This window comes from Elgaria multicarinata, chromosome 6 (genome assembly GCF_023053635.1).
Source record: "Elgaria multicarinata webbii isolate HBS135686 ecotype San Diego chromosome 6, rElgMul1.1.pri, whole genome shotgun sequence".
Lineage (NCBI taxonomy): Eukaryota > Metazoa > Chordata > Lepidosauria > Squamata > Anguidae > Elgaria > Elgaria multicarinata.
Window position 1 is genome coordinate 28,635,035 of NC_086176.1, and position 144,179 is coordinate 28,779,213.

At 40.8% G+C, this 144,179-nt stretch overlaps 1 protein-coding gene across 1 annotated transcript; it reads right to left on the bottom strand.

Moving 5' to 3' along the window:
- Positions 1-26,114: 26,114 nt before the first annotated feature.
- Positions 26,115-93,138, bottom strand: LPAR1 (lysophosphatidic acid receptor 1). The gene is made up of 4 exons (XM_063129194.1): positions 93,012-93,138; positions 72,069-72,241; positions 62,871-63,618; positions 26,115-28,680 (listed from the first exon to the last, which is right to left on the bottom strand). Exons 2-4 carry the CDS (start codon positions 72,126-72,128, stop codon positions 28,379-28,381), a joined length of 1,110 nt encoding a protein of 369 aa, XP_062985264.1. The 5' UTR covers positions 72,129-72,241; positions 93,012-93,138; the 3' UTR covers positions 26,115-28,378.
- Positions 93,139-144,179: the final 51,041 nt, after the last annotated feature.

The window sequence follows — 144,179 nt, forward strand, 5'->3', positions numbered from 1 at the left end:
TCTTAAAAGGCATTTTGAGACTGGATTTACTGCTAGCATAATAAAAGGAAAACCTAGCAAGAACTGGTTGCATCTTCTGTTTTTGAGATGCCACCGAAAGCCACAGATTTTCACCAGTTGTTTTCTTGTCAAGTCCCATATTTTGCAATTACTTTTAAGCCAAGAACTCTATATGCTTACAGGTGTGAACACAAATTATATGTCCATAAAACAAGTCATGTACTCATCCTTAACCAGTCCTACATCTCTTGATGTTTGAGTTTCTTAGCAGACATGACATGCAGTCTTCAATGCCCCTGTGTGAGGATGCTCCTTTACGAAAATGGAGTCGTATGACATGCTAATAACTAAGTTAATAATCGTCTTCATTGCACTTTCCTTGTTAAAGCCTTCTCTTGCGTACAGTACGTCAGCCTCACCCCAGTAAGTTTCGGTGAGGATATACTCGTACAACCGAGAGGAAAACGTGGCTTTTTGTTGTCCAGCATTCCAGCCTTTGTGATATTAGTGTGAACTAGGGAGTGAAATTGTATTGTGTTTAGTAGCAATTCTTTTCAAAGCAAAGAAGAATAGTATAGGCGAGTGGCAGGGGAGGGGGACCCTTGTTTGACATAATTCAAAAGTGAACAGCACCACATGGGCAGCTTGAAATCTGTAATTCTCCCTAAACAATGTCTCATGTTCTGGTGTGCTTTTTAGGTTGCTGTACTGCAATTGCATCCTTCCACATTTTCTCCCTTTTTGGGTTGAAAATGTGAATGTATTCTATATTACATTCCCACCTCTTTCATCAATACATACATTCAGTAACATATTTTTAGGCTCACTTCATACGTCTCACAAGCTTATTGCTATGGTTCACCAATAACGTGCCAGGTTTCAGAGTTAATGCAAAAAAAAAAAAATGCCCTTGAAGTGAGTATTCTAAGTAAAGCACAGAAAGGTTGCAGGGAGAGAGGACTTCGGTGACATAAGTCCTCAATGATCATCGTTGCTACCATGGAATGAGCAGGCTTAATACCAATTAAACAGTGGGTGACAAAATGGATAGGAACCATCCACCATCTGGAGGTGCTTTTATTTCACTTCATTGGATTTAAATGTGGATGCAAATTACCTCTCAAGTTTCAACAAGGGCATTTTTCAGACCCTGCTGAGATTGAAACATTGGTACAGTGAAATTCATGGTTTTCAAAACACCAGATCCAAAGTCCGCTGAAGTTAGCAAGGGCCTTTCCTGCGATATTAACAGGTTTTGGGAAAAGGCCTTTACAAGAAGGATACAAGCAGTCCCCTTTCAATAGTTTTGTTTGCCACTAAGGCGATGTCATACAAAGCTGTAAGTTTGCCAATCAATGGACACAAATCCATCAATTCATCTACTGTTTTATAAATTGTTCAGTTGTTTCACAAAGTTATATAAATAAACTTTATTTTACATTGGGTTCTTATTTTGAATGATGATCTGTTGGTTGTTATGTTGAGCTGTGATCCCTTTTCAAATGTGATCTCTTAAGTACTAAAAGTATTTTATTTTAGACTTCAATTTCCACCCAAGGGCTGCTGGATTAACAGTGCAATCCTAGAGATGACTACACAGCGCTAAGTCTCATTGAGTTCAATAGGGTTTACTCCTAGGTAAATGGATGTAGGACTGCAGCTTAAGTTCCCCCTTTTCAGCCATTAAAGGTTCACGTAACAGCCTGAGCCCCTTCCCATTTTACCAGTCTTAGGCTGATCATATGAAAAGGAGGACAGGGCTCCTGTATCTTTAACAGTTGTATTAAAAAGGGAATTTCAGCAGGTGTCATTTGTATGCATGCGGCACCTGGTGAAATTCCCTCTTCAGCACAACAGTTAAAGCTGCAGGTGCCCTGACCTATTTTGTATCTGGTTAGTATAGCTTCTGCAGCTTTAACTGTTGTAATGAGGGAATTTCACCAGGTGCTGCATGCATACAAATGACACCTGCTTAAATTTCCTTTTCTACACAACTGTTAAAGGTAAAATATAATGTATAACACTAGTTAAAAGAGCATATAAAACAAATAAAATATTAAAATAACAATCACAACATCGTAAAATTCTTAGGTTTAAAATTCATCTGGGTAGGCCTGCTGGAAGACGAAAGATGCCTCACAGTCTGTGAAACATGGAAAGAATGGATTTAACAAAATCTATATATCCGGTATGTAGGGAAGGTTACAGCATCCCTACCCTTTTGCTTTAAACACTGGGCAGTACCTCCTACTTTACATGTTATTGCCAGGGTTTAAATAAATGGCTCTCAACTTGCATTATAGAAAGTACAAATGGATGACATCCCTGGTATACAAACTGTTCTACCAAAGGATTGCAATGATGGACAGTTTTATATATGTAGATAAAAAAACAGACAGGTACTGTTGATATGCTGTAAATCAAACTCCCCTTAAAGCCTCATAAATTTATTTTGTCGGTAAGGGGGGTACACTACATGTACTGGCTGCATGCAGATGGATGTGCATAGATATTTCTGAGCATCTGTCACAGGAGACATTGAATTTTCATGACTTTAGGTGGGGAAGCCATATCCTGTGTAAACAAACAACTTGGTGGAAGAGAAGAGCTATAACCGTATGAAGCCGATGGGGTTTATGTGAATGAAAAAGAGCGTCATTCACTCTCCTTGGCAGTGATATCACTGACTTCTAAATTTACCAGCTTGTATTTGGAGTTGGATTTAGTTCATGCTATGGAATGCCAAGGAATAAGGCAGGCAGGGTTGGGTTACAGCAAAGAGGACTTGGGCGTCTTTGGTATCCTGCCGATAATTAGCAGGGTGATACAGCACGTCTCCAAGAAAAGAATGCTGGGGGAACAGGAAGTTCTTAACGTCCAGCCATGTGACAGTCTGTTGCGGGAAACGCCAAGGGCACTTGACCCCAGGCTAAAAGCTTGCGGAACTATGGAAGAGCTCCGAATTCTCTTAGCATCTACTTACAACCCCACAGTAATTAAACTGATTAATGGCCTGGGACCAGAGGCCTTTTTTTTTTTTTTTTTTGCAAGGCCCTGGCCTGTACAAATCCGCATAGACACAAACAAGGCTGCCCTCACACATGACCAGGAAAACTCATTCTCTTTCCTGAACTGAAGCTTAATGCTCTAGCCCCAAATAGGAACCTCCTGCTTCTGACCCAGTTAGTTCCTCCACAGATTTGGTTTACATAATCAGTTATGAGATGAACTTAAGACGGGCCACACTAAATCACACCAAGGGTACATCTAGCCCAGCATACTTTTCATACAGTGGCCAACAAGTTGCTCCTGGGAAACCTACAAGCAGGGCATGAGTGCAACAGCCCCCTCCCACCCATGTTCCCCAGCAACTGGTGTACATAGGCATATTGCTCTGTTACTGGAAGTAGCATATAGCCATCAGGACAAGTAGCCATTGATAGCTTTATTCTCCACGGAATAACTCTATACTTATCTATCTCACACTTCTTCCAAGTAGCGTTCACCGATGGGTGAGGAAACACACAGTGTGATGGCTTTGACTGAATTGCATGAAACAGAACAGCCGGGATGGGGTGGGTGGTAACCCACCATAAGGATGTCAAACCGCCAGGGCAAGCATAACATTTAGACTGTCTCATCACTCTATTCATACAAGGAAGCATAAGATCTCTGCTGGATTAGGGCAGGGGTCTGTACAACCCAGCATTCTGTTTCCAGCAGTGGACAGCCAGGTCCTTTGGAGAAATTCACAAGCAGGGTAGGAAGGCAACAATTCTCCTATGTCACTTGTCCAGACCCCTGTTGGATCTTAGCAATGGGTGGAGGTGGAGGAAAAGGATATACTTAAATATAAAAGGGACATCAACATCACAGAACAGCTATACACGGAATTCTTAAAAAAGAAGATTGGTATAAAGCTGTGACAAAGCCATTATCTGCATGTTTTCATAAACACAGTGCTATAAACACTCTCTCGGAGCTTGCAGGAGGAGGAGGAGGACAGGCTGCAGCATTTCAGTCACAATCATGTTTTCTTAGCAACTTCCATGACACAAACCATCACGCCAAGCAAATGAGCATGTTGTTTATCCTGAGCCACATGTTGACTCAGCGCGATGTAGCACAAATATTTTTCTTGGCTAGCTTACTGTACAATTAAGCAGCCAATTTGAAACAATGTCCCCTTTTCTACGCCGGCCCAGAGTGAATGAGCCCAACAGTTTACTTAAAGTGCGTTAGATAAAATATTAAGTATATTAATTTCTAGAAGGGTTAGAAAGATAAGGATAAAGATAATGAAAAGGTTCTAAATCAATGGAGAAGAATTTGCTTACATGCATACCTTGCACCTCCCAGGGGCAAACATGAATCAACACACTCTTAACATGTGGGCTGACTTGATGGTGCCGGGTTGCTGCCACTTTCTTGAAAAACTCGCGCTTTTGCTGCTGCGGGGTAGTGGCTAATCCCAACGCAGAGGGCTGTGTGGGCTTTCCAGCGGCCATTTGGTTCACTGGGCCTGCCTTCTGCTCAGGCTTCTGGCGATCAATCAGGGTCTTCATCCGCCTGGGAAAGCTTCTGCCTTGACACAGACTGAGGACAGATGGCAAAAAGGCCATAGTCAACTCACTCCAATGTAAAAAGTCGGGGTAAGTCCACGACTTTTTAAATTGGAAGCTTCTTGGGAAGGCCCCGTGGTGGCTTTGAGGTGGCTGCTGCATCGTATAACCGCCGCAGCGCCACCGCACAGCCACCAGGGGACTTTTAACACATATAGACAACTCCCTGGTGTCCCATCATACCTGACTATATGCTTCATATATGCATATTATATGTTTTGTGAATTGATGCGTAGTCTGTAGATATGGTGATGCGCTTGAGTTATGGACTCAGCACATATTTCTAGTCCTTGTTTTGTGCTTCTGGCACATTGTACTGGGCTGGATTATTATGCCATACTGATAATGGTGGCTCACAGCATCTGTAAGGGCCTGCTTTCTTCTTGGCTTAGAATTTCCACCCCTGCACAACACATGCACTGCAGAATTAAGAATGGAGAAGGGACAGCATAGCCGAGCAAGAGGCAAACAGAAAGAAGAGAATGACAACAGTCAACCTCTCTGCTGTTACTATTCAGAAAATGCATAACTGTTAGTCTAGATTGTTGTGAAGGCAAACTTACAAACACAAGCAAACTTTGTTCATGCCTGCCTTCAGTTTCAGATATTTGTATGTATAGGGGAAAGTAGATTTTGGTGGCAGCAAAGACAAATAGCAATTCTGCATTCAAAGAACTTATAGGGGTTGTTGCTTTCTAGAAACATCATGTAGAACTCTCTCTCTCTCTCTCTCTCTCACACACACACACATTTCTAATATACAAGCTCCCCACCCATCATAATGGCAGGCATTTTTGTCTAGTTTAGAAACAGCACCCATACAAATGCAAAAAGTTTATAATTAATATCTCTGCCCTACTTTTATCCTGCTCTTTCATTCATGGCATTATCTCATTTTATCCTCTGTGAGACAGGTCAGACTGAGAGAGTGTGTCTTGCTCAAAGCCAACCAAAGAGGTTCCAGGCTGAACAGGGATTTGGTCTGGAATATCTAATCACCACGGTGACCAAACTGTCTCTCAGGTCATAACATCCAGTGCTTTTCCCATTTTACAACTGTATTTATTAGCGTTTATTCTGGCTATGGTGACCAAAATCCACTGCTACAGGATACATGTTGGAGCCACTAATCTATGCCACTGGCTTTTTGACCTCCCTCAGGAGCAAACGTTTTGCTCCATGATTCATCCACAGATGGCTGCTTGGATAGGAAGGCAGTCTGGCTTCCAACCAGAGTATAGCTAATCCTAGCACACTCAAAAGAACTAGGCCCAAGAATAAGCAAATGCGCCAGACTCTAGGCTGTCCTTCACTTTCATGTTCCGGAGCGTTCTCCACCCGGTAAGGTTTCTAGATGTTTGAGAAAGATGCCAACTTGATTTCTAATTTCTATCTTTCTAATTATCAGGTATTGTTTCCAGAAAGACGCAAAGCTTCTGTTGTCATCTCTTGCTCAGGGCTAGATCCAAAGTCATTAAGAACCTTTCAAGTGACATCAATCAATTCCAGAAGAGATTATGACTAAAACTTACTAAGAGTGGTCCATTTTCAGATAACTGGTTTTCTTGGCAAGAAGTAATCAAAGCCTGTGTGGTGAAGATTTCCAGGTTGCCACCAAGAGATCCAACCAAGAGATTACATGCAGAGCTGAATCGAGAAGGGAAGCAGCCATCCAGCCACATTTCTTCACCCTATGGAGTTCACCTCTCTCTTGGACCCGCCCATATGGCTCTCTAGTCTGCCTTTCACCTTCTTAATTATCTTTATTGCCAGACAAACTGCCCAGAGAGCTTCAGCTATGGGGCGGTATATAAATGCAATAAATCAAATCAAATCAAAGTCTATCCTGCCCACTTGGGCTTTTGCTTTTCATGATGTCTCTGCCCCATCAATTACCTGATTGGCATTTAAAATAAACAAAACACTGACCTTGTTTTTTAGATGCTGTCTCCTTGTGTGTGTTTTTAATCAGCTGAGTTTTTTTCCTGGTCTTCTATTATAGGTGGCACTTTATGGGTTATTGTATTATAGCCATTTTAAATTAAGCTGCTTTGAGACTGTTGCTTTTGAGGCAAGTTAAAAATTCCTAAAATGAATGAACAAAAACACAGGGCATTTCTATGTGAGGCTTTTATCCCGCACCTTTACTGAGGCTTCTGCTTATGGATTCTTTGCAGGATTCAGATCAGCTCTTTTACAGGTGCCTTTTTTGGGGTGGGTGGGTTCTTTCTCTGGCTTTCTATATGATTCATTATAGAACCACTGGATGGCACTGCCATTTCCACATAATAACAGACCTTCCTTGTTAGGACAGGAGAGGGCCTGGAGGATGATAATGTTGTGTAAAGGAGCTGCAAACTACCGTGAGTGATCAATCACAAGTGCATAATAAATCTTCATGTAGAAAGGCTAATAAACAAAGCATAGACAAGAGAGCTGATGTCCAGAAGCTGAGAAAAAGATGGGAAAGTGATGTACTGTGTTTGGGGATCCTGTTACCTTTCAGCTGGGGGAGAGCTGATCAAATGCCAAAGCTCTCTCAATGCATTTAAGAATTATTGTGACATCATTAGTCAGTAGACCAGCGTGTGGAATGTCTTTCGGCCCAAGGTCCGGATTCTATTCTGGAGAAGCTCTTGGGGCCACACTGCAGTGGCAGGTGGGGCTAAAGGCAAGAGAAGCGGAGCCAAAATTACCATCCTATTTTAGCTTAATGTTCTTACTGCTCATAACGAAGCCTTAGGAGAGGCATTTCAACCTTTTAGAATGGGGCAAACTGGCACAAAATCTGGGAAGCCATCAAATGATTGGTGTTTGGGGGAAAGGGGGTGAGGCCAACGGAAGGGCATGGCCATCTAGGGAATCTCAGAGGGCCAGATTGGGACTCCACGAGGGCCAGATTTAGCTCCCGGGCCAGAGGTTCTGCACCCCTGAAGTAGACCTATCATCTCTGCCCTTTCCCCCCTATTCACATATTTGAACGTTCCGAGCTCACAATGGCTGCCTTGGCTTATTAAGCCAAGATATGCACAAGCCTGGGCACACAGTCCCTTTGCTCTTCCTTTGCAGAATGCAGCAATCAAACCAGGAATGTTCTAATTAAACAAAGTTTCCCATTTTATCCTACCCAGGAAACTTTGATTACCTGTTCGGAACAAGCCATGATATTTGAAGTAGGTATAATATCCTGAGCTGTGGTTAACTAGGATTAAATCCAATGTCACAGCTTGTGCCATGGGACTTCCCCATATTCTTCTCCCCTCTCATATGCCCTCAAAACTGCTCCAAAGGGCCCTCTGACCCTCTGTAATATCTGTGTGTGTGTGTGTGTGTGTGTGTGTGTGTGTGTGCTGATATGAGGAAGAGGAAAGCCATTCCACCAACAGTTTCTGACTGTTTGGTGGATAGTCAAGGTTGGATACCACTCTTAGAGATTTCCTGGCTTAACTGCAGCCCATGTGAAAGGGTAGTGTTTATGGTGTTTCATGCCTTATGACCATCCAAACTTGGTCATTGGCAAAGCTGTCATGCTTTTTGAAAACATCCTCACCATTTACATGGTGGGCATTTCACTAGTAGATCATGACGAATGACCCATATTCGAATGACCCATAATAAATAAATAAATAAATAAATAAAACCAGCTCAGCTCCATTGGTTTAGAGCTTCTCTTTCATTTTGAAATGTTTGAACTATTATTCTTTGGGTACCCTACCTGTAACATCCGCTTCCTCTCCCATGTTGGAAATACTTATGTGACACTCTGGGATTATGTATATGCCATAAGAGTCGAGTTTTCAAAAACATTTAAAGGTGCTCCATTGTGTTAATGGCTTCCAAAAGAAGGAGGAACAGCATCACATTGCTTGTGGGTTGTTGTTTTTAAATCCCACCTGGGACTCCAAATTGTGGCTTTTATAACATCAGCGGTTCTGCAAGATTAAGATTTATGGCTCCAAACGCAAGGTAAAGGAGACGTTTTCCCATGTGCTCGCAGGCCGTTTAAGCAGATTTATGAATTGCTTCACGCTCTTGCTAAAATTATATAAATGTGGCCTGCAGCTGACCTTTCTTGGCAGCTTCCCCGGTTTGAGACACGGGATCTCTGTTCATTACAAAAAACGTGTTGGGATCTAAACCATTTGACTGATTCTAGACACTTGTTTCCAGCAAGCGGGATATGCAAACACCCTGAATATCTCCCCTTCAGAATGCCATTCTTGTTCTATAGGGTCCTGTGTTTCAGATGCCGTAGCAGACATTTCATGTAGTTCTAATCTGTTCAGACAACAATAACAAATTTATAAACTGAGTTTACTTTTAAAAGTTTTAAAATATAATGATAATTTTACAAGCAAACTATGGCCATGGCTAGACCAAGCCTATATCCTGAGGTCATCCCGGGGTCATCCCTGGCTGATCCCTGGATCCCCTGTGTGTCATTTACATGAACAGGGATGACCCAGGGACAATCCTAGGATACAGGCCTGGTCTAGCCATGGCCTAAGTTATACATAAAATAACTTTAGGAACAGAAAGTCTGCGTTATCTTCCTAAAGCAGCCCTCCCCAACCTGCTGCCCTCTGGATGGTTTGGACTACAGTGCCCAGCATTGCTGACCGTCGGCCGTACTGCCTGAGGCTGATGGGAGCTGAAATCTAAAATATCTGGAGGACACCAGGTTGGGGAAGGCTCTCTTAAATCAACGAAGTGGTTTTAGATCTGTAAAGAGCTCTAAAAAGATAAGTATTCCTTATTTTTCAATAAGCCAGGAAACCACCAGACAGGAGAAGGGTGTATAACCAACTGGAGGGCTGGATTTGGTTATCCATCCCTGCCATAGGGTGCTGCTGCTTGTCTCTGGGATCGTTTGGGGGGGGGGGCTTCCGTGTTGCGGAGTCCCAAATTTCTGCTTGGAGGTATCAGTGCCTACTTGAAAAGATCATCCATATGTATTTTGTGTTTTTTGAGGGTGTTTTTTTTTAAAAGCCCTTCTCTTCCATGCATCTACTACTGCAAATGGCATTGTCAGAGAATGCACGTATACAGTCAGGAATGCACAGAGGTGACTCTACCCACATGTTGGGAAACTAAGCATAAACGTTTATCAGTAAAGTGTACTTCAGATCAATAATATTAATAAGGAGTAAAAGAAATAACTATAACGGGAATCTTACAGAGAGGTTTAAAAAACCATTCCCCCCATTACTTCATTATTTCCAGACATTTTACATGTCTAGTCTTTCTATAAAAATGATCTTATTACATAGTTTTTAAAAATCGTTTTGGTGGAGTAAAAGCTTGATAACAATATATAAAATGCATTGTCTAACATTCTAAAAGAAAATAGTTCTTAATCCAAAACTAGCCCTGTTTGGGGGCCTTCCTGCTCATTCTGCTTTGGGGCCCTTGACTTCAGCCCCAAAGTCCTCCCCTGATGGCATCGTTGTCCATGCCCTATCAAGTGTGAAGGGATACCTGAGATCTGCAAATCATTTGAACAAAGATGTAAAAACAACCACAACACCCCACTTAATTCTAATTATATACTTTCCTAGTCATTATTTTTAGTCGACGTTTTTAAGAGAGAGATGACACTGAAAATTGTTTTGAATTAATACTGTTTTTATGCTTTTGATGGTTTTAAAATTTTGTCCATCTGTTTTTAATGTTCATTGTTTTTAACTTTTGTAAACCGCCCAGAGAGCTTCGGCTATGGGGCGGTATATAAATGTAATAAAATAAATAAATAAATAAATAAATAGATTCTGACTGACAAGAGTCTACATGAGTCCAAAAAGCAAAGTGAGGAGCAGACCTTCCTTGCATAGAATAATGTTGTAGAATTCCATATCATTCAGGGCTGAATCATACACATATGCTTTTCATTTGCAAATCAAATGATTTCTTGCATGTGTGTCTCTTGCATGTTGTGCCACAGATAAAACTGTCATATCTTTTGACATCACCAGGCATGCAGTGCATTCCAGTGAAGTCAGTTCATACATTTAGCTGCTGGTTTCCAAGGGCTGGCTCACAGATGTATGTATATCACTTTTGGTACACTTTATAATCTCTGTGAACTGACTCAGTTGAGCAGCATGCAATTCAAGGGGATATGAATGAAGTGATATGAACATTCAAATATGGTGTCATATTTGTGATGGCCCATTCACACATGCATGTCTCAATTTGATGCTGCTGTCATCAAGTGATGAACATGCATGCGTGAACCAACCCATATTCATCAAGTACAGAGAACCCAGTACTGGGTTCACTAACTCACATTCAGTGGTTGAGTGTGGATTGTTGTTGAACAGTGGGTTGTTTGTTGAACCGTGGGTTAGCGTGTTGTCTGAACCCAGGACATTTTCAGCAGGGTGGCTTATTTTTCTCAGACAAGCCACCTTGAGAACCCATGGTTTGTTGTTGGGTTGTTCAGGGTAGTTAACAAGCCATACTGCAGAAAATGTGCTGGGTTCAGATGACACGCTGACCCATGGTTCAACAAACAATCCACAGTTCAACAGTTCAATTGAGGGCCTCAATTCCACCCTCTCCAGTATCTCCAGACCCAGCTATTTGTTATTTTGAAAAACATGCTTTTTAAAAAGTCTGTTGTATTTCAAAATACTTTCAAAATACTGAACCTCTGTAATCTTTTCAGATCAGACACAGTTGTTTAAAAGAAAATAAATTCAGAGCTGCTTCCTAGTACAAGATAGGCAGCACCTCAGGGTGTGTGTTTGGGGGTGTGACCTCATATTGAGACACAATGATTTCCAAGAAAACAGCACTCATTTATCATTTTGTTCTATTTAAAAGAAACATTCCACACAGCCTATCCATTAGCATCATTATTGTTGTTATTATTATTCTGTTTGTTCATATTTTCAGAAGATTTTATGTGAGGATCACCATTTTAAAGAAGACCAGATTTCAAAAAGACTGCCTTCTGAAGAAGACATTCAACAATTCTTGTGTGGCCTTTCAGACCACACACGGGGTTGTGTATGTTTTTTAATTGTAGGTAATCGGCAGGCTTCCCAAGGCAGCAGAAGGCCAAGCAGCAATCACAACATTAACCGTAAGATTAAAAACTCTTTGTTTCTTAACCTCCCCAGCCCACTACACCAATATGCAGCACCTTACGGTTACAAGCTGGAATAGTCTTTCCTGGAGGCCAGCCATCCCTCCTCCAATTTTGAGTGAGCAATGTTTCATTTAAGAGCTAGAAGCAAAAGACGTTTAGGAGCAGACAGGTGGAAGAGGAGAAGGCCAAGCTGGAGTTTGGTTGACCAATGTCATATTGCATCTCTTTGTCTTAATAGGGCAGGGATGTAGAACAAGGTCAGAGGCTTAATACCAACCTACCTGGACTTGCAATTGGGCCCTCTGGAGTTCCCAAGATGGCCACCTCTTCTTCCCCTTTTCCCTGACCACCAATTATTTGCTGGTTTCCCAGCTTTTGTTCAGTTTCCCCCCATCCCAAAATGTTGAAATGACTCTCCGAAGGCTTATTTACTGGCAGTAAAAGCTTCACGCTAAGCTAGGCCGGTACTTTAGCTCCGCCCCTTTTTCCTTTCACTCTTCCCCCCCACTAGAATGCAGTTCCCAAGAGCTTCCCCAAAATGGAATCTGAAAGAGGTTCAATACCCCATGGGATATTTAGAGCACAATCCTATGCATGTGTCTACCCATGACTATTCATTGCACTTAGGGACCTACTCCTAAGTAAGTGCGCATAGGATTGCCACCTAAGTAATGATTCTCACATGAGTTGTTCCGCTGATCGAGCATCGACGTGTCAGATTTGAATGCACCTTTGCTTGTGGGTCTGTTTTCAGTCCCTCCTTTTACTTTGTGCAGTTTAGCTATTTTACAGTTTTACTATTTAAAATTTTACATTTGTGTTTATTAATTGTATAACTTCGAATAAAAATACATGTTATGTGAAATAGTAGTGGGCAGTCTCTGTTTTTATTCTACTCAAAAGTAAGCTTAATCCTTCCTTACACAACCAGCTCCTCCTGAAAACTGCCCTTCCACACAGTAGTTTGCATGCACAGTACAGCACCAGATTGTTCATCTCATCCCTTATTGTCATTCCTTAGAAATTACCCTTTGACAAGTTGGTATGGAACATAATAGAGTAAAAATTACTATGATGTTCAATGGGCGTGTTTCCTCGTATTTGACTAGGGGGCTGTCTATTTGCATGGTAAGCCCCAAGGTGGGTGCGCAGTGGCGTCGTGTCAATTATACGATGCAGCAGCCACCTCGCAGCCATCGTGGGGCTTTCCTGTGAAGCTGCGAAGAAAAAAAGTTGGGGATTGCCGTGACTTTTTCCCCCGGAGCGAGGTGAGTATGGCGCATCTGCCATCTCTCCTTGCTCCAGAGTTGCAGAGGAGGAGTAGTTCGGCAGATGGTGACCCCTGATTGAGGGTGCCAGAATCCCCGTGCTTTTGCTGCTGCATTAGAATTAAGCTCCACCACTCCAAAGCAACAAAAATGTGGGGTTTTGTTTATCGCGGTTTCCACCCACCGCTGTATAGGCAGCCCCCTAGCTTAAATCCAGCAAGCATAGTTGAATTAAAATAATGCAAATTTATAAATTACTTTTGGTTCAAGTATTAAATTTGACCTTCAAAGGAATTTTGCAAGAAATCATAATATCCATATTTTCAAAATTGAGTTTACGTATAAAATGGAATATGTAAAATACGGAACTATCTGCCTTAAAACTGATGAAAGACGAAAACTGATGAAACCTGCACAGTTTAAAACCACTGTAACACATCTTAGTGACTCCAGAAAAGGAGAGCCATGTTTTAAACTTATTAAAATATTTTAATAATATTTTGGGATGCTCTCTCGTGGTGCCAACATTGTCACCTTTTTTGGTGCCAGGTGAAGACTTTCCTCCCTTCTTAAATATTTTACAGCATGTGAGCTCTCTCAGGCTGTACAGAACTGTCTCAGGTTGTGTCCTGTCCAATTTCTACACAGGCCGGAAGCAGTGGGTGTTGTCCCTGAACTACTTCCTGGTTCATCCCAGGAAGCAAAATCCACTCAGGCAGTTCTTTCATATTAGTACAACTGTGTTCAATATGCAACTTTGAAGAACGTCTGACAAGGCCCTCAGTTCTAAGGAATGTGTGATATTACTGTGTACAGTAGTTTTAGACTTTTATGGTATGTTTTATCATGGGGTTGCCTTGATGGTGCCGCTTTCCCCCTAAAGCCCGTGGTTTTGCTCTTGCGGGGTTGCGCTGGGTAATCCCCATGGCAAGGAGGGAGCACAGGGGTTCCAGGGGTCATCTGGGTACTGGAGCCACCCCCACCCACCCCCTTCCCAGCTTCCAGAGACTAATCACCAGTTGCCATCCTCCCGGAACGCCCCCTGGATTGACCAGGGAGCGAGGTCAGATGGCACAAGAGCCAGGGTGAATGTGCTTCCACCAAAAAAGTCAGGGTAAGTCCCTGACTTATTAACCACACAGCTTCACAGAAAAGCCCCGCAGTGGCTGTGAATCTGCATCTGCATCATCTAACTGACACAGCGCCGATTCTCATACATCACAGGGCTTTGAACACGTACAGACAGCCCCCATGTTGCATGTTATGGTTTTGATTGTCGTGAACTGTCCGGAAATCTTCGGCTATTAGGGGTTTAATAAATAAAGCAAAATAACACCAAACCAAACAATACACATTTTGAAGGGCACACTAGAGGATCCGGAGGGAGGGATTCTTGTGTGTGATGAGTGCAGTCAACTGGCTTTTAATTTTGACATTTGAGAAACCATTTGTGGAAGGTCCTGCTACACTTGGCCTTTCCATTTTGATCCCGACTGTCAGATTGTTTATTACTTCAGAGGTCACGCTGGGTGAAAGATCAAAGAGCAGCTTTGGAATCTGCACTTCTGCTACTGAGGGAGGAGGTACTCCATCAAATTAATAGCTGGGCTCTGGGTGGGCCCTCTCCCTTGATCGCCATCCTGCTCTTTCTCAGGTCAACACCATTACCTACATCCTGAAGTGTAGGACTGTATTTGGGAATGAAATTATGAAAATTTCCAAGTCGTTCATGCTTGCCTAACAAAATATAAGCACACGCAAAAAAGGTGTGTGTGTGTGTGTGTGTGTGTGCGCACACGTGCGTGTGTTTTACTAACACTAGTAAACAAGGAACACATTCTTTATGGTTGCCCAAACTGTGCTTTGATGTTCTTTGTGTTTGCCAGAGAATAGGGATATTTTGTGTGTGACAGCAATCGAGCAGATGAACATATGTGCTTGGAGACAGCTGACCAAAGTGAAATGAAAATCCTATAGCTCATAGGACAGGGGAAGGGGGAAGCAGGTGCAGCATGGCATGTGTGATGTGACCAAAGATCCAGAACTGTTGCCTTTCCCTAGAGAAGATTTAATGCTAACACAATGACTTTGCAAGCTGTAAAAGACATGATGTTAAAAAATAAGAGAGATTGAGATCCCATTCTAGCACTCTCCTGGGTTTTAAGAAGCCAGGACTTTGAATTAAATGGAGGTTAAGGTGGAGCCCAGAAGGGCTGAGGTGTGCATTTCCTTTAATAGCCTGGGGGGCTGAAGGATATGTCAATTTGAAAGCCAGTATGGTATAGTGAGGATGACCATATGAAAAAGAGGACAGGGCTCTTGTATCTTTAACAGTTGTATTGAAAGGGAATTTCAGCAGGTGTAATTTGTATATATGGAGAACCGGTGAAATTCCCTCTTCATCACAGCAGTTAAAGCTGCAGGTGCCCTGCCCTTTTTAAAATCTGGTCACTCTAGTATTGCTCCTGCAGCTTTAACTGATGTGATGAAGAGGAAATTTCCCCAGATTCCCCATATATACAAATGACACCTGCTGAAATTTCCTTTAAAGATACAGAAGCCCTGTCCTATGGTCACCCTAGGTATAGTGGTTACAGTATTACACTGGAACTTGGGAGATCTGAGTTCTAGCTTCTACTCGGCTATGAATCTCACTGGATGACCTTGGGCCGGTCACTGACTCTTGGCCTAACCTACCTCACAGGGTTGTTGTGAGGAAAATATGGAGAGAAGGACTATGTGAGAAGAATAGTGACAGCAACGACAACTTTATGGTCAGTATCTAAAGGGCTAGGTGACAGATAGATTGCTTGCTAATGGGATGGCTGGGGCAAATAATTAGGAAGGAGATGGCGTCTCAAAAGCTTAAGTGTTGTCTTGAAGTGACTGACCCTGTTTAGACGACTCACTAAGCCATGGCAGCTAAGCATTTTGAGCTAAACATTATGGCTTAGTGTCTCATGTGAACCATGACTTAGCATTTAGTGTGAACCATTCCTAACCATGGTGCTCCATAACCTCCATTTAAACGCACTCACTACCATTTGCTGCAAAAGGGTTGGAGGCCTAACCCTGGCTTAGCATGTTGTTTGAACAGGCCATTGCCTGCATCAGGGGGGTGGCAGGACAGGCCTGAAAGAAGCCATCTCTAAAGTTTGGGTGCAATTTCCCTAAACTACACTGTGATTATTTAACTTCCTGAGTGATTTAAAGGCAAAAACTGGGTGATTAAGGGCAGGACTAAGTTGGGCTGATTTGCAATGGTGGATCAGCCGAGGCACAAGGCCCAGTTTATTTCACTAAGATCTCAGGGCGGCGTACAGATAGCTCTGTGCTGCAAATCTCAGGCCAGGCATCCACTTCAGACTTGAATGTATTTTGTCACATGCCCAGCCCATACGTTAGCCTAACAGCTATATGTTGTATCAACGTAGGTGGAACTAAGAAAGAAGAAGAAAAGCGGACAGAAAGATGAACGCAGTAATGCAAAGGGAAGACAGATTGAGAGAACAGCAGCCAGAAAATGGCCAACATTATATGGAAGAAAAAAAGAGGGAGAAGCAAAAGTAAATGGTCTTTTTTAAAAAAGAGAGTTTGTCTGATATTACTCCTCAGAAAGTCACAGTTAGTAGGAAACAGTTTTTCCAACATATATGGGATTGCCAACTTTCTTTCAGGCAGAGCTCCTCGATTTTCAAAATGCTGTACTACAAACTTCCAGAAGAGGGTGCTTGTCCCACCATTGCACTTGCATGCAAGGGACCTGCTGAATTTCTGCAGAAACCATATCAGGGAGGAGGAAAAATGGGCAACTTAAATATAGAGGCCATCTGTCTTAGCACACAGCAGCTGGAAGGTTATTATACATATCTGGGAGTAAGTTCCATTGGACTCAGTTGGGCTTCTGAGTAGGCACGCATAAGATTGCACTGCAAAGTAATGCAATTTAAAGCATTGTTCCTACACTGTTAAGAACTCTCTCTGGTTCATAGACAAACATGCTGCCACTCACATGTGTCTCCTCACTACCCTCGCTTAAGCATGTGCTTCCAATACATTCTAAGGAGATCATCTTATCTGGAAAGAACACAAGCAACAGTGAGTAACCGAATAGCCTTTTCGCTGGAATTTTAAGCAGTGTGGTTGGTTAGATGATCTTTCCTGCCTCCAGCTGAGCCTTATCAACTCCCACCATCAAGCACAGGGACAAAGCTATGTTGATCTCTATCAGGTTGGGCGGGCTGGCCCTGAGCAGAGGAACTGAATCAATGAACCTTTGCAACATTAGCAACTCAATCCAAACGCTGTTGTGGGGCACTAGGAAAGTTGAAAAGAAACCATCCAAATTGTTGAAGCAGGAACCCAATTTAGGACACAATCGTTGTGTAATGCAGGTCTTACAATTAGCTTTTGCTCAGTAGGGCTGGCAGTAACCATTATTTTCATCATCATCATCATCATCATCATCATCATCATCATCATCATGCTTTTACATTATATTCCCATCTAGGGAATCAGGACACACCCACTTAATTGGCTATAGCATTTGCTGCAACATTAACTGGGATCAAACATAAAGCTGTGATCTAAGAGGTAAACCTAAGGTTGTCCAGATGCAGAGACAACTGGGGTGCCTGCAGTTCTAGTAATTGCTTAGAAAAGCTTCCATGCAGGAGTGAGGAAAGCTATTTTTCCCTGTTCTGTGCAACTCTGAAAGGTACAGGAACCCAACTGTACTGTGCTTCCAGACACAAACCAGAATCTCTTGTAAAGTCACCCAAGATCATGGGGAATACCTCTCAGATTGTGTTGTACAAACACATTTGTATATGTGGTAAAGTATCATATGCAGCCAGTCTCATTGATCCAAATATGGATGAGTACCTGAGTTATTTGGAAATTACAATCTGAAACATTTAATCCGATTCACTGTTTAGGGCTATAGGTAAGTCTTTCTGCATTCTCTTCCAACCCCAAAGAGAAAGACAAATATAAGCAGGAGTGGCATAGTAACAAGAATTTTGATTTGGACCAGGAAGACCAGAAGCTTGCTGGGTGGCCTTGGGCAGATGCCACTAGTTTCTATATTCCGGGCTCACCTTAAGTGCGAAGGGCAAGCACTGGTGCTGATGTGTGTAAAAGGGAATTTCATTCTGTAAAATTAGTCTATGCTCCAGGTGAAAGGTTAAGAACTGCCCCCCCCCCCGCATTCCTTCATGGCGGATTCTAAGTGCCTCTTAGACAAAAGAAAAACTTTCAACCAATCAGTGTCGAATGTAAGCTGTGATGTATTAATTGTATTCACCTTACGTTGTATTGGCAATGTAACCTAGTTTGTTAACAGAGCACGGACCAGTAAAGTCCATTAGAGATAAGAGTACTGACCAATTATGTCTTCTAACAAGTGATGTAATCAGAGTCTATATATTCTAGAGGATCCCTTTGTTCGAAGAGCTCTTAATTTGCATTTCCCGCTGGAGCTCCAATGTTGCAACATTTATGAATAAACTTTTTCTTGCATTCTCCAACCCGGTGTGTTTATTGGCAAAGTATACACTGAGGGAGTGGCCTGTCCAGCCCTCGGGTTTGAGGGCTAACAGTCCAACAAACATAATGGCTCCAAGTTTAATCTTAGCTGAAGAATTACATCCTCCCTCCCTCTCCCACCTTTCTTGCTGCTGCATTGGGTCTCAGCACCCCATCCCTGGCCCATTCTGTTTCTGACTCCTCCCCAGCATGTGAAGTGCTGCTAGGGCAGTATGTTCAGGGCCGGCCCTACCATGAAGTAGAGTGAGGCACTTGCTTCAGGCGGTAGATGCTGGGAGGCAGCGGCAAGGCCTTGGAAGAGAGAGCTGCGTGCCAGGCAGCCTCATCTGTGCCCTCTAAACTAGGCTTCTGTCTTCAGGTCTGGTGGAGAATGCTGCCCCATTGACAGTGTTGAAAAAACAGGCCAGTTGGCTTTTGTACATGGAATGGGAGAGGACACCATCTTGTTCTTCACCTCAGGCAGCAAAATGTCTTGGGCCGACCCTGAGTGTGTTTAGGGAGCCCTTGGCAGGAATTGACATTCCCCAAGGCTCTGTGTGTATGTTGCTGTAGTGGCATTCCATGCACCAACGAGGAAGGGGAGAGAGACTGAGAACTCTAACTCCTCTTGGTGCACCAATGAAAGTGGGGGAGGGAAATGAGAGTGCCACAGGAGCACTGGCTAGGGAATGCTGGGAGTTGTAGGACTTTCTTTCTGTCTAAATATGCATAAGCCTATGCCCGGAAACACATTAACCCTATGTATGACTTAAATCTTTGCGGAGTGGGAATGCGAGATTATAAATATAAATAAGATACGATACATATACACGAGAATAAAAATGAATTCCAACGTGTTCATTAGTTTAGGAGTGAAATAATATGGGAGAGGGAATCAGGAAGTCTTTGTAACTTGTCTCAAGGCTTTTCTATTTATTGTAAGCTTGTCATTCCCTACTCAGTTGTTTATGAGTTCTTTAAACATTGGGGCTTACTCCCAGGTAAGTGGGTATACAACGATGATACGCAACCATCCTTCCACTCAGAAAAGAGAGAATGTGCTTAAATTGTGAATTCTATAGATTTGTTATTAGCATATCCACAAACATTTTAAACAAAGTTTAAGTTATCTGCTAGAATCTAGCAGCAGCAGTTCTAAGTCAACCCTTTTTGTTTATAAACGTAAGAGAGACGAAGAGGAGGCAGGGCTCACTTTTAAATAGAAAAGCACAGCTCTCATTGTCTCTCTTTTATGCATCCATTACCAGTGGCCCAGTTCTCACATAATGACAGCCCATGCGTTTAAACCATGGGCTGTTGGGGTTGAGCAGCAGCCAGTCAGCCAACACATCTGTCAGGGATGCTTTAGGGTGGATTCCTGCATTGAGCAGGGGGTTGGACTCGATGGCCTTGTAGGCCCCTTCCGACTCTGCTATTCTATGATTCTATGACATTGCTTCTCGGGCACGCCTCAGTTCTACTTTCAATTAAAAACAGGAAACTCTGGGATGTTTAGGGTTAAACAACCCAGAGTTAACCATAGTCATGATAACAACCCAGGAACAGTGTGTCCTTGGGTTCTTAACTGAAAGTGGAAGAGCGCATGGAAGGCAGCACACTCTTCCTCCTGCTAAATATTGGCAAACCAGGAATTGCAGTTCCTTGCGAACCAGATCAAGGTCTCCTACATGGACTAGAGCACTTCCTTTAGAAAGACCACTAGCTGAATAACTTTGTTGCTGGAATTTTAAGCAGTATGTGATTAGCTGACCTCCTTCAGCTACAGCTGAATCCTATTAATTTCTCCTCCATTAGGACCACCCCTCTTTGCAGTAAACCACCTGGGAGGGCTGAAAACCAGGCACGTTTTAAAACTAACTTGATTATTAGCATGTATTTAGAAGAGAAAAATACCTTGATAAGATACAGAAGGGAGTTAAGGTGGAAAGGGGGCTGGTTCTGCATCAAGTTATCACACAAAACCAGTAATTCATGTCTTGGAGGAGGACAGAAATGTGTGTTAAAAAACTAAAAATCTAAGTACATTTCAAGACTATTCTGCATGCTGTTTTATCCTGTAATTTCATTTCTAGTGAAAGAACAAGGGAAAGAAAAGGTTTTAATTATGCTTTGAACCCAAATTCTTTATAAATGAAAAACAGCTAAAAATAACACAGATCATTCAAGCATTTATGGCGGGTGGCGGTGGGGAACTCTCTCTTAAGTAAAGGGCATAATTTCACTTTAACGGCAATAAAAATTTATTTGCTGGCTGTTAATGGTTTGGAAAAAGAAAGGAAACAATCTTATCAGGAATATGGTTAAAGAAGTTGCTAGAGCTCCTCTCTGAAATCAACATGGCAACTGTTTGCTGTTTGGAGACAGGGCTTACCACCCTTTTAAATAGCCAGGCTCCTGTGTCTTCAACTTCATGAAAGCCAGAAATGCACAGCTGAAGCCTTTCTTATGACTGGATCTATTCTCTATGCCAGGAATAGGTTCAGCTGTTGGAATTTCTGGCTTTCATTAAACACTTCAAGAGATTGGCCATAAAACATGGCAACCTTACCAACAGGGCAACTCTAGGGCTGAGTTCAGACAACACGCTAATCAATGGGGTGGGATGGGGTAATAGGAACAGAATGGGAAAGAACCGTTGATTAGCATGTCGTCCGAACTCAGCCTAGGTATCAGTGATGGGGCCTTTTGGGCCTTGATCCACCATTAAATCCCAATAGGAGGAGAAGGCAGGACAACTCTGGTCAGGGGCCAGTATTGTGAATTTTAGCCCTATTCAGACATTCTGGAAAACCAGTGTTTCGGATCATGCGGAGAGCCCCAATGGATACAGGAGACTCTCTTCATAAAAGTCACTCTCCACATGATGAGGGCAAAGAATGTGATGGAGAGGATGGGCCTAGCGTGCCCTGTCCTCGCATGTTTATTATTGCCAAGTATAGAACACCTGAATAGGGCTAAGGATGTCTGTGTCCGTCACCACATCTTATCTAGTGATGTTTATTTCAACTGTTTATTTGTGTGGATTTGTTTTAAAACCACTCTTATCTGTTGCTATGCTTTTAATATAGGGTGACCTGATGTGAATGAAGTGGGGGGTGGGGGGATGGAGCTCCAGTGCCTTTGAATACTTGTGGTGAAACAGGAATTTTAGCAGGTGCCGCTTGTCATGCAGCAGTGGGGACCTTTGCACCTGCTCTTCTACTCAATGCCTTAAAGGCACGGGGGGTGTCTATTGGCTTTAGCATTTGCCCCCTCCCTTTAAGAATGTGCAGATTAACTTAATCCTGGCATAGAGATAAAGTGATGGGTGGGACAGGTTTGGTGAATTTCTGCCTGGCAGCCTGCTGTTAAAGGCCCTTGAGCAGGGATGGTAAAAACAAAACAAGACGTCTGGCAACTCCAGTGTGTAAGAATGTTAAGAAAAATATGAAACCATTTCATATGTAACATACACACATATTCAAGGGTTGGGGCATTGCTGGAACAGCAAGGGAAAATCCCATTACGTGAGCAAAAGTCCACTTGCACAATGTTGAATTTAACCCATAGTAATGAACAGTGTGCAGCCCTGTTCGTGTTCACTGAGAAGTAAATCCCAGTGTGTTCAATGGAGTTATTCCCTAGAGACAGAGCTACAAACCAAGAAGTCCATGGTTTGAATTTTACCTTTTCCATAAACTCAGTCAAGCTATTCTCTCTGAGCCTCTGCAGTATGGGGATAATATTACCAACCTATAGGATTGTTGAAAGGATAACAACATACTGTATATCAAATACCTCAAACATCTGTAAAAACCTAAGAATCACTATGAGAAAGGTACTATATAAAGGTTAATCCTGTCAGACCTTAGCGATCTACTAGATAAAGGAAAAGAGCCATTTTCTATGGGATGTTATGCTTCTGCTTCTATGTTGTACAGCAGATTTGCAGTTAACGTACAAACAAATATTTTCCTTTGAAGTCTTCTAACTGGTTGTTCTCCAGATATAAGCTTTATGGTATAGATTAGTGAGATGGCTGTTCTATAGCTTAGGATCTAAACCTAACATGGACTGAAATCTGGAACTTACTTTAATGTACTCCCAGGTCTAGGGAACTGCTTTTTTCAAATCCATATTTGCTTTTGCAGTTGTGGTCATACTAGCACATGATCTGCATCACTGCAAGTGTTGCTTGTTCAGTGTTAAATAGAGTATATTATAAATAATTGAACTTTGACAGCAAATGGTTGTTCAGCTTTTAAGGAAACCCCAGATGTATCATGATACATTTTCATGAGGTGTGATTTATTCAGTAATCGCATATTTTGGCTTCCCGCTTTTTATGTGAAGGTAAATTAGCTTTATGGTGCCATTTTTATACTACATTTTTGAACCATGAATAAAGCTTTAATGTTGGCGTAGAAAGCTTATGCCCTTTATTTCTTTTTGTAAAGGAAGTGTCTGCAAAAAGATGGAAATAATCATAGTCCCCTCCCTCCAGCCTTTATTTCTCAGGAACTTATCAAGAAAACACTTTCTTAGCTTAATTTTGCTGACTTTATACATGCTAGCAAGTTTCAAATGTTCTTTTGAATGGTCTTTTTTGTTCATGTTAAAGGGCACAACATGGTAAGTTCAACTGGGATTACTCAGAACACGACTGGGATAGCTCTGAAATAAATAATAGTATGCATGTATTTTATGTTGGGTATACTAAGATATTCTGACCTTGGGGGAGCTAGGGGTGGCAACGGCCGAAAGAAAGCTCTGGCGTGGGCTGGTCCATGAAGTCACGAAGAGTCGGAAGCGACTGAACGAATAAACAACAACAAATACTACGAGTATCTTGCTCTGCTGGAGCCATCTCAGGGCCACCTCATACTTTAAATGGCAGAAAATAAATATTTATCACCATGTATATACCACATTTCTTCGATTGTAAGACGCACACTAATTTCAGTACCACCAACAGGAAAAAAAAAAACCCCTAAGACACACCCGCAATTCTAAGACGCACCCCAGTTTTAGAGATGTTTATATGGGAAAAAAAGGGTGTCTTAGAATTGAAGAAATAGGGTATACATGACAGGACACCAGTGTGATTTCCGGGCTGTGGTACCTATATGATATATGCAATAGTAAACAAGTGATGGCTATGTATACTCACTGCATTTCTGTATGTACATTTTTAGAAATTAAATGGGTGAAGTAGCTCTTCATTCACAAATTATCTTGAAAATCGTTTCCTATTCAACTAAAATGCTTCACAATATATTTTGCCATAAGGTATGAAGGGAAGGCTTCTGGGAAGTGTTCACAATGGAAACAAGTGTTTGATTTTATACTGCCGCTTAGACCAGTGGGTCTCAATTAGCTAAGTACTGCGGACCCCTTGTTTTTCAAATGCCAAGCCATGGACCCCCTGCTTTTGAAAATTTTGTTATCTCTGTGGTAGTTACCTGCGTGAGACAATTTTTTGGAGAAAATAAGGGGTAGCCCCTAATAAACAAAAGATTTTAGGTATACTAAAAACCAGACCATAAAATTTGTGATATTACCACACAAAAATGACAATGATTTAGTTAGGAATATAAAGACGAATTTAATTTTACTAAGTCTAGTTTACAATTGAACAAATTGTAACCTGTCGAGCAGCTACTAAACCTAAATGTGATGGGAGAAATCATGCCTCTTTTTGTCCCCTTCCACATCCGGTTCAATATTTCCTACTTTTAATCTCAAATCTGGATCAACATCAAGCCGATTTCTATGCTTGTTCTTCATATAACAAAATGTCGAAAAGGTTTGTTCGCAAAGATATGTGGAACAAAAAGGAACTAGAGGTTTCAAAGTTTTTTCACGTAACTTCTTATAATCAGGAAAAACCTTCACCCAGAATTGGTCCAGTCTATATTCTTTGAAAAATGATTTCAATGAACCATCACAAGTCACGTCAGCAAGTGCATCTTGCTCTTCTGCTGATAGAGTTGTTAGTTGTACATCACCACATTCAAAAGGATTCCTTATCCTTGAGTTTTCAGGATTAGGTGCAGGGAAGTAATCTCTGAAGCTAGTCGCTGAATCACGCAGGTGCTTTTGCGCATGACATCACCGTTCAAGTGCAGGAGACAGCGTATTTTCTTTTATTAAAATGCTGACCTTGCAGAGCTAATATGTGAATGGTGCCACGGACCCCCTGGGTGGGTTACGCAGACCCCCTGGAGTCGCGGACCACCAATTGGGAACCACTGGCTTAGACTGTGATATTTTTTTAGCTCTGGCTCTCCTTGTTCATTTTTATGAAGTTTTCAGCTTTGGTGTGTTGGTATTTAGCTTTGCTACTTTTTATTTTGTATGCTTTTCTTAGCTGCTCTGAATGTCTCCATTTAGAAAGGATAATGTGAGTTAAAAATTTTACATTAAAACTAATTTGCCAAATCGCAATACCGCACGATAGAGACAGATGAGGGCACTCTAAACCCAACTGAGGCCTAACCTTGTGAAACATATTCATCACATTTTAGACTTCTTTCTGCAGTCAACAGGACTTTGTAAACATGTATAGCATTACTGCAAAATGCGAAAGCTAGTAACTGCTACATTCATGGCAATAAATAAGGCTTCTGCTAGGTAAAATGAAACTGAACCAATGTCTCTAACAGCAGAGAAGTGAGATGTTTTTATTAATTTAGCAAGCACTGGAAATTGCAGAATGTATGATGGTGGAATTTCAAGAAGCTCAAAAAGGAGGACATCAACTCCTGCAATAACATTTCGTTTAGAGTATTACAGATCTGATGAATGCTGACAGGCACACATAAACCAAGTATTATGTATTCATTGAGAAAACTTTATTAGGGTTTTAGCATGTAGGGTATCTTTTAAATTTCTAACAACCTGACTTCTGTTTCACTAGGCAAGTTACATAAGTAAAGAACAACGGATTCATTGCTTTTAATTTCAGTAAGGAAGTCATATAATATTTGTTGTCATATGAACTTTTGGTTAACTGGCAGGTCGTTTCGGGATACCTTCTTGTTCAGATCAGCCACGCCTCTCTCTTATTTTCACTTAGCACTTTGCATATCACTAAACATTCTATCTTTAATACATACTCTTTACCTTTTTTTGACATTGCTATACATTGCTCTTAGAAATCTACATACTCTACCCAAACAAACACGATACTATCTCAAATCTGTTATCCATCATTCCAGAACATTAGAAGGGTGGATCAATTTCAAGCAAGGGTTCTAAGCATGGTTTCTTTTCAATATAGGCAGATTCTCAGCACAGTGAAGGACGACTGCAAATTTGGTGCTGACATTGCATAATTATTAGAACGGTCCGAAATTCTTTTTTTTAAAAAAAATTCTCGATCTTCAGTATAGAGGTCTTTATATTTAAACTTCATCAAGAGTTTACAGTTACAAAGACAAAAGCTTTATGTTAAAGCCTTGTTTCTAAAGATTTGGCTGTAGGAATAGAGTGAATAGAGGAATATGTTTTAATGTGATGATTTATGTCGTTGCCTCTGAAAGAGGAAATCATTCTTTGAGTCAAGGAAACAGTTGGATGCTAACATAAATTAGATGAAATGGCACTACAAATTTGCCACCACATTTGTAGGGAGATATATATTTCAGGAAGTAGTAAAGCAATGGGAAAAAATAGCCATTTCCCCCCTTAACTCCTCCATTTTTTTGGTAGGGAAACCAGAAATTTTTTTGTGGGGGGAATGGAGAAATAAACTTTTTCTTTCTTTTTTTGCACTTGGTTATTTTAGGAGCACAAGACACATTATGTATAACTTGGTTTGCTCATAAAATTATCTTTGAAATTAAATGTATTTAAAAATAAACTCAATTAGTAAATTTGTTAGTGTCTGAATAATCTATACTTTCAAATTTAATACAGCAAATGTAAGAACTTTAAGAGCAAATCAATACTTAATACATTTTGGGTTCCTGGTTTATGTCTGATCAGAGGAAAGAAGCCAGAAAAACCAGGAAGAGCTGGAGGCAGAGGAAGGCTGGTGAACAGGATCTGTTCTTGTTTGTGAGGAATTGGTTGGGGTAGAATTTAGAGAAATCTGATCTGAACGAAAAGCTATTGAGAGTTTACTCTTACCTATTTGGAATGGTAACCATTATGTTTTATTTAAGAAACCTGAAGCAATCTCAAACTGTTATTTGAAGAGTGACATTTTATTCTATTTTGTAAATAAACATCTTAAAAATTGTTAATATTAAAAGGTTGTCTGTAGTGCATTCATCATTCTAAAAGAAAGTATTTCATTATCCAAACTTGTTTAATTTATTTCCATTTTTTTTAAAGAAAAGAACAAAAACGGTCTTTGGGGGAAAAGGGGGGGAAAGTTTCTTTTTGAATTTTTCTAATTCTTTTTTCGGACCGTCACATCCCTGTTCTTAGGTGGCAAAGTTGGGGTGCTATTTTCCAGGGGCTTGGACTAGTTCATTTAATTTCAGGCTTCCTTTTTCTTTTTCTAACATTTTAAAAAGTCGTTGGCTGTAAAAGGGTGAGAGTTATCCATCCCCCTCCATTTCAAACTAAAGGCATGATTAGAAAGTGTAAGCACTCTGCCGCTCCGGCTTTAACACTAGTTCGGTGGGTGGGGAGTGAGATGCTGCTGTAATTGCAAAATGTCTGAAAAAGACAAAGAAAAAGACAGCACCAGCACTATGATAAGTATCCCCATTTGAAACTGGACAAATGTGTTCTCGCACAATCATGCCCCAGATTCGGGAAGAAATCTAACCCTCCCACAAAAGACCTGGAGCAAGCCCTGAAACTGCGCAAACAGATACAAGCCCGAATCAAAATGAAAAAGAAAAAAATCCTACTTGGTGCAGGATGGCAAAGACAAATCCTTTTATAATTTTTTTAAAAAGTTTTACTTTTAAAAAAGCACACTTTCCCAAAAAAGCAAAATCCCTTTAATAGGAAGACTCAACACCACAAATACACTTTTAAAAAACATATTATTGTGCTTCACCTTAGCCAATTGAAAGGGGCTCTTTTACAGCTTTATATCTCACATTAATGATCTGGCCATGAGAAACTTGGGACTTCCTGTGTATGTTACATAGTTTGTTCCACTCTTTAATAAAGAATGTTAAATATCTGGGGGGCTATCCAGCCAGACAAACACTTTAAGACCCATTGATTTTAATGTGAGAATTAAGCACATCTGTATACACACAACGTGCCTGCTTCCAAACACTAGTTAACCAAGGTAGAGTCATTTTCCACCAATATCTTGACATCTGTAGTACTAGTAAAATGATGTTTTTCATTGTTATTGATAGTGTAAATAAAAATGAAGCTACAACAGCTTCTCTCTTTGCCCAGAAAATGTCCATCACATAGCATGCTGATGGGGATAATTATTAAATGAAATGCATTTTTTTTAAAAAAAGGAAGAAGCCTAAGTGTTTAAATGAAAAGGCAGTGAAGCAGTTATTAAGCTTAATTACTTGGAGATGATTTCAATTAGGACCATCACAAAAAGTGTCATCTGATGAAGGCTAGTTAGAGTAGCTTAAAATGGCTTTTCCAAAGGTTTGTCAGCTTCTCCAGTGTGAGCAGCTCATTTTCTACTTTCACAAAACAGAAGATTTAAAAAGTGTGAGGTTTTTAGTCTGGACAGTTTTTGTGGACTGAGCACTGGTGAGTAAGCACTATAATCCATTAGTGATTTAAGCTCATAAGTTTGTTATTTTCTCTGCTTCAAAGACCCCACAACAATCCTGTCAATAGTTTCATAACTAGTTAACAACCCAGCACTAAATTCTCACATGTGCTGAGATATTTTTTTTTTAAAAAAAATATCTTTCAGTTCCTCTTCAAACCACAGAGTGGTCATTACTATGTACTCCAGCCAAGATGGTGTGATTTAGTGATGAAGCAGACCTGTCAGAACCTTCTGTTGGGCCATTGGCACTCTCGCTCCGCTGACAACAAAGAATTTGTTTAAAAGTGGCACTCATTTCCTTGTCCCGGTAGGAGTAGATGATGGGGTTCATGGCAGAGTTGAATTCAGCAAGCAACAAGAAGAACTTTTCATATGCCAGAACATTGCATTGTGGGCAGCAAACATCAAGAAGAAGCAAGACTAATCCTGGAGTCCAGCAGATTATAAAAGCACCTAGAAAGGATAGAGAGAGAAATAATTATTTTTCTCTATATTATTACATTTGTCTTTTGCACTTCCTCTAAGGAGCTCAGTGGCACACTTGAGTTCTGCTTCCGTTTTATCCTCTCAACTACCCTGTGAGGTTGGGTAAATTGAGAGATTAATTATTAGTTTAAGGTCACAAGGTGAGCTTCAGGACTAACAGGGATTGGAACTTCTGACCAAGGAGGTCAGAGTCTAAAGCCTAACCTCTACACCACACTGCCTCTCAAAACATTTTTTTCCCAGATTTAGTCTGCTATTCTGGCCCTAAGAAGTTCCTGAAGGCAGCTTATGTTCACCGCTCCAGAAACTGTTTCTGGTATGGAGAGGTATACAAATTTTGTAAATAAATAAATAAATAATACTCCATAGAAATAGATTTCACACACACAAACCATCCCAATTTTCAAAGAATAAAAACATCAAAAGATGAGTTGTGTCCAAAACGTAACTTGGACTAAATTTAGCAGACAGACCAGCAGGTTGTCTTCCAAAGCTCTCTAAAGGTGATGTAGATGTTGTCTAAGAGCCGTGATAAAAAATTTCTAAGTAATGAATTCCACAGAGTGGGCACAACTACTAAAAAAGCCCTGCACCTTGTACCTGGCAACTTCACCTCTGTATTTGGTATCAATACACCAAAAAAGGCAATACAATAAAAAAGGCCCTGAACCTTGTACCTGGCAACTTCACCGCTGTATCTGCTATCAATACACACACAGGGGGGGAGGCAATATTACTTTCAGTGGCTTAAGAGAAAGTCTTTCAGCCAGAAGTGTAATTTACTCCCAAGCTTCTCAAATTAATATTGAATATCAAGTTAATATTGAATATTGCACAACAGTGATTTAGGAAATGAATATTTTACTATATAAAACCAAAAGCATATATTCTAGCCAGAAACAGCATGTTTTATTTTCACAGGTGAAAAACAAAAGATGCAAGGAATAAATACCATTTAACAAGGTAGCAGAAAAGCACCATTTACTGAAAAAAGACTGTACACTGGAAAATATATTTTCACTGAAATGGCAATTCTGGCTTGAGGGCATTTTCCAACTTCAGTTAGAAATGTGAATCGCTCTGTTTATTGCACCAACAGAGGGGATGTCTTTCCCTCCCTCGCTCAGAGAGTTATACAATTAATAGCAGGAAAGAAGAACTCTAAAGGAAAATAGCAGATGGAATTTCCTAATTAATTTTAGGCCCATTGTTTAATTGAAAAGTACTGGACAAACGTACTTAGCATCTTAAAATGCCATTTCAATAGCTGCATTTCCTTTCCCCTCGAATTCTATTCCACAGTAACAAACTGCGAGGCTCTTTGTGTGCTTAGCAATCATACAGCATAGACAAGAGAGTACAGTTCTGCTAATTTAATGGCAGCGTTTCCACTTTCTCATTTGGAAGATAAAGCTCATGATATATTCTGGTATTTCAAATGCTAATATGAAACTGTATTTATTCTATTAATAAAGGATGATGAGTTGACACCAGTAGGGCTGGTGCCAGACTATTTTGTGCCCTAGGCAAGGTGAGCTATCTGCACACACACACACACGCCAAAATTGCCAACTTTGATTTTTAAGAACAGATGTTTTGTAGAAAAAATAAAATAGCCATTTTTGCCTGCAGTGTACATATTTAATAAGTGGTTAAATTCAGCATCACACAATGAGATGTCACCTTGCTCTTCTCCTCCTGCAGCCCTCAGGCGTCCCCCAGATCTGCTCTGGAGGGTATTCCCAGTCTTCTGGGGAAGATTTGAGGGGGGGGAATGTGTTCCACTGACCATCGGCCACTATTGGATACCACACTATTTATTTATTAAATTAATTAATCCTTGCACAACTTAGTGCCCTGTATATGCGCTGGACTACAACTCCCAGCAGTCCTGACCATTAGCTATGTTGGCTGGGGATGATGGTGGTTGTAGTCAACACATTTGGAGTGCACTAGGTTGAAAACAAGTTTAAATTAAAAATAAAAATAAAACTATGAATAACTCTCTCTTACACACACACACACGATTAAACTAGCAGCAGTAAAAGATTATAAGAGGCAATATTTAACTGTTTTAGAGATGGCCTGAAGGATTTTAGCTCCTAAATCAGAAAATTCAAATACTTTCTCCCATGTAGTACACAAGTTTGAATAATTACCAATTCTTTCCCTGCTTACGTACGCCTTCATTTCCCCCTTTCCTCTGCTATTTCCTCGTTTGTAGATACTGAAGTTGATATAATAGTCAACTAATAGACTGTTCCTCCTTGAATCTCTAAGCCATGTCGGGACCTGAGAACTCACATGGTCCCAAGTTTTCATGTGTACAAGCTATTGTCCCTCGGGACGAAGTTTCCTCGAGGAGAGCGCATCTCCCCAGAAGAGCAGGTGGGAAACTAATGTGCGTGCTGTATGTGCGTGAGGTGAGCGAGGTGTGTGAGGTGTGTGGGGGAGAGTAAACAAGGCGGCAGGACATGTGTGCCTTGAGCTCGCAATGGGGCCGGTGGAGAGGAGGTGGGGCTTACGGCCAAAATCCACATGCCGCTTCCCTCCAGCACCCAGCTATCCTCCAATACCCACACGAGAAAACAACCAATGACAATGAGTACCCACTCCTGGTGCTGCTGTAAACATGATTACTCTCCCCCCCCACCTCGCTCACCTCATGCACATACAGCACGTACGCGCCTACGGTCCGCCGCCACCACCACAAAACTTGCAACAACTCTCTGCACAAGTGCAAAACAAGAAAGTGTCCAGGAAGTTGGGCAACATGGCATGCGCTGTGTGTGCATGTGTGTTTACCCTGTGATGAGGGTCAGCTGCGCCAAACTCCATCCATCGGAGAACGAGGTAAGGTCAGTACTTCTGCGCCTCTGAGTTCTGCACCCTAGGCAGCTGCCTTGTTTGCCTAAATGGTAGCGCCGGCCCTGGACACCAGCATTCCTCTACACCAGAGGTAGGCAAACTTTTTGTGCCCATAGGCACATTTGGCAATTCATGGTACTACTGTGGCCATCACAAAATGGCTGCTATAGGAGATGTGACTAGTCACTGTGTAGCCCAGATTCATTCATGGGAAATGAAGATGAAAGCTGCTGAAGGCTCTCACATTGGTGAATACAATGTGTAATTAAAAAAAAAAATTAAAGGAAAAATTGGGAGAGGTAGGGCACAAGAAAAGTGTCTGGGAGGGGGTACATTGGTGCCTGTAGATTCAAATAACATGATAACCAACAGTGCTTTAAATAGTTGATGGTTGGTTATTTAATCCACCATGGGTTATCATGTTGTGTTGATGGACTTTTTCAACCAATGGTTGATTATTTGGCTGAAATAACCAATGCTGTGCAGAGTTGGCTATTTGACCCACCATTGGTTAGCATGTTGTTTGGAGGGCACCATTGGTTATTTCATCAGCCACCATTGGTTGCAAGGCAAGAGCAGTCAAAGCAGTGGCTGCCGCTCTAGTCCAGCTGGCAGGATAGATTTTTGGCAGTAATGGCAGATGAGATACTAGTGGGAGGACTGGGGGGTGGGAGAGAGGGCGGAGGATGAGTGAGTCAACTCACATGGACTAATAGTCAACTCAATGCTGATCTTAATCCACACCATGGTTGATTATTCTCATGTTGTGTGGGGAGTCCCCCCTGGATAAACAACTGTCAAGTTGGTTATTACCCCACCGTTGACTATTGTGTTGTCTGAACACAGTGTCACCTTTTAATCAGGGCTGAGTGTGCACCCTCAGAATGCATCTCAGATGATTTTTTTTTTTTGCAGCAGATGAACAGAGGAGACAAACTGATGTGGAAAGGGTTTTCTGAGGATAAGAACTTTGAAATCCAAAGCTTGAAACCACTGTAAATAACTGTGCTATTTTAACTGAACGACTAATGGCAACAAGACATATTCTCATAATATGTGTAAGTATACTTGAAAAGTTCTCCAATAAACAGATGAAGCATCTCCCAAGCATTACCCCATTTGCAAAATGAAATGTGTAAGAGATTATCTGGTGACACAGGAATGTGTCTGCCTCTTCCAAATCACACACCACTGGGAGTCTACTATGCTAAGCTACTCAACGTTCCAAAATATTTCCTCCCTTTCTCCTGGACATGAAGGGTGATCAGCACTTTTCATGAATTTTAAAAAAGGGGAAATGTTTGTTTCATTTGGAGAAGGAATCAATGGGGCAAAGCTAGAAGGAATGAATAGAGAATGCCAAAGTAATAAAAAGCTCAAAGGTGAGCACGGCAGAAGGAAAAGGAAGTTGTTTCAAGGCTTTAATAAAAGGCAAAGTATTCAAAAGAACTTCAGATACTCCTTCATATATTATACATCCTGGCTTCTATGCCTGTATTATGTTTATAATCCTAAGGAAACTTTTGTTTTTCTTATCAATAATTCTCATCAATAACCCTAAATAAGGGATAATAAGGGCCAGGGTATGTGAATATTTGCACATCCCAAGTTGTGATCTATGTCACTTCATCACTGCAGTAGTAGCTACCTGGTAAAGCTGTGTAGTGTAGCACAGCAAGATTAAACTTGGACTGAGGAGATCCATATGTGAGCTTAAAAGCAGCCTTCCCCAACTGATGCTCTCCAGATGTTTTAGACCACAATTCCCATCTGTTCCAATCAGCATGGTCAAGGATGATGGAAGATATAGAAAGCACCAGGTTGGGAAGGCTGTTTTAGAGGAAGTGTGGGATAAAACCTGGATTGGTAACAAGTTGGCTTCAACTGACTTTTTCTTCTTTAAACCTAATGCACCACCTAAAACTACTTTCTGACTCTGCTAATATGAAGTCTCTTAATTACTGCTCTCTGGACACTCAAGAGACCTGTGTTTTGACCAGGGCAAGAGACCGACCTGAGCTAAAACCAGCCTTTCTTTTCAGAAATGGAGGTCAATGGTTGCCTTTTTGTCCCAGAATGCTAAGTGTAATCTGGTGCTTGCAACACCTACTAGTGATTCATTCATTCAGTTTGCAATCTCCATTTTGAGGTCGAGTTTAAACTGAAAAGTTCTCTGTTTCATTCTCCATCCTCTGTTTTTTGTACTATTTAGCCTGATTTTGAGTTCTAGAACTCAAAAGCTTGTGCAATTTTTTGTGGCATTTTGGTTGACCTTAATAAAGGTACTGCCCAACTGTGGACTTTTTTTCCTTCCCGGATGGTGGATTTTTCTCCTCATGTACCAGCATGGCCATTGCTGTTGTTGTTTTAATAATTTAATCTGACACTTTCACCATATGCTCAGACTGCCTGTCAAGTGGCTCTGGTTCATTTTGGGATAATAGGCTCTCTGAGCACATGATGAAGTAATCAGAGACGTGCTTCTTCATATACCAACTGCAATTTGGGTTGAGCTTGACCCTTAGGTCAGTACAAAGCCATGTGAATTGACCCTAATGCTCAGCCACCTGCGGAAAAAATGTATCTGAAGTTTTTCCACAAATCCTACTTGGAGTTCCTCCATGTTACTTATTACTCTCATGTCCTTTGTGTCTGGAGTGACTGAAGACACATCTTGGAATGTTTAGCAGAAGAACAGATAAGGAAGGGTTAGGAACACAGAAAGCACTGGATGAAGAGGAAGGTCATAGCACAGAATATGCTTAATTGAGGCTGCAATCCTATATCCTATTTACCTGGGAGTAAGCTTAATTAAAACCAATTGGACTTACTTCTGAACATGTATGTATAGGATTGTTCTGTTAGAGAAATCTTATTCATACTGTGTTCTGAAAATACCCTACATAGCCACTATGTTCAGCATAAACTACGCTGCAATCTTCCCTAAGGTCCACACTGTAGCTTAGCCAACATGATGCATGTTTGAGCTGTGTTAGGTAAGAGGCGTCACATACACATTTAACAATCAAACATTGTCATCGCCTGCCTTTTTTGATTCTGATGGATGAGGCAGCATTTGTGTAAAAATGAGAGAACAAAATAGCATAACTTTAGGATGTTGTTTAATGGCAATTTCTATTGCAGTCTCATTTGGGGAAAACTGAATTCACAATTTCTTTATGACTCATGAAAACTGAGTTTGCATTCTTTAGTTTAACAAACTAAATTGCTTAGATAAACAGACGACTTTAAAGATGTCAGGAAGTCTTTAAATGAAGACTCGACAGGATTTTCAATGGTATCTAGAACCAGAAAGATATGTGAAACTAATGTTATGAATGAGTCCCAGCTGCTGTTAAGACAATTTGGAATATTTATCCCCTACAAAAGAGAGAAAACAGTCCCTATGGAATCTCATCATTGCCAAAGGTCTAACACAAACAGGAAGTGTTTGTGTCTTTATCATCTTGTATCAATTATACTATAGCTTTGCTATGTTGGACAGTGAAAAGACCATTAAAAAAATAAAGATATGGCATTGAACCATAAGAGACATGTAGGCAACATTAGTACCTAAAACTGAACTGGAACAACCACACAGAACATTACACAATAAGTTTTTAATTTGATGCTTTAATAGTAGCCTACTAGAGTCAGAAAAAAAATTCTACTCTGTAGTTGTTTTTCTCTTCTTTGAGGAATATGCCCTGCACTCTTAAAAACACTCCCAATAGGATATATATTTAATCTACACTAAGGAAGAACATCAGTACTGATGATGAGCTGAAGTTGATGGTGGGGAGTTTCACATATAGTTCTGCCCCCTTCAGGGCCGGTGTCAGACTATTTTGCGCCCTAAGCAAGGTGAGCTACTTGCACCCCACCCCAAAATTGCCAACTGTTGACCAGATACAAAAGAAGACAGGGTTCATGCAGCTTTAACTGTTGTGATGAAGAGGGAATTTCACCGTGCTGCATGCATACAAATAACTCCTTCTGAAATTCCCTTTTCTATGCAACTGTTAAAGATACAGGAGCCCTGTCCTTCTTTCCATATGGTCACCGGAGAGTTACAAAACTCTCAAGGCAATAAATTGTGACAACCTATAGATTTGGATAGTACCAGCTAATCTATTACGAATGTTTACATATAAAAGATCTTGCTTGACGGGCTGCATTGGATGATCTACTTTTCTGAAAGGCTCTTTTTCAAAAAACACAGTTGACAAAAGACTAACATAGGCAGATTTGGTAACAGGTTTTGCCAGTGGCATCAACCAAACAACATACTGTTACTCAGTAGGAAGCAGGCAGGACAATTAAAGGATTCAGATTAAAGAAGGGCTGGTAACAAGAAAAGAAGGCATTCATTAGGGGCCATTCATCCGCTCCCAGCTCAAGATTTTAACGTTGAATTGGGTTCATTAATTTACTGATAGCTGAATGAAGCAGACTGAATTTTGATGGCTCCCACATTCAGAGCACTGTTTTCAGAAGCACCGTGTCTATGTACGATGGCAACATTTGAAAATGTTGCCATCTAAAGTTGTTTCTTAAGGCACAGACTGAGATGAAGTTTCCCACAGCAGACAATGGCAGCCTAAACATACGGGCATGTTATTTTCAGAAAATACCAAGCAACAATCCTTTGAAAATGTTTCCCCAGATGGGAATGAACTATGTAGGCAAGTCGAATCATTTAGTCACCTTTCAAGACCTTGCCCAAATATATTCAAAACCAAAAGTAATCGCCAAATTTGCTTTAAGGTGAAAAAAAACCCTAACCATCTGTGAATGCCTAGAAGTATTTTGAAAGCAAGACAGAATTCCTTTGAAACAAGGAATTCCAAAGAATTCCTTTGATGATATAGTCTTTGCCATTTTTCCATGTAAGCTATGAAGCTAGAATGCAACCATATTATCGCAGTATCTTTGACTCACCGCAAGAGGGCACCTGAGGCATGAAGTAGACTGCAGGCAGGCATTGATTGAGACTTTGAAAGCTCATAACAGCTCATGAACAAACTGGGTTCATGGCTGGATTTCTCAGCACACGCTTAAGGAATTTTAAGAGCTTTTAAGAGCCTTATAATTTCTCTACTTTGACCATCAAAGGGGGAAAAACTTTAAAATAGTGACGTAATGTATTTACTACAAACATTTGCATACAACATGAAGTTCAGTAATATTACTGCTATTTTAAAATATACATATTATTAAATTTGCATTGCCTAGGAACCTGATCCAAAGGTATGATCCATCAGTCAGTTCTCCATAAAAATGAATGGGATGCTTCTTTACAGCTCTCACTCATTTCAGCGGGGTTTCCATTTGCACCGTTGAATTTTCTAGTGGATTCTGCCCGAGTGACAAACCACAAACTGAACCAGTCTGTGCTCTGAAACAAATTAAAACCATATTTCTTGTTTTATGCCTTTAAAAACATAGGCTTTTTACATTTTCCTTTGTTGTTAAAGTATCATATTTTACTAATACTTCAGTCCAAAAGCACATATTGTCTTATACTGAGATTTACAGCCAACCCTATCCTAGCTGAAATATTAGGAGCCAAAGTTGTGCCATTATCCCACCCACCCCAAAATATGTGACAGCAGCACACAGAGAATGGTACACAAGGGCTAAGGCAGTGTAGCGGCAAATAGCGCAAACCTATGTATGTTTACTTGGAAATAAGTTCCACCGTGTTTGGTGAGGCTTACTCCCAGTTATGTATGTATAGCTTTGCAGCCTAAAAGAAACATCTGGAAACTGTGGAGTGCCATTCAAGCCTCACATAAGCTGTCAGTTCACTGGGTGGTTTTGGCAAGCCACTATCTCTAAGTTTCAAAGTCCCCTAGCTACAGTATATATACATTATTATTTGTTTGTTATGTGTTAAATCCGCCCAATAACAATCTCGGGGCAGATCATAAAAAGCCAAAAGAATACAATACAATACAAAACAGCACAGGAATAAATATAAAATATATAAAAGCAGCCTTGGAGAAAAGGAAACGTTTTGTATGGTGCCTAAAAAATAACAGTGTAGGCAGCAGGAAACTGAGGAAGACATAGGGCTCCACTATGCAAGAACATAGGGAACAAGAGAAGTGCCTTTACCAGGCTAAACTATGTGTGTACATACCCCAGTACTGTCTGCTCTGACTGGCAATTGCATTCTTGGGTATGTTCATGGCCTTTACCGGGAGATGCCAAGGACTGAACTTGGGTCCTTCAGCATGCAATACATGTGCTCTACCAATCAGCTTTGGTCTCTCCTGTTAGCCTCCAGCAAAGCAGCTGGGCAGCAAACTGCACTTGCTTCACCTAGGACAAACACAACTGTGTTCAGTAGTCATGACTCTGCTTTTGTGGGAAGGGCCCTAGCTAAGCAGCAGAGTGCATGATTTGCATGTTCAATCCTCAGCACGTCCAGGTAGAGCCGAGGAAAGACTCCTGCCTGAAACCCTGGAGATCTGCTGGCAGTCAGTGTCGAGAAAACTGGGCTAGTTGGATCAAGGGTCTAATGAAGTATAAAGCAGGTTCCTATGTCTTCCCTTTTCTAGTATTATATAAGCTTCATGCATGGCTCAGGTTCTCCGTCTAGCAGTTCTTTAAGATTAGGAGGGAGAGCAAACGAGAGAGAACATGTTCCAAATGTATCTGCCCTAGAGATGTGAAGGCCTGGGAAAAAACGGGAAATATTTTGGGAAAAAATGGTTCCCCCCCTTTCCGCCCCCAAGCCTTTTTTTAGTTTTTTCCCTGAAAAATTGAAAAAATGAAGAAAAAATGGATTATGGGATGTTTTATTTTAGCATGATGAATAAAACGTTTAAGACAAGGTGTTCAGATATTTACTTCTCCAAATGATTTCTAAAAATTATGAACAGTATTAGATTATTACAATTTCTGTGCACCGAGGACAAGCAAGTCCTTGCATTTGAGACTACAACTCTCAAATGCAAGAGCAAGATGCCTTTCTGCCTCTAGGGGGCACTGCCACTGAAGCAGAGACTGCAACTGATAGCGATAGCTATAGCTCAGAAAATGAGTCTGATTAAATTTCATGCATATTGACTGAATCTTGGTCCCCCCCCCCCCCCGGCCCCATTTCTCAGTTCTTTTTATGGGAATGGGTGCTTTATGCCTGCTTGACACTGTGGAGGACTAGCAGAGACATAAGTAGTTTTCCTTGTTACTAATGTTGATGGTTTCCTCTGTTGTTCTTTTAAATTATTTTTTGCCTGCTCCTCATAAACTGGCAAAACCAAAGAGTTTCCTTACAGTTCAGGTGTTCCTAACAGTTCTGGAGCTTGGCGCTCTATTTGTTACCCAAAAAGTTAAAAAAAAAAGAAGTAAATTTAGTTTGTAATAATTGTTTGAATACACTGTACTTTTAATACACCAAATGTAATAATGTAATGCCAAACCAACTTGGATATAATTACATTTTATGTTGCTAAAGTAACAAAGTGACTTTCAATCTGTAAAAAGTGCTAATATTACATTATTTCAATTTTTCCAAAATTTTCCGTTTTTTCCCGACACCTCCCAGAAAAAAACTCCCCCCCCCCCCAATGGCTTCAAAATTTCAGGACATTTTACATCTCTAATCTGCCCTAGGACTGCACCAAGGATGCAGCTACTGTTGGCTACTTTCTCAAGGTAAGGAATTATAAATCACAGGGCGGATTTGTAACATGCTTTGCAATGTGGGGTGATAACAACAATCTGTTACCAACAAAGACAGTATAAAATTCACTGCACTGATGGAAGAAGGAACCATTATAGCAGCTAATCTTTTCAATGCTTTACACAGATCAGAGCAAAACTCTAATTAAATCAACTCAGATATGATAATTTCTCTCACAGCCACCCCCCATGTAAACTTGTGGGCCCGCTAGTTACTTTGCAATAGAAGTTTGGTATGATAATATATTTACATTTCATTTGTTATGTCAAGGAGTCAGTATAATGGTTTAACACCAAATTTCCATGAAGTCAAGAACAAATTCTATGTGTTCTGTTCAAAGTGAAAGATACAACTACAAGAAAGAGAAATAGTGTAAATGAAAGTAAACAAATGATTTTTAAATGTACATGTATGCCCAAGTACTGGCATTCAGAAGAGACTGAAATATTAAAGGAAAAATGATAGAGCAGATACCATTCATATGAGGGCTGATTTGAATTATTTGATTTCAATTGTATATTTGGTATCCTCTAAATTGTGGTACAATGATCCAGAGAATCCTCACTCTTTTTATTTTCAGGCTATGCACACTCACCTAGGAGGAAGCAGGGCACACTTTCAGGAGGTTCAGAAACAAACAACCCCACCTACCAGTTTCCCTCAAATAAATCAGCCTATGAAATAAGAGAAACGTCTATGATGAATGTATACACACACACACATACACCCCCCCCAAAAGGTTTAAAAGGAGTCAAGGTGCTACCATGCAGGAGTAATAGCCAGAAAGAAGGAAATTGTGAGACATTTATCCAGATAAACCACAGCAAGGCTTGTTCTTTCGGAATGGGGTAGTAACACTCATTGTGATAGAGCACAGGATCAACTGTACCAGTTCCTTGCACTATTTTCAATGGCAGATCATGTGAAAATGAGCTGGTGTAGACATCCAAGATGACTGGGTTACTTTGTTGGCCCCTCTATGTTTTTATTTTGTTTCAGAGCTTGTCACCACATCCTATTACTTTTAGTTACTTTTTTCTTATGAGAGACAACCTTATGATGACAACCTTCATCACTGCTGCCTTTTACTGCTGAGATTAGCGCTCAATATTATCACTGTTTTTAAAGCTAACATAACACACAACATTTATGACCCGATTCCCTGCCAAACATGCAATTTAACCATCTTCCTGGAATATGCCAGGTATGTGTGTGTGTGTGTATGTGTGTTTTAAAGCAAATAAGCGGTTAAGGTGATCAGTAATACATTAATGAGTGGAAGAAACTATAAGCAAGAACTCAACTAGTTCTAAATAATTTCAGGGTCTCCCTTTGTTGGTGCCCCTTTAAGAAGGTATTACTTTTTAAGAATACCAGCGCTTGGGATTAGTTAATAAATGTCAACCAATAAATTGCATTACACACACACACACACACACACACACACACACACACACAGAGAGAGAGAGAGAGAGAGAGAGAGAGAGAGAGAGAGAGAGAGAGAGAGAGATGGGTTTGGATAAAACAGCATGTTCCTTCTTTAGACAGTAATTATTTGAGGACCTTTTTAGTGTTAAATCTAACTGGGGACAGGGCAAGAGAACAGGGACAGTGAACAGGGCAACAGTCCAAGAAAATGTATATGACCTTGAGAGGAGGGGAGAGCTTGTAATTCTCTCTCTCTCTCTCTCTCATTTGCAAACACAAGCTTGGAGTGCCATAATACCACTAACTCCCAAGAAAAAGAATACTAACTCCCAAGAAAAAGTAGAACTTCTGGGTATTTAATAGAAATCACAACGAGTGTTTTCCACTGATGGAAGGCATCTGTCAGCAAAATGGAGGGAGGTGATTTTTGGAGATTTTCCTTTCCTCCACGCCAGCTTCAATGCACCACCTCCCAAAGGTCCTTCACCTCAATGAAGCAAATTGGGGAAGGGCAGGGGGACTGCAAGGGGACGGGGAATAACTGATAATTGTCCCTTTCTTTATTCTGCTCATGGATGCTTTCCATCAGCAGAGGGACACTATTGGATACCACTTATGGTGCTCATATTACAACTAGGTTTGAATTAATAAATGTTTGGCAGTGATGGCGGAGGTAAACCACATATTTGCTAAAAAATACCATGCATTTACACAACACTTCCCGGTTATCCTATTATTTACCCAATCAGTATATTAAAGGGATGTATGCCTGGTCTAGGTATAACCAAGTCCAGCATAGTTTACTAACTTGGCATCCTAATAGGTATAGAGATTGCGAGTTCTCTATTGTACATGAAGGTGTCTTGAAATCAAGATCACAAAGCCCAGCTCAATTTCAAAACAGGATCTATATTTTAGAAAGCTATGATAAACACGGAGGTAACTCTTGTAAGAGTACTGGCCATAAATTAAAACGAGAAAGGTCACATTTTCATGCAAGACATTCAGTTCCCACACTGTCTTCAAAGGAGTCTGTTTCTATGGATGGAAGTATTCAGTATATGTAGTTTGTGATTCTTTTTAGATGTTCTCTCTCCCCTCATATACAATGCAGCAATTGAGGCTGCAATTTGAAAGGGAATACTGGTATATCTTTTCCACAATGTAGATAAAAGCATCTTGGGAGAGGGTTTTTCAGCAGAAAAACAAGATGCCTTCCCCGGCAGCTTGCAAGAGAAATCGCTAAAAATCACAGGACTTCATGTAAAATGAAACTGCACTGTAAAAAGCAGACACTGATGGAAATGGGACATTATGAAGTATGAATGGTCACATACCAATCTTTGAATTAGAAAGCACATTTTTAATCGGATTAAAATTAGTAATTCTTAAGGATTTTGTCGAGTTCACATTTTTAAATGAAGCAAATTGATTCGCATTTCCCGGACTAATGCGCCAATTGGAAAGCAGTTGTTCTTTTGATTCATACTTCTCTGAATTTGCGACACAGTTCTCGACACAAAAATAGTACCTTGATGTAAGGGCTCCCTTTCTCCTTGGTGCATCAGATGTTAATATGTGAGGGCTCAATGCTGAAATGGCACCAGGGAGTATTAGATCCTAGAAAATCTAATTCTCCCTGCTGTCTGATGTGTTTTGTTAGTATAGATGTCAGGAACCCTGGGAAAGACATGTCCCAGGGCTCAAAGCACTTGGAATGCTGATATGAGCATGTTTCACATGAACCCTGGAGAACTACATTTCCCAGGATCACTAATGCCTGAGACAATGCTGTTTCAATGTTCAAGGAACAAGGAAGGAAGGGAGTCCTTTCAGAGAAGACTCCCCAATATGAGAGCTACTGTCCTACCAGAAGTGGGTAGAAGAAGGGCCTAACGGCTTACAGCATTGTCTGCTGGGCTTGTGTGTTTTGTGGGGACGGGACATTGCACTCCTGATAAGGACATTGGGAGTGTGATGTGGCTGAACTCTGGAATGGGCTCAGGAGAAAAGGAATTATTTTTAGATTGTTTGAGGCCATTAGCTGAGCCCATTCTGAACCAAGTTAAGGACAGTTTGGAGATTATTGGTTGATTATTAATCTACTGAACCAGTTTAGAGACAGAGGTGGGCAGGACTGTGCTCTAAGGTAGAAATAGTCTTGCTCCTGCCCAGTAGCACCACATCCCTCACCTGCCTTTCTTCAGGTAAGCCAGCCAAGGTCAGCCAGTGTTTCCCCAAATCACTCAAGAGTCTTTATCTAAATAGTGTAGGTTAGGAGTCAGGTTAAAAAAGTACTAACCTAAGATTACCTCAGTACAGTCACTTTGTTGACAAAGCTCTAAGAACAATAGCAAGCTTGCTTATTCTTTAGCCTTTTGAAAACAAACAAAGCAAACAAACAAAACAAAGGAAGTGTCCCATTGCTATCACTAAGAAAAATCTAGTAGACAACACAGCTATGAAACTCCTGGTGGAAATGAAATTCATTTAAAAAATTATTATGATTAGACAGACCATTTGGAAAAGAATACACTTAGGGAAATACTTTGGTTTATGTTGGTATGCATTTGTTGTTTATTCGTTCAGTCGCTTCCGACTCTTTGTGACTTCATGGACCAGCCCACGCCAGAGCTTTCTGTCGGCTGTCGCCACCCCCAGCTCCCCAAGGTCAAGTCTGTCCCCTCCAGAATATCATCCATCCATCTTGCCCTTGGTCGGCCCCTCTTCCTTTTGCCTTCCACTTTCCCTAGCATCAGCCTCTTCTCCAGGGTGTCCTGTCTTCTCATTATGCAGCCAAAGTACTTCAGTTTTGCCTTTAATACCATTCCCTCAAGTGAGCAGTCTGGCTTTATTTCCTGGAGTATGGACTGGTTTGATCTTCTTGCAGTCCAAGGCACTCTCAGAATTTTCCTCCAACACCACAGTTCAACACTGGTATGCATATCAAAAGTTAATTTCCCATTACAAATCCCTCCAATCCTTTATATTTAGCTTTTAACTCACAATGCCGATTTGAAGCAATATGGTGTTGAAGCGAATTTATACTGGAATTTTTGAATGGAGATGTCTCTTAGGAGTGCGGTTGCAATCTTAAGTACATCTACTTTGAAGTATACTATTAAATTCAGTGGAATTCACAACCCCCAAGATATAAATAAGATCAATCATTAAAATGTAGGATCTGAAATGACCATGACAGTGTATTAAGTCTCCCTTCTGGTCTTCAATTTTTCTTTTAAATTTTTTTTTTTTAAGTAGCAGCACTAGATAAGCACTTCAGAACCAGGAATGCATATCTAGGAAGTACACAGCCACCAGAATATATATATAAAAAATCCCTAAATAATTAGGGACGTCTTAAGCATTATAGTTTAGGAATATTGAGTTACTTCCTACTAATTACATGCCTGACAATACGCAATAGGGGTCCTGGGATACTTGCCCATGAAGCATTTGACATGGGGATAGCAGTAGCTTAAGAATGCATTACTAATGGAAGGATCCTGTGTTTACAGGTATAAAATAAAGTGTATTCAGAAGTGTAGGATTGAGAGAAGAGGCTGGACTCTTAATGGCCAACAGCTATGTATTTATCATACTAAAAACTGTGTGTAGTACCAGTGTGGGAGATCTATGCACAAAAACCATATAAAAATTGCTAATTTATGTTTAGGCGTCCTTTAACATATATTTTAATATTTGTGGTGTCAAGTTACTTGCAGTGTGCCATATAGGACTTTGGCAATATTATTAACTGTTAGCAACACTTGAGTCAGCTCTTGAATACTTAATTCTGGCTTCTAAATGTTAATTGTGTCGGTGTTTCTTATTCCTTTTTGTCACCCTAATTTCAGACCCACCCATAAGGACTAGATTTTTCTTTTTCTTTAAATGGCAGTTGGGATTCTAATGACAGAAACATCTGTAAGCAACACAAAAGTTTCTTGGAGGATGTATTTTTGGTTAACATGCTATATGTTCTCTTCCTGCCCCCCAGATTTAGGGGGATTTTTTTTTTTGCACCTATCTAATTCTTTAAAAAGTAACTGTCATCACTGAGGTATAGCAGCTTATCAAACACTTTGACCGAATAGGGAGAAGCTACCAAATAGTTTCAATCAGAAGCCTGCAGCTGTGGAAAACATATTGTTGAGTGGACGATGGCTGCTGAAAGAGAAGAACAGTTTGCCCAGAAAGATTTAATTTATTTTTAGCTGTATTTTTCATCACCAACACTTGTTATTTCAGCTCAGCCTCCATAGCTTTTCCCCATGCATGGCTACTGGCACATTTAAATTCTTCTCTCCTTAGTGGAAAATGTCCATCCTAACTCTCGGGATGTTAAAAAGTGTAATGGACCTGTATTTTCCCCACTTTAACATCTCCCACCCCCAGAGTATCAAAGAACTGGTTTTAGAATCACTCAATGTACTATTTCCAGAATAGACATTAAATGACGAGACCAGCATAATGAAAATGAACCCAAACTCACCATTCAACCAATATATTCTCAAATGAGATATTTGGTTTCAGTATATACCACTTCCTTGCAGAGGTATTAATTTGCATTCAATTTAGGGTGCATACTGGTGTGCCAACCCAGAGGGATTGGTGTGGCTCGTTTTGCATTTGGGTAAGCTTGGCTCTCCCAGTCCCCTGCACTCCACAAACGATAAGTACTTACTCCAAATCCAACCCTGTTTCCCATCACCTTTCTCCCCAACCCCCCTTCATTCCTCAAATGGATTGTCCACTTTTTAACTAGGCAACTTGCAAGTTTATCTAATTAAACATACGTGTGGCACCTTACTTATTTAATTTTGTAAAACTTGAAAAACTATCCTGGGGAGGGGCAGTGGATTCATGATTGTCACAAGGGCTAATCCAATCACCACTGTGCTCAATTCTTTTGACTGCAAAGGGGAAGAAAGTTTTATCCTGAACTGAATGCTTAAAATAAGTTTGTACATCTGACCAAAATAGGCACATATGTATACGAAGTGTGTGTGTGTGTGTGTGTGTGTGTGTGTGATATTTGGGTTAAAATGAGATAAAAATGCTTTTCTATAGTTAATGAAGTGCCGTAGGTTTAGCAATCTAATAAAACAATAAAAATGGTCTTAGAGCTATTTGTTGGGGACTACTGCTCTATACTGAATGAAAAACACTATAGAAATGATTAATAATGATACAAGATGCACTGGATCCAGATTTAGTCATACTTAGACTAGAACACTTGAAATCAATAAGACTTCAATTAGTCATGAGTAACTTAAGTCCCATTGGTTTCAATGGGTCTACTCAAAGTAAAATGAAATGTGACTCCAATCCGACTAATTTAGAGAGATTAAGGTCAGTGACAGAAACAAGGTGGATAAAAATCAATGATATTTTTTTTAAAAAAAAATTGGATTTTTAAAATTTAAATCGGATTTTTTTTTAATAAAATGCTTTTTGAGGAAAAATCTATCTAAGGATAGTTTTCTATTTAAGATACATTATAGTCCAAAGGTTATTCATCATGAAATAAGGATTAGTTTTTAATTATGTCACATGAGGCTGTATATTCTTGCAATGTTTAATTTTTGTTGGTAAATGAATTCCATTAATCCATTCACAATGTCTGTAAGAGGTTTCTGTAAGATTATTGGGCAATTTTTCTATCTAGAAGATATTACCATAGATGCTTGGTTTTACAGTTCTCAAAACTGTGAATTTGTGTCTGCAGAGATCACAATCCCATTGTTTCTTTGCAAATCTATGTACACAGAATCAACCCCTTACCTCTTAAGTGCTAAGTTTCAAAAAATTCAATGAATAGATTGATTTAAATCAAATCCACCCTGACAGGAACTAATCTTTGCTTGAGTATTGGTTAAAACTCACAGCATTTTAAAAATATACTTATCTTAAAAAACACACAAAGGCTAAAATACTGCTGCTCTTGTGTCAGAACAGAAAGTCATTGACATACAGGCATCCACTGCCAATGCCAGTTCCTGAGTTTACAGCCTTGTTCCCCCCCCCCCCCCCGTTAGCATTGAATCAATATACAAGCATCATTACTGTTAGTCAGGGGTCAAGTAGGGTTGGCAAAATAGGAAAAGGCTTCCCAACTTAAAACATTGCTCTAGTGCTTTCCACTCACTGAAGCATCACTTCTTGAACCTCTTCACTTAAATTTTTCAGAGCAATTTCCTCACCAGATTTCCATGATCTCATAACGGCACTTTCTCTACTGAACATTTTAAGCACTAAATGCAAACTACCTTCCAGTTGCTTCACGAATTGCCCTATGAAAGCTATGAAAATGTAACATTTTCTTCAAACCCCTGTGTGGTCTTTATGTCAGCATTATTTCAGCAGGGACAAGATGAAGAGCAGAAAACACTGAGTGGGGCGCGGTGGCGGGGGGAGGAAGGTGGTTCCAAATTGCAAAGTGTATCTTCGCTATTGAACAATCCCTTTAGTTGGTCTGTTGCACTGAATCATCTCTACCTATAAAGCGGAAAGTATGTGTGTGCAATGCTTACCCACTTCCAGATGAGTTAGAAACTTTAACAGGCTGATATGTCTGGTTGTACAATGTACAAGAAAAAAAACACAGAATTTTGGGTTTTAAGTATTTTTTTAAAAACAATTTAATAAAAACCAAGGCTTACACCTACAACTCCCAGTATGCCTTGGGTGGAACTCCTAGCATGCCTTGGGCGGGAGGCCAGACTTATTGGCCTTTGGTGGCCATTGTGAATACATGGGTGGGTTGCCGCTGCATGTCTTTCACAACCCCGACTCCAAAGTTTGGTCTCGAGCAGTCAACGCAATTCCACATAAAAGGAAACAACCCACATAAATGGGCTGAATCCATTTGCAGTGCCTCCTCCCGACGTCTGCTTGGTTTTAAAATCGTAATTGTGACTTTGAGGATCTGAACATCCTCAAAGGCACTCTGTCCTAATATCATTGGCCCTTCAGTACAAGTTCCTGATGGAGAACTTGATGGGTGAGAAGTACAGGCCAAGGCAGTCCCAGCAGGATTGGCCGGAGCTGTGCGTGTCCACTGATAGCCACTTACTTCCCTTACTTGGCAATGCTACTCCTCGATGCTCTATTGAGAAGCAGAATTGGCAACAAGAGGATGTCTCTGAGGACACGGGCACCTATGAGATGCCAAAGGCATGCTGGGAAGTGTAGTACTGGCATGTAGAGTGGCTGATTTTCAATGAAGTATGGGTTAGGAAGCCAAGTCACTATCTCTCAATCCCAACTCAGCTTCCACTTTCCTGACCTCTCACTACTAACTGTCTTTGTTCTCCATCTATCTGACTTTCTCCAACTGCCACTAACCCCACCCACCATTCCATTCTAGCCTCAGCTATCAGTCATTCCTCCATTCACTCTTCTGTTTCAATGGTATAGTCAGGCTTTCACATAAAAAACATAAACTTTATTCAGTAATTCCTGCATCTGACTTGGAATGTTGTGGTTTAGTTATAACGGGGGGGGGGAAACGTAGCATAAAAATCTCATGAAATTAAAAAGCCTTGGAAAATAAAAATAATTTAAAAAACCCCACTTTGCACTGGAAAGCCATTAATGTAATCACTAGGCAAGCCTGCCTGGGAAAAATAAATCCATAAGCAGGGTGTCACAACTAAGAAGGCCCACTCTCCAGTTGCCTCCCACCACATCTCAGATGGTGTTCAAAGTTTAACATGTTATTCAGGGAGCTACAACTCCTAGCATGCCTTGGGTGGGAGGGAGGATTTACTGGGCTTTGGTGGCTATCATCTGGAAGTGGCTTGCCATCCTGGGCCTGAAGGGGCCCGCTGCCTTGCTCGCTAGGCACCACCAGGAGCGGGAGGGTGCAGCTCCGGCCCATCGCCGACAGCAATGACTGAGCTAACCATCAGTCAGTCAGCTGGCTGGCTCCCTCATGACTGCACATGCAGTGTGGACTGGCTTGGCCAGACTTGCAGGCCCCGGTGCTTCAGTACAGCCTCCTGCTGGAGCACTTGGTGGGCGAGAAGTGCAGGCTGAGGCAAGCACAGTGCGGCTATTGGGCGGTATAGAAATGTAATAAATAAAAATAAATAAATAAATAAATAAATTCAACCCAGCCGCCGTCGGAGGCTTCCCGGCACCTGCCAAGAGCCCTGAGCACAAGATGGTCGAGTGGGCCATAGAGAGTTACGGCTTTAAAGCAGCCCTGGTTTGCATTGGGCTGAGAGAGAGAAAAAAGAAACTAATTTAATCTGTTTTAAAATTATCTCACAGGCCTAGGACCGGCCTACCTTGTGGGGTTGTTGTGAGGGTGAGAGAGGAAAAAAAGAAATGAGTTTAATTTGTTTAAAGGTTAACTCACAGGGCTAGCACAGACCTACTACTTTGAGATGATTACCTCGCAGACATATATCTTAGGGAGGCTGAGCAATGCTGGGTATATCAGCTAGTCAAAAATAAAGCTTTCCTTTCGCAGAGGAAAGCCATGACCAAGCTATGCCTACATGATATGACAGTCACCTTAATATGTAGCTGTTATATATATAGGTCCTTGTGCTGTACTGTTGGCCAGGCAAGACATTTTGAAAGATTTAAGCTGAATTATTATTATTATTAGCAACAATGCTAAACGAGGCAATAACAAAAACAATGAAGAATATAAAATGTATGAGTGATGGGATACAGGTATTGATAACACAATGTATAAAGTGAGGTCATTGTGCAGATTAAAACTACCTCCTCCTTTTTCTCTCATGTGCACTCACACACATACACAGTGCAAAGTACTTGGACATACCCACTCCAAGAGGCATTTTAGCTACAGCTGAGCAAATAATGATCTAATCCACTGGTAATTTAAAAACCCTTAAAATCCAGTTATCTTCCAAAATCTCTAGGTATACCAACACTGGTATGCCAGAATATCACTCAGAAACTGAATTCAATAGGTTGAATACAGCAGAAGTAGAAAACCAGGAGTTCTTCAATTAACTATAATTTCCCATTGCATCTGAACTAGTATATGCCTCCAGAAGAAGGCAGGACATTAAGCCAACCTTGAACTATGGCTTCATATCACAGTTTGTTCTGAAACCATTAACCACAGAAGACTTCCTGGTTTGTTTGCTCACTCATGCAAAGGAGCTTCGTATGCATCCACAAGTCTTGGTGGTGGTGATGATGATGATGATGATGATGATGATAATAATAATAATAATTCTTACCCGCCTCTCCGTTTGGATCGAGGCGGGGAACAACAATAAGTATAACAATAAGTTAACTTTTGTAAACCGCCCAGAGAGCTTCGGCTATGGGGCAGTATATAAATGTAACAAATAAATAAATAAAACTGAATTAAAAACACAGTATACATTATTAAAACATCCTAAAAACTTTCTCAAAACATCCTAAAATTCCACATGTAGGATAGGCCTGCCGGAATAGATCAGCCTTTATAGCTTTCTTAAATGCTAAAAGACTGTTAAGTTGACGAGTCGCCTCCGGCAGGCCATTCCACAGTCTGGGAGCAGCAGAAGAGAAGGTCCTCTGGGTAATACTTGTCAGCCAAATTTTGGCAGACTGAAGTAGATTCTTCCCAAAGGACCTGAGTGTGCATTGTATGGGAGAATGCAGTACTGAAGGTAGCCTGGACCAAAACTATGTAGGGCTTTAAAGGTAATAACCAACACTTTATACTTTGCTCAGAAACTAATTGGCAGTCAGTGAAGAGATTTTAAAACTGGTATAACGTGGTTCCCCCCACCCCAAGGTGTACTGGTGACCAACCTGGCTACCATATTTTGAACTAATTTTAGTTTCCGGACTAGACACAATAGTAGTCCTATGTAGAGCGCATTGCAGATGCACTTTAGGTCTTCCAACTCTAGGAAGGGGCACAGCTGGAATATCAGCCGAAGCTGATAGTAGGCACTTTTGTTCATACCTCACATTATTAAGCTAAATTATGATTGTCCTAATGCAGCCATTATGTTTGCCACTGTAATGCCACAGAGTAATCCCTCCCCAATGGCAACTGATCCCTCACCATGCCCTAGTGCTGGGAAGTTCTTGCCATGTAGGCTAGTCTCAATATATTGTCAGTTTCCAGGCCCCTGTGACATATTATTGGTAGTTTTAGCAGTGAGGACATAGCTACTTCCCACACCATTGGGAGCACATGACACAGCCACGTGTAAGCAGCTCCTGAGCTGCAAAGTTAATGTACAAATCACGTTTTTATTTGTTTTGGAAACTTTGCAAAACTGGGAAAAAATGACTTCAACATCTCATTCCTGATCAAATTTTACTCCGTGGAATTTCAGAGGGACTTGGCTCCAAGGAAGTATGCGTAGGATTTCAGATTGTTTGAAGCACAATTATGTTGCACCACAGTTTCTGTTCTAAAGCACATTTCAAATATAAAGTTTCTTATTATAACTTGAATCACTGCCTGACCAAGGTCCATTTTCATGCCTAAGTATGCTATATAAATCAATTGTATGTAAACCCCAGAGCATAAGAGGCATGCTGTGGAGAAATATTTTTATGTTCTCTAGTACTTTAGATATTTCAAAAGCAGCCTTGTTAAAGAGAGAAAGGGGCTGAAACTATGAAATCATTTCCTTCTGTTTAACATATTTTGCTCAGAGTGGGGGAAAGAGCAGAAATGGGATGGGTGGTGTCTTCTGTTTTGACTCTGCTCTAAGATGCAACATTTCAGAAATTCTGTGGGATGATGCAGTGTGCCAGCTCCCGACTGCTCCAGCCAGAGGTTCAAGTCCTCTTAGTCATAAGTCAAAACAATGAACTCTCTTATGAAACTCAATTGGATCCCACATCACTCATGCCATCAGGAGGAGATTTTTACCCCCTCCGGAGAAAGGGTAGCCATCCCATTGGAGCAAAGCAGGCCTGTATGGAGATGGCAGGCACAATGTCAGGCATTTACTGAGCAGATAAACAAGCTTCTCTTGTTTGGCCCTTGAACAAGTGCAGGGGGATGGATGAAAATCCTTTTCTGCATGTTGGAAATATCCCACCGTTCCCCACCCCTTATACTAGAAAGGAAGTAAATTCAGACAGAGAGAGAGAGCGAGAGCGCAGTAGCTTGAATTATGATGTGGGTTTAAATGAAGTCTAAACCTCTGACCTTAAACACATTGCTGAACACCAAATCTTCATAACTAGAGTATAGCTTATTTCCATTTATGTTTACACTTGTTTTGAAAGGGTTGCAGTGTCACCATATTCTATACTAGTAAATGCAGCTTGAATTCTGAGAGTACAGGGTTGTATCCAGTGGTAGTCCTACTTAAGAGTAACCCTGTTGAAATGAATGGGACTGAAGTTGAACATGTTGATATTTTCTTGTCTGCCACTGGGACTCCCCCCCACCCAGCATCCTAGAATTTTTGATATATCTGAAAGGAGAAGACTCATGAGTAGCTGGATAGCGTGTGACATTTCCAGATTATGTTCCTAGATGTGGTAAGGGAGATTTCTTCATTCTGTTGCATGTTGGAGCCAGTGTGGTATAGTGGCTAAAGTGTTGGACTGGGTGTTGGGAGATCTGGGTTCTAGTCCTCACTCGGCCATGGAAACCCACTGGGTGACTTTGGGACAGTCACAGACTCTCAGACCAACCTACCTCACAGGGTAGTTGTTGGGTGGATAAAAATGGAGAGGAGGATTATGTACTCTGCATGTACTCTTTCCTTGGAGGAAAAAAGGCAGGATATAAATGCAATAATAAAATAAATGTGCAGCAAGGCTTGCTTTCTCTTGGCATGCTGGCATACTCCAAGGCATACTTTGTCATATGCTCATGCAGCAGACATGAAAAATATGCTGCTTATCCAGTAATCAGATTTGGGATGTGTCAATATAACCTTTTTATGCTCTGTGTTTTAATTTTTCTACCACTTGTCAGTCAATGAGGCTTCTTAAATATATAATTTCAGTTCTCCTTGGTGCCACCATATGACTTATGCCACTTGTAATCTAATTCTCCAAGATTTTTTTTTAATCAAATGTCATTACTGAGCTAGCTGTAGAGACTTTCCCTTTAAAAGAAATATTTTCTTCCCCCCTTCTCTCCTTCAGTGAGAGACTTCATTTCATGTCAGTTACAGATGCAACAACCTGGTGCTAGGCCACTGGAGAAGACTGTGTGCTTTTTCTCCACACGGTATTGTATACAAGGTTTACTGATGCATAAATCCCAAAGTTTATTTGGAAAAATCCATGCAACATGCGGATAAACATTCAGTAATCTTTTCCACACGCATGTCTGAGAGCTTATATTAGGCCTATTTAGCTTTTCCAAGATCAGGAAATGCAGTCTTGGCAGAGACAGATTGCTAACGTTGCTATTCATGCTGTATAGAAAGAAATGCCCAATGCAGAATGCTGAATTTTCCATTCATTCGCTCTTTTAATGACAACTCTCAAAATGTGAAGAATAATTGGCAGCTTAACCTTCTATTTGCGGAACCCTATTAAACATTTCAATTTGGAAGAACCCAAGTGTTTGATAAACTATATTAGAATTGCATTTTTGAAGGTCTAAATCTGCAAGTTTAATGAGGAACTAGTATGACTTCCATTTTTTAAATCTACTAATCTGGTGCTGGATTCCAAACAATCATGCTTCTGTTAACTAAAGAAATAATTTGCCTGGGATACTTGAGGCAAAATATAGAAAGTGTGATTCAAATGTTCAAACAAAACCCACAGATTTTGGTTGACAGTAAGGTTGATATTTCTGTTTTCAGACATGCTGAGCCTGACTGACCTAAGTAATTATTTAAAGGTACTCCAAAGCACAACGAGCCATCAGCTATATAAACAAACAGATTTTTAAAACAGGTAAAACATTTTGGCATAAAACGCCAACTTCAGTCACAACTGAGAGTACAAACTTACAAACTGAGCCAGAACCAGTCAGGAACAGACCAGAAAGAAATGTTAAGAAGAAACAAAGATTAACAATCAACACCTGCATTAACCAATCAAACTACATTAATAAAACATCACCAATCAAACTGCATTAATAAAACAACAGCATCAATTAAGCATCGCCTCCTTAATCTTCCTCCTTTGTCAGCATAGAGAACTAAATTGAGAATGATCTACCAGCATGTTTACCCCTCATATGAAACGTCCATGGTCCAACACTGAATGCTGAATATCAGCCACGTGCTCTTATATCATTTCAACAGAGATCTTCCAGCTTCACCAATGTAAAAAGCATTACATTCTAAACACTCAATTTTGTAAATACCACGCTTAATTGCACAAGTCCCTTTACCTTCAACACAGATTGGACATTCCTGTGTTCAGCATTTGTTATTGTAGAACTGAAATTTGACAAGATTTTGTTTCAATGCTATGGGGCAGTACAAACAATATTAGTCTTGATATTAACAGTAATCAAGGATCTTTGGGAATTACCAATCAAACCTATCAATCACAAATGGCATTTTGAAAACACACTCTTAACAGCTGGAACTGGCAATCTATAATGATTAACCTCTGCCAGTTTCATTTTGATTCCTCCGAAAAATCAATTGTGGACACCCCAACAGCTTTCTGAATCAACTTTTTTACAATTTGCCTTTTCACCAGCACAGACTGTTCAGAATTACCATTCATCAGTGTGCTTTTTTTCATAGGTTTCCTGTACAACCTTGTTTCTAATGACCAATTACAGGTGTCTTTGATTCTACTTCCAAAAAGGGAAGCCAGCCATCTACGTTTGGCTGCTTCCATGTTAACTTTATGGTGCCTGGCTCGTTCATTGTACCAAAGTCTTTATCCGCTTCTATTGCTGTATGTGTTATTACACTATCATCTATATACAGATTGACAGAGTACGCGCTTCCCTCCTTGCAGTCCAAAGAAAGACACAGAGTCTGCTGGTCCAATTAATCATAAATATATTTTCTAGCAACCACCCACCACCGACTACATCAACTACCCAACCACAACATGAACATTACCTACAGAATATATACACAGGGTTTTCAACCTGACCAGCAACATCCCAGGTGCTGCTAATCAGCACACCCTGGCTGATGCAATTAGCTCTCTTCATTTCAGGAGCTTGGTTAACCCTTACCATTCAGGTCTGTAAAATCCTTTTTACTTACAGTGAATACACTGACACCCCTCCATTTTACTGACCTGAATGAACATACACAAAACAGTTTACATATTGTGATTTACCATATTCAGTTTCTCAATTAACTCTTGATGCCTTTTTGCACATAATGGTTTAGTCATCAGATCTGCTACATTATTTTCTGATTCACAGTATTCCAGATCTATCAGTCCATTATTTACAGATTGTCTAACATTACAATATTTTATATCCACATGTTTACTCCTGGCATGCATTCTTTCAGTTTTAGCCATCTGGATACACGTTTGGCTGTCTTCATTTACTTTTATTGGTTTATCAATTGGCACATTTACATCTATCAACAGTTGTTTGAACCACACTATTTCGTTACACAGTTCAGATAGTGCTGCAAATTCTGCCTCAGCAGTAGAAACAGAAATTGCATTTTGTTTCCTTGCTTTCCAGCCAATTATGGAATCAGCAAATGTTACCACAATGCCAGTGGTAGATTTTCTATCACTTCTGTCTCCAGCATAATCACTATCCACGTAACACTCCAGATTTGGTGTTCCTGATGAACTTAATTTTAAGCATTTGTCCTGAGTGCCTTTTAAATACCTCATTATTCTTTTTACAGCTTGCCATGCATTTGTTGTGGGTTTTGCCACCAATCTACTCAAAATGCTTACTGCATTGGATATGTCTGGTCTTGACCATTGTGCCAGGTACAACAGACTTCCAATGATAGATTGATAAAGGTCTGGGTCTTGAAAATATGTTTCACCTATATTCTTTTGAAAATCTACTACCATTGGAGTTTGGACACTTTTGCAATTGTCCATGTTATATTCTTTTAATAATTGCTCAATTTTCTGTTTTTGGTTTAGCAGAAAACTGCCATCTTGTGCCCTTTCAATTTCAACTCCAAGATAGTTTTTAATATTTCCCAAATCTTTCAATTGAAATTCTTTACCAATTTCCTTTTCAAAGTCTTGAATTTGTTCCTTTTTACTTGCCATCAAACAAAGATCATCCACAAAAGCTAACAAAATCATTTGTTTTTCTCCTGTTCCCTTGGTATACACACATGGATCTGCCAAGCTTCTTTTAAAACCTTGAGATTGTAAAACTTCATCTAAACATTGATTCCAGTTTCTGGCTGACTGTTTTAGACCATAAATGGCTTTGTTCAATTTATACACCATTCCTGTTTTTCCACTTTCATACCCAGGAGCCTCCATCATGAAAATATTTTCCTTTAGTTCTGCATTTAGGTAAGCAGTTGTGATGTCAAAATGATTGACTTCAAATTTCTTTAATGCTGCCAATTTCAAAGCTAATCTTACGCTCTCTGACCTAACAGTAGGTGCATAGGTCTCATCAAAGTTCAAGTGCTTTCTTTGTGTAAATCCCTGTGCTACTAAACGTGCCTTGTATTTTACTTTACCAGACACTAGAACTTTCTTTTTGTATACCCATCTGCAGCCAACTACTTTCTGATCTTTAGGCAACTGTGTTGGTGTAAAGACCTTGTATTTTGCCATTGAATGCATTTCCTCATCCATTGCCTCAAACCATTTTTTAGATTCAGCTTTTGGCAATTCCAACACATCCTCTAAACATTGAGGTTCATAACTTACATGACACACTCTCACTTCCCCCACAGTGAATCGCTCTGGAGGTATGCCTTTTGTTGCCCTTTCAGAACGCCTGGGTACAAAGATTTCAGTTTCCCCCTCCTCTCTCTCTACTTTAGGACTTAGAATGTCTGCTTTCTTTTCTGGACTCTTTGCTGATTCTTGTGATGGCTGCAAACTGTGTTCTGTCTCCTCACTATCACTTAGTGGCATGATTATCTCTGTGTTTGCATGTATTCTCTCCCAACCATCCTGTTCTGCAAACTCTGCTGACCTGGAAATTACAACTTTCCCATTGTTAAGTGCAAATCTATATGCCTTAGAACCAGGTTGGTATCCAACAAATCTCAGTTTCCTTGCCTTAGGCTGACCCTTTCTTCTTTGTCCCTTTGGTATATGCACCCATGCGTAACAACCAAATACTCTTAAATGAGACAACACTGGTTTCTTTCCAAACAGCAGATAATATGGAGTGTTGTTCATGACAGAACTCCATAATCTATTCAGTATATAATTCGCTGTTAAGATAGCCTCCCCCCAGAAATGCTTTGACAATCCTGAATCCTGTAACAGTGAGTCCTTCATGGTTTGTAACACACCATTCCTCCGTTCTGCCACACCATTCTCACTGGGGGAGTATGGGTTTGTTTTGCGATGCCAAATGCCTTGCCGCTTCAGCCAACGTTGAAAAACACCTGCAAGAAACTCTCCTCCTCTATCTGTTTGTAACTGAGCCACTTTGTAGGAAAACCTCCTCTCCACCCAAGCAACCCAGCTTTTAAATGTCTCAAACGTTTCATTTTTGGATTTGAGCAAATAGCAGAACCCATACCTTGTAAAATCATCTACTATTACCAGTACATATTTTGCCCCTCCTAGGCTTTGTGGCAGTGGACCAATTAAATCTGCATGCACCAATTCAAATGGTTTTTTCGTTGACCTATTACTCTGTTTACTAACAGGGTAAGCCTTTGATTTTGATACTTTGCACGCAGCACAATCCAAATACTTGCCACACTGTTTTATGTTTAACCCTTCACACATTTCAGGCATTTTGGCCAAAGCTCTGAAATTTGCATGACCTAACCTTCTATGAAGTAAATGTATACAATTATCATGCACTGGTTTGTTATACATTGCAGTATTTACATTATCAGAGATATTTTCTTTAGGTAACATGACATACAGCCTGTCCTTTAACACACCTTTCGCACAGAGAATTCCATTTTTTTCTACTTTGCAATACATTCCTTTAAATAACACAGAATATCCATCCTGTGTAAGAGAGGAAACACTTAAAAGATTGTACTCTAAGCCTGGCACCAGTAATACCCCATCAAATGTTTTGTTCATGCTTGGCACAAACACTTGCCCTTGACCATGAACTGCAGATTTCTTTCCATCTGCCAAACTAACATGGTCTTTAGAAGTTGGATTCAAAGTCACAAAATCTTCTTTCCTGTTGGAGATATGCTGGCTGGATCCAGAGTCTAGGAGCCAGGTTTCCTTTTGCAGCTCATCAACTGCTCTCACCACTGAAACAAACTGCTGACGTTTGCCTCTTGTTAATCGCTGGTTCCTGGGTTTCTCAGCCCCTTCTTGCAGCTGAGCCATACAATTTCTTTTCAGATGCCGTGTTGATCCACATCTGTAGCAACGCTTTACAGCCAGAGCTCTCTCTACTCCTCCGCTGGTCGCTGCCTCCTCCATGTCTTTTTTTCCTCGCAAGCTTATTTTTGCACGGGCACATTCCTGTGCTTTATCAGTCCGTTTCTGCTCCTCTTCGAGAAGCCTCCCAGTAAGATAATGCAAAGTAAGCTCTCTTTCTGGCATTGATTCTAAGCTGGCAACAATCATATTCCAGGAATCATCTAGGGAGCTTAGAATAATATATACTTTGTTTGCTTCTGAAAAAGTCATTCCTCTTACCTCCAGTTCTGCAAACAAAGTTCTCATGTTTTGCAAGTGCTGAGATAAACTTTCCCCCAGCTTCAAGCTAGCTTTGTATAGCCTTCGGGTTAAAGCAATCTTGCTGCCTGGAGTGTCACGGACATAAATCTGTTGCAAAACATTCCAGCATTCACTGGATGTTGTTAACCCACGAATGTGGACAAGTTGGCTGTCTTCCAGACCCAAAAATATACATGCTTTAGCTTTTTCATCAGCTCTCAGCTCTCTTGCAGTAGGGTTTACTGGAGGATTACTGACTGCATCCCAGAGACCTTCCCTCCGGAGGTACATTTCCATTTTAATGCACCACGTTAGGTAGTTATGTTCATTTAGTCGGTTCAAAGGAATTCCTCCACTCACCGCAACTGCTGCCTCGGCTTCCATATCTTTTGGTGTTCTCAGGCCTCGTTACAAAACCTTCAACAGCTCAAGAAGATGCCTTAAGCACTGCTCACCAGTGGATCCACTCAAACAGAATCAGAGCTTTCAAGTCAGCTCTGGGCCCATAACCTGACAGAGTACGCGCTTCCCTCCTTGCAGTCCAAAGAAAGACACAGAGTCTGCTGGTCCAATTAATCATAAATATATTTTCTAGCAACCACCCACCACCGACTACATCAACTACCCAACCACAACATGAACATTACCTACAGAATATATACACAGGGTTTTCAACCTGACCAGCAACATCCCAGGTGCTGCTAATCAGCACACCCTGGCTGATGCAATTAGCTCTCTTCATTTCAGGAGCTTGGTTAACCCTTACCATTCAGGTCTGTAAAATCCTTTTTACTTACAGTGAATACACTGACACAGATGATACATGTTGATGTCATGATTGAGTTATTTAAACTGGTCCTGAAAGGAGCAGAAACTGAAGGCTTGTGTTTTTAAAAATCTGTTTTTGGCGATAGCTAGACCTAAGGTTTATCCCTGGATCGACCAGGGGTCAAACCTGTTCATCTAGGTGACACACAGGGGATCCAGTGCTCAGGCAGGGGTGAATGCTGGATGATCCCAGGATAAACCTTAGGTCTAGCTGTGGCCCTAGTTTCTTATTTTGTGCTCCATTTCTAATTGGGTTGTACTTTGTATGCTTGAAAACTGTTGCAACTGGAGCTTATTCCTGAGTAGACATGCATAGAACTGAGGTATGCCTTGTATGTTTGGCGGGCAAATGTCCAAATTGGAATGAATTACATCTAGCCCCAACCATATTGTTTTGGCCCTGCCTAATCTGTCCTTGCCCTGAGCCCAAAAAAAATTCCACATCCTATAGTTTCCTATTTTGTCCAAATTGAGACAGTGTGGTTAATGGCTTCAGAACAAGCCAGAATGTGAAAGCCATGATTTGAAGTTAATAAACTGGCTTGGCCTGAAGCCATTACCTACAGAATCCCAGTTCGGATGGAACGGGAAACTATAGTTAATTGAAGGGAAGGGTTCCAGGTTTGTTCACTTCCACTGCAAAGGAAGCAAAGGGGCTGAGTGCGCACTCATCATTCATATCTTGGTTTATGAAGCTGAGATATGATGGCCCAAACCAGCTCACTGTCTCCTTATGCAAGGGGAAAGCGATTTCAACAAAATAAATTACTCAGAGCGAGGTTTCTGGGGACAGAGATGGATACTGACTCAGTTGAGATAATGCATGGCACAATAAATACATTACATACAGTCCAATCCAAGGTAGACAGCATTAAGGGTATTAGCTGAATGATTTAATTGTCTTTGATAAAGTACTCACCCTACTGAAATCAGTTCTTGAGGGGTGGTCTGGCACATCTAGAGATTTTGTAAGATAACTGGGTTTTAAGTGGCCAATGGAGTTGTTTGCAGAACTTTAGCTGAAATGGCTCTTAGAGTGGGTATGTACAACTACTTTGCAGTGTGTGTGTGTGTGTGTGTGTGAGAGAGAGAGAGAGAGAGAGGAGGGGTAGTTTTTCTCTGCACAATATTTTAATTTTATACACAAATCCTGTGATCAAAACCTGTATCCTAGCCGACTCATACATTTTATATTCAGTTTTGTTGCTTCCTTATTTGTAATTGTTTAATAACAATAATAAAGTTTAAAGCTTTCAAAATGTCTTGCATGGCCAATAGTACAGATGACAGCTACATGTTAAGAAGCCTGGCATATGGTGTAGGCACAGCTTGGTCATGGCTTTCCTCTACTAAAGGAAAGCTTTATTTTGATGATCCAGGGGCTCTTGACAGTGCAACACACCAACTTACCCTAGTGTGTTGTATAGATAAAAGGATTTGTTTGGAAAAACCAACAGTTCAATTGCTTTAGTGCTTTCCCTAAAAATAGTAATTTAGAACTGGACTGGGTGCTGAGAACAAAGCAGCCCAAACCAAAGCAGCCCAAATCACTTACCTAGGGAGGTTGTGGGCTCTCCCACACTAGCGGCCTTCAAGAGGCAGCTGGACAACCATCTGTCAAGGATGCTTTAAGCTGGATTCCTGCATTGAGCAGGGGGTTGGACTCGATGGCCTTGTAGGCCCCTTCCAACTCTGCTATTCTATGATTCTATGAAGAAGTCAACTTTAGAATCACACACAGAGCAATGTTTCTGGCACTTTTGTAAAATAACTGATACTAACCATGAGGGGTTGGATGAACAGTGATGGTGGAAGCGGACTTCCCTGTCCCTTCATTCCCACAGTAGCCCCTCCCAGTCCCTTGGAACTGCTTTACAGAGAGTCAGGAGCCCCTGCTGAATGGTGTAAACTATGGTGTGGGGGGAACCCCAAAACCTGGGAGTAGGGCACTTCCCCAAACAGAGTCCTTCCTCTCACCAAACTCAGATTCTGAATCCACTGGACAAAGATGGCAGAAAATGCACCACATTGAAGTGAATTTACTTTGATAGTAATGTATGAATTTAACTCCATATTAATTTAACTCCATAGTAATGTATGGTAATATATAAAGAATCCTGTGGCAGATTTATTTCCAAAATGTAGTAAACTGCGGAACACTCTGATCTAAATACATTGCGAATAAAGTATTTTAATTAGTGTTCTCAAGAGTTATTCCATCTCCAAACAAGTATCAAACAGTAATCATTTGCTACAGTCAATATAGCATAGTGAGTTCCACATCCCACAAGGCAAAATTATTTTATTTTATTCTTTATGTTTGAACTTTGTACAGGAAGCCCTACCAGCCTCAAAAATTTCAAGCTTCTACCTCATCAGGAAGTAGATAAACCTTTCCGGACACACAAACTCACACACATACTTTCAGCTTTATAGGTAGAGGTAAAGCAATAATGTAATAAAAAGGGGGAACTTCTAATTTACTGAAACAGAAAAGAGTTTTCTAAGGAAAATTTCTCCATGTAAATTTTTATGCATCAAGGAGAGAGTGAAGAATGAAAGATCTATATTGTGTGTTTAAATATTCAGAAAGTCACAGCACGTGCTGGCTGCTAGCCTAACTATTACTATCAAAACAATATAAAAGTTACTACAGTGATGTTAGGTATAACTAACACTAACCAACACACACAGCCTTTGTTCTGTTTTCAGCAATGATATGGAAAGGAGGTTTCCTTAGTTGTCAGAATATACACCCAAAATTCAGACTGTGCTTGTATTTTTATTGAATCAACAGAATAAAAGAGAAAGATGCTGAATAATAGCCAACGATTTTACTGCTGCCAGGACATTCTTAGTTGTGCACACTAGATATTAACTAATAAGCAAAATTTGTCCCTTGTCTCTTGTTTTATTGTTTTGATATGAGTCCTAATCAATATCCTTAAATACTGCATGTGGAACTGCCTCTCTTATGCCCCAAAAGTTATGTGTTTCTTCCAATGTGACCTCAGCAGGGAGGAAGCCATTGCAAGGTGCCCCCTTTCCATGCTCCAGCAGCATCAGAAATCTGAGCTCGTATGGGAAGACTCCATGACATGGGTCCATCCCACACCAGCATCACTGCAGAGGCTCCCACACTTGTGAGATATCATGCAAGGGGCAGAAAGAAGGTTCTCAAATTACTTCATCTCAGTGCTTATAGAGAAATAAGTTTAGGGCTGGCTTTGATGGCTGATAATACCACTAGGAAAAGAAAAAAGGTAACTCTGGAACTTGCATAATTTAGAACAGAGTGGCTAAGTTTTGATTAAAGCAGTATCTAAAAACAGAAACACACAGAACACAAGTTATTCATCACAGAGAGCAGCCTACAACTTGGAAGTCACTGAAGGCAGCACTATGGAAATGGGAAATATTTCTGTGTACGTGTCAACATGCATGTCTCCAGAGGAAGATTTTACAATATAAAACACTTTTACTATGCAGTATTTCCATGAAATACAATACTGCAAAAGGTGTGGGGTAGGATGGGGGAAACAAGTCTTTTCATCTTCCCAGCAAGGACTGAATGATGTTCCATTGGGATATCTGTGAAGGGAAAAAAACTGTCACCAATACTCACCAAGCACAATGACCACAGTCTTCAGAAGACTCATCATGGTGTCCCGATTCCTACGTGGTCCAGAACTATGCCTAGACATTCTCATAGTCCTCTGGCGCACATACCCAAAGATATGAGCATACAAGACCACCATGACTACAAAGGTGACTAGGTTGAAAACAGCCCAGAAGACCAAGTAGGAGTCACTATAGAGTGGTGCCATGTTGGAACAGTGAGCGAGGTCACAGATGCAATTCCAGCCCACACTTGGTATGGCCCCCATGACAATGGCCATAGTCCAGATGACAACAATTACCACCACCACTCGCCGATTACTCATCCGTGTATGTAGCTGCATGCGGAAAACTGTGATGTGCCTTTCAATGGCAATGGCTAGCAAGTTGGCAACAGAGGCTGTCAGGCTAGTGTCAATGAGACCCTGACGAAGGAGCCAGGTGCTTACAGTCAATCTTCTAGTGTTGGGTCCCGTGTTAAACATCAGGTAAAAATATGCCAGCCCTGCAAAGAAGTCAGCAGCGGCTAAATTAGCCATTAGGTAATAAATAGGAAAGTGAAAACGCCGGTTGACGTAGATAGCCACCATAACGAGGAGGTTGGCGAGCATGATGAAGACACATACTGTAATCCCGAGGCCCATCACAAGCTTGCTCACAGTGTTCCACTCAGTGGCTAAATATTTCCCACTTCTGTTATAAAAGAAGGCAATGGTTTCGTTGTAGTAGCACTGAGGTTCGCTCATGGCTGTGGACTGGAAAGGAACAACACAAAGCAGAATTAGAAGTTAGAATGTGGAAGTACTGCAGTGTCAGAAAAACACACACAGCGACTCTAGAAGAGGCAACTGAAAGCAAAAAACAAAGGGGGGGAGGAGAGACATGGATCTTCCACACTGTAATTACATTGTAAGCCTGCATTAAAATTATGGTTATAAAAAATCCTGGAAAATGACAATGCAGCTCTTCTGCGATGAAGCAAAGTTTGTCCAATTTAACAGAGAGATAGCAGGAGCAAAGAATATGCCAATTCTGTAGTTATTGGCACCCATTTCAAAATTACCATTTCCCCCATGTAATATTAAGGTGCTCCCATAATAAGAATCTGTAGTGAATAGGAATCCTGGTAAGCTCTTTGGACTCAGGTTTCACCTCAAATAAAGCACTACTAACCCCACAAATGAAAATCTGAACTGGAGAAGAATTGCCAGCTTCCCTCCCCACCAGTCTCCTGTCCCATTTCAATCTGCTGTCCTCTCTCTCCTTTAAAGTTAATTTATAGAGCTGACAGTGGTAGGAGTTGTGGTGGTGAAAGTGGAGAGGGAAGAAAGGAGATCTGTGTACCTGGAACAAAAGACCTAGGCCATTTCTACACCTAACTTCCCCACCCCCAGGATCGTCCCTGGATTGTTCCTGTGCATCCAAATGCCACACAGGGGATCCCGGGAGCAGGCAGGGGTGATCCCTCCATTTTCCTGGGATCACCCCAATGGGCTTTGGGAAATACAGAGCTTCTCTACACAAGGCTGTTAATCCAAGGTTACCTACTTTTGTTTTGTCACAGAACTGAGATCCAACCACTACGCAAAGAGTATTTTCTTTCCTACTTTTCTGCTACATAATCCCTAGGTGGCACTGCGTTATAGCACATTAGCGCAAATACACAAGTGGAAATAGTATTTTCTTTCACTTTCTTTAAATAATGCTGCATATTCCCTACTCTAAAAACAAAACAAAAACTTGCCAAAAGTGCTGTTTAAAAAGAAGTGAAATGGAAGGGTCACAATAGTGTCTCAAGTACCTGTAAACAACTGTGAGTTGGGAATGATGGGTACACAATAAATGCCTTGTGTAGAAAAGCTCGTAGTTCTTGGCATGGCAGAAACCCTTGGGAAAATATGTCCCAAGAGCATTTCGTCCTGCCCTATTCAGGGCACTGGAGATAGTGGATAGACAGGTCTGCCTCATTTTGTTTCCCCATGAGCCTCAGCTGCTGCTCCCACTGCAATTGACCTGGTTAGTTATCCTTAAATGGAAGGGAAGGTGCTGAGCGACCAAAAGTCAGATTGTCTTGGAAAATACTTGTATTTATTTATTTATTTTTTAAAAAAAGCTCACCTCATTTTGGGGAAGCTCACCCTTCTTTATAGTTAATGTATAGCATTAAAGTAAAAACAACAGAAGATACCTGTGTAAGTAACAAATTAATTAACAGATAAAATAGATAATTAAGTAACTTCCTGCCTTGTTTTCTAAGCTGTGTTCTAAGCTATGATTTGGTAAATATTACAAGGCACAGAACAAGAAATAGAAAATGGAGCTTTAGACCAAAATTGTGTTTGTTGTATCACTTGAGCACCTTACGATATAGCTGCAGAAAAAACTTAGAGTGCTTCTGGACAAAGCTTTTATTATGCAATTGTCCTGCCTCATTCATTGAACTTTATGGGGGCCCCAGACATCTTTCACTTGTGTGTTTTTCTATCACTCCCATCCTTTTTCTTTCCACAAAAAAAATCCATTAAGGACAGAATAGCTGCACAATGTCCTTTGATTAGTAGTGCTAGGAGCCCTCTATCTGGAAGCACTCCTAGTTTGCTTTTATTCCAGTTTATGCGTTGAGGCACCTCCCAAAGAATGCTGAGAACTGTAGTTTAATAAAATCGCTGAGCATTATCTGTCAGTGATCCCCAGGCTCCCTTACAGAATTACAGTCCCAAGGATTCTCTAGGGAGAGAGAACAACTGCTAAACTAGTTTGTGTCTGTAATGTAGTTATGCGCACTGATGCTTAGGTATGTTGCCATATGTTCTTAATTATGTAGAGAAGCTAAAGCATAAAGGATATCTCCTAATAAAGTTATGAATGCCTATGGATTTCATTTCTAATGTCTGAAAACTATTAAACAGAACATGAAATCTTCGCAAAATTAGTATTTGTAGTAGGAACATCCACATAACTTTGCAACTCCTGTTATTCATTCTGTACCATCAGCTGCAATTTCCCTTTTAGAAAGTCAATAGCTGAAAAGTCAACAGGTGGACTTAGGAATGTGCAATCCATCACTGCTCCTCCGTAACAGACAATGGAAATTATCTGAAAGGCTCAAACTAAGTATATTACAAGCACACAATGCTGCCTGTTTGTTTACAAAGCTAATTATAAGCCACAAATTTTATCCTGAAGCATGTGCCAAGCTGTTAAACTCCTGATCACAAAATGTATTTAATTGAATTTGCTGTTAACTGTCTTCCATGTTATCAATTTATGGCCAGGGAAGGCCCAGCACATTTTGCTCTTTGAAGTGAAGGAGAAGATATCCCCTAACCCCCATTGCCACCTAAAGCTGTTCTGACAGACTGGCAAGTGAATCTTACTGTGATAAGGGAATGCATGCTCCACTGCACCTGAGGGCAACAGGCTATCTTAGTGGCACATGCAGCTCTGTTTGCCAACAGAAGGGAATAGCAAGGGGCAGCAGCTGTGGCCCCTGGCATACCACCCAGCAACTGCCACCAGAGGTGAATGCCTCACTCTGCCTAATAATAGGGCTGGCCCTGTTTATAGCTAATATTTATAGAAAACGAGGGGAACTATAACTTGGGTGCTAGAGACGTAAAGTCCTCCTGGTTTTACCAGTAAACCTTATGCTGTATAAATTGTGGCTTTGGACAATACGAAAATTTCATTTTGTGGAACCCCCTCTGTCCCGTTCTTCTCATACACTCTGTACCGTAATATTATTTGTCCATCTTTTGGCATCAGCTCCCTAAAGCTGGTGTCACTGACAAGCAGTTATGTGCTCCATATGCTGGATTATTTCAAGTGCTGGTAAATAGGATACTGTAACAAATAGGTGAATAGAATTTAAGAGCTGCGATGTGAGAATACTGGATTATAGTTCCCCAATGTTTTGATAAGCTTTAGACAATGTGCAACCTCTGAATTTTCGTTTAGCAGAAATGGTACACTAACTTGGATTTTAACAGAAATCTATTTTGTAGCCTGAAATAACTGGAGTGAGATAAAAACTTTTTTTCCTTTCTGAATGGGATTTTTTATTATTAAAAAAAAAAAAAAAAACTTGGAGAGAGAAGACAAGTTTCCAGACCTAAATTCTGGATGCTAGCTAATGGAATATATGTTTATAGCTTTTGGATAACGCCAGGATGTTTGCCTAGGATAGCTTCTTCTCACTTTACCCAAGAGCCTTATACTAACATTTCTCTACTTAAATTATACTACAGAAGTTTGGCACAAGAACTAAGTTAGCAGACAGTTCTGCCTCCTGGTCATTTTCCCTCAAGTTATACACAGGAGGTGGTGCGTGTGAGAGTGGGTGGGGGTGGAATACGAAAATCCATTTTAATTTCTTGATTTCTCTGAGGGGTTTTGTAAATTCATTAAAACATAACTTTTGAGACCCTAAAATGCTTAACCCCATAATTATCTTGAGATCCTAAAATGCTTAACCCCATAATTATCTTATCAGACTGACTTGTCCGCAGACATATTATACTACCGTATTTCTTCGATTGTAAGACACACACTAATTTCAGTACCACCAACAGAAAAAAAAACCCTAAGACACACTTGCAATTCTAAGACGCACCCCATTTTTAGAGATGTTTATATGGGGAAAAAAGTGTGTCTTAGGATCGAAGAAATAGGGTAGTTTGTATAGCACAGAATCTCAGTTCTGCTGCTCGAGACAAAATATATACAGAAAGGCTCCATAAAACCTGACAACATTTTTCATTGAAAATATTAAGCCACAGACCACCTAATAACTTTATTAAAGAGTTTTAAAACCAATTAACTGTATCAGTGTTATTGCAGTTGTAAGCAAGTGCTAGCTTGTCTGCATCATAACCATGGGTAGCCCAAATAATCAGACATTAAGATTTTATAAATATTACTAGTACAACTAATTATATTCCAGCAGAAAAAAGTTGTGACAATACCGATGGGCCTTTTTGTGTTTTAAAAACCACTTTGGGAAGGTGTGATGGTGGAGAAATGGCACTTAACCGTTTTTGCGTCCACCATTTTCTCCACTTCAAATCACTCCTCAACCCCAAAGGCTTTCATCTCACAGGGTTTCAAATGCATGCTTACCAATTTAAACCCACAAAGGCAATGCTGTGGTGATTGAATGGGCTTTGGACTGGGGATATGACAGGAGGATTAAGCTTTAAGGACATCCACCACTTCTCTGCTCTGAAGCTCTGAAATGGCTTTTGAAAAAAGCTTATCACACATTTGACTGTAATATGTAACTTGATCCTGAAACAAGATGCCAAAATAGAATAACTTCCACGCTAGAGGAATAAATACAGACTGTTCAAGAAAATATAACACATGTGTACTTAGATTTATTTATTTTTTTGGTATTTTCATGTGTATTTTTTGTTTGTATTTTATGTAATGATCTTGTGGTATGTATGTCTGTGATGTTTGAAACAATAAAAATCACTATTAAAAAAATAAAAGAAAATATAACATATAAAAATTTATTTTGTACTAGACTAACAAGGGCATAGCTTTCTACCTTCCTTCAGTTGTGATCGAGCAAAGATGATCAGGAACTGAAGGCAAACAATTATTTCCGTTAAAATACAATTTAAAATATGGTAAAAGGGTAAATGTTCTATGCAGAAGGATTTTTTTGGACACTTGCTCTTTAATGTTTTGTTTACTTGCTTATAAAAAGCAAGGCATAAACCTTTGAAGAAAAATCTGGCTTGAATATCTCCATGTTTGAATCCATCTAGCAGCTCCTTGTAAGCATTTTCATTTCATCAAGTAGAACATAATTGTTTAAATCTTCAGTGACACAAGAAAACCCCACCATCCATTTCCTCTAATTTGCACTTCCATTGGAAACCTGAGTATATAACATGCAGCAACTGTCAATGAAAGTCATCTGAGATGGGCAAGTAGTATGGGAGGGAAGAGTCTTAAAAGTGTGTGCTACCAAAAAAGGATTTTTAGCAACTGGGAGCCTGTGGAAACAACTGTATATCAGGAAGGTCAGAGACCTCATTGGAAGCTATGATTACAGTCAGGGACCCTGTTGGAAGCTATGATTACAAACCTCCACAGACCGCCAGTAAAAACCCAAAGAGGGTGTTGACCTGCCTTACTATTTATTCATTGTGAAATTACTACAAAGGAAAAACAAAATGAAAAAATAGCTTTCAAGAAATGGAAAAATAGAACGTACACAAGGAAGTCATACTGTTCTTAATTTTCAAGTGGACTTATTTAAGAAGGGGCTAATGAATAGCCTAAATGCAGAGTGTCACATTCCCAAGGGCTACTTCTAGCCTTTTATCATTGCAGTTTATATAAATTACATACCATGCTCTCTCACTGGGGTTGACTTTGTGTTAAATTGAATCGACTGGCGGCATATAAAAATAGTAGTGGCTAACAAAGGCCTAACCCACACAACATGCTCTCCCAAGGAATTTACGTGGACCAAGAGCTCAACAGAACTCCTACTGTGCTTATCTGAATCCTTACTCCTCTTCCCTTCCTTTCTTTTCCACCCTTCCTTTCCTGCTGTGGTGCTACCCCCAAGCCTGTGTCTCAGCCCCTAAAAGCTGGAGTAACCTTTTCATGCTGCTTCAAAACAGGAAAAAACACAGTGTTGCACTATGTTCTAGCCTTATATGAGTGATCAGATCTCAATGTTCTAAAACTCACAGTCTCCAAGTATGTAACAAAACATGTCGACCCTGTGACCAGAACCTTTTAACAACTTTGTATTGTGATTATTTTCTTTTTGTTATTCTGAAAGCCTTTCAGTAGGCAGCAAAAGAGTAAGCTTCTATATTTCTGATAAACTACAAATTCAACAGTAAAACCTATGTCCCAGGAACGATAAAACAGAGACCAACTCAAATAGCTTTACATGGACAATGAGATGTGTATATCTGGCAAGATAACCAAATTAATGTGGGATGGTAAGAACTGATAATGCTCTAAGGTGTTTTACCAATTATATGTTTATTGTATAAAAGAGTATGCAGAAGCAAAGTACTTGCATGTATTTCTAGTTGGAAGTATATACACAATTCTCTAATTTGCTGGTAGTTTTAGTCTGCAGAATACAATATTTATACATATCAACTTTAGATTTTTAGGAAATAAATCAAAAAGCAAGAGCGCTTGTTGGTCATGCCAACTACAGTTTTAAGGAGATGAGGTCACCTTATTTGTTTTAAAAAAGAAAAAAAAGTAGTCATTAGTTCTCAATGTGACCCACATTAAAAAAAAAGTTATGTCTTGCCTTATGAGGATGGCTATTCCTTATTTCAGAACCTAGAAATTGAGCAGTACTTACCACCATTCTCAAATTCTGCTCCTTATGTTACATTAGGTAGTGTGAATGTTGGGTTTTTTTAATGTTGACTAGTTTTAACACACAGATACCACACTTTGCTGAGAATGAAATACAGTAAGTCTTGGACAATATCTAACAAATAACCAGTGAAACTTATGGAATGGTGAAACCAGTAAGCAAAATACTGATCCAGAACCCCACTAAGTAAGGTAGGACATTTTCTTCTGGATAGGGGCAGATTTTTTTATGGGAATGATCAGACCACTCAATATTTACTTCACATCAAAAAAGAGTAAAATCCTGGCAGTACACTAGACTTCTGCAAACACAGACAACATTAATCTAAGGTTTTTCTAGCTTTGATAGACCTTTCCAGGCCCAAAAAAAAAGTTAAATGTAAACAGAATATCCAACTATGTAAACACAATTCTGAGGCTTTGAAAACGATGGGCTCCCTATCAGTGACCCACTGAGGTCAAGGGCAGGCAAAGGTAGAAAAACCAATCCCACTCTATGCTATAGTACAGCACATAATATATATCTTGAACACTAAACATTCCATCGGTTGTCATGAACAACAACAAATGCCTGAAACTCTACAAATTCTTGCTTTGGGAGACTTGTGCTGATATGCTTGTTTTTAAAAGATTTTTAATGTTATCCTACGTCACAATAACTCACCTTCAGGTAACTAAGAGCCTTTCTACATGAGACGTTTATTCTGTGCTCGTGATTCCTCATTTACACAATGATGTCACCCTCTGGAGCCTCTCCCATGCTTTGCAACCATTTTAGCGTGTGTGTTTTCTTTTAATGAGGAAAGTCTGATATTATTCATGAATAAATAGGAGGGATAAAGCCTGGCGTAATTGCGTAATTCTGCTATATTAGTGCTTATGTAATGGAACTTAGGGAAAAGAAGAAAAAGAAAAAGACTGGAAAACACCATGTGCAAAGGAGACAATCTTAAACAGAAGCCTCAGTAAAGTGGTGGGTTAAAGGCTTCATGTAGAGAAGCCCTAAATAGGTTAATCACCTGGGAGTGGTGGAAACAAATATACCATGCACTTATTCTGCTGACTTCTGTTAACAGGAATACCAAAACAGAAAGCAATGCAATCAGAGGGCCACTTCTCAAGAAAGGCTACTTCACAGAAACTGCCCATACATTGCTGTTGTTCCACATGGTTTGCTATTCTGTGAATACAGGCTGACTCTGTGGATTACCAAACACTACGCCACTTATCTCCATGCTGTGGCAAGCAATGGCTGGCAGTGCCATGAAGACAAGCCAGGTGTTGGGGACCAATCCACACGATGAAATGATACGTACTGAATGACTTTCCCGGTGAGCATGTGGAGGCAGTTTCAAATGGACTCTATGTAGCAGCCACATTGTGAAAAGCATTGACAAAGCAGAAATAGGCAAACCAGAAGTAGAAGATGGAGAAATCCATTTTATAACCCATACTAATATTACTATTTAAATTTGTCTTATGTCAAAACCTGTGAAACCAGATGTGGTTAATATACAATGGCTCTTATCATTTGCCTGATATTAGATGAAGAAATTTAAGTTTTTTTTTAAAAAAAATTGTCCAACTCAGAGACACATCTGAAACCATAATTGACTCTACCTGCAGTGCAGACAGATATACATCTGTCTGGTGGTGATAGTTTGAAAAAGATTAAGAGATAGTCACAACATCAGCAATTTGTGGGATGACCTACTGCCCACTCTGATCATATTCCACCCTCTGACCTGAAGATCTTAGAAGTATATGCTTGACAGCCATACAGGCTTATAAGGTTTTATTAAGCTCTACTGTTCAATTTAGAACTGTTTCCACGTACCTCAATTAGCTGTGGTTGTGTCATCATAGAAAAGGGTACTTCGGCTGAAGGGTCCGCCATGGTTAAACAACAGGGTTAGTGGTCTGTTAAATTCTTACTAACTTCCACGTATCAGATATATGGCTAAAGTCTTGAGATTCTTGGTCAGTTCTCAGTCATGCTGACATGTGGGCCTAGAATGGGGGGAAAAACGTGTTTTAGAACCTTAGAAAAATCAAATGCAATTCCTAAATCAACTTGGAATTTCTAGTAAAAATTACTTAACTCAAGTCGTCTGTGCAGGCAATCATTTAACAAAAACTAAAATGAAAGACACTGGGTCAAGTACAAATTTTGAACCCAAAATATGAAAGTCTGGCATTTAAAAACAGCCATTTTCATCTTACCTAGCCATACACTCCTCCTTCACACAAAGAAAATATAACATTGTAAGTTGCATATTAAAATTACATTTCAGAAATACTAAAGTATTTTGTTAACTCAATAATATGAATCTGTAGTTACACAGCATCTTGTGAAAATGGGAGATGAGGTATCAGCACCAGAGTTGGGGCAGAATCCAATGGTGTGCTTAAGCCTCCACGACTTCTTTCCACCCCACCAATTCCACACAGGTTTTTGTTACATCAGAATGAAGCAAACAATGGTTTCCTCAATGATATGGAGGATCATCTGATTACAGCTTGTATCGATATATCCCACACATATTTATATTACATAGTAAGTCCTGCACCCTCTTTGCAGGGTTTTTAGTTAGTTCTTTTTCTGTTGAGATTCAACTTGTTTTATAATCCACCCAATAAATGGCATAAAAGAAAATCAATCTGAGTCTATTAAACCCTAGGTACACCATCACTTATGAAGAGATTGCTAAAGAGTTTCATTTATCACCTGCAAAATCTGCAGATTTCAATGCATAGAACATTGTTAAACGTAACAAGGGTGCTCCAGCACCAAAATGTCGCAGTGCATCCTGAGCCCCAACAGAAGTGCTCCTTTGAGAGCTCCAGGCAGTCTCAATTGGGAGTCGTTGGTTCACATGACACAACAACCCACTGTGATTTATCAGGCTTGTTTGTTTCAAAGTGACTTGTTGCATTGTCCAAACCTTGCATGATGGCTTAAGGGTGGGTTGTTAACCATGTACAACCTACCCTGAAAACCCATGGCTTGTTGTTAGGCTGTACAGGGTCGCTTGTTGTGATGTGCGAACCCGGCATGATGGCTTGTGCATGGCTTGTTTGAAAAGGCTACAGAAATGCCTGGCAAGAGTGGTGAAATATCTGACCGCTCCTCATGATCTTGGTTGTTGAATGCTAGTGCCTTCTCTCTCCTCCACCATCAGTGCTCTCTGCACCTCTTCCTCCAGCTTGGCATTTCCCCCGCCCCTCCTCGACGGTGACTGACTTTTCCACCTTGCAACTCCTCCTCCCTCCCTTTAAACACAGTTGCTTCTCTTCTCTTCACTAAGCGACCTTGAAGAAGGTGGCTAAACTGAACGTGATTTAGGAACTACTGTTCTACAGCAACATTCCTCTCCCTAGCAGAGCTTTGTATGTATGTGTGACTGACTTTATTTATTATTACATTTATAGCCCGCCCCATAGCCGAAGCTCTCTGGGCAGTTTACAAAAGTTAAAAACAGTGAACATTACAAATATACCAAAATTCAAAACCAACAAAAGCATAAAAACAACAATATCCATTTAAAACAACTATTCTGGGGTCAGTTAAAAAACTCAGCATATGTTGTTAACTGCCTGGGAGAAGAGAAAAGTCTTGACCTGGTGCTGAAAAGATAACAATGTTGGTGCCAGGTGAGCCTTGTTGGGGAGATCATTCCACAATTGGGGGGCCACCACTGAAAAGGCCCTCTCTCTTGTTGCCATCCTCCGAGCTTCCTTTGGAGTAGGCACTCGGAGGAGGACCTTAGATATAAATGTAGTGTACGGGTAGGCTCATGTCGGGAGAAGTGCTCCATCAGGTATTGTGGTCCCAAGCCGTGTAAGGCTTTATAGGTTAAAACCAGCACCTTGAATTGGGCTCAGAAACTTGCCTTTGGATAAGCATGCACAGTGTGTGACAACTCAGGAGGGGGGATTTCAGCTTTCCCTCCTCCTGTTTTCATGACAAAATCCTCCCTTTCGTGGGAAGCCTCAATATATATATTTTACCTTCACCGTTGCTCATCCTCGGCTGCAAGGAGCAGCCAAGACAGCTTTTTAAAAAAGTGTTAAAGAAAATAACTAAAAAAAAAAACAGCCACCACATCCTAAAGAGTAAGGTAAAATTAATATCACATTATATATGTCATATAAATGTCAACGCAGGTGCTTCACAAGACAAGGAAGCTCTGGGACAATGGGTACTAAGGGAGAATATCGTCACAGTAAGAGTATAGGTGAGTTGTGCTGCAAAGGCCCCTGGGCTACGTGTTGGGAGTGGGAGGGAGGATGAAGGGGAAAACAAACCACGGCAAGCTTTTAAGTGCCTGATCTCTGTCTTTAGCAGCGAGGTTTAGCAAACAATTAATCAACACACCATAGCTTGTTTTCAGCGTGGCTTATCATGATGTGAGAACAAGCCCTCAGAAAAAACTTTTCACAATGTGAAATATAGGGTTAAAGACTAAGCGCTTGAGCTGGCTTGCATCTTTGAAGCTGAGTATTTTATTGGCCTGGTTCAGACAACACTCTAAACCATGCTGCTTAACTACAAAATGGTTAATGGAATGCATTCCCTTAACCATTTTGCGGTTAAGCAGCATGGTTTCGCATGTTGTCTGAACCAGACCTCTGTTATATAGGAAGCGGGGAAATTTAGTGTGGGATTTTTTTTAACCTTACAGCATGTAACATCCCCTCCCCCATTAACATAGTACCCATCCAAGGTACTATGTGAAATTAGGGTCAAGCAGGTCGGTTCCTTCCCTCCCACTCTTCCATTCCCCCCCTTTTAAGTGACGCCTTCCATAATTCATGGTTCACCTACCCTCAACATAGACTTAATTTCTAGACTCCTCCAATCAGCTGATGTTTAGTGCCTTTAGACATAGATGTACAGATTCAGTTCCTAGTACTAACCTACACATGATCAGGCAATGCTGTTTCATTACCTTTCCATAGTGACAATTCATACCCCATTGAACAAATAGCTGGCGTTTGTCATGGTGTTGCACATAGCCCAGGTTTACAGTATCAAGAAAAAGTCCTCTTTTCCCATTTCTTTCCTTTACAGCTAGGATTACTCATGATGTCAAGTGAGAGCAGTGCTTTTCCGAGTCAGATTTTGTTTTTTAAGCCAACAATCTCAATTTCTGTAGCTCCTCCTCTCCCCCTTTAAACACAGTTGTTACAAAACGTTTTCTTCAGTATCCTGCACACTTCTCAATAATCCTATTACTTGTTATTTCCCAAGCATTACAGTCAGGGTAGCGTTTATTTCTTCTGTTAGGAAAGGAAGGTTAAAGATAGGCATGTTCCATCAACCCTTCCAAATGTTTTTGGAGGAAAAGAACCCAAAGGACATGACAGCGTATTCTGAAGGTGATAACTTTCCGTTCCAATTTAGTAAATTCCACCCCCTTCCCTCCCTTTCTCTCCTCTCCATACCATTGCCTCTCCCTTATCCTACCAAAGCTTCAGGATCATGTCAGGCCATTACCCAAGGGCTCACACCCACCCACTTCATAGAATTGCTCATGTTCATTTCTTAATTTATCTTCACAAAAGATTTCAAATCATTCTCATCTATGTTCATCCATCTCACGTATCTTGTGAAATCGCCCAGATTTGCTTGCGACCTACCAAACCAAACACAGTTCACCAACTATTCTGGCAGCCCACCAGAAGCTCCATAAACCTACTTTTGCTGCCTCCTAAACTGCAAAACACGAGGGGTATGTGAGGCACTTGGCCAGCTGTCAGTCCTGCCTGGGTGGGCTGCATTTAAAACAGGCCTGTAGTAGTATGTGGCCCATAAAAATCGTGGAAAACAACACAAATGTTTTCCTGCCTCTTCAAGGCTATGAGTCCTACAAGGTGTCATGGTCCTACTTTAGAATTCAGAGATTTTACTTCAAGTTTTTCTTATGAAATTGTAAGTTACCATCTCTTGGGGATTTTACTCCCTTGTGCCACTGTTCACCACAAAATTCCTCATTTTGATGGTGAGGAAAACTGAATTCCAGCAAAATATAGGTTACCAACGGTGCATTTTATTATTTATTTTATGGCACCAAGTGAAAACATGGCTTTTAACAAAGCTTTTAATGGTTGAATTCACCAACTTGGCACATTGTTTTAACTGTTTTAATAGTTTTATTGCTTTTAAATAAAAGCAGGTGGCTACTAGGAGGAGGGCCTTCTCTGCTGTGGCACCCCGGTTGTGGAATGAGCTCCCTAAGGAGGTTTGCTTGGCACCTACATTAGATGCTTTTAGACGCCAGGTGAAGATCTTTTTATTCTCCCGGCATTTTAACAGTCTACAAATAAATGTTAACTTTGTGTTTTAAATTCGTAATTTTGCATTGCTGCTGTTTTTATCTGGTTGAGCTTTTATATTGTATTTTATACTATGGTTTTATACTGTTGTTTTATACTTTGAATGGTTTCAATTTTTGTGAACTGCTCAGAGAGCTCCGGCTATTGGGCGGTATAGAAATGCAATAAATAAATAAATAAATAAATAAAATATTGTTTTAACTTGGTTTATGGTTTAATTTGTTTTTAGCTGTGTATATTTACTGTTTTATACTATATGCTTTTATCTGTACACCGCCCTGAGATCTTATTGATATAGGACGGGATATAAATGTTTTAAATAAATAAATAAATAATGCTTTATTATGTGACTGTAATAATCCTAAGGAAGCTATATGGGGAAACAAGTGTAAAATCTATGGCTTGAATCCAGATTTTGGCATGTGCAAGGGAACTCAAGGAAGCAGGCTTCAACTTCCTAAAATTGCCACATGAAAGTTCAGGGGGACACTGGTGGAAGGGGGGCAAAGTGGATTTCCTTGCCCCTCGTCCCTATGTTAGTCCCTCCAGCTCCCTATAGATGTAAGAAGGAGCATCAGGGGACCCTGCTGAATAGGGTGGGCTGTGGTGTGGGAGGCTGAGAGGAAGGGGAGATTCTCAAAAACTGAGCTGAGGCAACTTTCATGTGCTCAGTTTTTCGGGATCCCCCCCTTCCTCTCAGTCAGCCTCTTACATTCCACCAAATTTTGCAGACTCAAGCAGCAAGAATTTCTACTGCTGCTTCTGAGTGCCGTCAAACATAGTGCAAAGTAAGCAATGACTCACTACAGTCCCTGCTTTGAAAGTACTCAAAAGCAATAAGAGGGATTCTTACTGCCTCCAAGTGCCTGCAGAATGAGAGGATAACCCTGCTTCTCTCAAGCCCTCTCTGCATGTTAGAGGACTCCAAGGATGAAAGAGTGGGGTGCCTACAAATGAAGACTTCCTACCAAGGCCAGTAAAAATCTATGTAACACTGATAACAGCTAATAGAATTTGCATCTTTGTAGAATAGACCTTATAAATATTACACTTAAATTTCATAGAGGCAGTGTGTGTACCTAGCTTTATAATCTATCCTATCCAGTAATCCCTTTATATTTGTGTGCCAAAACAAATAATAACTTTCCTTACACTTAAGACTTCTTGTTCCACATGTAATTTATTCACAAATGTGCAGTTTCTTTGTCCAGGATCCAAAAAGCTGCTTTAGGCATGCCCAGAGTTTTTAACGTACCTATTAGGAGTTTTGACTCTAATTCTTTAGAGACTGGGTTTTCTCTTTTGTTCCAGGCAAGCATGAGAGCACACATGCAGCCCTTTAAAAACATTAAAAAAAGAGAGTAGAAAATACCAGCAAAACTGCCTCCTTTTAATGCTACATCATTTAATTAATCATTTTATATATAAAATATTTTAATTGATTTCTTTGAAGGCTACACACTTTCCTGCTCCAGAGCTAAAGCATCTATTACCCTTCTTTAAAACACAAAGCATCAAAAACAGTAATGCAGCCTTCCCCAACCTAATTGTCCCCAGATGTTTTGGTCTACAATTCTCAGCATTTGTGACCATTGGTCACGTTGGTTGGGGCTGATAGGAATTGAAGTCCAAAGATCTGAAGGGCACCAAGTTGGGGAAAGCTGCAGTAACTGTTATGTGAAGATAGAATATTTTTGGGGACCTACTGGCTGGAAAAGGGGGTATAAATATAATAAATAAATACTGCAACCCACATGAAGCCCACATGGGACAAGTGGGGGGGGGAAACCCCGCCTACCCCCCTGAAATAAATAGTTGCTTCTCACTTATTTGAGTATCAGTGGCAAAACCTACAGTAGCTTGTGAGTTACGGTTGAACTGAACACATAAAAGCTGGGAGATACTTTTTTCCCCAACCATGACGCCAGCCCCCTTTCAAACCACAATCCGCTTTGGGCAAAGGGACCAGCACATGTGTGGCAAGTGACAAAAGGCAGGACCCACTGGGACATGACTGCCGAACCACAGGGCTCTGGGACCTATCAGTCAACAGCCTGAGTGCTTGGACCTGTGAGGTATTGTGCATGCCAAGTCAATTGCAACCCCATGGAAACAAAAAGTATGAATCAGCCACCCTTCTACAGGCAAAGGGCTCAGCCCCTTTGATTCCCTCTCCATGCCTTAAACCTTGATTGGCCTGGACCAAGCTGTTCTGCCATGGGTTTCCAGAGGCCCCTTTAAATTCTCCCCCTCTGGCTGCATTTCACAGCTCAACACAAACATTCTGAAACCTCCAACCAACTTCCCTCAATACAAGCAAATGGGGTTTGTGTGAGTGTGTGGGGCGGGAGCTCATATTTCCCCCAATCCTTGACCAATCTTGCTGTATTTCAACCTTGCTGCTAATTAGCCTAATCTCTTTCCATCCATATTTTGCGTGACAAGTGGTTGGTCATGCCTTTTCACACTTTCCCCCCTCAAAATTTTACACTAAAAATATGCTACCATAGTCTAAGCACTAGAAGAACTCTCCATTGACCTATATCTCAAAGGGTAATGCTAACGGCCATCCATGAGGCCCTACATGGGTGGCTAATCCTTTTCCCTTATAACACCTCCTAATAAGTTTTCTTATGCACCAAACCTAACTGCTCACTAGCAAATTATCATAGCTATCTACGTGCAAAAATTGGGGCAGATCGGACAAGGGGGAGCTTAGCTATGCCCCCAAAACTGACTTTTTGCCCCTATGGGAAAAACTCACAAACCTAACTGGGTCACCCACAATAGATCTTCCAAATTGTAATCCTGTATTCACAAGTATGTTAGAAGGAAACGTTTCCTAAGACTGCATTCCTATATACATTTACATAAAAGTAAATTCCGTTGAATGCAATGGGGCTTATTTCTGAGTAGGCATGTATAGGGCTGCACGTTAAAGCTGCAATTCTATATGCACTTCGTTAGAGTAAGTTTCATTGAACACAGTGGAATTTACTTCTGAGTAGACCTACCTAGGATTCCACTGTTACTGTCCTAAACGCCAGCCTAAATGGAAGGTTATGTGGGAAAAGAAGCACGTTAAAGCACTAAATTATTAAAAGCATCACACTAAGAAAGAGAGGAACAAGAGGGAAGAACACAAAGCTTCTCCTCCCCACCTTATAATTCCTCCCTTCTGTATTAAGACTGGTACCACAATTAAGTGGGAGCAGCTTAAACGCATTAACAACAGCTTATAAAACACAACCTTGTATACCCTTTTAGTCTGTGATATCATACTTCCATGAAAAAGGCAACCCTGACCTTCCTGGGTATGTTTTCCTCCTCCAAATTCACACTGTACTTCTTTGTATCTCTTGCTAACCCCCCCCCACCACCACCACCAAAATAAACTAAATGTTAGATGTATCTTTTGATGAGAACAATACACCAACAGGCAGTGGGTATTTCAGGTTTATGTTTACACCACCTTGAAAGACTACAAACACATTCAGTAATACTGGCTAAGGCTGCAATCCTATATATACTTACCGTATTTCTTCGGTTCTAAGACGCACCTTTTTTCCCATATAAACATCTCTAAAAACGGGGTGCATCTTAGAATCGCGGGTGCATTTATTATTTCTTAGAATCAAAGCTTTTTTTCTGTTGGTGGTACTGAAATTAGTGTGTTTCTTACAATCGATGGCGTCTTAGAATCGAAGAAATACGGTACCTGCAAATAAGGCCCACTGGAAAAAAATGGACTTATTTCTGAGCAGACACAGATTATGCTGTTAATTAATTTGCAGGTTACTATGCCAAGTTCAAAGCAAGTGCCCCCCACTTTGTCTAAAAACAATTTTAACTTTACTTACTATTTAATAATTAGCGTAATAGAAATTTACTCCTGGTAATTATCCTTAAAGTCGTTGTCTGACTACTCCAACTTCATTTAATTTAGATCCTAAATTCGGACAAAAAATTGTTCAGAAAGGACTTCAAATTCCTTTGTTTCCATTGAATAATCCATACCAATCCCACCTAATTCACTCTATCAACTTCAGCAATGATTATTGAAAAGAAATACTGAAAGCCAGCAACTTCCTGAAGATGTAGAGCTTATGTCTTTCATAAGTATTATACAGATGTTCAAAATATTCAAATCGTTATATATTTACATAAAAAATGAATATTAACATTACTCTGGTTGTATATCAGTCTTTATTTTATATAATTATACCAGCGAAACCTTGTAAGTACTTGCCAATTCCTTACAAAATAAATTAAATACAAAGGATTGAGAACATCTAGCCTAGTAAACTAATGTTCTGTGACCCTTCAAAACTAGGGTTGCAAACTAGGATCAAGGTTGCAAACTGATCCTCCGAATCATGGGTTATATCCAATGTTAATCTAAAGCCCCATTCATTTCAGTGGGCCTACTCTATCTAGGACTAACTTTGGATACATTCCCATGGTAGCAGTACTTCTCTGAACCACCCCTTGGATTTTTTACCCTCACTTTCTTTCTCATTGCATCCCAGGGCTGCTGTGGCAGCAAACCCTCATTTATTATTGAGTATACATGCTTCAGAGAGCCACAGCCAAACCCAGCTCTCTTGTGCATAAACCTGAATAATGTACACGTCATATTTACATCTCAGAATGCAGCAAATGTCTATTCACACAGTATAGGAAGGGCATTAACTACACCAACTTCAGAGCTGGTATATTTTGGGGGCCTGTTTGGGGTGTGTGTGTGTGTGTGTGTGTGTGTGTGTGTGTGTGTGTGTGTATGTAGGATCCTGTGAATCCATGGTCTCCTCTGAGACCCTCTTTAGACCTCCAGAGCTGGAAGAAGTTATTTAACAAAAAAGAAAGAAAGAAAATCAAATGCTTCAGTGTTCAAGCTCTTAAAGCAGTTCTTTAGGATTAAATTTACAAAGAACATTAATAGATATTGACAGCTGAGTGGACTGTTTTAAAATCATTACCAAACATCCCACCATGATTCTAGCTAAAGGTACAGTTACATACTTTTTTAAAAAGATGTGTACAAAACAATTACTTCCTCTCCTTAGTCCATTTAACTGATTTCTATCTCTAAGAAGTCCATTTCCTCAATAGTAAAGATTTAAACCTAAACAGCACATTTCCTGAAGCTCCATGTTCTTATTAAAAATAAACAAATGATTAAACTAGTGGATTTTATTGGTGAGGGAAGAGAGCCGTAACATAACTGTAGCTTCCCCAATTAGTCTGAAGTCCAACATATTCTGATCTCAGTACACGTAATGAATAGTTGGTATCAGTACAGTAGCAACTTCATTGTGGCCATTAAAGTATTATTTAACATATTCTTTTGCCACTTTTCAAGATTACACCTTCACTAAATGGTGTAAAAACAAGACAAGACATAACAGTCACAGTGGCAAGTGTACAGAATGTTTTGTGAAGCTGCTTTGAACGCACAACCCAATTATGAATTCAACTTAAGGCAGCTTTAAACAAAAAGGATAATATCCAATGGTGTCCCAGCACTAGTGCTAATGCCATTGTACTATCATAAAACAAGGCTTCTGCAAGATAACTAGCATTTGCTATCTCAATGGGAAAAAGAAGTGAATTGTTGCCAAAATTTGGTGGAAAGTTATTGTTATGTCCCCCCACCCCCAATTGGTTTACGTTAGCACAATGTAATTAGTACTAACATTGAGACACCGCTGGATACTACCCATCGGACTTTACTGCTCACTTAAATACCTGTACAGAAGGAGCTAGGTGCATGTCAATTAATGTATTTATTTATTACATTTCTATTCCACTCCACAGCTGAAGCTCTCCATTTAGAGCTTTAAAACCTTAAATGGCTCAGGACCAGGGCGTGTGAAGGCAGTCCTGGTCCCAAACCATTTAGAGCTTCAAAGCACTTTGAACTGGGACTGGAAGATGACTGGCAGCCAGCACAACTTTATGTTTTCTGATTTCCTGGTCTCCATCACCACCTGAGCCCCTGCATTTTACCAACTGGAGCTTCCAAACTATCATCTGAGGCAGACTAAGATTGCAATCATATGTGAACTTTGGCAATTGGTGAAATATGGTTTTGAGTAAACACGCTTAGGATTGCAATACATGACTACAATCCTACACACACACTTACCTTGTAGAAAGATCTATTATTCACATTATTATAGTGGATGAAACTGAGGGCTTAGAATAACAGAATTAGGCAGAATTCAGGCTTGAGGGATCTACTCAGTTTTTTACTAGAACCCCAAGATCCAACAATCAGAGCCTAGTACAAAACTTACAAAGTATCCATGAATTTGTATGGAGTACCCAAGCTGAATGGAACACACAGTCCTTCTACATAAAAATCCACTCTACATAAAAATCAGGAGTCATTTTGTTGCTACTATTTTAAAATACTTGCAAGTCAGGAATCTTAACTAATGTACTACAAATATACCAGTAGATCCACCTTCTGCCCACCCTTGCATTAGAACATTCTTAGTGGTCTTAACATTTTCTTTTCCAAAATCTAAACTACAAAATGAAAGCAACACATCTCTGGATCCACAATGATCACACAAAGCAATACCTATGAACTGCATACCACTGGCGGTAGGTCCTACACCTTCCCATAGGTCCTAAACCAAATGCCAATCTGGCAGAAGTGCCCTCTCCCTCTCTGGCAGCAGAGAAGGCTCCACCCTATTCTTGGATGATTTAGGATTAACGTTGTGACTTGTCCCATTGATTTAAATGGGAAAGAAATTCAGCTTGGTCCAACCCAATGAAACTTTGTGTACATTTACATCATGATTTTCAGTTTTAAATCCAAACACCTATTTGACCCCTGCATGATCCATTTAACTGGGAGCGGAGTGAAAGAAAAAACAAAATAGATTGCAATGAGATATCTGAAAAGAGGGTTCAAGAATAGTAGTAATCAATTGAAATATCCTAACTAGTTAAATTGTTAGGACTGTAACTACCATCTGTCAGTGAAACAGATTTAATGTTCTATTATTGAACCTAACATTATTTCCAACTGTAAATTATTATTCCAACCTGTCATCCAAAATCTTTTATAACCTACTAATTAGGTGTACTACTACCAAGTATAGTTGCTGCTGATACTCCAGTACAAAGGTTAAGGCAGTAAAACATTACCTCAGGCTAAGGAGCCAAATTGGCATTTACATCCTGCATTAGTATTTCATTACCACATCAAAGCAACATTCTTCCATTCAAAGCCGTTTCTCTCAAAACTATATACACAAGTGTAAAACAACCTTCCCAGTCATTCAATCAATCACTAAAAATATACCTGCCCTACAGCACATGCAGGGAACAGACTAACATGGGGATTGTTGGAGAATCTAGAATAATCATGTAGTTTCAAAAACAGTGAAGAGGCCTTTTGTCTAGTTATTTTCTTACACACACCTTCCCTTTCTCTTATTATAGTTTAGATCAGTGGTTCCCAATTGGGGGTCTGCGGACCCCAGGGGTCCACAAGGGTTCCATGGCACCATTCACCTATTAGCTCTGCAAGGTCTGCATTTTAATAAAAGAAAATACGCCATCTCCCGCACTCTGTTTGCTTCGAAGGTGACATCATGCGCGAAAGCACCTGTGTCATTTAGCAACTAGCTTCAGAGATTACTTCCCTGCACTTAATCCTGAAAATTCATGGAGAAGGAATAGTTTTGAATGTGGTGATGTACAACTAACAACTCTATCTGCGGAAGAGCAAGATGCACTTGTTGATGTGATTTGTGATGGTTCATTGAAATCATTTTTCAAAGAATATAGACTGGACCAATTCTGGGTGAAGGTTTTTCCTGATTATAAGAAGTTAGGTGAAAAAACTTCGAAACATCTAGTTCCCTTTTGTTCCACGTATCTTTGTGAACAAACATTTTTGAATTTTGTTATATGAAGAACAAGCATAGAAATCAGCTCAATGTTGATCCAGATTTGAGATTAAAAGTAGGAAATATTGAACCGGATGTAGATGGGATTGTTCAGGACAAAAATGATGACGACGTCCAGAAAGTATTATTTTTTAATCAGGCCGTATACGACAGGTGCTATACCTTTTCATCATCCAGAACAGTAAACCCTGATAACTTTTGAAGTATCTCACAATAAAATCACATTGAGATATATGTTGCAGCCACATGAGGAAAACATACAAACACAAGCATAACAATTATTGTAATAATAACAACAACGTATAATATATAGTATTTTTCCTTAAACCTCGAAGCACTTCATATACCAGTAATTATTACAAGCATGTAATATGCCACTATTATTATCATGCATATTACAGACAGAAGGATGGCGGTAAGGGACAATGAGTTCACTAAGAACAACTAATGAATTTATGGCAGAGGTATTCTGGCTCATTTCCTAAGGCTGCACTTATGGAAAAATACTCCACTGAACTCAGCTGGACTTCCAAGTAAACATGCACAGGATTGGGATGTTAAACACTATTATAACTCATTTTCATGGCCATGCTCTGCTTCAAAGCTAGAATAACTGTAGGATGAAATATATCATATAAAATCTATTGCAGCCTCCCCTAATCCAGTGTCTTCCAAATGTGTTGGGCTACAATTCTAAGATAGCTGGGAATTGTTGTCAGACATATCTAGAGGGCACCAGATTGGGGGAGGCTGTTCTGTGGTAATTCAGCATATTTCTTCAGTCAAACAAGGGTCAAGAATTTGTCCTCAAAAGCTATCCTTATTTAAACAATTTATCCCATCTGAGATGTGGATAAGGAAGAAAGAGAAATGGCAAACATCACAACAGATGGTTTTCATACTTTACTGTATCTTCATTTTGTTGTTGTTAAAGGCCATGACCTATTTCCAATGCTCACATGTGTTTGTTTTCACATAGTGCTGGAACTGTGCGAATGAACTGGCAATCCTTCCATTTCTTTTAACACAGCTATACCATAAAGATAAACCAAGAAAAACAAAACTTAAATCTTTAGAAATGTAAACAGAAAGAGCAGCAGTTCTTGTCCTTCAAAAAAAAAATACTGTTTTCTTCACAGCCACTGTTATTACCTTGAGTTCAATGACTCACAGATCTTGAAGACCAATCCTACAGTAAGAATGTTAGCATATAAGATCCACACCATCTAACATAGAAGCAAAGCAAATAAACCAAAAAAAGCAAGGGTATCAAATTACACAAAGCTACGGATGCCCATAGGCAAGGAATTTCCATCTAGCCCAAGTCAGTCAGTCAAGCTACATACTACAGTGCAAGGTAAGCACAAAATACCATCTTCCCATGTGTTTAGCCACACACATACGTTGTGTAACACAGATACAACCATATGAAATGTATGCTGAAAAGAAGCTCCGGCATTATGTGGAAAAAATCACACATTAAAATCTTCCAACTAAACAGGTATTGAGTTCATCCTGAAGTCTTGCTCAATTCCATTGACTTAAAATATTCATCCAAATGAAGTTGTGAGAATAGAGGAGCACCCCGAACTAAAACGGTATTGTTAAAACTCATCACAGATCAAAAACACACTAACATTACTTTGATATCACCACTCATTTCTGTGCTACATTGAGGAGGCAATCTTATGCACACTTCATGGGACTTAAACATGCATAGGAATGCACTCTGTCTTATGCAATGCTGCACCACACTTCTTTTAATGGTGGCTGTTCCTACCTGTCAAAGGTCAGATAGCAGGGAAATAATCAACAGAGTCTCAGTTGCTGAACAGAGAAACCAAGCAGGCTCATATAGAAGGAGGCAGTCTTTAAGATATCCTTAAGATAAAGAGTCTCATGACAGCCAAATGTCCTTACAATGTTGTATATCCCTAGTTTCCCACCATGTATGTGACATAACAAGACTGCCAAGACATCGTTATCTATCTTGGAAGCAGTGCGTAGACATCTCATGCTTTTTACACATTGCTGACAGTATGCCATAGAATAGATCATCACATTCAGTTGACAAAGTAGTTACTGCACTCCATCTCCAATATATCTTTGATGTTACTGCGTAGTTTTTCACAACCTAATTGTTTTGGACTTCAACTCTCATCGTCCCCAGCCAGTACAGCCAATGGTCAGGAATGCTGTAGTCCAAACATCTGGTAGATACCAGGCTGGGGAAGGATACTATACTGGGTCATGGGATCTAGTTATGGGTGATTTTTATACAATTGAGGGAATTTTCTGCCTAACCCCTGGTTGTTATGAGCAATTTGTGTGTGTATACATAAAAAAACTAAATCCTCAGAAGAAGAATTGGCAACTGACTGGCAATTAGTGTTACAGGAAGTTAGTTAATTTTGAGCAGAGTCAAGTGTGCACCTTTACTCTTATGAAAATAAAGGCTACCCTGGAAGGAATTTGGGGGGTTGGGGTGGTAGTTAGGGTAATTACCATACCCTTTGACAGTGATGTAGCTTCACTGTTTTGTTTTTGCAGAATATTGGTAATCAATCTCAAACAGATGTTGTGTTTTGTTCAATTTCAGCTGTAAAGATAGTTGTTGCTTTTTACATTTTCTACTATCTATTAATATATTGGGTTGTATCAAATGCTAGTCCTACTTAGAGTAGATCCACTGAAATGAATGGGACTTAAATTAGACTACCATTGGATAAACCCATTGTTTTGCAAAGTGTAGGAAGTGTTTAACAAAAAACTAAAGTGAACCTAGAATAGGCTTTTCAAAAAGAATCAAATATATTTTATCATTGAATTAAACAGGATTTTTTTAAAAAATATGTGTGCAGAAGTCAATAAACACATGACTAAAGAAGAAAAAACTGTTAATAGTACAGGTTAAAGCAATGTTTGTTCCAATTGCTGTATAACTGGTTATCTTTTTTATCTTGAAAATTAACAAACTGCTATTGAGAAGCTCTATGAAAGATGAGGTAGCAATCAAAGAGCAGTCAACTTCTGTAAGAGGAATATCGATTTTAAGGCTACACTGCTATGCACACTTACCTAGGAGTAAACGCCATGAACACACAGGGACTTACTTCTCAGTAAATAATTGCACTGTAAGACATTGCCTGTATAAGCACAGTACTTTTTTCAAATGACAAGCCTGCAGGAGTTGTGTGTTTTTTAAGTTTAAGATGAGCCAAAATTACACCTCTATAGTTGTATAAATAGCAGCCATGACATAGATTCCACAAGCCAAAGCGCCAAATGCTAAAAATGGTTATATGTATACATTTCCTGTATCATAGCAATGTAAGGATGTAGGCCGACAACAATACCAGCAGACTAGAAAGCCAGCAATTTTCATTGCCTAACTGAAATTAAATTCCCTAACCTGAAAAAATGAGTCATTTCACAGCAAAAGGCACAGTGAAACAAAAATATTTTGGCACCAATAAATGATTGTTCCTAAAAATATGATTCCTTTATGTTCTTCAATAATTTTTAGGACTAGAACCCAAACTTGACTGTATCAAAAACAGAGTTAAACTGCATTTTCTCCAAGGATTCCATGCCATTCCCATCATTTTCCAAGAATGTAGTGAGGGTAACAAAAATTTAAAAGGAAAAACAGCCGTAAACCAGCTTGCTTGGAAACTTCAATTGATCCAGATTCTGTGCCCAGAGTGTTGACTGGGGCTGGTTATTGGGAACATGAAACAACACCCTTGTTACACAACAGCTTGACTAGCTGCTTGTTTATTTTCAGCCATAAATTGGAATGATGGTCATGACCTTTAAAGCCCTAAACAGCTTGGGAGCAGGTTATCTAAAGTACCATCTTCTCCAACATGAACCTGTCTAGAGTTTTAAGGTCTTCAGGAGAGATCCTGCCAACACTTGAAATGCATTTGGCAGGGGCTTGAGTAAGGACTTTTTCAGTGACTGCACTTAGGCTCTGGAACTCCCTTCCTTTTTTTATAAACAGGTATTCATGGCACAACTGTCCTCCTGAGGTGGTGTACAACATTTCATAAGATGATGATGATGATCATCATCATCTTCATCATCATCATCATCATTGAGGGGAGACATGATACCACTCTTCAAATACTTAAAAGGTTGTCACACAGAGGAGGGCCAGGATCTCTTCTTGATCCTCCCAGAGTGCAGGACACTGAATAACGGGCTCAAGTTACAGGAAGCCAGATTCCAGCTGGACATCAGGAAAAACTTCCTGACTGTTAGAGCAGTACGACAATGGAATCAGTTACCTAGGGAGGTTGTGGGCTATCCCACACTAGAGGCATTCAAGAGGCAGCTGGACAACCATCTATCATGGATGCTTTAGGGTGGATTCCTGCATTGAGCAGGGGGTTGGACTTGATGGCCTTGTAGGCCCCTTCCAACTCTGCTATTCTGTGATTCTATGAATTGAGCAGAAATAATTTATCACAGCAATTAATAAAACAAATAAACAGTGGTCTGAAATAAAAATGTTCTAAAGAGTTTTCTTAAAACTTTCCAAAGATAGGTTCATACACATTTCCTGGGAGAGGAAATTCCATAGATATAGGGGCACAACTGAAAAGGCCCTATCGATATTACCCATCAACCTAATATCTTTTATTGACAAGCCAGTGAGCAGGGACTCAATTGCTGATAATAAAGGCCGGGCAGGTGGTCCTTCAGAAAGCCTGGCCCTAAATTCGTTCCAGCTTTAAAGGTCAACAGCAGTACTTTAAATTGGGCCTAGATAACTTCATTCTGCACCAACTAAAGTTTCTGAACCATTTTTAAATGCAGACCCACAGAGATCGCATTATGGTAAACCAGCCTAGATGCAACCAGACAATGAGTCACAGATGGCCAACCAGCAAAAGCTGACAAAAAGCACTCTTGGCCACTGACGTCACCTGTGCATTCATCAACACTGCAGAATCCAAGTAGTACCTTCAGACTGTATGTGACTCTTTAGGAGTACAACTCTGTTGAAGAGAGTTCCCAAATCACAGAATCTTTGTCTTGTGAGGATTAAGCTTCAGCTTGTTTACCCTCTTCCATCCCCAAACTGCCTCTATACACCTGTTCACAACTTCTACCACATTCTTGGGATTAGGTGATGAACACGAGAGGCAGAGCTGCATGTCATCTGCTTACTGGTGACAATGCACCCCAATCCTCCAGATAACTTTTCACAGTGGTTTCATGTAAAGTTCTGAGGTGAATGTGAATACCTATGTAGCCAAAACTGCACCATCCACACACAAGAGGAAGGCATTGGCAAGCTTAGGGTTTGTATATATAATGTAGAGCACAGAGGTATCCACTCATAATCTGTCACCGTTGGCAAAAGGGCTGGCCACCACTGCTCTAAGGGAAGGGAATTCCACAATTGTGGGGAAGCCATGCAGAATGCCTCTTTACATGTCCATGCTTGTTTAAACTTGGTGTAGCAGTTCTTGATTGATCCTGAAAGTCATAATGAAGAAAGAAAAGGTAGTCTCAGAGGTATGGTGACTCCAAGCTACTGAAGGCTTCAAAATCAGTTCCTTGAGTTGTTTCCAAAAGAAAATAGGGAACTAATGTAGATAACTGGAGCACACACGTGTGTGTGTGTTTGTGAGAGAGAGAGAGAGAGAGAGAGAGAGAGAGAGAGAGAGAGAGAGAGAAGGCTGGTATATTCTACACAAACTGAAGCTCGCAAACAGTCATCAAGGGCAGCCCATGGAAGATTACAGTAGTCTAGCCTTGAGGTTACAAAGTCATGAATTGTAATCACCATTTCCTAATCAGATAGACATGTGAACATTACATCTGCCAACCGTAATTACTTCAGACTAATCCTGATCCAACTTGCTTTCAAAATGACATCATGGCCAGAAACACTGATACTCCAAGTTACATGAAAAAGAGGTAGTATTAAGTATCATCAGAATACAGATTTCAGAGCTTCATGCAATTTCACCAAGAAGGCTCAAAAACACATTCAAATGGAGTGGGGACAAGATGAAATTTTCCTGAGCTACATGAGGTAGATCAAGGATATGGAGATGTGCAATTGTCCATCGCTTTTTGTCTCTTCTTAACCAAACTAGAGCAAAATACTATCTACAACTGCCTTCCTCAACCTGGTGCCCTCCAGGTGTTTTGGACTATAACTCCCACCATCCCAATCCAGCATGAGAAATAGCCTGGGGTAATGGGAGTTGTAGTCCAAAAGATCTGGAGGGTACCAGGTTGAGAAAGGCTGAGCTAGAGCGATCAGGTCCTGCAAAGAACAGTACTAAAGGCTTCAGAAAAGCCCAATATGACCAATGCCAAGCAATAGGCAGTTTTAGATTTGCATATATTAGCATAAAACAACAAATGCAAATTCTGAGGTTTTTTCCCTACTGAGGGAAGCTAGAATTGCAATTAGTAAGAGTGACGGATGTTCCTATGATCATTTCGTGACATCTTTAAAAACAAAAATGTCATTACTTAATGGACAGAAATCAAAAGAGGAGATCCTATCAAAATAGCATGGGAAGCACTTGTAGAGCAAGACACTCATTTTAAAGAGTCAAGGAATACAGCTCCATGTAGAAATTTCATCTGAAGTAAGATTCCCAATCTCAGGGGAGAGAAAAACAAATGAAGATGCCACCTGGTCCACTTCAATTCTAACATTAAGTCTCTTTCTTCATTTCTTTCCTTATTTTTAATCTTACCTAGACTATACTTGGCTATGCTTGCTTAGCCTCTCCAAGTTAAGGAGCTTAAGCACATGAAACTGGACACCGGACTACAGCTCTAACGTCTTAATATTTGTGTTCTTTCACTGAGCTTCTCTACCCCGACCACTGCATTTTAAAAATGTCACTAGTGATGTTGACACAGTCTCATTTTTTTCTTTCTGTATTGAGCAAGCACATGGGGGTAGTGATAAAAAGGGAGGGAGAAATGGGGAAAAGGAAAGAATGTATGAAAGGCCTTGTTGGTCTAGAATTTGTGACGTTATTCATATTAATTAAATAAATATGCAACATTTAGTCTCATTGCTTTGACAATTATGCCAGCTAAAATGCTTTGTCCACTAAGTGACTAAAAAATACACTGCAGCTTGTGGATATGCAGCATTTCAAATACACTCCATCCTGTATCTTACCCACCCATTCCACTGACTGTTGCCAATATGAAAAAAATAATAATGTTGGGATTCTTTAAGATGCAGTTGTTTAATAAACTTAGGCTGCAATCCTAAACCAATTTACTTGGAAGTAAGCCCCATTGAACGCAACAGGACTTACTTCCAAGTAGACATACATAGAATTGCACTGTAAATACATTTACTTTTGAGTATATTTCATTGAACTCAACAGGATTTACTTCTGATTAAACGTGATTAGGACGGGGATGCAAGACTAGAACAGATCTTTGTACCACCATACAGTTCTAACACAGAACCCACAGGCATGCAAAAGGGGGGGGGGGGGAGAGAGATCAACCATTTTGGAACTTGTCAGCTGCCCCAACTGCAAGTAAAAATAAAATGGTTAAAACGTGCTAAGGGATTTATAATCCCCCCTAAACAATATCACACATGCTTTCTAAGTAACAAGCCATCCAGGCAAGGTGGTACCTAAAGGGTTAATACTGGAGGACTGGAGCTTTTCATGTACCCAACACCTCAGTTTAGGATGGAAGCACGAAGTCTAGGGTGTCTTCATTCTTTAAACATCAAAATACCATATGGCTTCAAGTGAGGGGGGTGGGTGGAATACACTTGAAGCCATTTGGAAGTTAAGAATCCAAACTACAAGTGATTTCATAGATGGCGTAGAAATCCTGTTTACTATATGCAGGGAAAAATATCTTAAATTTAAGCAAGCCAACTCTAAAAGCAACTTTAGTTAAACTTAAGTTAACTTAACTTTAGTGTAGTTTAAACTTTAGTTAAACACCGCCAACACTTCTGCGTTTAATTTCCATTAACATCAGTAGAAGCGGACGGCAAGCGAATTCCACAAATCCTACTAATTTAAAAGACACAGACGTGTCTGCACCGAGGAAAGAAAAGCCGGGGGTGGAGGGGGGGGGAGAGAGACTTACGGGGGTGGGGGGGAGAGACTTACGGGGGTGGGGGGGAGCCTTTTCAGCCTTTAAATCCAATGCACAAGCAGCAAGTTAAAAGCGAGCGAGCGAAATATCTTGAGCAAGAAAAAAGGAGAAACACCAGTAATCATAAGGAATAGTGAAATACATGCAGTGCAGCCGACAGGGAGATAGACTTTTAACTGTTTTAGAAACTTCTGAGAGGAAGGAAGAAAGTTGGGATTTTTGTTGGGGATTGATGCCTGGAAAAGCGATCTTGCTCGCTTTCTTACGGAGCAAATTGGCCGAGAGTCGCGTCTGAGAGAAACCGAATTCCAAAGAGGAAAGGAAGGAAGCCAGTTACCCACCAGTAGAAATACCCCCTTTCTCAGCCCCCCCCCCGCCAACCCAATTACCTGGGCCAGGCGAAGTCCCCCCAGGCTGCCGCTGCTACCCCACGGAGCTCCTCGTCTCGCAGCCAGCCAGACTGACCCAGAAGGGTCTTCCCGCGCCGCCGCCGCCGCCGCCTCTTCCAGCCAGCCGCCTGCTGGTGCCTCTTCCCAAGTTGGCGGACTCACGCCAGTCGCTCACTTTGCTGTGGGGCAGCCGCAGTGAGGCGGCGGCGTACGCAACACCATCCTCTGTCCCGCGCTTCAGGGAGGGAGCAAAAAAAACACAAATGTGTGTGTGTGTTGCTTTTAGGAGAGACTGAGAAGGTGAGGTCGCTGCAGCCTCCTCAGTTGCAACTTTGCTCATAAGAAAGTTGGTGTGGGGGGGGAGGGCAGCCACAAGGAAAGGTTATGGGGCGCCGCCGCCGGCAGCCGCTGCTGCGCTGGCTGTGTGAGTGGGGGTGTTTGCCTCGAGTTCTCTCCTCCGGCCCACCTGGCCTCTGGCCACCTTCGAGTTGTAACTCTTCCCGCCCACAGGCAGCTCAGAACCGGGGGCTTCTTTCCCCGCTACTTTGGCGCCTTTTCTCACCTGCCTGACGCATTCGCGCGCACGCAGTGCCACGGCCAGAGCGCTCCTCCTCGGCCCCCCTTTGCTTCCACGCGCGTCTTCCCACAGCCCTCCTCCTCCTCACACAGCCGCGCCCCCACCCCGCGCAACGTTGTGCTCCCTTTGCAAAGGCCTCGTCCTTGCTCTTCTCTCTTCGCCTTTTGGTCAGCGCTCCCTCAGCAGGAGCGAGGAAACTCGTTTGGAGGAACGGAAGAGTGGCAAAAGCATGATTTAGAGAGCAAGGATTTAATCCACGCTACACAGGACCATAATACTGTGACAGGGATGGAATGGAAAATATTTGGGGGAGCGCCTGCTACCCATTAGGATCATGCCTCCCTGCCCAGCAGGGAAACCAGTTACATACTGTGAATATTCCTCAAGAGCATCTATTTCTCATTTATTTATTTATTCATTACATTTATATCCCACCATTTTTCCTCCAAGGAACCCAAGGTGGTGTACATAATCCTCATCTCCATGTTATCCTCACTACAACAACCCTGTGAGGTAGGTTGGGCTGAGAGTCTGTGACTGGCCCAAAGTCACCCAGGCTGTAGCTAGACCTAAGGTTTATCCCAGGATCATCCCGGGTTCGTCCCTGCCTGAGCGCTGGATGCCCTGTGTGACACTTAGATGAACAGGTTTGATCCCAGGCCAATCGTGGGATAAACCTTAGGTCTAGCTACGACCCCGGTGGGTTTCCAGGGCCGAGTGGGGACTAGAACCCGGATCTCCCGACTCCTAGTCCAACACCTTAGCCACTACACCACATTTCTTCACCACACATCATGAAGTATTTAAAAAGTAACTACCTTAAATTCTCTTAAAATAGAGTGATTTCCTACCCTTTTGTTGACAACTTTATTGGCCCTGCCCCCTTTTGCTATTGGCCCCATCCACAACTGGAATGCCCCCGCAAGAGCTTCTCCAAAACTGACTGTGGATGGTCATCTGCATGGACCTCGAGAGGAGCCCTTGGGCGTTTGAAGCGAATTTTGCCTCTTTTCATTGAGGGCTCCATCACACCAGCTGTCAAGTGGATTGTGTGCAAAGGACTCAGATGACATCAGCCATGTCCTGCCCTGACCTCACTTCTCCCCTGATCTTAGCGCTGGCCAAGTTTGCTGACAACACCAAATTATTTGGATGGGGTTGCACTCCCCCTGGAGCAGGTTCATAGCTTGGAGGTTCACCTAGAAGCATCTCTGTCACTTGAGGCCCAGGTGGCCTCGATGGCATGGAGTGCCTTCTACCAACTCCGTTTGGTGGCCCAGCTACACCCCTATCTGGACAGGGATAACCTAGCTTCAGTCGTCCATGTTCTGGTAACCTCCAAATTAGTTTACTGCACTGCCCTCTACGTGGGGCAGCCTTTAAAGATGGTTCGGAAGCTGCAACTTGTGCAAAATGCAGCGGCCAGATTGATAACTGGAACCAGAAGGTTCGAACATATAACACTGATTCTGGCCCGCTTGCATTGGCTGCCTATACGTTTCCGAGCCCAATTCAAAGTGTTTGTTTTAACCTATAAAGCTCTACATGGCTTGGGACCACAATACCTGACATAACACCTCTCCCGACATGAACCTACCTGTACACTGCGCTTAACATCTAAGGTCCTCCTCCGAGTGCCTACTCCGAGGGAAGCTCGGAGAATGACAACAAGGGAGAGGGCCTTTTCAGTGGTGCCCCCCCAATTGTGGAATGATCTCCCCAATGAGACTCACCTGGTGCCCACATTGTTATCTTTTTGGCGCCAGGTCAAGACTTTTCTGTTTTCCCAGGCATTTAACAGCATTTAACTACATATGCTAAGTTTGTTTGTTTTTTAATGGACCCCAGAACTGTTGTTTAAATGGATACAGTTGTTTTATACTGTTGTTTTTATTTTTTGATGGTTTAAAATTTTGTACACTTTTTAAATGTTCACTGTTTTTAACTTTTGTAAACTGCCCAGAGAGCTTCAGCTATGGGGCGGTATATAAATTTAATAAATAAATAAATATTTAAGGCTGTTGGCCACTGTGTGAACAGAGTGCTGGACTAGATGGACCCTTGGTCTGATCCTGCATGGCACTTATGTTCTTAAGTTCTTATTACATTTATATACCGCCCCATAGCCGAAGCTTTCTGGGCAGTTTACAAAGATTGAAACAGTGAATATTAAAAACCAATATACAAAATTTAAAACCATAAAAAGCATAAAAACAGATTACATACAATATCCATTTAAAACAACTATTCTGGGTCAGTTAAAAAACTTAACATATCCTGTTAAATGTCTCTTGCTTGCCAGAATACAACTAATAGTACATTTTGTTCCATGCATTCACCAGGGTTTTTTGACTTGTGATTCTCAAACAGCAATCCCCCCCCCCCGACCTCCTGCCCCTCTCAATGCTGTACAGCAAATTGTGATAGGCATTAGATTAAAAAAGAAGATGAAAACAAACTAAAATCACACCAGGTACTCACAAGCCCTTGGCTACATCTAAAGCAGCTTTTGGGATGGCAGCTATTGTATTTAATTTCCTTTATACCACAAACAACAAGGGGCCAGTAGGTTCATAAATGATGTTAATTTGAAGTAAAACATTTTTTAAAAAATCACTCCTCTGTTGCCATCTACTTGGAAGTATATGCTCATGGGTAATGACATTACTTCTGTAACAAGCATCCTCCAAGGGAAGGCAACAGAGACATTGAAAAGGAGCCCTATAATTTGTGCTGCTGAAAGGATATCTAGCTAGAGCTCTGCAGGAACACTTTGCAAAGAGAGTGGCAGGCAGGGGCTGGACCACCAGGTCCGCACTTCTCTAAAATGAACTGCTGTCACTACAACAGCTGCTATTTCTTCACATCTTTCTCGGAACCGGGACCAGGGTGGTAGAGCAGGCATTTCTTAGAGTGCCAGACTTGGCACTTGACCTCCACTTGTTGAGCAAGCACCACCTCTTGCTGTAAAGTATGAATTGAGCCTTAGAGCTTCATCACACCAGTGTTATACTGTGCATTCACTGCGAATTACATGCAAAGGACTCCAATGATTTCTACTTTATAATCTGCTTTTATTGTGAAGCACTCCGATGCATCCTGCTGTGATTGTGCTGCTTACCTAAAAGAAGCACCGAAAATAGAATCATGGAAAGAGCGACTCTTCTTACTCCCCCACAATACCAAGGCTAATTTTAACATACTTCCTTGTCCTTCTCCAAGCGGCCACTGGGGGCGCAGAAGGATGATTTTTAAACTTCAAATTAAACAAATGCTTATATCTGCATAAATTTTAAAGATAAAGACATCAAAATGGACACAGTAATAGATATTAAGGAGGGCTTTCAGTATACCAAATTTGAATCAGATTGGGTCATCTGTTGATCTTTTAATTATTTTTTACATTTCCCCCCTTAAACCCTTTTCCTGGTAGGACAGCCACCACCCAGGGTGTGATTTAGCTAACAACAACAACGACAGCTTTACGCTATGGGGATAATTCAAGGGGAACGCGTACGTGGGATGAAGCTCTAAAGCTCACTGGTTTCTACTTCCCCTACCCTGACTGTGAGATATATACCCAAAGTCCTCTGACTGTGCTTGCCCTATTAACTTCCTTGTGCTTTCTAAGAATGTTCTATGCACTATTGTTGTCCTAAAAATAACTACAGTCTCTTATTCCTTTTTCTAGCATGGAATGCATGTCCATTTGGTTTATTGTTTCATTACATCCCTTCTCATTGTTAGTGTTGTTCTATACCTTTCTCGGGTTTCAAAATATGCACTGTTCTCTTTTTAAAATAAATAAAAAGAACCTGGGATTTATCATCATATTAAGAACACAAACTTCAATTCATATTGTTTGTTAATAGTTTGCAAAGGAAATCTTTCATTAAAGAGGAGAGCAAATGGAACAGGTGATTTTAGGGTTTTTTCTAAACACACACACACACACACACACGCACACACAATTTTGAATAACTGATTATATGTAATGGGTAAATATATTAATGAACTATTTGCTTGCACAACAGTTTAATATAGCTCTATATTAATACATTATTTACCTGTATTGACAAAATGTTCCATATTAAGACCTCTGCACTTCTTAATTTGCAGGTAAGTGTGATAAATGGCTTTAATAAAATGCCTGCTTTCCCTCAGAAGCCCTTTAAGTCTTCTGTTCTCAAGCCACTTTCTGTGAGTAGCCTCACTGAAATCTCAGCTTGATTTGAAATCTCAATCTCAATTTGAGATTTACATCCTTTAGAAAAAGGTATTGTTGTAGTACCATTTGGCACTGATAAGGGTAAGACAACTAGAGAGAGTTTGCATATAAAACTAAACTAAGGTGTAGTATTATAAGAACAAACCACAGTGAGCTTTGGACTTGTATGCTCCTCCTTCTGTCTCTTCCTTGGGTACAGTTGCAAGCTTCTGATTTCAATTAACCATTGTTTCATATTACATCCTGTTGGACGTATGGGCACAACTCAGCTAGCTTCAAAAGGAAAACACAGAAAATAGATACAGGACCTCAAAGCTTCCTAGACTGTCCTCTCATCTGTGCTGACCTTCCTTCCCATGGTATTCACACTCCTTCTTGCCTCTTAGAGAGGAGATACCTTTTGGGTCTACCTCCATCCTGATTTGGGGAGTCTCCTATCCAACATGAATTTCCTGCAATAAAATGCAAGCTTTCTTATTCCTTTTCACCCAGAGTCTCCAGTGTGAATCAAAGCATACTCCTTCAGCCAGGATTTCACACAGCTCACTGTCGTCAGGATCTTGCTGTTTTGCTAACAAAACCTACACTATGGTTAACCTTAACTATGATTTGTTAAAACAAGCCAACTTCTTAAACTATGGTTTGAATTTGGCTTGTTTCAATAAGCCATAGTTAAGATTTACCAGAATTTATCAGGTTCATACTGAACTCTTCATGGCCATATTGGAGGAGGGAATACACAAACCCAAGGCTTTCGTAGGCTCATTCTCATACTAATCTCAGTATCTCTTGAAAAATGATTTGGATCATGATCCTAAGTATATTCATTTAGAAACATACCACTGATTTCAGTGGGATTGATTCACTCCATAGTGTTCATAGGTTTTCAGCTTTGAATTTAAATGCACAAAGTTATTCTTGCCTATTATTTGCGCATGATTGAATATCGCCACATATTTCATGAAGCCAAGCATACTGTCATGTAGGCTTATCATTGTGTCACCTGAGAGTAACGACAGCAGTAGTTACTTGACAAACATTTGATGATTCCATTTACCAATTATTTGGGACTAGTCAAATAGCCAAAACAGTGTGGCCTAGTGGCTTGGAAGGGGCAATGTTGGCATGGGAATTAATCATCTGATTAGCCACCCTATACCATGTGTTCAAACATTACCAGAATAGTGTGGGAAGGTTGTTCCCAAGGTTGTTCATGAAGGTCAGTTCTAAGAGGCAAGTACTCTATACTCAAGGGCTGAAGAATACTGAATTGTTTTGTCTTGTCTTACCATCTGTGTTCTAACAGCTCTAAGGTAGGTTTACATGCCTTCCGGCGTTTCATGGATTCTTATACTAATACCCATGCCTAGTACCCTAGGAAGTTACCAGTAATTTGGATGCCGAATAAGAGCTTGAAATGGTTAGGATTTAATTAGCCTATCCTCAGCCCTGTTCTTGTTTTTCTGCATAGACTGGCCTTTTTTCAGTGAAGTGGCCCTTGACCATTCTCACACTCACAAAAATCTAATCAACGCTGGGCCCACAGGCTAGTGGTAGCATCGTCCACATCCAACTAGGTCACAGACAATCGTGTGTATTATCTCACTGTGAGAAATAGAAGAAAACACATGAACAAGTACCTTTTGAACCTTCTTTGGTCCTGAACTCTCTTCCATTTCCTTTGGCCTGCTTATTCTTGCAAGCTGCTCCACAAACCCTGACATCTCTGTTGATCCACTGCTCTTTGTATCAATGGGTGGCCTTCTTTTATTTCACAGTTGAGCCAGCAGAAATATTGTGAGTCCCTGGTTCCCATTGGCTTAAGAAGAGCCATGCTGGAAGGTCCATCTAGTCCAGCGCTCTGTTTCCACAGTGGACAACCAGCTGTAGACCAGGGACCTACAAGCAGGACACGGTGCAACAGCACCCTCCCACCCATGTTCCCCAGCAACTGGTGTATATAGGCTTACTGCCTCTGTTGCTGCAGGTAGCACATAGCCCTCAGGACAAGTAGCAATGGATAGCCTTCTCCTCCAGGAATATCTGTGAAATCGGTGGCCATTACCACATCTTGTGGTAGTGAATTCCATAGTTTAACTATGCTCTGTTTGAAGAAGTACTTCCTTTTATCTGTTCTGAATCTCCTACCAATCAGCTTCATGGGATGACCCCAGGTTCTAGTCTCCCTATCCACATTCTCCACACCATACATAATTTTGTACACCTCTATCAAGTCTCCCCTTGACCTCTCCCCCCCCCCAAGTTTAAACAATCCCAACTGTTGTAACATTCCCTCATAGAGGAGGCTTATATTCTCTGATACCATAGAAGGTCTGGACAGTTTACAGATAGGCAGCTGAAAGCTAGGAAAACTTGGGAGACCTTAGAATTGGAATTCCAAGATCCATGAGCAACATGTGTTTCACTGCACCAAATAACAATTGCTGACATGCCATAAGAGGCTATCACACAACACCTCCTTGGCACATATTAGCTGAGTGATTTTGCAGCCTTCAGATGAAGGTAGAAAGACAACAGTTTCTGCTTATGCATGAGATATCAATCAGCCTCTCACAAATGGGAAAATGGGAAAGCTATATGGTTGGAAAAGACTTAATAAATTTAACATCTATTACACCAGGTATATACAGTTCTAAGAAATTAAACATATATGTGTAATTGTGCGCAGATGCACATAACATAATTAATTATGAAAGCTATTTCTAGCATCTCAACATCTTAATAACTGCGGAAAGTACAATATTCCAAATGAGTATTTTTGCACTGATTTAGATTAAAAGTTCATTTAATATAAATATGTGTACTTAAAAGAAAATATAATATTTCCCACAAATGCAGAAACTTGTTAATTTCTCCTACAGAAATTTGTTACTTAATTCTGTTCCACATTAAGCTTTTTTAAAAATAAAATACCGTTTGAATATCTGATTCATGCTCACAAAAGACAGGAAGTTCAAAATTAAGATGAAAAGTCTGTTTTCTACCCACTCAGTCGATGTCTGTATAATATTACAAGTTTCTTTTAACTGTGATTTTTAGTTATGATTTGAGGCTAATACCTTTAGGCACAAGAAATTTAATTAAGGGAAACATTTCAGCTTTAAACTAGATGTAATCTGTATGGTCAGGAAACCAAAATCCAGATCCCTAAAATGTATCTGACCTATGTATAGTTGCCTTCTGATACCTTAGAAATGTATTATAAGAAAACGTTGTTTACCAGAAACATATTAATGCTTATGAAAAAGAAACTGCAATCTGAGAATACTTTAATGAATTCTGTTTACCGCTATTGCCACTACGTTACAGAAAATGCCAAGGTTCAGCAGCTATGATTCATGTAGCATTTCTGTAAAAAATAATAATAAAAAATTCTGAAGTTGAATCTATTATATATTTGTTGCCAGAAATTACAAAAAAGCACTTTCCCCTTCTTCTTTTAGGTAGATCTGAATAAATAATTATTACCAAGGGTGCAAAACATTTTGCAAAATTTAAGAGCTAGCTAGGAAGGAGGGAGAGACTGAAGCCTCATCTACACCAAGCAGAATATTGCACTATGAAAGCGGTATATAAAATGCAGGAGCCACACCAAGCAGAATATAGTGGTAAGAAAGCAGTATACGGTATGTGTCAATGGGCCCCAACAGTTGTCAGTGCACTTCAATACCACTGTAAAGCAGTAGTGTGGCTCCTGCCTTTTATATACCCCTTCCATAGTGCAATATCCTGCTTGGTATAGATTAGGCCTATGGCAGAGAGATGGAAGTGAGAAGGGCCAGACTGGGCATTAGGCACAGGTTTGTTTTTAGACTTTAAAAATTAAATTGGATTAGAGCCATGGTACTGGGCAGGGGGTGTTAAATCCTCTCCCTCCATGCCATTTCACCAATTTAAGTCATCCCCCTCAAAGTCATGGCTGTGGGAAGAGAGACAGGTACCCTTCTTTTTCTCCTTAGCAACTTTGGGAGAGGAGGCAATTAGAGAAATGACATGGGCGGGAGAGGATATGCTAACCCAGCTTCAATCCAATTTGGACCACCCACCCACTTGCCAGGACTGCTTTTAAGTCTATATTGTGGTATTCCCTCTGCAAAGTAGAATTTGACCCTTAGCTGGCATGTTCTGGTCTCCCGCCCCATTTTCCTTCCAGGCAGTGTTTAATTGAAACATGCCATGGCTGAAGTCTGCCTGGAACAGCATACATGGGAGAGAAGAAACCTGCTTCCTGTTCTCTTCAACAACCCAGGTGTCAGTTACCAAGACCACCTTTTTAGGTGCTACTGGATACTGGGCACCTGGATTTTTGCATCCCTGATTATCTAGGGTCTGTCTATGGGCTTCATTCGATGAGCGTTTTATTGCACACTCGTTACTGGACACTCACGGATTTTTCGCAGGTCCCTCACATGACATCATCTGCGTTCCACATGCCTTCTGCCCCTTCTGACCTTTCTTGTGCCACAAGAAAAATTGCAGAAAGTCTGAAATATTTGTAAAACCGGAAGTTGCTGCTTTCTCCTGCTGTGTGCAGGAGAATCAGCGTGATTAGAACGCCTGACTGAATGGGCCTCGTAATCGTTGTTTACTGAGCAACGAAAACAGGAGCAGAGAAGTGACAGTAGGGAGTGTGTTTTCCCACATGTGTAGGGTTGCCATACGTCCCGGAAAACCCGGAATGTCCCGATTTCCAGGAGATTCTGAAATGGTCTAGCTGGCTGGAGAAATTCTGACCTCCAAAATGGTGCCTTGAGCCTGCTCAGTGGATCAGCAGCAGCAGAGAAAAAGACGTATCAATCTTGCGCCTTTTCCAGAACATCACCGCTCCTCCACAGGCTCATCTGAGTCACTCACTGTGACTCATCTTATTGCGCCTGCGGATGCGTAGAAGAGGAACAACAGCGAGGAAAGGCGCATGTGCTCTCCTCAGGCTGTCTGAGTCCCATGCAATGCAAAGGAGCTTGGTGAGCTTGGCTGGTTGTGTTCAGACCTTTAGGATAAGCGCGGGGTGGAGCCGCTGGGTTATTTGTGGGGGAAGAAAGAGAGTTTTGTGGGGGACAGGAGTGAGTGAGTGGGGGACAAGGGGGTGAAGGAGAGGAAATGAGAGAGGGGAGAAAGGAAAAAACAGTCACTCCCCCCCAAAATTGCCCTTCAAAAATCCACCTCCTTGGATTTGGGTTGCAAGCCTCAAATCTGTTACTTGGAAGTAAGTTGCAGTGAATTTAAGCTGTCTGGTTTTACAGTAGTGGATGTTTTAATTGAAAAATTGGGCTTTGCAAAATTGGGCTTTCCCTACACCTTTATATATTGCTCAGGTTTTTTTTAAAAAAAACTAGTGCCCCTCTCAAAAAAAATTGTCCCAGTTTTGTGACATTTCAGAATATGGCAACCCTACATGTGTGATGGAGCCCTATATGTGGGGAAAGCCCCGCGGTGGTTGCAGATCTGTGCTGCATCAGTTATAGGAGGCAGCTGGACAACTATCTGTCAAGGATGCTTTAGGGTGGATTCCTGCATTGAGCAGGGGGTTGGACTCGATGGCCTTGTAGGCCCCTTCCGACTCTGCTATTCTATGATTCTATGATGTAGGCGCAGCTTCGTAGCCACCATGGAGCTTTCTCACAAAACTGCGCATTGAAAAAGTTGGGGACTTAACCTGACTTTTTTCAATGGGAGCAAGTTCAGTACAGCTGTTCTGCTGTCTGACGTTGCTCTGGGGCTAATCTGGGGGGCATTCCCTGGTGGAAGCCAACTAGCAATTGGTCGCCTTCCACTGGGAAGAGGGCAGGGGTGGCAGCTCCAGTACCTGGATGGCCGCTGGAAACCCTCCCCTCCCCTCTTGGCATCAAGAATACCCACTGCCACCATGGGGGAATAAAACCGCAGTTTTTTGAGGGAGGCAGCGCCAGCTCGTCACCATGAAGACAGCCTCCTACCCCTTCCAACAAATACCTGATGATTTGTCTGCCCCTGAAACAATGCACTTCCTTTATGTATCATCCCAGAAATTCAGAGGATCTGTTTTCAACCATGAAATGTTTGCTGGTAATTTTTCCTCAGACTAACAATAATTGGAATAATAAGAAAATAAGGCATGATTCTCCTGCAGTGAGCAGAAAAGGGTGTATGTGAGGCACCCAGTTGAAGCATATTAGAACCCTTCCTTGCTAGAACACCTATGTATGGGAATGTGCCTATTTTGGATGGGGAAGATTCCAGCATATTTCATTGGGGAATAGCATAAGGGGTAGGTTGTATTTTTAGTACTTGTATCAGTTGTTCTTACAATGTTCCAGTATTTCTTATTTAATTGATTATTTGCCGTTCTTATTCTCTGCCCTTCCTCCAAAGCAGCACAGCGTGGCTTACGATATTAATAAAACAAGTACATGTAAAACAACAGTGAAGTCATACTATCACAATAAAGCAATAATCTATAATCTAACCTAAAAACACTTAACCAACTAGACAGGAGCCAAATGGTTTTGTGAAAAAGAAAAAAAGTTATTTAACTTAGATTTTCAAAGTATTCATAGTGGGGAGCTAACTGAACCTCTCCAGTTCCGCAAATGGGGGCCCACCACTGAGAGTGTCATGACTTGCATCCTCACCTAGTTTATCGAGGGAAAGTGAGCAGGGCATCTGCTTGCATGATGCTTTGAACAACACTGGCTGGGAATAACGTAGGGTGGACCACTTGGCTAAAGAGGTGCTTACTCATCATGAGCTTTTGGCATCCTCCATTGGCAAGGAAGCTCAACAGGAACTTTAAAGGGTTTTTTTTCCCAGTAAAGATTTTAGCAGGCAAAGGGAGTGGCTATTTGACATTTCCTGTGTCATGCCTGATTGGTCTGTCTCCTTTGTGTGGAATACACCTTTTTTAAAAAAAAAACTTTTATACAGTATTATTAGCTTTTATTTTACAAGATTGTAATACTTCCCCCAGTTATTCATATTGAAACCCATTGGCTTCAGTGTGAGTAAGGTTTTGTCTGCGTGCGTGTTGCCAATTGGGGAAGAATGAAAACAGAGGATACAAAGGATTGGTTCTTGTCCAGTGCAACATAGGTTGACCTAGCACTGGCATCATGATCACACCAAGCTTCTAGCCTCAACTTCCAGATCAGACCTGGAATATGGTGCAGTCCTTCTAAACTAATCCCAGTGGTGCAGCTAGGCCTGGACCTTGAGGCTAAAGTCCAGGGCCCCCGAACCTCCCCCTGCCAAAGTTCAACCAGAGTGTGACAGGTGAGGGCAGCAGAAGCAAACTTCATTATGTAGTCATGATGGTGCTATGATTTCAATATCATCATCCTAGAGCCTAAGATCCTCTGTTTTCTGCTGAGAAACATTTGCTGGTGACTATTTCCCAGATTAACAATAATTGGAAGGAGGAGGAGAAGAGGAGGAGGAGGAGGAGATATTCTTCCAAAGTATACTTTGGACTGAGCTGTTTTTGTTGTATCGGAACAACAATGCAATTTTATACACGTCTACTCCAGACTAAGTCCCATTGAATTCAATGGGGTTTACTTCTAGTAAGTGGGTCCAGGATTGGTCCGTTAGACCCATGGGCCCTTTGAGTCTGAAGAAGATCTAACAACTTATGGTTGACATTCTTCCTTAAAACAAACTACTAGTTTCTAGCACCAGCTTGTGGTCTGCTTGTTCCTCTGGTCTTCTGTTTTTCTTTTTGGTGTTGCATCCCCGGCCCCCATGCTCCTACTCAGGACAACTTTCTGGTCAATTAATTTAAAGAAGGATTTCCAATGTAATGGTTGAAATCTGTAATGTGTTTTATTTACTGGGCAGATGAGCCACGATGGAGTTTCCAAAGTATGTGAAAAATTGTTTAAAATGTCTTATGCTGTGGAGTTATTATTTTAATTTTGCATATGTGGATTTTATTAAGGAATTGGATAAAGAAAAAGATCTACTTGGTGCCTCCTTCAGCTCTAAATGAACTACAGACATACATATGTAAATCTTGGGGGAAATACTATGAAATCACTAAGGTCTAACATATATGGTTTATGCTGGCTGTTTTTAACTCCACTCGTTAAGAGTCACAAGAGAATCACCAAATGAGTAATTTATTTTACTAGGCTAGTACTTCCACCTGTGTGATAGTATTTCTTTCCATCCATCCATTTCCACGATTGTTATTTTTGACAGAATAGGTTTTGCTATCTTGGGGTGCTTCCAGACGGAGAGCTGCTAGAGCTACCAATCAAAAGGGAGCAGCTATTCTGTGTTTCATAGATTTTCTGACATTAGAAAAAAGGTGGAATAAATTGTGGGAAAACACGGGAAGAAGATTATTTATTTATTTATTTACTAGCTGTACCCTGCCACGTGTTACTGTGGCATTATTTGGATGAAGTAAAGCATTTTGTTTGGTTTTTAAAAAAGGATGTTTTTACGGTGAGGTTAGTGGAAACTCCTGGCAGTTACCTTTCTTCAGAACGTGTAACTGTCACAGGTGTGACATCTATATTCACTCAGCCAGTTGTGAGAGAACATGCAAATAGGAGAGGAGGCAGAGGCAGTGGATTGGCCTACTGGTTGGCAATGTCACAATGACCTATAAGAGCAAATAAGAGAGAACATGCAAATAGGAGAGGAGCCGCGTTGCTGTGGCTCAGTCTGGTTAAATTGAAAAGAAAGAAAAGACAAAGCGGATGTTTCTAATATGTTTAATTTCACAATGCTTGTGGATATACAATATTTTTAGTTGTTCCATTGTCTGTGTAGATATAGAGATTGTCTGGTTTGCCGACTCTAGAACACGCAACATATAATTGTCCATGTGAGAAGCAATCTGTGTCTAGATCTAAACCGCACAATTCTAAAGATTGGCCCTGAGCTTTGTTGATGGTGATTGCAAACGCCAATCGAATTGGGAATTGCAATCTCTTAAATTGAAATGGCATATCTGTTGGAATCATAGGAATGCGAGGAATGAGGACATCTTCACCTTTGAAAGGTCCTGTCAAGATTGATCTCCGACTATAACAATTGCCACTTCGTCTATAGTTGGAGCATTGAATCTTCGCACATGTTCTCCAGCAGGCGTTTTGTCAGCATGAATAACAATCTTGTGTGTATCAGATGGCATCATGTCAATTGCTGTTTTGAACAAATGTACTAAATTGTTTTTTTCGTGAAGTAGCTGTTGCAGTTTTGAAACGACGGACCTTTTTATGCCGGTATAAATTCCGCAGTGTGCATTCAATTCATCATTGCCATCACCAATGAAATACATTTGTAGGAATTTATGTTGACTATCTTGAAACGGAAGGAAGGAGCCGGCTTTATGATAAATTTGTCCTTTGACTTTGAAAGTTGGCATAAATGGAGCTGTGATGATTTCTGCGCCGAACGACGTCATTTGGAAGCATGAGTTGTATTTCCTGATGTTAGATAGGAAATGCTTTGATTCTGCGGTATATCCGGCAAGCAAAGTTTGTAATGGCTCTGGTGGTTCTCCAAGTTGAGGCGGTTTAATTTTTCCAGCAGCGCAACACATTCCTTTTGTTTCTCCATTAAATTTAAGAGCCCTGCAATAAGGACACACTTCAGTCATAGTGCCGATGAGAACATGCCGCCTCAAACTATAATCATCAGCTGGGTTGTACCGGAATGCAAGGCGATTGTAATCGTGTGATTGTTTACCACGGAATCGTGTTTGACATTGATGTGTTGTTTCTCGTTGATGTCTTTCAGCCACTCTCAGCCTGTCGCGTTCATTCTGTTGAGAACAAAGCAGATCTGAAGCTGTAGAACGTGATTGCCGTGCTCGCAATCGTGCATCCTCAAGTCTGGCTGAACGTTGCTTGCCTTGTTCCTTGGCACGTATTTGAGGCATTCTTTTTCTTTTTTTCTCATTTGCTGATGCCCATTCTTCCTCAGTCTGATTTGCAATTTCTTGTCGCAGTGCTTCCGCTCTGCGAGTACGACGACCTAAGTGTGATCTTCTGTGAGGCATTATTTGGATGAAGTAAAGCAAATTGTTTGGTTTTTAAAAAAGGATGTTTTTACGGTGAGGAGGTTAGCGGAAACTCCTGGCAGTTACCTTTCTTCAGAACGTGTAACTGTCACAGGTGTGACATCTATATTCACTCAGCCAATTGTGAGAGAACATGCAAATAAGAGAGAAGGCAGAGGCAGTGGATTGGCCTACTGGTTGGCGATGTCACAATGACTTATAAGAGCAAATAGGAGAGAACATGCAAATAGGAGAGAAGGCAGAGGCAGTGGATTGGTCTACTGGTTGGCGATGTCACAATGACCTATAAGAGCAAATAGGAGAGAACATGCAAATAGGAGAGGAGGCAGAGGCAGTGGATTGGCCTACTGGTTGGTGATGTCACAATGATCAGCAGGACTGATTTTGAGGAGGCCTATTTCTTCGATTTTAAGACAAACCTTTGACCCCATAGATAACATAGTTACATAACAACGCTCGCGTATTCGAACGCAACGCTGTGTCAAAATTTCAAAGCAATCGGTGAATAACTTTCGGAGATATAACAGCATGTTTTTACGGTGAGGAGGTTACTGGAAACTCATGGCAGTTACCTTTCTTCTGAACGTGTAACTGTCACAGGTGTGATATCTATATTCACTCAGCCAATTGCGAGAGAATATGCAAATAGGAGAGGAGGCAGAGGCAGTGGATTGGCCTACTGGTTGGCGATGTCACAATGATCAGCAGGACTGGTTTTGAGGAGGCCTATTTCTTCGATTTTAAGACAAACTTTTGACCCAATAGAGAACATAGTTACATAACAACGCTCGTGTATTCGAACGCAACGCTGTGTCAAAATTTCAAAGCAATCGGTGAAGAACTTTCGGAGATATAACGACAGTAACGAACGGTCTTTTTCATTTTTATTTATATAGATTGCATTTTTATTCTGCTCAATAGCCAAAGCTCTCTGGGTGGTTCACACCACTTAAAACCATTCAAATTATAAAACAAACAGTATAAAAACATGGTCTCAAATACAATATAAAAACACAACCAGGATAAAATCAGCAGCAGTGCAGAAATACAATTTTAAAATACAAATTTAAGACAGCAAAGTTAAAATTAAATTTATAGACTGTTAAAATACTGAGAGAATAAAAAGGTCTTCACCTGGCGTCTGAAAGAATATAGTGTAGGTGCCAGGCGAACCTCCTTAGGGAGCTCATTCCACAGCCGGGGTGCCACAGCAGAGAAGGCCCTCCTTCTGGTAAACACCTGCCTAATATGATGTTGTCTGAACCCCTGTAAAATTCTGAGAATGAGTCAGGGCATTCCACAATAAGAAAACAGGATCTTTCATGGTCCAGAGTGAATAAATTGTCATCTTTTTCTTTTCTCTGTTATCTTAAAACTTGATCCTGGAATTGAAGAGTATCTTTCGTTGAGATATTTAATGCCCTCCTCTGATTACAGTGGCACTGAAAATGTGTTAAACTTTGATGGACTGGAAAGCCTCAACTCTTTAACAAATAAAAATAGTGAAAGCAGTTAGGGTGTGTGTACCTGTAATATTAGCCAGGCAAAGCGTTTTGATATATTTCATTAATAAAAACCCTTGCTTTGAGGTATGAGTAGGTCATTTATGTCTGCACAATAACAAACCTGACAAGAAATATATGAATGCCAGATGGCTGGAACTGTTCCATTAACAAACTGATATTTTGATTGTTTTAAATTTGATTTTGCAGCTCTTCCCCCACCTCACTACAATTATTCAGTTGCAGATTTTAAAACCTTTAATAATTTCCCTATAAATCATGATACATGTTGTATCCTACACTTCTATTACTGATGGGTGAGGGATTTGTGACTAACCAACACTTTTAAACATTAGGGCAATGCCTACACACAATTCAGTGGTCCTAGTATTTTAGACTGGGGATTAGAATATGTTCTTCATGGTTTTAATTTTTGTGAACCTCCCAGAGAGCTTCGGCTATTGGGCGGTATAAAAATGTAATAAATAAATAAATAAATAAATAAAATTTCACCCTAGCTGTCATGCTGGCGGCAGCTCTTTGCACAAAGTTGTGGGACAATGATACTTAAAAGTAGCATTCAGTTAAGTATCAATGATACTTAACTGAAACTTGGTGGGATGACTCCCATGACTGGAATATAGCAATTGAAGGATATAACTTGTTCAAAAAGAACAGAAGAAATAGAAAGGGAGGTGGAGTTGCACTATATGTTAAAAATACCTATCCCTGCACAGAAATACAGGCGGATCAGACTGGGAGCCCCATCGAGAGCATCTGGATTAAAATAAATGGGGCAAGGAATAAAAAGAACATGATAATCGGAGTCTGCTACTGACCACCCAATCAAGGAGAAGACAAGGTTGAAACTTTTGAGAAACAAATTGCCAGTGTTTCAAGGAAGTGTGATGTAGCAGTGATGGGGGACTTCAATTACCCTGATATCTGTTGGGAGACCAATGCTGCCAAAAGCGGCCCTTCCAAGAAATTCCTGACATGTGTGGGTGATAACTTTCTCCTACAGAAAGTGGAGGAAGGAACTAGAGGATCGGCAATCCTTGACTTGATATTGACCAATAGGGATGACTTAGTGGATAAAGTGGCAGTTATGGGAACTCTGGGGGAAAGTGACCACGTCATACTTGAATTCTTGATTATGAAGGAGACAAAAGTTGAGTGTAGGCATACACGTACTCTGGATTTTAGGAAAGCTGATTTTAATAAACTCAGAACTATGATAAGTAAGGTCCCATGGCAAATGAGCCTAATGAGAAAAGGAGTGCAGGATGGGTGGGAGTATTTTCAAAAGGAAATTTTAAAGGCACAGTTACAAACAATTCCAACAAGGAGAAAAGATAGAAGACAACAGAGGGAAAAAATGTGGCTCCACAAAAAGCTTAGAGATGACCTGAAAACAAAAAGGGATACATATAGGAAGTGGAAGGAAGGCCAGGCTACAAAAGAAGAGTACAGACAAGTGGCGCAGAAGTGCCAAAATGGCGTCAGGAAGGCTAAAGCTCAGAATGAGCTGAGATTAGCGAGGGATGCTAAAAGCAATAAAAAGGCTTTCTTCAGATATGTGAGTAGTAAAAGACAGAGGAAAGAAATGGTGGTTCAACTGCTTAATGAGGATGGCAAATTGATAACAAATGACAAAGAAAAGGCTGAAGTGCTCAATTCCTACTTTGCCTCAGTCTTCTCCCAAAAGCGGGTCTATGACCCCCCTGGAAATAGTGAAGCAGAAGTTGAGGGGGCAGGATTACAGTTTGAGATTGATAAAGAAATGGTCAAAGAACACCTAATTTCCTTGAATGAGTTCAAATCTCCAGGGCCTGATGAACTGCATCCTAGAGTAATGAAGGAGCTAGCGGAAGAACTCTCAGAACCTTTGTCTATTATCTTTGCAAAGTCATGGAAGACGGGTGAGGTGCCGGACGACTGGAGGAGGGCTAACGTTGTCCCTATCTTCAAAAAGGGCAAAAAGGAGGAACCTGGGAACTACTGGAGCAGATTATAAAGAAGTCAATCTGTAAACACCTAGAAATCAATGTGGTGATCACTAGAAGCCAACATGGATTTGTCAAGAATAAGTCCTGTCAGACAAATTTGATCTTATTTTTTGATAAGGTAACCTCCCTTGTGGACCATGGGAATGCTGTGGACGTCATATATCTTGACTTCAGCAAAGCTTTTGACAAAGTACCACATGACATTCTGATTAACAAACTAGCTAAAAGTGGGCTAGATGGAACAACTATTAGGTGGATTCACAGTTGGCTACAGAATCGGACTCAAAGAGTACTTATTAATGGAACCTTCTCAAACTGGGGAGAGGCAACGAGTGGGGTACCGCAGGGCTCAGTCCTGGGCCCAGTGCTCTTCAACATTTTTATTAATGATTTGGACGAGGAGGTGCAGGGAACGCTTATCAAATTTGCAGATGACACAAAATTGGGTGGGATAGCTAATACCCTGGAAGACAGAAACAAACTTCAAAGTGATCTTGATAGGCTGGAGTGCTGGGCTGAAAACAACAGAATGAAATTTAATAGGGATAAATGCCAAGTTCTACATTTAGGAAATAGAAACCAAATGCACAGTTACAAGATGGGGGATACTTCGCTCAGCAATACTACAAACGAGAAGGATCTTGGAATTATTATAGATTGCAAGCTGAATATGAGCCAACAGTGCGATATGGCTGCAAGAAAGGCAAATGCTATTTTGGGCTGCATTAATAGAAGTATAGCTTCCAAATCACGTGAGGTACTGGTTCCTCTCTATTCAGCCCTGGTTAGGCCTCATCTAGAGTATTGTGTCCAGTTCTGGGCTCCACAATTCAAGAAGGACACAGACAAGCTGGAGCGTGTTCAGAGGAGGGCAACCAGGATGATCAGGGGTCTGGAAACAAAGCCCTATGAAGGGAGACTGAAAGAACTGGGCAAGTTTAGCCTGGAGAAGAGAAGATTGAGGGGAGACATGATAGCACTCTTCAAATACTTAAAAGGTTGTCACACAGAGGAGGGCCAGGATCTCTTCTCAATCCTCCCAGAGTGCAGGACACGGAATAATGGGCTCAAGTTAAAGGAAGCCAGATTCCAGCTGGACATCAGGAAAAACTTCCTGACTGTTAGAGCAGTGCGACAATGGAATCAGTTGCCTGGGGAGGTTGTGGGCTCTCCCACACTGGAGGCATTCAAGAGGCAGCTGGACAAGCATCTGTCAGGGATGCTTTGGAGGCCCCTTCCAATTCTGCTATTCTATGATTCTATGATTCTATGAAAAGTGATTCTACCAGTGCTCTCTGATTTCCAAGGCGTCTCAAAAAACATGATGAAAATAACAGAGGAAGAGTTAAATGTTTCTTTGCTGTCTCCACCACTTTTCAGTTTAATATTTCTCATGTAACCTGAAAAGCGATTTAAATTTTCAGCAGGACAATTGCGTTGTGGGAGGGATGTGGAAAGGTTGGGTTTTTTCATCTGTTGGGGGCTGCATTCCCTCAGGGGTAATCTGCCAGGGGCTGCATGGAAGCAGTGGGCGGAGCCAAAGCTAGTGGTGGGTGTGGCCAGAGCCAAAGGTGAGCAATGTGCCCCCCCCTCTTTCTTCCTCTCTCTCCCACCCTGGAGAGAGGGACACAGTGCTCTTACCATAGGGCTGAACTGGTTGCTTGCACAGGGCTTTTGAAATTAAAGTGAGAGCTACATGAAATTGGTTGCCCAGCCCTGAATTATGGAATGGAAAGTACAAAGAGAGCCCCATTTCTTAATCATCATCATCATCATCATCATCATCATCATCATCATCAGAAATTAAATAATAAAATCCCCAGGCTACATTGGCTTGAGGTTTTCTCCTTCCTCATGTAGGCATACAGTTTTATTTGCTGTATTGTATTATAGAAAGGTGCTGATTTTATTTGAGGACTATGCGAAAAGCTAATACTTTGACACTTTGCATTCAGAAGAGTACTGAAGTTGTTGGTACTAGACATGTAAAATGAATACCACTCTTTTTCAGTTTCTTGCTTGTCATGTTTGCAATTAATGGAAAATGAATCGAGTGCATATGGTTGTGTTAAAAAAAGAAAGAGGAATGTGTTACTCAGATATGTCACATTTGGCAGGATCGGAGTAAGTGCTTATATGGCAGAAAAGCAGAAAATAACGAATGGCAATACATGAAAACTGGATGTTGTGCCTGAGCTTTGTTACACGTATTATTACAGACTGTGCTCATGTTTTTATAATTAGGAGAAATAGCAGCTTCTCGGAAGGGGAGTATTTTCAGAGAGGGAAATAGTACAGGGGGAATGGGTCAGTCCCCACTCCAACCATTTTACTGTCCACATTTGGATTGGGCCTCCCACAGCTACTATTTGTTAATGGACTTGACAACAACATACACGGCTATGTTGGCTCTAAAAGAACCAGTGACAGACATTGGTTTTTAGTTGGATGGGAAATTTTAGAATGAGCATCATGGCTGAGCAAAGAAAGGCTCTCACCATCACCTGTTGTTGTTATGTCCCACCTTTCCCCCAATACTGGGAATCAAGGTGGCTTTAAACATATACAGTTGAAACATATAACTAGAAATATACAAACGTTAAAATATAATTAAACATGCTACAATATTAAAATATTTAAAACATTTAAAATACAAATAATAATTAAAAAGTCCAATGCATAAACAACAGAGGTCCAGACTGTTCCCTAAAGGGCAGCCAGAACAGAAAGGTTTTAGCCTGCCTCTGGAAACACACCAGGGAGGGAGCCAGTCTAGCTTCCCTGGGAAGAGAGTTCCAGAGCCCCAGGACAGCCACTAAGAAGGCCTTCTCCTGCGTTCTCACCTGGTGTGCCTTGCTCTAGTGGTGGGGCTGAGAGAATGGCCTCCTCTGAAGATCTCAGAGGACAGGCAGGCTCGTAAGGAGGAATACGGTCTTTCAGATAGCCTGGACCCGAGCTGTATAGGGCTTTATAGGTCATAACCAGCACTTTGAATTGTGCCCAGAAACAGACTGGAAGCCAGTGGAACAGTTTTAACAGGGGCGTTGTATGATCCCTGTAACCAGCCCCAGTCAACAATATGGCTGCAGTTCTTTGAACCAGCTGAAGTTTCCGAACACTCTTCAAAGGAAGCCCCACGTAGAGTGCATTACAGTAGTCCACATGGGATGTAACTTAAGGCATGTGTCACTGTGGCCAGGGCAGACAACTCTAGGAACGGGCACAGCTGGCGCACTGGCTTTAACTGTGCAAATGCACTTCTGCCCACCTCTGAAACCTGGACATCCAGGCTTAGGACTGAATCAAGGAGTACACCCAAGCTGTGTCTTCAGTGGGAGTGTAACCCCATCCAGCACAAGCTGAATCCCTATTCCCTGATCTGCCTTTCGACTGGCCAGGAACACCTCTGATTTATTTGGATTAAGCTTCAATTTGTTAAGCTTCACTTAAGTTATCCAATTATGAATAACTGTAACATCAAACCAATTAGCAAAGGTCTGATGGCTACCATGACTTGGCTTTCCTTTGATCCATACTCACATGCAGTTCTAACATTAAGGGAGAACCTAAACTTCCCTATCACTCAGAAGCTAACCTGCTGGGGAAAGTGTGCTGATTGTACATTTTCAACTTTGTTAGTTAGCCCTAATCACGAGCTTTGCATCTTAGCTGATTTCCGAAGGTCTACCTGAATTAGTAACATTGCAATATGACTAGATACAGTTATGACTTTCCCCAGAAATCTGGCCCTGGAATACTTACTGCCTCAGAACATTTTAGAGCAGGGATGGGATATGACTGCATATGACTGCAACACCCATTAGCCCTAGTCATCATAGTCAATAGTGAGGTATGATGGGAGTTTAAGTCCAACAACATTTGGAGGGCCATGCATTCTCCATCCCTGTTTTAGAGGTTTGCTCATTCATCTAAGACCAGGAGTAATATTGTGTAAGTTCACTTTAGATGGCCTTACAATTGACTTGGACTATTTACATATAGATTGGGTTAAAGGGCCTAATATTACTCAACCATAAGGAAAGGCTACACTTAAATCACTAACTTCATCATCTGTGTTGACCTATGACTAACAGCACACTCTTAGGCTTGTTTATTTAGAAGTAAGCCTCACTGAATTCAGTGGGGCTTATTTCCAAAGAAGTGTTTATAAGACTGTAGTTAATGGCGTATTCTGCAATATATATATATTTCACGTTCAACTCCCAAAAAAGCATGTGGATATGGGCATTGTAGAACACATAACTACTAGAAAGATGACAGAGCAACATGTGACTTTGGTAAATTTGTTTTGCAAATGCCTTATTATTGAATCCTTTTGGAAAGATACAGTATCATTGTCAGGATGAATAGTTTTGTCTTCAAATCTAGAACTCTGATTCAATCACTGGAAGCTCCTTCCAGTTGCCAAACTCTTGATTGCCAGATCTCCACATATTATTTTGCAATTTGTTTCAGATATGTCCATTAAAGACTAACCTATATCTTATGAGTAAGCATGGTGGCTTGAGAATTCTCTCTATAAAGTTGGATGCTCCTTAGTAGGTAAGAGATTAAGTAGCAATTGGACATTAGCACAATAGAAGCTCTCTTGAATTTGTCTATTCTGTGTGCGTTTTCCCTGTTAGCTATTAACTGAAGCATTTATGCTAACTTAATTAGAAAAAGGGCTTTAGTAAGGGAGCAAGGAAAAGTGTCATTCTTGTTTCGTTCTCAAACAAAGCCCCCAGTCTTGTTTATCTAGAAAGTGGCCTTCATGTATACTGTGGAGTTATCTGTTTTACAGCCTAGGCCTGGGAAAGGGTGAATTATTGGGCTGATGGCTGGTGACCTATTTAAATAAGCTTTATGCCAGCTATTTCCCCATGAAATCCATCCCCCTTGCTTTAAAGTCCCTGGATATCCAGATAAACACCAACATTGAAACAACTTTTGGATACTAGCCAGTAGATGTAAGCTTCATCTATGAAAGTTAATGACAGCCAATAGATCAGCCTTCCCTATTGGCCATGCTGGCAGGGAATGATGGGAGCTGAAGGGCAACAGGTTGGGGAACAGCTGCAGTACATGTTGCTTAACAAAGTAGAATAAAAGCTGTACTTAGAGACTTCGGCCTTAGCTAGACCTAAGGTTTATCCTGGGATCGTCCCAGGGTCATCCCTGTGTATCTGAATGACACACAGGGGATCCAGGGATCAGGCAGGGGACGATTCCAGGATAAACCTTAGGTCTAGCTAAAGCCAGAAAGACATTGGTAGTCCACATTTTGAATGGACTTTCCTCTGGGGTAGTTAACTATGTATTATGTTTGCTGATCCTACAAACCTACATCCCTGTGGCACACCAGATCAGGCCCCTTCTGTCCTGAACCTTGTCGTGTTGAGTGGCAAGATATGAATGTGAATAGATCTCTCTGCGAAATTGAGGACTCTGCTTTATCGGGCCCAGAACAGACATTACTTTATCTCTAGCAGCCGTGTCTTCTTTTTCCTTTTAACTCTATAAAAGGTACAAGGCTCCCGGTCCAGATTATTTATTTATTTATTTATCACATTTCTGTTCTGCCTAATAGCCAAAGCTGTCTGGACAGTTCACAACATATTGGGCCCATGGTGGGGGAGGGAAGGCTTAAAGCCCACCCTCCACCCCTCCACCATATGGTGACAATCCAGATTAGGGGACCTAGACCTACCCTAGAGAAAAATGGTGTGTGTGTGTGGGGGGGAATATTAAATATACAGATTTAAAATAATGTATGTTTTGGCCCCCTGGTCCCCGATTGTGTTCAAGCAAACGTGAGTAGAATGCCCATTCAGGCCTTCCAGTCAACGTGGTTGAGGACTGAAGGGGTGAGGGCTGGTACACACAGGAACATACGGGGTGGGGCTAGCATGTGAGGCCCTCTCTCCCTTCTCAAAGTTTCATCACACCTACCCATTTCCCTCGAATTATCCCATAGGTGCATGAAAGCTGTCGTTGTTGTTAGCCCCTTCACACAACCTCAGCCCTGCTCCTGTGCATGCCCTGGGAGCAGCTGTTTCCCCGGGTGGCGGGGGAGGGAGAGAAAGGAAACTGCACGGGTGAGAGGATTTCTTTACAGGGAGGGTGGGGAGGGGGTGACAAGGGAGAGACACTCCTTTGGAGGCTCTCCACTATTTCTGTGTGTGCTTTTACTCAAGGGTAAGCACACACATACACCCCACACACTAGCAAAAGCAACTTCAAAAGAGCTTACTATTTCTGTGATTGGCAGGGATAGGATTGAGCTGTTAGTATCTTTACTCAAAAGTAAGCACCTTCCTGAGTGCCAGAACGCTTCAGCTGGGCGATTCTGCTCTCGTCATCCTCCTGAGCCCCCAGTGGCAGCTCGGAGAACAACAAAAGATTTGCTCTTAAAGGGGTCCAAAATACGTCGCTTTTTTGGTGAAGGAGCGCAATCAAAGCAGGATGCATCGGAGTACTTCACAATAAAAGCAGATTATAAAGTAGAAAACATCAGAGTCCTTTGCATGTAATTTGCAGTGAATGCACACTATAACGCTGGTGTGATGAAGCTCTCAGTGTAACCCCTCACATGTTCAGTCAAACGCTGAAATGGGCTTTCATTTGCTTTGCAACAGGGTACAAAGGTTTTCTTTGGCTGTTAATCAAACAATGTGTTTCAGCTGACATTTTAAATAAGAATGAATGCCCACAACAAGATGAAAGGATTACCCTCATTCCATTTCTTTATCATTTTGTGGGTTGGCTGTGCTCTCCATGCTATTCCTCCCAAGCTCTTGTTTAACTTGGAGAATGTCTAAACTTAATCCTGAAATTAAAGCATGCATAATTTGCCAAAGACTTCAGTTAATTACCCTCCTTTTCTACCTCTATGTTTGAGCGCATCGATAATTGCAAATAATAATATATAAAATATAATAAGGTTTTATCTGTGTTTTAAGAAGCTATTTGTTTTATTATATCCTAACAACAGTGAGTCCAACATACTGCAGGAAACAATACTGAAAAACTGAGCTAAGCGTATGTATAAACGGGAAAGCATTTCCCATACAGTGCAGCCCATCAACTTTGCCCCATCATGTTGTTGTTTAAAGGAAACAAGGAGCCTGCTATCTGGGTGAGCAGTCCCATTACCAAGGGAATATGTAAAAAATCCCCATTTCTACAAACACTTCCTGTCCTTCAGGAAGGATGAGTGCTTTTTACAGGAACTCAGGGAAAGAGTGGCACAGCTGGAGATAACATGAAGGAAATGTAAACCTCAGTTCGTCTCAGCCACCCATCCTCATTATCCAGATACAGTTGCTCAACAAAAGGACATAACCCTGTCCAGATGAGACTTTGCCCATGGGAGGGAACCATAGTCCTCATTAGACATGTGTTCCTTCCCTTACTTTCCTCACCATGGGGGATGTGCAAACAAATGAATAAGAGATCTGCCCTCAGATAAAGTGGGATCTTGATACATGTGTTCATTTCTCCCTCTGGACGAAGCTCATAAAGCCCAATATCTGCTCCCAAAATGCCCCAAATCATAATATTGGCACCAAAGCATTACCCAAATGGCCCAACTATATTGGCATTACTGGTATTTAATTATTCTTCATCTTGAAAGAAAGAAAAAAAAAACAAGCTGTATTTGGCATTAACAAATAAGCTCCGGTTCCATTTCTGTAATATGAACTTTCATTTTCTTTCACTAAGGGACATGGGGTACAATAAAATTAGACTTATTCCAAGGTTTGCCATCATCTGGTTTCAGAAAATGTTTTGTAGCATGAATTTGTTCGAATCATAATGCTTGGATGTTGTTAAGAAGTGCTATCTCCAAAAGCACACACACACCCCAACCATGATGTAAAAATAATATTTTGCACATCTGTGGTGAATGTTCAGGCTGCCCTGCTCTTTAGACACAGGCAAAAGTTCTTTAATGTTACCCCCTTACTCTGTTTGCAATTCTTACTGATTGCTGTGAAACTATGTGAACTATTTGCATACAGATAAACTGGCTCAGAATGTAAAAAATGAGTTTCTGCATAACTGCTGACCTGGCTGCTTTGTAGGCACATGTGCAGAAATTCTTTAATGTTTACCCCTTTATTCCCGATGAAACTTCTATTAATTACAATGAATTAAATGACCAGATGACCCAACCAAACACCTTTTTGGTTGGGGAGTATCTTCTCCATTTGGGTCAAAAATAATTCTCTTGTTCATTTGTTTTTTGTAAATATTTTATGTGTCCCACTGGATAATATTTGAGGTTCATCAGATGAGCATCAGAGCATAAAATGCTCATCAGATGAGCATTTTATTGCACACTTGCTACTGCCCACTTACTGATGTGGGTGCGTCCTTTAGACAAGGACATCCGCCTTCCACGGGCCTCCTTCTCCTCCAGCTCCTTTTTTGTAGTAAAATAGACCACTTTTAATCCAACTTTGGCCTGGTTCAGACAACACGGTAAACCATGCTGCTCAACCACAAAATAGTTAAGGGAATGCATTGACCTTAATGCAAGCAGCATGGTTTGGCGTGTTGTCTGAACCAGGCCAGTGTTTTTAAAACAGAATGTGCTGTGATATCCTGCTGTGTGAAGGAAAAGTGATGTGATAAAAACAGCCTCTGAATGGGCCACGTGGTCTTTGTTTACTTTATTTATTTATTTATTATTTATTTCATTTCTATACCGCCCAATAGCCGAAGCTCTCTGTGCGGTTCACAAAAATTAAAACCATGAAGAAAACAACCAACAATTTAAAAACACAAATACAAAATTCAATATAAAAAGCACACCAGGATAAAACCACACAGCAAAAATTGATATAGGTTAAAACATGAGATTAAAACAGCAGAGTTTAAATTCAAATTAAATTTGGTGTTAAAATACTGAGAAAATAAAAAGGTCTTCAGCTGGGAAGAACGAGGAAGTGCGGAGAAGAGACGGTAAGAAAACGTGATTTTCCCCCATGTGATGATACTCTTTGTAATCGGTGAACAGGGCCCAAATCCAGATAAATTTAGTCATGCTTAAAATCCCTTGAAATCAATGGGACATAAATAAGTTACATTAGAACTATTAACTTCAGTAATTAATGATGTTGACATCCCATATTATCAGACACTGATCACAAATTGTTCTTGTTTTGTCACAGCTGTATTACATTTAGAGCGTTGCCCTGTTTATGGATATTCTCTGCTGGAACCTTGTCACTAACAGCAAAAACACATTTACGGATGTTTTGTATAGTTTTCTACAGAGCCAGACTTCAGTGTATGAGTTTCCTCAGGGAGGTCCAGCTCCGCCCCACACATTTATTTGCATTTCCTGCTGGCCTCCATTTCTTTTGAATCTGGATCTGGATCTAAACCCATCCTGTTCCTGAACTGAGCCTGGGAGTGAAGCATAACTTGATGTCCTTCAGGACTAGTACTCATTGCAAATTCGCCTGCCATTTCCCTAGTAAAGGAATCAGTCCCAGATACAATATACAGCAAAGGGGTAAAGTTTGGAGCACAACTGTATATAATCGGATCTGAATCCGTTTTCTAACAAGGAGTCTGCTAAGCTTTGAAACGTTTGAGTCTCAGCTTGGAAATATTTGACTGAAACTCCACCCCTCTGCTTTACAAAGGCAGAGTGGAGTTTCAGAAACTGCACACTGTAAAAATGTAAAAGGCCAGGAAACCATAAAGTAAGCACAGCTGTAATCCATAAAGTCTCCCTTCAGTGCTGAGGCTGCTGTGAAGCCAGTCTAAAGCTGAATGCTTTAGAATTTCTTTCAAGGTGACATAATTTGCAGGGGGAAGAATTTCTAAAGAAAGAAATATGGAAAAATCAACTTTTTCTTTTACCAAAATTCTCTAATATGCAACCTTAAGTGCACTTTGCCAGCCTTTTACTGGCTCATTCACTAAAGCTAACTGGAGTATGTGCTTAATACTAGTCACCCTAGGAAATGTGAGTGTGAGTGCTTAATATAAGGTAACTTATATATTGATTTCCCAATTTATGCTAAGTTTGGGGGAGATTTGCCAGGGAGAATTGGTGGGCAGGAAAGGGTTCTTAACCATTTCTATACCCACTGACTTTCCCCTGCAAATGCCCTCTTCAGCCAAGCTCTGAGAATGAAAAGGCCAGATCTACACCATGCAGACTGTGACACCAGTTTGAAAACTGTATATGGAGTGTGTCCTGGTCCCCAACAGTTGTCACTACTGTTATAAATCATTTTAAAGAAGTAGTGTAGATCCTGTCTAGGTAAAACATGCCCCCCCCCCACGATTAATCTTTTGCTAATTCCAGTGAGTAATTTTGTCTTTAAAGAGTAATCAACTGGTGTGTCTTTCCCTATTATTTTATCTCCATGCTGGGTGAAACTACACCTATTGATTCCTATGAGTTACGCAGCTGTAAAATAAGGTGACCATATGAAAAGGAGGACAGGGCTCCTGTATCTTTAACAGTTGTACTGAAAAGGGAATTTCAGCAGGTGTCATTTGTATATATAGAGAACCTGGTGAAACTCCTTCTTCACCCCAACAGTTAAAGCTGCAGGTGCCCTTCCCTATTTTAAATCTGGTCACAGAATAGCTGCAGTATAGCTCCTGCAGCTTTAACTGTTGTGATGAAGAGGAAATTTCACCAGCTGCGACATGCATACAAATGACACCTGCTGAAATTCCCTTTTCTATGCAACTGTTAAAGATACAGGAGCCCTGTCCTCTGTTTCATATGGTCACCCTATGTAAAATGCAAAGAGGTTGACAACTCATTACTTGTAGTGCAACAGATTAGGCCAAGTGATAGGATCGGGAAGTCAGTTTCTATAATTTGTTTTGAGATTGCATTCATGGAGTATAATAAAATTATAGAATAAAAATATATAATTAAATGGGGATTAGTTCCTATTTTTAAGTAAGCGTTGGGGAAATCTTTCATCTACATAATTTTATATACTGAAATACGAAAACCTTTTTCAATTAGATAAATTAGGTATTAATCTTCATTTTTGTTGTGTAATCATGTATTAAAATGATACCTGTTATTTAAAGTCATCTCTTGTTTATTCCATCTAGGGATCACACGCTTAGATTTGTTTGCCTCTAACGCCTTTTAACTACTCCGTTATATTATTCGGTGGATAAAATTGAATTTTTGCCACAGATTTTGTAAAAATCTATTTATTAAACAAGCCTTACACAAAGCATATATACTTACGCAAAATTAAAGTATATGCAACATAAATTACATAATTATATTTAAGGGGGAGAAAGAAAGAATGGAAATGTGTAAGTGGATTAGTGGGTGATATTGACATTGGACTCCATGTGATTGTGTTAATCTGTTTATATATTCAGAAAAATAAAATGGTAATACATTTTGAAGACTTTTGGCTGTTGTTGCTGGTTGCATGTTTAAATTAGAGTTGCAATTAATTTTAATTCCCCAAAAATTAGGGCGCAAAAGGGGATGAAGTTGCAGCAGCAAACAGCCAATTAGTCTGTGTAATTTGGTGACATCATTGCAGGAAAATAAAGCTCTTTTATTGTGTTGTGTCTCCATGGTCAAAGCTACTGGGCCATACTCCCTGTTTAGCCACATTCTGGGGGTTTCAGTACAGGGTATCGTAGCAAAACTGTGTGTGTCCTCTTAATATTCTCAGCAGCTTCATAGACTGTTGTGCCTCCCAAAAATCACTGACAAGGGTGGCACTTTGGAGGGATGTGCAAGAAGGGTTACTGAATTCAGCCCCACATTTCAATTCAATTATAGTTTCAGTGCTCCTCCACAAACCTCCCCTCTGTATATAAAGTTAGCATATCTAAAAGTCGAGTTTAGCCCAGCTTCCTTTCTTCATTTTGCTAGTATTCTATGTGCATTTTTTTAAATGGGGGGGGGGGGATATTCAAACATGAAACCTCCCCCTAACACACACACACACCTGCAGGCAGGCTACAAGAGTAGAATCCAGGGGCATGGCTAGATGGGGCGATATCCCGGGGATTGTCCCTGTGCGTTCACATCATGCACAGGGGATCCTGGGAGCAGGGAGGGATGATCCCTCCCTTGGCTCAGGATATCGCCCTACCCTTTTAGCCTGCTTTTCCCACAGTCTCAGGATGATCTTGAGACCGCAGAATGAGTGGCCGGGCGTTGCAGGTTGTCCTGGCTCCTCGCGAGTAACCGTGAGGACCTGGGCGATGGGATGGGAGGAGTGGGTGAATTTTTTTTTAAAAAAAACACCTTACGTTTTGCAGTCGAGCGCTCATGCACTCCTTCTCCTTTAAAAAACAAAATGGCAAGTGTGACGTCCTCTTCCTCCTGGGAAGTCGCGCGCTGCGTGTACACAGAAGGGGAGATCTCGCAATAACCATATCGCAAGATCCTCCTCCGTCACGCTAGACCCGGTAGGTGTAGCCATGACTCAGGAAGAGCTTTACTGCTTGGTTCTGCTAAACATACAAACTTCCTGTAGCCACTCTGGATTAAGTAATACATCATACAAACAGTGGTGCAGCTGGGTAATTTTAAACACTGGACTTAATGGTCTTCTGGGTGGGTGGTAGATTTCCGATAGCCACATGTATCACTTCAGTTGTGGAACACACAACTAACATTTCTCTTCTCTCTCCCACTCCCCCTTCCAGCCACTATACCACTGCTTCTACATCCCTGATATGTTATAGGAAACAAACAAACAAACAAACAAAAAAACTATTTGCCAACACTGATTTTAAAAAGAGAAAAATTCTGAGCATATGCAGCTTCACATTTTAAACTCACTAAAACCATAGCACCACTGTGGTTACAGGAATAAAATGGAGTTTACTACTGCTGCCCTTATGCTAAACATATTTATTTGGGGATAGGGTCCAGGCCCGCCCTATACATCTTGCTGCCTGAGGCAAGAGAGAAGAGGGTGCTCCCTCCCATTCCATGTACAAGAGCTGACTAAGCAGGCAGTTGAACCTCTCTACACCGCACCTGATGGCAGCAGGCTAGTTTAGGGTGGCACAGAGCAGGCCATGTGGTACACAGTTCTCTCCACCAACACCTTGCTGCCAATTCCCAGCAACTGCCGCCTGAAGCAACCACTTCACTTGGCCTAATAACAGGGCTGGTCCTGATAACCATATTTTGTTGTAGAAAATGATACTATGTTTTTAAAGTAAAAAATAATAAAATGTGAAGTTGGCCACCCCCTGATTATAAAATGTAAATATCAAGTTGGCCACCTCCTAATGATAAAATGTAAATATCAAGTTGGTCACCCCCTGATTATAAAATGAAGAGCAAGAGAAGAAGAAGAAGAGGAAGAAGAAGAAGAGCAGCCTTGGTGAGCAGCATTACCCTGAAGGGTGCCATAACGTCCATGTCTGCCCAGGTGTTGATGCCAGCCCTATTTGTGACTGCCTCTTCTCATTACCTGCCATTATCTGGGTGGTTAATTGGGCCCCACTGGGCTGGCGGACTCTGGATGTTCACCCTGAGGTCCAGCGCTACCTGCACCACTGCATTCAAAGGTCAACACACTTGTGGATGTGGTACAAAACCCAAATGGATGGTTCAAAGTTTCACCTAGTCAAGAATTGTTTCAATATTTTTGGACAGCACTGCTTAAGAATTATCCATGTGTCCCAAGAATATGGAACAACAAAGTTGGCTCCTGTATTTTTAATCGCCTAGGATATTTTCTTCTTCTACCTGGGAAATGTATTTGGCAGAGCAATTTTAAAAGAAAATCCCCCTAGTGATTTTTAGAAATGAGTCAGTCTTCTTCTCCCTCCCAAGAAACAGGATGGAGCCCATAAGAAAAAATGTATGGAAATAGAGAGGGGGGAAAAACTTAATTAAGAGAGCAGCTCACTGGAATGATCAAAATATGCTGGCAGTCAAAGGTTAAGGCTATGTTTTCCAAACTTCTGAGTGCTGAAGCATGCTGTTTTCAGAATTAAAATGGGAGAGATACTTCACTCTTCCACCCATTATGTAGAATCTGCAAGAGTAAGAATGACCCACTTTCAGTAGAGCCCTTCTATGTGTCTGTCTGTGTCACTGTTCTGGATTGAAGCAATGACTCAAGCAGAGATGTAGCAGGCGGCTTCCTCTGAGGGGTTTGGCAGTGACTGAATGACCCAATCACACCAGATGCAAAATTACCTGTGCCAGGGATTTTTTAAAAGTTAATTTAGAACGGCACACTGCTATGGAATGGAAAATTGCATGCATTGTGTGTGCCACTACACAACATACCTGTACATTTTCCTTGTGTGTGCGCACACATATTTTTTTTGCTTAATCATCAGCTACACATTACACAAATTGCATAGCATGTAGCAGAGGCTTATTTTACTTTTTATTCTCACGTAAAAGTGCATGGCTTCAATTCAGATCAGAACATAATATTTCAGGAAGGAGAGTTAAACCTCCCTCCCTTCCCCACCCATGAGATTTTTTAAACCTAAATGGGTGGGGGAAGGTTTAACCCACCCCTCCCAAAGTGGCATGGTCCCGATCTACTTTCACAAGAAAAAGTACCAATTACTGTAAAGTATAGGACTCTTAGAAGAAAATCCTCATAACTGGGAATTTGACACCACTACTCCCCCCCTTTTTTTTGGTTATAATTTTTATTAACACAAATTAAAATACATCAACATCACATTAAAACAATCAATAAAAAAAAGAAAAAAAGAGAAAAAAATTACATAGATTTGCTCAACTGTTAACATTTGTAATTTGTCAATATTCATAATCAAACAATACAATTGCTCCCCTTCACCCTTTGGGATCTATTCCTGCTTCCAAAATCTCATTACTTCTTCTGGTGGTGGTTTTCCACTTCCCTTAGAGAACACATATACCAGGAACTGTTTCCAAATTCCCTCAAATTCATTCGTATTTGTTATGCTTCTTCTTACTTTTATATTACATGTCAATTTAATATAATGGCAATATCCCAAATGGCAATATCCCATTAATGGCAATATCCCAAATTTCCTTATACCATTCTGCCCGGACCCTAAGGTCATCTTCAGGTGTCCTTCTCCGTGAGCCCCTGCCAAAGGAAGTGAGGCAGGTGGCTACCAGGAGGAGGGCCTTCTCTGCTGTGGCACCCCGGCTGTGGAATGAGCTCCCTAAGGAGGTTCGCTTGGCACCTACATTATATGCTTTTAGAGGCCAGGTGAAGACCTTTTTATTCTCCCAACATTTTAACAATCTATAAATTTTAAATAACATGGTTTTAAATTTGTAATTTTGCATTGCTGCTGTTTTTATCTGGTTGAGCTTTTATATTGTATTTTATATTATAATTTTATACTGTTGTTTTATACTTTGTTGTTTTATAACCTATCCGGCTATTGGGCGGTATAGAAATGTAATAAATAAATAAATAAAATAAATACGATAATCTCCTTGAACCTTCCAGTTCCTAGATATAATTAATCTTGCTGCTGTCAGCAAATTTGTTATCAATTCTTTAATTTCTTTATTACACTTTAAATCTCTATATAATGATAGTAATGCCACACTAGGTGTCTCTTCAATCTCCATTCCAACAATTTATTTTATCTCATTAAACACCATTTCCCACAATTTTTGTACATAATCGCATTCCCACCACATATGTAAAAACGTTCCTTTTTCCCCACAGAAAACCTCTCCAACAATTTGCTGGATACAGCTTATTTATTTTATTTAATCTCACTGGGGTTAGATACCACATACTGGGACCACACTGTGCTGTAATGATACCTTCAGACAAAGGGTGTCATCAGACAAGTGTTTGGATGTTCACAGCTTCTTTTGACGCCACTGTCTGCCTCCCATGCATCTCCCGCTCCTTCTGGTCCTTTTTCTGTGAAAAAATAAGACCCAGAACATTCATCTTTTTTGTTTGAAGTGAAATGTGCCATCGTTTCTTGCTGTGTGAAAAAAAGCCCACTGAATAGGTCTTTGTTTTCTTCCTCTTTCTTAAGTATCTAAAGAAAGAGGAAGCTGCTTGCCCCAACTGTGGGACAGAAGCACGATTCAAAGCGACGGGAGGGAAACGCGATTTCCTGCCCCTCTGTCTGAAGAAGCTCAAAATGTTTTATATAACTTTTCCACAATACAGTAGCCATTAAAATAGCATATTGGATATTTTCAGTCATCATTGAACCTATCATTATGTTGTTAGGGTGACCATATGGAAAGGAGGACGGGGCTCCTGTATCTTTAACAGTTGTATTGAAAAGGAAATTTCAGCAGGTGTCATTTGTATATATGGAGAACCTGGTGAAATTCCCTCTTTACCACAACAGTTAAAGGTGCAGGAGCTATACTAGAGTGACCAGATTTAAAAGAGGGCAGAGCACCTGCAGCTTTAACTGGTGTGATGAAGAGGAAATTTCACCAGGTTCCCCATATATACAAATGACACCTGCTGAAATTTCCTTTTCAATACAACTGTTAAAGATACAGGAGCCCTGTCCGCCTTTTCATATGGTCACCGTAATTACCTCGTTAGGGTGACCATATGGAAAGCAGGACTGAACTCCTGTATCTTAACAGTTGCATAGAAAAGGGGATTTCAGCAGGTGTTATTTGCATGCATGCAGCACCTGGTGAAATTCCCTCTTAATCAGGAACCCTGTCCTCTTTTGTATTTTCAGGAGTATAGCTAGAGTGACCAGATACAAAAGAGGGCAGGGCTCCTGCAGCTTTAACTGTCGAACTGAAGATGGAATTTCACCAGGTGCTGCAGGCATACAACTGACACCTGCTGAAATTCCCTTTCCTATACAACTGTTAAAGGTACAGGAGCCCTGTCCCCCTTTTCATATGGTCACCCTACATTACGTTAACAACTTAATAACTTCATCTTGGAAACACAGGTGAATATTCTGTGGAGAGTAGCAGTGGAGCTTGTAGGGAGTATCTCCGGTTGGATGAAGAGAAATAGCTATGCTTGAATAGGACTTGGTGTTCAATTTTCTCCCCCCTTCTGGAACTGCACATTTTGTGCCCCCAGCAGTTGGAAAGAAGCAGGACAAGATCTTCTTCTTATTTTGAGGTGTGGCTTGCTTTAGTTTTAGAGTAGATGAGATGACGAAGGCTGTGTGTATTTTGTTTTCTCTCTTTTTGGAATGTTATAAAAAAAGCCTTGCAACAGTAAAGGTCTCCACAACCTCCAGCCAGGATCTGAATGCCACGGGAATGATAGGAAACACAGTTGGAAGCTGAAGAAAGCCTTATGTTTGCTATAAGCAGCTGTGAGACTTCTTTAAAAAGGGCAAAAGTCCTTTTACTTAAAAACTAAAGATATTACCCCCAAAAAACTTTGACAGAACCCCCTGGATGAATGGCTGGAATAACCTGGGCTGAAACATTTGGCTGGCCCTAGGTTCAATCCACACCATGTTCCACTTTAAAAAAAACAGTCAGGTACTAGGAGCTGGCAAAGGCCTTTGCCCGAGACCCTGGGGAGCCAATCAAAAGACACAATACTGAGCTAGACGGACAAATCATCTCATCTGGTATTTTATTTATTTAGGGTGAAATCCTATGCATGTTAGGCAGAAGAAAGCCCAACAACTTTCAGCATGCCTCGGCTAGGCTGGCTGGGTTAGGGCTTTCTTTGCGTCTAAGCATGCATGGGATTGTGCCTTTATTTATTTATGTATTTATTTATTACATTTCTATACCACCCAACAGCCAAAACAGTCTGGGCAGTTCACAACAACTAAAATCATAAAATACAACATTGTTTTAAACGGCAGTATAAAAGAAGAAATACAAATGCAAACTTCCTATGTTCCGAAAACACAGAGATGCGGTAGACAGCTCATTCTGTGGGTGGGTGCTTGCATTCACAGGAAATTAATTTCTCACAGCACACAAACAGTTGTCTCATGTCACACAGTTTAAGAATTACTGCGTTAAGGGTGACTGCCTTAGAAACAGATGCGGGCAAACATTACACCTACCCCCACATCTCACTATTTCAACTGTCCTGCTTCCCACACAAACATAATAACCACCAATCTTCTTATAACTGACCCCCCCCCTTCACCTCCTTTTGTGTATGCCTAAATCTTCAGAGGATGCATAGGAAGGGGGAATGTCTATGCCAGGACCAGCAAACATCTCCTTCCTATTAAGCTTTGGCTGAAAGAGGGCTTTTCCTTTGATTCCTTCTAAAAAGACTCCCCCCCCCCCCGGCCCCCAACCTCCCAGCTTTGAAAGGTGAGCAGAAGATCAAAGCAGCCAGCCTTGGAGTTGCCAGACAACAACGTCACTAAATGCAGATGGAAAATCCATTATTCCTCTAAAAACAAATAAACAAAAATGAACAGGCCAAAGCCTTGTTTAATGGGCTTGGGGGCTGGATTGGACTGAACATCAGGAGCTATTTACACATCTCAGCCATGTTGTTTGTTCTACGGAATATTGTACTTGCATCCTGCCAGCTCTAGGCAGTGGGCTGGCTTAGTGCTCATGTGGCTAACAGCTGCTTTGACACAGCTGTACTAATAGTGAACGTTGCACGCTGATGTTTCACTGCCCGCCTCCACCCTCTTTTTCAAGTAGAGGAATATGGAGTTTTGTGTGTGTGTGTTTTTTTTTACATCTTATGCTAGAAGAGCACAGATAATACATTAGCATTATGGGCACAACTCCCTAATAATTAGGCAGTTTGTATTGTATTGATTGACTATTAAGAACTAGTTCATTCATGGGGCTAGTGGAACATTTGTCTCAAGAAGTTTAACAAGTACTCCTTTATTTCCGATTTGCAAAATTGCTGAACTTTAGTCGGTGCTCTCAGGCATAAGAAGACCCTTGCTGGGCTGGACTCAAGGCCCATCTGGTCCAGAATGGCCAAATGACAAGTTTAAAAAAGGAATCCAGGGGGCAACTGAGAAATTACAGTCCAGTTAGCTTAATGTATGTTCCAGGTAAAATGGCTGAAAGCATTATTAAAGGTAAAATTAGTAAGCATATAGAAGGATAAGCCTGCTGAAAAAAGAATCATCATAGTTTCTGGAAAGGTAAGTCCTGTCTCACTAACCTTTTAGAGTTCTTTGAGAGTGTCACTAAATATCTAGATACGGATGATCTGGTAGACATTGTTCACTTGGGATTCCAAAGTCCTTTTGACAAAGTCTCTATCCAAAGACTCCTTGTCAAACCTAGCAGTCATGGAATAAGAGGAGAGGGCCTTTTATGGATTAATAACTGGTTAAAGAATATACAGCAGAGAGTAAATGGTAAATTCTCCAAATGGAGGGATGAAAATAGTGGGATCCCACAAGGATCTGCATTGGGACCAATGCTTTCCCACTTGTTCATAAATTATATGGAATTAGAAGTGATCAGTTTGCTGATGAGAATTTTTTAAATATATGGTTAAAACAAAAAAGGGGTTGTGAGGAGCTCCAAAACTGGGAGAATTGGACATCAAAAAGGGAAATGCGGCTCAATGTAAGCGAGTGTAAAGTGATGCACGTTGGGTCAAAAACATCCCAACTACAAGGATAAGCTGATGGGATCTGAGCTAGCGGGGGCGGATCAAGAAAGAGTTCTGGGGGTTGTGATGGACAGCTCAATGAAAATGTTAACCCGGTGTGCGACCAATGTAAAAAAAAAGAAAAGAAAGACAAACTCCACGTTAGGCATAACTGGGAAAGGTACTGAGAATAAAACTTCCGATATCATACTGCCCTGGTACAAATTTATGGTGTAACCACACAAAGGATACTGTGTACATTTCTTGTCACCACACCAAAATATGATATTATAAAATTGGAAAAGATGCAGAAAAGGACAACTAAAATGATCAAGGGACTGGAGTAACTCCTATATAAGGGAAGGTTACAACAGTTGGGACAGTTTAGCTTGGAAAAAAGGCAGGTAAGGGGAGACATGATAGTGGTGTACAAAATTATGCATGGTGTGGAGAAAGGCATGGGTAAGGGGTGTGCCAAGTGTGCCCAAGCACCCCCCAATGTCTCAAGCAATAAGCGCCGAATTGATGTGGCCATTGCGTAGAGATCCAGAGGGGGATCCCGACACAGCTTGGGGATAGCTGCTCATCAAAGAAGGAGCTGTTGTATGGCATACCACAAGGGTTAGCGTTAGGGTTTAACATCTACATGTTGTTTAACATCTACATGAAACCGCCGGGAGAGATCATCCGGAGGCATGGGGCGGGGTGCTATCTGTATGCTGATGACACCCAAATATACTTTTCTATGCTTTCGACAACAGCGTCAGCTAAGGACAGTGTGTTTCCTCTGAATGAATGCTTGGAGGCGGTAATGGGCTGAATGAGGAAAAACAAACTGAAGCTGAATCCAGACAAGACGGATGTGAACTTATGTGAACTCCACTGACCTGTCCCATTCCAGAAACAAGCATTTCCGTTTATTCCCTGTTGCTCACAGAAGCATTACATCTCTATTGTGCAAGCGGCGGGCACTGCTTGAGGAATGGGATTGGCAGGGCACAATGGAATTGGTGGGTGCCCTGTCAGATACTGCCCAAAGTTTGCATATCTGTAGTTTGCATATAGAAGACACACTGCAGCATTGGCTTTGTAGTGCTTTGCAACCTCAGTTATTATTACACATGCATCTTTATTAAACCTTTGTTATGTTTTGCAGAAATGCAGATACAATGCATTTCTTTCTGGATGCACATGTGGTAGATTCAGCAAAAGGATGCATCCTTGAAAATGACTACAAGCGCAAAGGAGTTTCCCAACAATGCCACCCCCTTTCATAACAGGCAAGATACCCTGGCCCTAGCTTCTTTTAATATTTCAGCGTTTCGTCTTTTCAACAACAAAGACAGCAACCATCACAGGAAATCAACCCATGTTTACTTAAAGGCTCTTGCTGCTCAGTGCTTGAACTACTTGAGGGTCAGAGTTGGTCCAACTAGTAGTTGTGGATTTCATATTCTTCACATAATTCAAGTGCTGTTTGTTTTTAGTTCAATTTAACGTTACGGTCGATAGACTAAAATCCAAACAGTACAGACTGAGTTACAGTTGCTACGCAAAAGAACAAAATGCAGATACAGTACAAAAAAAGGAAGTGACATCAGCATTCCATAATAAACCCTGCAAGGGCAGTTTCCAGGAAGATAAAATTTGACCAGCTGCTTCCTGGTCTTTTCTTCCACTTCTAGGAATTTTATCTCTGCCAAGGAAATTCCAGGGATATTATTATTATTATTATTATTATTATTATTATTATTATTATTATTATTTTATATAGCACCATCAATGTACATGGTGCTGTACAGAGTAAAACAGTAGTAGGTACCATTTTGTTTGTTTGTTTATGGAATTTGTTTCCTGCCCTTCAAAATTTCCCCATGGGTAGCTTACAAAACACAATAGCTTATGCTTTTGGGGGTGGCATGTTTACTTTTGGCTATAGGCTTTCCTTTATTTGGATGGATTTAATACATAGTAATAAGGCATAACGTTCCACTCGTTGACTTTCCAGTCACCCAGAACGCTTTGCTATTTTCTTTTGTGGTTTTTAAGACTGTATTTTATTGTTTTTATACTAAATATTGTTCCTTCCTGTTGGCTGAGCATCACCTTTGCCTCCTCGCCATTGCTTCTGCTTCCTCCGCTAGTTATCAAGTTAGTACTAGCCCAGGACATACAGCATGCCTCCACTTCCCAGCCCCTGCTTGGTTCCAGCCTGACTGTCTGTATTTCCAGTCAGCCAGCACCAATGGCATGTTGGCATGTGCTAGGACTTCTCCCCAGAGTAGGCATGGGCAGGCTCCTTCTGAGGACTCACATCCCAGCAGTGGCCCACTGACAAGAGATGCCTGGACTTATTTGTCCTTCTCACTGTTGCAATCTGCTTGTTGACCCAGCCCTTACTTTGGCCCATACAATGGTGATGGTGAGAAGGAGCTGCAGTAAGATGCCACAGCTTCCTTACACATTGATTCTCTGCCAAAAAGTGACAGCGAGGAGGAGCAAGAGCAGCTGGTGACAATGGCAGTGAGAAGTTGGAATCACTGAGGGATGGGGCCCATTGAGGTTGTTTTGCCCAAACCTGTAGCCAGGACTGCATCTCTCAGTCTCCTAGAGGAGCAGCCTTTTCAATTGTGCAGCCATGTAGAGCTGATTTATAAAACATAGTTTGTTAAAGTTTACAAGGCCACAAGTGGGAGGGGGCAATGTAATCCTTTTACTTTGGGTGACCAAATGTCCGGTTTTCCCCGGACAAGTCTGGAAATGGAGGGGGGGAACTGGAGTCCAGGGGGAAATTCCAAAATTTATATGACTGTCTGGGAAAGTTGCACCCCTCCTGTGCAGCCATCTGGGCTTTTTCTTGGCTGATGCCATTGTGCTGGCCACAAAGAAGCCTGGATTGGCATGTGGGAGAGGCTTGAAGGATGTGTTTCTGCATTTCCGGAAATGCATTCTCCAGACCCTTCCAGTACACATCTAGACCTTCTCTAGGCTGGCGCGATTGTGCAGGCCAAGAAAAGGCCCGGATTGGGATGGGCTTGAAGGATGTGTTCTGGAAACACATCCTCCAGCCTCTCCCATCGCCTCCCAGTAGAATCAAGCATAGGAGGTAAGAGAGATGTGTATGAGAGTATATTGATGTGATGATGAGTGAATGGGGTGCATGGTTGTTTGTTTATGAATGGATGTGCGTGTGTGTGTTTTGGGGTGGGTGATTCTGAGAGTGTGTTTATTACATTTGTTTGTTTATTACATTGTGTGTGTGTTAGCAGTGTGTATGTGGGAGGGGAGGGCTGTAGTTTTGTGTGTGAGTCGGGGGATGAGTTGGAGGTGATATTCCTATTTATGGGAAATAAATTGGAGCGAATTAATTTTCTAAGAATTTATGTAGAGATGATTTGAGGAAATTGGCTTAGCTTTCTGGAAAACAGGGGTTTTGCTGGAACAGAAAACAAGAATGTCTAAGACTCCAAAGAAGAAATGCTTTTTCATTCATTTGGAATGTATGATGTCCCTGCCTCCCCCTTGCCACTGCAAATGCACATTTCTTTTTGTCTTCTAATGTTGTATTGGATTTTATTTCTTATAACGTTTTGGTTTAATAGTGACAGTTTTCCTCCTCCTCCTCCTCCTCCTCCTCCTCCTCCTCCTCCTGAACTTGGAATAATGCATCTAAAAATAGCAATGCAACGTCACAGACCCCCCCACTCTATCTCTCTGGTGTGGGTGTTTAATAACTGTAAGGCAGGTAAATAATGCCAAGATAACACATGGTATTTGTTAGCTAACAGAATAATAAAATGTTTATTGTTATTTAAAAACTTTAAACAATAATATAATACTTTCAATCCTGCCTAATCTCTCCACACACCAACCACCTCACTCTCTTCACACCAATCCTAAGTCCCTAGAATCTAAACTCTTCTTTAAACATCTCTCGCTGTCTCTCATCCCCCAAACTCACTTCCCTCACAAACTCCCAACACTCTCCTTATATACTCCTTCCCCCAACAATTACATCATAAACCACACCCACTCGGTTCTAACATTCCATACTTACCAGACATACTAATCTAGACATATACAAGATAATCAATTGGGGGTAATGCCACAAGTAGTTCTTCGAATCCTTATAGCACTTCCAGAACTTGCTTCCAGCTCTCCTGATATATATATCCTGTCATAAGATTATGATTCAGCAAGACTGGAGGTGATTTTCATTCAAAATTTACAGCTGTTTGATTTCTAGCCAAAACGAGGTTCACACAGTTTCTTGGATTATGAAGCATCATGGTTGGCCCCGGCCAGTTTCTAGTAGAAGTCCCTAAAGGGCGGGGTAGTAGAAAACCATGTGGGTGGACATACAGATTCTTGCTTGTTATTGCTGACACGGCAATGGGTGTTTTGAAGGCCTCGAGAGTTCATTTGCGAATTGGGCTGACATTTCACCTTAAGCCACTAAGCCTGTAGGTCTCCTGATGTTAACTCAAACGCTTAACTGGAGTAGCTAATAGCCTCTATGAAGCTAGAGAAAATAGTTATAGAGTGACCAAATAACAGGAAAAATCTGGATTTATTAGGCATTTTGCTAACAAATCTGGGAGGAGGGATTTGTGAAATCTGAAGAAAAATCTGGATTTTTTCCACCCTCCCCACCCAAAGAGCCTATGAAGTTAAGATCACGTCAGCTCTCATTTTTTCCTATATCTATGGCCAGAAACTACAGTGGCCTACAGTGGACATCAAGAGGAATGGCCCTCTGCGAGACTTAATTCTGAGTAAATATGCATGGCCTGGTCTAAACAACATCGCTCCAGGGTCTTCAAAGGGAGGGTGGAACTTTACAACTGCCTTGCTACAGTATCTCACTGGCAAGTCTCCCATTAAAATATTTCCATTGGAGTTCTACTGATGAAAATTCTGACCAGCAAAATATCTCAACTTATGCCAATATGAGCAAGATTTCATAAAACCTTTGCTGGGTCATAATACTTGGGATCAGGAATTTTGAGTCATGAAGAAAATTAATTCCCAACATAGATAGTTGTTTTTAGCCATCCCCTGTGGTATGCAGTTTGGATCGCTTGCTTGAGTTATTTGTGCCTACTTGCTCCAAAGTGCAAAGGAAGAAGTGGATCTCTAGGTGGTGCTAGAAGATAGTAATTCATTTTTTTACAAAAATAATGCATTTCAACCCATAGATATTCCTCTCCAATTTGCCTTGATATAATTGGCATGATGTATATTTTGTAACAATTGCTGATAATTGTTCACCCTTCTTAAAAGAAAACCTTTTGGCTGTGCTTCAGGGTGAGGAACTAAGTTCAGGAATACTGTTTTGAGAACTGATGTAACATATTGGCTAAGAATGTGAGCCTGGACATAATAAGATGTCTTTATAGAATCCTGTGGCCTTCCTAATCCTCTCAGACATATTAATCAAACCAAGAGTCTACACTGCAAGCTCTTTGGTTTCAGAGGCAAAGCTGGGCCCAAAGTAATTGCTTCTAAGTGTGTACGTCAATGAGTATGGGGCTGTGTCTTTTGTGTTTATACCATCTTTGTGTGCTACACATTGTACTGGGAGAAATGGGCTCACAACCCCAAAGACCACGTGAGCAGAGTTTTATCAGTTTGTAACACAGTTTTGTTTCAAATGCTGCCGTATAGTGTGTTCATTGCATGAAAAGCAGAAGATAGTTTTGAGATAGGCTCTGCTGCTTCAGGGCAATGACACTGCTGTCATGATTTTACCTGAGAAGAGGGGTTTGGGCTTTTTAATACTACCACTGCAATCTCTTCTATGCTCCCCCCTTACACTTCTTCTTGTAATGCTTGACATGCCTCTGCTGGACATCGTCTTTTCTGAGGAGGAGCTGGAGCTTCTAGAGACAAACAGCATCAAAGATCAACCCATGCTAGAAGAGTAAGAGAAGCTTCATTCCCTCAGGTGAGAAGGCTGTGCAACATACCTGCAGGAGGAGGGGAACGGCTCCTCTGAGACAGAGATGGAGAGATCACCTAGCCCATGAGAGTGTTACTGTTTCAAGAGGCAGCCCAGATCAAACCCTGAGAGGAGTGCTCTATTTACTAAGGGAGGCTCCTCATGAGTAGGGCCCTCCTCACAAGGATGACTTCTTCCAGAACCCTCAGATATCCTGGGTAGGGCAATAGAAGCTCCTTCTTATAAGCCTGTTCTAGGCAGGAAGAGCTGCTGGAAAACACTTTACAGTAGTTCCCAGTTCCTTGAAACCTTGGCCTGCCTGCTTCCGAGATCCCCTGTGTGGCATTTGGATGCCCAGGAATGATCCCAGGACGATGCCGGCATATAGGGCTGGTGTAGACATGCCCCTTGTTTCTTTTTGGACTGATCTCTTGTGCTGCTGGCCCTTGGATTCCTGGTAAGACCATTAGCTTCATCACACCAGCATTATACTGCGCAGTCATTGTGAATTGTGTGCAAAGGACTCTAAAAATTTCCAGCTTATAATCTGCTTTTACTGCGAAGTACTCCCATGCATCCTGCTTTAATTGTGCTTCTTAGCCAAAAGAACCATCCTATTTTACTGCTCCTTTAAGAGCGAATCTTTTGTTGTTCTCTGAGCGGCCACTGGGGGCGCAGGACGATGATGTCAATGTGACTTGCTTCTGAGTAGATCTATATATGACTGCATTGTCAACTTCCTAGTAGTTTCTGTTATTCCCCTCTAGGAAGTTTTGAAAATACAACTTTACTTCCTTCAAAAGAGGAATGGAAGTGGGGCGGGGAAGAAATAAAGATTTTACTCTGTTCGATTAAGCAAGGCACAGGGTGCGTGTGTGTGCATGATGTGCGAGAAGGAAGAGGAGCGGGAAAAGGCCTTCAGAGGGTGATGGGAAAACTGACAAGGAAGTCTGATCAATTTCTGCTCTTTACCCCTCAGCCATGTTTTGGAGGCTTCCTGAGAAGATGAGTTCCTGCTGCTGATAGTCCCTCTTCTCAAAGTCAGTGCTATTTTTTTCCTCCTAATTGTTGGTCCATTGTGCCCAGCTGTGCAGCTTCAGATGACCATTTTTTGGCAGCTGATTTAATGGGGAAATGTTTTGTTCTCTGCAGCTGTAGTGCTGTGCAGGGGCGCATTGAAAAGTACCATTAGAAACAATTCAGTGGTTGACCATCCAGCCTGGCTGACAACGGTCAGCAAATAGAGTACAGCAGCCTCTTTTTCTCTCTCGCAGAGCCACGCCTTTCACCTGCCTGAGCTGGAGGTGGGGAAGAAAGGTGCTCAAACCAGTTCTGCAAACTGAAGCCACTCCCAGTGATACAAGTGATAATAGTGCTTGGCTTCTGCACACTGAAATCTGTCACAACGCAGTAAAGAATAACAGCCATCATGAATGGGATCTGCAAATAGTGGAATATAAAGGCAGAGATTGCAGGACTCCTATGTGCTGGCAAGCGTGTCATGTACTTGTGGCAAGTGTGAGCGAGACAATGCAGTAGTGGGGTAAAGGCCTAGTCTAGTTGGGCCCTGTTCTTCCTGTGTTCAAAGTACCTTTTGCAAGCCTATAGTAGTTTGTGGTTGTTATATACCAATACAAATGATTTGGCTCTCACTTTAAAGCAGGGGCAGTTAACCTGCAGCCTTCATCCTGAATTTTAAAAGTCCTCTGCAACTGAACAGTTCAGACCTCTGACAAGAGCAGTCTGTCCTTTTTCCAGCACCCTACTGGGTAGGAAGGAAGAAGGACAGAGGAAAGAGAGGGTAGCTCAGTTCAGAAAACACGTTAGTCAATGCAGTGTGAAAATTCCACTCAACCGTTGAGTTTTTAGGGGGTACTCCCCACACAACATGTTCTAACTCCCCATTGTGTGACTGTGGGCTACCGTGGAGTTGAGTAAAATCCATTGCAACGTTTGATTGACAGTTTCTCCTCCCTCTCTCCTCCCTTGGTCCTCCTGATGGTATCCCATCAGCCATTGCTGCAAACAACAACAATCCTGGTGGCTCTCCTAGAGAGGCACTTGCTCCTTTCACCACTCTTGCTGGGGAACTCTGTAGCCAGCAGGGAAAGTGAATTCAATGCAATGGAAAACTCCATGGAGTCCTTCACACAACACGTAACACTTGTTCAGGAACTCTCCTCGGCACAGTGTGGATACTCTGCATGGAGCGGGTTTTTTTTAAAAAAAACTCCACCATGGGGTGGAGTTTTCCCACTAAACAACACATTTCTCAATGGTGGTGTAAAAACTCCACCATGGAGTTCTAGAGCACTATTGAAAAATGTTCTCTGACCCACTGAGCCGGTGTCAAAGAAAAGTGTGTGTGAGAGTGGTTATATTTAGAGTACACAATATTGCAACTTCAAAGTATTAACACACGCTCCGCCCAATGCAACAGCATAAAAAGCAGAAAGACAACATAAGATTGATCAAATCTAAAAGCATTGAAAAGTCAAAGAGCAGCACTAAAAAACAAAATCAAAGTTTAGTTAAAAGCACAGAGCAATAAACATCTGTAATGGTTTCCATGTACCAGGCACGTCCAGTCACTCCTATCACTTCAGAGAAAGGATGAGGGGAGTTGCAGAGGAGGGTTTTTGTCAGTCTTTATTAAGAATAAGCTCAAGATTTGGGAAAAAGGAACAGGAAAGGTCAAGCTAAACAAACTTTGAAGCTTGTTGCTTCACAGGACCCAGGGCGGAACGAACAGATAGGCACTTTAGAGTGCAATCCTATGCATGTTTAGACACAAAAAATGTCCTACCACTCCCATCATGCCTCAACCTTTAAAGAGCTTATGATACTGTCCTGGTCCTGGCCATTAGAAAAGTTGTGCTGGTTCACCTAGCCTGCCCTTTTCAGCCTTCAATTTGCCCCTCAGACCTCGGTACCTTTACCAACCTTATGCATGGGGAGGCAGGTGGGATGGGCAGATTTGGTTTTTTAAAGCCTAATCTACACCAATCAGGATATTGCATGATGAAAGTGGTATGAAAGCGGTATATAAAAAGCAGGAGCCACACTAAGCAGGATATAGCAGTATGAAAGCGGTATACGGTCTGTGTCAATGGGCCCCAACAGATGTCAGTGCACTTCAATAATGTTATAGAGCAGTAGTGTGGCTCCTGCCTTTTATATACCACTTTCATTCATAGTACAATAACCTGCTTGGTGTAAATTAGGCCTAAATCCACCCCAGAGGAAAGCTTAGCCCAGGTAGGGTGACAGACGTCTTTCGGGGATGGCCTGCTGCTAATACTTCTTGGGTCTGCTTGACCTGAAGGCCCTGCTTATACTTTACCCGGAGAAAGCCAACCATTTCCCAGCATCCTCCCTGCAATCAGTGAGAAGGAGGAAGCTGTAAGCTAAATATGCTGGATGTTTTTCAGCCATGGCCCTGTTCCCTTGATGGTCCTCATTGCTGCTGCCTGCCACTGAAAGAAATTAGAATTAAGACTTTATTATTAGAATTTATTAGAATGTAAGCCCATGTGGCAGGTGTTGCTTTTTTTATTGTTTTACTATGTACAGCACCATGTACATTGATGGTGCTGTCTTTAATAATAAATAATACAGGACCTACCCCTCCCCCCCGTCTGCTAGAATTTGATATGGCCAAGATTATATGACTGTCTTCACACACTAAAGTGCTGAGATCATATACGAATACATTATTTAACAATACAACCAGTTAGAGTGAAATAAAGTATGTTTATTATAAAGATTCATTCACAGTTTCACACACACCTTTCATACTACAGAAACAGAAAAGAAAGAGTTGGACTTACAACAATTCTGCCGATAGATGCTCTGTCTCTCTCACCCACCAAAACGATGTTCTTGTCGCGTAATGATAGAAGGCAGGAAACTCGCCCTTTGTGTAAAATGTTTATACCCATATGTTCCTTTGCCAAACTTTTGTCTAATATCATACTTGGTATCCATTATGCTCTAAGCTTACTGATTGGCTATTATAAGGTGGTCTAGCTTCATTTAAGTTCCTTACTCTAAATCTAAGCACCTCCCTTCTGATAACGTCATTATCAACAGTCCCTAACTTCTCCTTAAGCATCCTGTCATTTTATCTTGTGGTTGGCAACATATCCAAAAAGGTACAACCTTTTAAGTGCAACCTGTTTTCTTAAACTTCTCTGTTCTCCAAAGTTCAAATGACTCTACTACCCTATACAAATACTCCCCAAAACTTTACTCTGACACGAACTACGCCTACTGAACCAATATTTTCCCAAGCTTAGTAATCTTCAGTTCTCTAAGCTATCCCATCCTATGCCTATCTTATATTATCTATGCTGGTCTTATATGCAAGCAAAAACCTGATGACACATTCATAGAGCCGTTTACCTTAAAATAAAATAATAAGCTCAGTTGCAATGCCTTATGAGCTTCCACCACACACATAGGGCAGCAATTCAGCAGCTGGAGGAAGAGCTAGTAGTTGGAAGGTTCTTTTCTGGAGGCAAGCAACAAACCTGAGGCTTGTGGGGGGCACAGATCTGTCGGTGGCCCCCATTGCAAAATTGGTTTTGCCCAGTGACTAAAGTGTAAAAGAGTTGTCCCCGGGTCATAGTTTCTGGGAGGGAATGCAATTAGTGGTGCAGATAGGGATGGACCTCAGGGCTGAATCCAGGGCCCCACAGGTTGCTGGGGGGAGAAATTAACCACCTAGAGAGCAGCAGGCAATGGAGGAAGCAGCAAACAGGGCCAGCATCAGCAGGCATGAGTGTGATGGTGGTGGGCAGGCTGATACTGCTCACTGCTGCATTCTTCTTCCTCCTCCTTAAAACATTTTATAATGAGGATTATTTACATGATTACAGATGTTCATTTTATTATTTTTAGCGAGGCATTATCCTTTGGTCATCACCTGCCAACCATCCCATCACTGGGGGGAGAACGGCCTCCCTTAACTGTATCTGTGACCGAGCAGGTCATTTGGTATATGGTTTAAACAAATAAGTTGATATGAACCTTAACAGAGTTCATATTATATATTTACAAACATGTATAGCTTTATAGATCTATGTAAGCAAAGCAAAAACAAATAGTTCCCTGCCCCTGGGAGCTTGCATTTTAATTTTTAACAGCTGGAGACGTAACAGCAAGAATGCAGCTATATGGATTAAGACTTGTTTTTTTTTGTGAGGGTGTGAAGAGCAGGGGTTAAGTCAAAGGCTTTGTGGAAGAGATGTCTTTTGAGGAGGGTTTTAAAGGGAGAGGGAGAGCTGTCGCCACTCCTTTATTCAGTTAGAACTTGTTATAATGAGGCATGAGAGAGGCTAGTTCTTGTTGAAGACATTAGAAACAAAAAAACTTGGTGTTCAATTTCTACCCTCATTTTGTAGGCTTGGGAGGTGAGTTTGAACAAATACCCCCAGACGTTTGGCAGTTTGCTCAAATCCAAATGGACTCTTTGGTGGGTTCGGCAGTATTCATTGCTCCCAGCTGTGGGTAAGATCCTGTTTCTGTCATGCAAAACCTTTTGCATTCACCTGAAGACAGTTACTGTGTTCCCCACATCGAAATGGGCATCAGGGCTTTATTAAGTAGCATGAAAAGAGCTTGCCGAACCATAATTTGCTACAGTTGTTACCTTTTGACCTACTCAGAAATTTGTGTTTGAGAAATGAAACGCAACATACCTAAGTCCGGTGTGTGTGTGTTTAATTCCTTGACATGAATCATGAATGTTGCAGCTTTCCATTTGAAAAGGTGGATTATGAAAACCTTAAATAAAATGATTGCATAGTTTCTTTGTGGGTTGATCAATGGCTCTTAGATGTGTCTCTATAGTCAGGGAAGTGTATCACTGAACAGAACAACAGGAAAAGGTGAAGTTCGTCATGCCTTGCTTGAGAATTCCCAGAGACATTTGGCTGGCCACAGTTGGAAACAGAATGCTTGGTTTGAGGGACATTGCGTGATCTTGTATGTCCTTATTCCTTTCTGTGATTTTGGATGTCCATGTTTAGTCCTGGGAAATGTTCTTTTCCTCTCTCTCTCTCTTCTTGATTCTTCCCATGTTAAAAGTAAGGTTTACTTGGGGATTTCAAGTTATATTTGTTTCTCTCTCTCCCATGGCGTTGACTATTTATCCTGCAAAAGCCAGAAGGTTCATGATAAATGGATTCTCTAGACTTGAACAGGGGGAAGGAAACTTCCTCTTGTTAACTATTTCCAAATTTCACAGAAGCTAAAGTTCCTTTAAAGACTTCTGCCCACCCCCCACATTAATTTAGTCTTATTGCTGTGGAGTCATTTTTGCTTGGTCTGAAGTATCCACCTTTTGACCTCTGGTGTGACTTTCATGAAAAAGGCCCATTTAGCCTATCATTCAAATCTCTGCATTTTCATCATGGACATAAGCCAGTAGTTTCCTCTTGTGCCTGATACAGAGGCAAGATAATAGAAGACAGCCTTTCCCTAAGACTTTCTCTTCTTCCCCCTTTCCTTTGTGTGTCTCTCTGTGTCAAAGCCTTTGAAAACCTGTCATGTAGGATGGAAATATATTGCCTGTGGTCTGGAACTGAAAACAGATATTCATGATTCTTCCTGCAGATCATTCTGAACATACTCTGGCAACGAAAGCTCAAGGGGCAAGCCAATGTGAATTTTGAAAGAAGAAAAACACACACCATTAACTCAGTTCATCTTAAAACTGCTGGGTTTTAAGTTACATTGTTTTATGAGACACCGAGAACATCAGACCATGCTATGTTTTTGCTGGTAAATTATTATTTCAGGAACATAGGAAGGATCCTTATATTGCATTAAGAGCATTGGTTCATCTACTTCAGTATCATCTATGCTGAATTTAGGGATGAATAAGAAATTTGTTTGGTTTGCATTTCAGTGTGAACTTAACCAATTCACACTTCTCAAACTTGAACGTGAGTCAGGACACAATTGGACATTAAACCCCATGCGTTTCTGAAATTTGTGATGCCATTCGCCAAAACCCCCCCAAAACCCATGCCAAAAATGTGTACATTTGGAAGCGGTTGCACAAAATATATGTGTATTTAGAAAAAATGTGCCCCAAAATGCTTTAGTCGAGGGGGAAAATGCTTGGAAAAAAGTCTACATTTGAAAAAGTGTGCAGAAAAATGTGTACATTTGGAAAAATACATACTTTTATATATATATATATATATATATATATATATATGTATGAAAATATGTACGAATGTTCATGTGGACTATAAAATGTTGGTGTTTATGCCTCCCAAAATGACAGAATTATATAGAAATCTCCACTTTTGTGAGAGAGCTAAATTTCAGATGGCTGTAAAATAAATAAA

Excerpts from the sequence above, each read along its gene's own strand:
- LPAR1 (XM_063129194.1), bottom strand. The coding sequence starts at position 72,128 with ATGGCGGACCCTTCAGCCGAAGTACCCTTTTCTATGATGACACAACCA. Across the intron at positions 63,619-72,068 it reads CACAACCACAGCTAATTGAG|TCCACAGCCATGAGCGAACC; the intron begins GTACGTGGAAAC and ends GTTCCTTTCCAG. Across the intron at positions 28,681-62,870 it reads GACTGTGGTCATTGTGCTTG|GTGCTTTTATAATCTGCTGG; the intron begins GTGAGTATTGGT and ends TATCCTTTCTAG.